Below are 144,179 nucleotides of genomic sequence, written 5' to 3'. Positions count from 1 at the left end.
ACGGCACTGTCAAAATTACATTTGAAAGGGGAGCAGACAATGACAGCAACCTATCGCATTTCAGCAAAAAAACGGGTGAAAAACATGACGGAATATGGTATTGAATGGTGCAAGCGTGATTAGCAGACGAGAAAAAGCAAAACAAACAGGAGTGCTGCCATAAATAAATGCGTACTGGTGAAACGTGAGAAATAAGCGTAGTGCACGAGTGTTAATCAAAGAACCGGTAGCAAGATGCATGTAAGTTAATCGTGAGTCTCCAGTGAACTTGAATTGGTGGCGCGCTATTTAACTCAGGGCATGCGTGGAAGATCCCGCATGTGTGGGATGAACAATAAAAAATACGTGCTAAATGAATGTGCAAGTCCAAAAGCTTACCGTGCCACAGTAATAAGAAAACGCTAGATCCGACAGCGTTTGGTGTTCAAACTCGCGAAATGGAGAAAGTAGGAAAGGTGCTCGGGCATGCGTATTAGAGCGATAGTAATCGGCATAGAAAGTGGACTAAGGTTTATGGGACTAGTGTGTTGTAAATAAAGAACAAAGGTAGAAAAAAGAACGTCATAGCGTGCATATGCAAAAATTAAGTAAAGTCATGGGAAATGCGTTGTGTGTACAAATGACTGTTGTGATGGATTTAATAATCGAAAGTGAACCAAACTGGAAGCCAGAAAGTAATTTTGAGTCCCAAATTAATGGTGGGACCGGCATCTCCGTATCACAATCGTCTAAATAATAAACATCCAAATTTACACTGGCAAAGAATGTGCGGACACAACGAACTAAAATGAAAATGGAAGGAAAATTGAGTAGAAATGAATAAAATGGAAAAGAAAAAACGTGTGCAAATTAGATAGGATGGATAAGTAAACGAGGAACAAGTGAAGTGTGAGAGATATCACAAAGGTACCGGAGCTGGTGTAAAAAAAAAAAAGTACATTGAGACCTAAGATCGAAAACTAAGAAGTGGTGAAAGTGAATGAAAAGAAAATGCTCAAACGTGCAAGGACTGAAGTAAAATCTAAGTAAACAAGGAGTGGGGAAGCTGTTAATGAAAGTACGGCCGGCCTGCGGCCGGCCATGATTCAATTAGGGGAGGAGAAGCCGCAGAGCGCACGCTGGGCGAAGCCCTTTGATGTGCTGTGAGCGGCCGGGAAACTGAAAGTACGGCCGGCCTGCGGCCAGCCATGAATAATTAGGGGAGGAGAAGCCCTTGCCGGGAAACTGAAAGTAGGCCGTGAATGCGCGTGCTTGTTTGCTCACGTGATTCACATGAACTTCAAGAAAACTGCAGCAAAAAGCCCGTGGTTTCACGAGGATTTTGAGCACTTGAATTCTCGCTCCCTCAATGCGCTTGCGCGCATTGTAGGTCACGAGACCTAAAAACAACCAACAGTGGGAAAGAGTAAGTAGTGCACGGAAAGGCACATGAATTTTAATGCAAAGAGAGTCATTAACATTCCAGATTGGGCTTGGGGACAGCACGTAAAGGGTTTTTAAAGTTGAGCACATTGGAATTAAGTGATACTCAGTAGATTAATTGTATTTAATTGCAGCATTCAATTGTTGCTTACTACCCTTATGTAGGGCATTAACGTGCTTGCCTTCATGGGTATGCTACAGAATGTAGGGTGTATAGCTGGAAGTGGTTGCCTTTGTTTTGATCCTACATGGGAAGGGTTACCACAATACATGTGATGATCACCAAAGCACGGAGATAGTGTTATTAGAGTGCTTAACACTGTGATGGATGGAGAAGTGAGAGAGAGAGAGAGGTGCACAGCTTATGGTTTTCAGTAAACTGGTAGCTTTCAACAACTATGCAGGTTACTTTATGGTATTTTCTATGATCATAGTTCAGGTAGCAGGCACCTGCAGTGGGTTGTCTATTCTGAGATATTTTGTTCGAAGTTTATGAACCTGAGCAGGAGTAGGTTGGAGGAATAAATGGTGGAAAGATCTGCTGGGATGGACCTTGGTAACATCATCCTATATCTGATTGTTGTTAGCCATCAAAAAGCAGTCATAGTATGTACTTTGTTAAGACTTGCAGATGTGGACAAAATCAAAATCCTCCTTGGCCTGTGTCATTTGGCAGATCTCTTCAGTTATTCGATGCCTGTTCAGTTGGTGATGGGTGGTATATTGCTGTAGACAGATACAGTGGGGGGTGGTGGACACAATCTTTATTATTTCTATCTTATGAGGGTGTATGAGTGTCAGTCAGTATAAGGAAATTATTTGCAGCTCGTATGAGCTGCAATCGACTGCCTAGCCACTGAGTGTTATGGTATACTTATTTGTGTGGATCAGGTGGGTTGTTATGTTGTATTTGTATCTACATATCAGTGTTACATAACACTGCTCTGGAAGCCAAAGTTAGTGGTTTCTCTCAGTGGTTATTGTTGGTTAATGTGATCAGTCTTGTGCTCTTAAAGAATCCAATCCATGCATTTACACCAGTGTCTATGTGGTAGATTAAATTAATAGAAGTTAGGTAATATCATTAGCTATAGGAGGAGCATCTGAATGCATGCAGTGGTTGGTGATATTAATAGATGAGCTACATGAGATTAGGTATTTTTAGGTTGCTGGTGTATTACTTATGAAAGGAGAGGTTGTGCTGGTCTTTGTACTGTCCAATGATTTATGATTTGTTTTTCCAGACCACCACCATAATGACACTGCTACTTTAACTTAAAGTATTTAGTTTGGTGGTCTGTGACCACTTAACATGAAATGTAAAAGATTAGGTTTCTGAGTTCCATGAAGGTCCTTTTGGTTGGACATTTGTATTCCTACCTACTGTAAATTATTAGCTTTTCTCTCCTTGGATGGCAATTTCTTTACTATCCTTTCTAGGGCTCCAGCCTGCGTTGCAGTGCACAGCACTTCTTGTGCAGGGAGAGCCCTTTTGTATGGGGTTTTGAAAGCTAACCACACGCTTGTGCGTGTGATCAGCGTTTCTCCGTCAGGCATTGGCTTTCGGGTGTTTTTTTTTAAAAAAAGACACACGATTGGACAAACGTGGGCGCATGTCCTGCCTTTGCAATGCCCATTCCCGACGGTGTCTAGGACGCGCATCAGTGCGTCCTAGACACCGACAGGCTCCCTCGCCCCCACTCCTCTGTGGTGCACGCGCACCACTAGTTTCGATTTCCGCCCATTTAGGTCTCATTCATTCTGGAGGGTGAGAGGGCTAGCAGGGCCCGGCTGAGTTATGTGAGAGCGAAGGCAAAGGTGGAATTTTATCAACGTCAATATTCACTTTGCAGGAGGCGCCCAGCCCCGCGCGGCCTTTCCCAGGATGAGCCCAAGCATCGCTCACTGCTTATCCTCCACCCCCCTAACCCAGCGCTCGCCCGCTCGTGTTGAGTTTCCCTTTAAATTCAGCAAGGCAGGGGGTCATACTGAGGTCGAAGGAAGCGGTTTCCAAATTCTTGTATTGCTTCTAAGAATGATCAGCTGATCTATGTTCTCCTTTGAAGTTGAAAGGTTCCACCATTGTGTCCCCCGTTCGTCATTCTTTTATTAGGTGGATGCAGGGCCCTGTGTGTGGTACCAAAGGGGATGATGGACGGAGCACATGAGCAAGTCAAAAACTCACCCCCGTCAACTGATCTGGGTTTAATCCATTATCATTATTTAGCTCACTCTACCACCCCAGTTCAGACATGGCCATATGCAAATTAGTCTGAACCCGTGCCTCAGGGGAACAGTCCAGCCCGAACTGCCAAGCCATGTCTTCCCTGGACCGGAAACAAGCATCCTGGGACCGGTTTCGGGCTCATAACCCTCATGAGCCAGGCTATATTGAATCCAGTGGCATAGTGAGCAAGGGACCAACGTCTGGGAATACCCTGCCAACTTAGGGCGAACAAAGAAATACCAAAGGGGATGATGGACGGAGCGCTTGAGCAAATCAAACACTCACCTCCAATCAACTGATCTGGGTTTAATCCAATATCATTCTTTAGCTCACTCCACCACCCCAGTACAGACATGGTCATATGCAAATCAGTCTGACCCTGTGCCTCATGGGAACAGTCCAGCCCGAACTGCCAAGCCATGCTTTTTCTGGACCGGAAACAAGCATCCCGGGACCGGTTTCGGGTTCATAACCCTCATCAGCCAGGCTATCTTGAATCTTGATGAGTGTGCGCGTGTGTGTGTAAGTATATATATAAATATATATATATATATATATGTATACATATATATATATATATATATATATATATATATATAGTAATTTATTTATTTGTTTGTTTGTTAGGGTCACTATTACAAAATGTTCGATCACCAATATGATATTTCTCTTTGCGCGCTGGATGCCTACTTGTATACCAACAAGACATTTACGATTTCGTTATTTAAGACCTGTTGTCATTATTATTTTGAATACAATTCTAGAAACTATCCCTCATTTTTTTTTATTATTACCTGTCTCCCTCCTCCCCTCTCCATTTCAACATTGAGGAGACAATTGCTGATGCTATTACCCTATGGCATTTGTCCGATTAGCTTCTCGGCATGCTCCAAATGCCGCAACCACTGTCCGTCCAATGGCTGCTGAATCTCTCCTGAGCCTACCCCCCCTTACGTGCTTCCCACCCAACGTGCTTCTTGAAAGCCGCCTGCCCCTTCACATTATGTCTCCCACTCCCCAACCTTTTCTCACATGCTTCTGGATCCTCTGATGCGGTGGTGAGCAGAAAAAGTAGGGACGCCTCCACATCTTCTGCTGAGCGCCTTGTTGGACGGGTCCGCATGCTACTCCTAGGACCTCTAAAGCACATCAGCCCAGCAAATCTTCTCAGCCTGTCTTGCAGAGGACCCTGCGGTGCCTCCTCAATGCACATCCCACCCACAATTATTACTGCTGCACCACCCAAATCGAACTGCCCTGCCTATCCTAACCAAATGCTACCCTTTTCTCTATTGCGATACACCCTCTTGTACTACTCCCAAACCTCGAGGTACATCAAATGCCAACCTGCGGAAGTCCAAACTAATTGAAAGTAATGTGCTTATTCCCCACCGCTCTGTCACTGTTCAATCTAAAATGGCTCCAACCATTGTATGGCTCACAAACCAAACCCCCCTTTTAGCCCCTACACAGCTGGGTTCTGTCCCAATCAGGTCTTGCAGTCCCTGGACTGCACAACTACACCCAAGCAGCTGGGTAGCGGGGGAGAGGGAGACCTTCAAAGTCAACTACCCTACAGGCTCCCATTTTAATAGTAAGAAGGATGGTAAACGAACTGCTCACAATCAAAATCAGTCGTACTCTAAGGGTTGTGGAGTGTAATCGAGTAATGTGCCCAAAGATCACATCACCAGCAGCAACAACACCATTAAAGTGTGGTTTATTCTGCGCATTTGTTATCTAGCTAGCTGAATGGGTGGAGGTCTCTGGGTTTTTGTGCTACAATTGTTAGGGCCCAATTTTGTTGTGGCACATTCCTCACGAACGGCTTCACCCAAGAGCCATTTTTGAAACTAAGTGTAGAGGAAAGTGGAGGATTGTGCCCTCACAGTCTGTCAAAGGTAGTCCAAAAAAGAAAAAGTTCAAGCGTTCCTTAATGGTATTGCGTATGTGGGTTTTATTGATTGTTTCATATGCGAACAAAGAAGCACAGCCGACACGTGTTTCGCCCTATTGGTCTATTGGCCGTGGGCTTTTTTAAGGCAAAGTTCAGGTGTGTAGTCAGGGAAAAAACATGATTCTTGGAATGTCTGATATTCTGTTTCTGCGGTCCTGGAGCAAAAAGGCCAATAGGGCGAAACACGTGTCGGCTGTGCTTCTTTGTTCGCATATGGAACAATCAATAAAAACCACATACGCAATACCATTAAGGAACGCTTTAACTTTTCCTTTTTTGGACTACCTTTGACAGACTGTGAGGGCACAATCCTCCACTTTCCTCTACACATTTGTTATCTAGTAACATTTTACGTTAAAAATAAAGATATGACTTGCTATGTTGGTGGTGAGATTTAATGAGCCCAGAACTCAGGGACGATCCTGCCTGCATCTGTGAGCAGAATCTGTAGCTGAAGCCAGGTTGCATGGAACAGTGGTAGACTCTTGTTTCCACCTCCCTCATGTGAGTGTAGCTACCAGTAACTTAAAACAGGATCGGCCTGCAGGCATCCCTCTTTACTGCCATTAACATGCGCTCCAAGAGACCCTCACTTTCTAACAAGGGTCTGGTAAATGCAACTTAAACAACCGAGGGGCCTCATGCAGGTGTTTCCACCTCAAGCATCTTATTTCAAGAGACATTATGAACCATTACTTATGAATTTCCTTGCAAAGGTGAATTCGTCGAAGAGAGCTTTTGAAGGAAGGTCACTTTAAGTTAATAAGCATATTTACATTTTAGCTCGCTTTGGATAAGTAACATACAGCCAGAATTATCATTGAAAAATGGGCTCGCAAAGGGCCAGATTCTGAGAATCTGGCCCTTTGAGAGCGCAATTTTTGCATTTGGGATTCATCATCCCAAATGAAAAAATCGCTAATAGCGAAATCGCTAAATTGCGAGGAATTGCATTTAAGGAATCTCTATTTGAGATTCCTTAAATGCAACTCATTAACGATTTTTAAATTGCGATTCCTTATGAATCGCTATTAAAGACTCGCAAAATGGCCCTTTCATGAATCTAGCTGTATGTTTTCATTCTAGCCAGGGACCAGGACATTTTCAAGCCTTAGTATGTACACTGTGTCCAGGATCAGACAATTATTTGTTATTCTCAGAGTGGACCAATAACTAAACTTTTCCAGGTTTCGATTAAGAATGCAGATCAAATGTACTTACAAAAGTGTCATTTGAAGAAACATTTCTATATATATAATTTAATAAGAACTCTACACTCTGTAAAATACTGAATAACTCCTATAAAGGTTTGATAGAAATTTCAGGCCTACACCATTTCCTACTTCGTTTACCTCCAACTATTTCTGCCCATGTCTGTCAGGTGCCTGGTCCACTCCAGCTATGAAAAGCACTGCAAGTTGTACATCGTTTGTCACATGACCCCCACTGGTGTCATGATTGCAGCATATCTGAGCTAGGATGAATACATTTTTAGTGTGTGTGTTGTGGTGTGAAGCCAAACACTTGCATGGTAACTCAACCTGCATGCAGCAACTTAGGTGTACAAATCCCAGGAATGGTATCAAATACATGCCATTGATTACAAGAATCTTTATATGTATTACACTCACATAAACCGTTACACCTCTCTTCTCCTATTACATGTTCTCTTTTTAGAAAGCTATGATTTGATCATTTTTCTGTCTAAAGAACAGATTTCAGCTAGGAATCACTCTTACAGAGAATTGTGATATTTTGAAATATTGAGTCATAACGAGTAGACAGGGCTTCTGAAGATGCTTTCAATAGACTTGAGTGCCCCAATCTTTATTAAAAGCTCCTTATTGTATAGTTGTATTCTTGTATTGCTCATGTATCCACAGTTGGCAATTGGCAGTGATGTTCTAGCTACAACTGGTTAAGTTTCAAATATTCTTTGAAACAAATCTCACAAGTCTGTCAGTGTTTCCGGTTTATTATTTCATCTATAGCAGTATTAAAAACTAGTGGGTGCGGAAATGTCAGCATAAGGTAGTGAACTGAATATATGATGTGTTGTGCAGATTATCTTCCCCTCCATGAGGGATGTCTGCATCAAGATCGTTAAAGTGGGTAAAATCAAAATGCATAGTCCCCATGGGACTTTTTGTGTTTTTTGTTATTTTTTCAAGGTGTTTGTATCTCCCCAGTTGGACAATTCATGCTTCTGTAATTTTTCTAGTTTGACGAATCTGAGAGTTTCTTTACATTGGAGTGTTATATCTGCAGGTTCACAGTCTTACAGAGAATTTATGTTAAATAGGCCTTCTATCATCTGTTATAATTATGGGTCCTGGTTGTATGATTTGTTTTAAACATTTCTGTCAGTACTTATCCATATTTATTATTTTCCCATCTTATTAGTACTCATCCATATTTGTTTTTTTCTTTTGTCAATAAATGATACGTAAAATTGAATATTCTCACATGTATGTTTCAGTAAATGATAAACGTGCATTCCTACTTTGATGCTTGTCGGGTTTTAGCAAATTAAGTCACCAAATATAACATAACACTACACCCACAGATCAATATTAGCATTGTACTTTAAATATATGTTTACGTATGCTGTTATTTAGGTATATCTCATCCTCTTTTTTAGGCCCCATGCCATCTATCTTCACATCAGCTGGCTTGGAATTCATCAAAGATAACATAGAGATTCACTCAAAAGAAGCTTAATTTTCTGTATTTTCCACTTTCAAAATAAAATGCACAGGAAACACATTTTTTCTTTCTGTATTTATCTGTAAACACTGAGAACTGGGAGCCTTAATTATAATAAAGTGTTTTGGCCTGGATGTGCTGATGATACCACTCAATACAAGCGTTAATGTACAAATGGCAGCTGTAGTAGAAGTCACTGCAATCCGTAGGTGGCACAATCTTATCCACCAAACGCAGGTGGTATTGCCCAGGGTTCTAACCATCCACACATCTATTGCTAAGCAAAACTTTAGAACATTTTTTACAAGCAGGAAAAGCTTTTGAACTGCATCATAAAACTAACATAGTTTGTTGCCCTGCATAATTAGTGTATTCAAAGACCTTGATTTCTCTGATATTCTTACAAAAAGAATTTGGACTACGAGCTGCAGAAAAATATTTAGCATCTAAACAGGCCAACTACTATAACCACACAAAAATGTTAATAGAAATGATACACATCATAGTGCCCTACAACTCTTTTACCCATGAAGGATCATGGTACCATCATACAAAAGGAGCAGCAATAAGTTCCAGGTTTGTTTCTTCTTATGCACACTTTTTTATGGGTTGGTTTGAGAAAGGGAATGTGTGGTCCAGAAATACAAGTTAGTGGACATAATGGGCCTGATTCCCAAAGGTAAGTTACTCTTTTGAGTAAGCTTGCACTTTGTAGTAAGTTTACTATTTTTGGTATTCACAAAATCTGAATGTAAACTTACTACAAAAGTGTAAGATACATGTCTCCACCCTCAGCATAATGCACTTGACTTACTCTTACGTGAGTAGGTGACAGCCCTCTCTAAATCCCTACATGACTCTTCCTAAATTCCTCTTACTCCTCAATAATCCCATCCCCTTTGGAAGTAAGTCTGCCCTGTTTTCCCACCCACTCCCCTATGTCCCTCCCACTTTTACAACTGCAATCTGTACTTACTTGTGCATAGACTCCACAGTTTAGTTGGAGAACTCTACACATATAAATATAGGCAAAAGTTAAACTTTGTAATATGTGTTGTAATGTTTTTTGTAGTACTACAAAACATATTACAAATTGCAGTTTGTGAATCAAGCCTAATATGTTTTATTTTTGGGACAATACTTAGATGATGTGATAGTCATCTGGACTGGAACTGTGGAAGAAATGAAAAGCTACTGCCAATACCTAGATAACAATCCCTATAATGTAACATTTACAATGTCCATAGATAAAGATTAAAGGCCTTTTATAGATGTGAAATTTTACCATAATAACAAAATAATAAAACGATGATTATTTAGAAAGAGATCTGCTACTAATAGCATACTTAAAGTTGATAACTGACATCAGCTATTGGTGATCAAGGGTGATTTTACATTTCGTGAAATTGATATATGAAAGGCCTCACTCAGGGGAGGTGTAAGGGTGTTAATGCTTAGACAACTAGAAGCAAAATGGATAGTTGTTTAAGAGCAGTAAACAAGGGGCTCAGTGAATTTCACAGTTTTGTTTTTATAAAACTGGTGACTTAAAGTATTGCAGATCCATCTGTCATGTTGATGTGTAGATCGTTTTGATTGATGTTATGATTACTACCTTTATATACATACTATATACATCACAACGTAGGTAGTAACATATGTGAAAATGGCTATACCCAAATATTCAAGAAAGAATCAAACAAGTGATCCACTCAAATGAAAGTCAGATTTCCAGACCCCAACTCTAGTGATTACACTTGCCCAATAAACGAGGATCTGCTGCTACCTAATTGTTTTCTGGAAAACCATCATGATCTGGCTAGTCTAATAAGATTTATATATACTTATGTTTGCTATATTGGTGTCATTTCCATTCTCAAGTCCTTCAATTGGCAGTAAATGTATGCTACTTGATACAAATTGTTGGCAAGGCCTCATTTATGAGTGCCAGGATTGAAATACGGCAACTGTGTAAACCCCCTGTTTCCACAGGTGTCGCAAATACAATAGCGTCAGAGTTTTCTGACCCCTTGGACTTTTCCTCAGGTAAATATTGGCAGTTGAAACTTTAACCCTCTTTAAATAAGCACTAGGTAAGCCATTTACTTAGGGCTTAGACGAGCGCACCTCTTTGAAGACAGGGCCATTTCCCCTCCTTTGCTACTAGAGAGCACCTATAAAAGGGGAGAGAGGAAGGAGTGGGTAAGAAAGATTAGCAGGTTCAACCTTAAATTGTCAAGTACATTTGTTTGCGCTCACAATATGAATCACTGTACTGAGATTTGGAGAAAGAACATTATGTGGAAAAGTTACTTGGCTCGCGTCTTGTTGCTGAAAGTTCCGGCAAGGGAGACATTAATTCACAAAGGTTGGCTAGGGTTAGGGGTAGGAATTTTCCATGGAGAGGTGACTTTTTTTTACACTCACCATCATTTACTATTTTCCCTTTAGGATTTTATGGTCATAGCGCTCTGGCTTGGGGAAGTGAGAAAGCTAAGAGGTGTGAGAGAGAGTGGCCCATATGATAGTTAATAATGTCTACCCATCTCGTAAGCTGAGAAGAACATTGAGGGGATTGGGTAGACATCCAAGAAGGTGTCCAAGAAGGAACCTCTTCTGTAGGTTCAGAAAGGCTAAACATGCCAGAGTATCCAAAGCAGAAGTAGGGCTCAGACCCAATAGTTAGCCAGACTCCACAGAAACAGAAGTGAGAAGATGCCTCAGAGATTTCAGTGTGGGCCAGTCCAAGAATAATATGAACCGTTTCTACTTCTCAGAAGATTGGAAACAGTTTTGCTACTACTTAAGAGAACACTAGGGGGTCCATTAGGATGGCGGGCGGATTGCCCCAGCCAGGCTGGCGGTAGCCACCGCCAGCCTGGCGGAGGCAATCCGCCCGCCATCCTGTGATGTATTCCTATAGGTTCTGTATCGATCCCCCTATTCCTGACCCTGTTCTGGTTAACAAGTTAACTAGCAGCCATCCCATGATGCAGAAACCGTTATCTGATTAAGCCACACTACGGCACAGGAACGTGTTATCTGATTAGGTCATAACGCTTGCCATCTAATTAGACAAGCGATATTCCTCCAGCCCCTGATAAGGCATACAGAGTTCTCAAAACAAATCAAACCTATGACAACCTGGGAAAAACCCTGCGGCCATTGTTTTGATTTCATCGAGAACTTCAGCAAAAGAATGTGCTAACGACCAAGTCGTATGACATCCTTATTGACGTATCTATGTCCATCCTTACGTCAATCTCGGCACCTTACAGGTATAAATATTACCGGTATTGCCTTAAGCAAACACACGCGGTGGTGACGAGATCGGAGCAGCCAGACTTGCCGAAGCCCAGAGCAGAGCAGACCCCGCTGGCGCAGCCCCGCCTTCCTGACGCGCTGAGAACGAGACGCTGCTTTCTCCTGCCGAGAAATCCAGCTCCGGCGCTTCCGGGTAGCCCTCGCAGGCAGCCTGGAATATCGAAACCAGAGACGAGAGATACCATCCCTCATTCATCCTAGATTCCAGGTACAGAACTGAATAACCCCTTACAGAGACTTCTTGAGTCAGTCACTTGGCAAAACAAACTTAACTTAAACTACTACTTTCTATTCCCGCCCACGTATTAGGCTTAGGTCAGGTACACCGGGGTAGGCGTGGTTAGAAGCACCAGTTGAGTACGATTAGTCAAATGTTTATATGTATGTATCTATTTTATCAATTTTAAACCACCTTATGGCTTAGAAACCATATAAATGTTTTTACAGTATTATTTTATACTTCTGCTTTTATTGTATGCACTTTACTTAACCATAAGTATTGCGAAAATATCGATCCATTTCTCTTGTATGAGAAAAGAGACTGATCAATAAATAACATCTTTTATTGAACACGCCCGTCTCTTCCTTTTCTCTACAATCTGGTGAGACTAAGAATGCACGTACTGACTGAGTAAAATAAGTTGTCTTTTGTTTTCACACGACTCTAGAGATACACTCTTGATTAGGGGAGAGCAAAGTTGTCATGTTCTATGGTTGTCAGAAACTAAATCCCTTCTTGTCTATCCAGGGAGGTTCAACTCCTCCTTGCCTATTCGAGAAAGTTTCTAGTGAACTCTGAGCTAGCTGGCAAACCCAAAACTTTAAGTCTAATATCGACAATAGAAGACCTAGTTAACGTCTGGTCTAGGCCTATACTATTGAAGGTATTATTCCAATGCGCAGAGCCTATTGGGATAATAGGAACTACACTACCTGGCGCCCAACGTTTGGAAAGGCGATAAAACTAACGCAAGACATTAGAGTAACTCAGTCGTGCTTTTTCACTCAGACCCCTTTTTCCCATAATACTCCAAAGACGTCTGGAGTGGGTGAAAGGTCATATCCGCCAAACCTCGCAGGAGGAAACTCCTATGTATGGTTCTTGGTTTAGTCAACGTTGAAGGATACACTGTTCCAAAATATTGTGCATCTAATCTTTGCTTCCATAAGAAACCTGATCTGCAAACAAACAAAATAACCTTCCTGACAGTAGAATGTCAGACACTGAAGAAGAAAGAGAGATAGCTAGAGTAGCAGCTGAACTCGTACCAGCTGATAATACTATGCAAGAAGCAGACCCGGATTTAATACTCATCCAGGTCAACATAAGGAAATCTATAACTTTGAAACTTATAGAAAATGGACTGACACCTAGAGGTGGCACAGTCATATTCGTAATAGAGGCACACGAATATCGGCAGACAGAGGTGTTCTATTCATGGATACATTTTCCAGCAGCAAACGCTGTAACAAAGGTCTTCCACCATTACAAAACAGAGGAACCTCCTGAAGAATACACTCCTTTCGAGGAGGTGGAAGTACCACTTAAATTTCAAGAGCACCTGCTCTTGTTTAATGGCGCCCTAAAACACAACAATCACATCACCAGGCTCGGTCCATTAGGTAGACCAGGAGCAACGTGGCCGGTCCTAGCCGGATACACACCACATCCAGACATCGAAAGAATGTCTGCAGAAGATCTTCTAATACAACTAAAACAATTAATAAAAGTACATAGACAATTAGTCCAATATGTAATGCGGACTTCAACAATCCAACCAGCAATTAAAATTCCACAGCTGACCCATCATCAGGGGAACACAAATAAAATTACACCACAGAACATACAGTCCTGCCTAGGTAAAGTACCAGCTAAAAGGGAACAAATACCATTCTGGTTAGCACAAAAAATCACCCAAATAGAGGCGGTGTTTCCAGACACCACTCCTGTGGATAAACACAGGATTCTGACTATCTGTCTTCCAATGGGAATCGCACCACACGTGGAGGACTGTGACACTTGGGGTACAGTCTTTGCTTCCATCTACACAAAAACGCATGGTGTTCCATCCATGTCGGTAATACCAGATGTGCTAAAACAAATTCAAGACGAATACGGTCCAGAACCCGCTTTAACTCTTGGTATGAAATTACTGAAAGACTTCAAGCAGGTCTCGGCTATATTACTAGCCAACATAAAAGGAGAAGCAGCGAATGTGGCGATCCGCCAGAGGTTAAAAGAGACAGATATAGCAGACCAACCAGCTGAAATTGCCAGAATTATAGAAAAATCCTATGAAGAACTAGGTAGAGATAGTTTGGGTGGAATACCAGTGAAGCCCCAACTAATTGAAAGTCCTGAAAAAATATTTATTAAAAATAACCTAAACAGTCAAAAAAAGAACTGGGATGGAAACAAACAATCCAATCCAAAAGAAAAGAGATTCCAGTCCAGAGGAAGGTCTCCTCGGCGGAGAGAAAGATCTCCGGACCAAGGACCCAAGTCTCCCCAAAGTGAGCCCTCTGTGAAAAAATACAACCTTAGAAATAGGGATAATATAAAGAAACCGGATAGATATCAAGATTTTGATACACGTCCCTCTCAATCTTTTCAGACTTCCTCGCAGAAATCGGAAAGAAGAGGACGATCGGAACCCAGGGAAGGGCACGTCAAGTCCAAAGACAAGGAACCTGCTCATCCAAATAAGAAATTACAATTTCCAAAAAAGAAGGTAGCCAGTATTAAAGTAGTTAACAATGCCGAGAATACTGAGGACACAACTGAAAAACGGAGAATGGGCTCAGACAATGCTAGACAGCGCAGCAGAAGTGAGCATAGCTCGCAAAGTCCTTATGAATCATCTGGAGACAGTGGACACGAATGAATACCTTCAAGTGGAAACTGCAGACACCAGAGTTAGCAAACCTCACAAAATATATGAAATAACTTTACGTATAGAAGGGGATAAGACTAGAAAAATAAGGGGACTATTTTGGGATAATCTCTCCAAGGGCTATGACATCCTTCTAGCTGAAAAAGACTGGCCACCAGAGTTTGTCAGGGACTGCCCTCATGGCGAAGAAATAATTATGCCTGCCTTCTCAAATCATATCCCAATTCATAAAAAATATACACTTGCAAGAAAGTGGGCAGTAGCTCAAGCTCCTGCTTTATATAAAAATCATGTAGGATGGGATGAGGACTCTCCTCCTCACAAAATCCAGTTAAAATCACAACCTACTGCACAAAGACAGTACCCAATTAAGCAAGAAGCTAAAAAACAGGTAAAAGAAATCCTAGACCAATTAGAATACCAGGGGGTGATTGAAACTTGCACCTCACAAATGAACAACCCTTTGTTTCCTGTCTCCAAACCAGACAATTCATATCGTCTAGTTTTGGATTACAGACACCTTAACTCATGTTGCAAAACTTTTGCAGTACAAAACTCGCATAGTGCAGCACTAATGAATAACATAGTGCGCAAAAAATACAAAACAACATTAGACATCTCTAATGGATTCTTCTGTCAAAATATAGCACCAGAGAGCAGATATTTGTCCGCGTTCTCAATAAATGGCGCTCAAAAACAATTCTGTCGGTTACCCCAAGGGTTCAAGAACAGCCCAGGATTATTCTCAGCGAGAGTAACAGAATTATTACAAACATATGACGAAGAGGCATTATCTTATGTCGACGACATATACCTAACAGATGATGACTTGGATACTCACTTGAAGAGAGTGAACACCATAATACTTGGGTTCGCAGCAGAGGGTTACAAATTCAACTTTAAAAAATCTAGAATTGCCCATCTAACAGTCCTGTTCTTAGGATATGAATTATCAAGTGAAGGCAAAAGCCTGGCTGACAATTTCCTAGATAAATGTGCCGTACTCCAAGCACCTAGAACGCTAAAAAATCTACAGTCAATTCTAGGCTTCCTAAATTTCGGAAGAACATACATTGCAAATTACGCAGAAAGGGTCAAACCCCTTTATGATCTAATAAAACCAGATTTTAAAAGAACCAATTGGACTCAAACACACACAGAAATTCTGAGATCCTTACAAACAGACATGTTAATTAAAACAAAATTAGAAACACGTGATAACACACGCAATCTTGTGATTCGAGTCATCCCAGGAAGATGCGGATTCACATACCTGACCTCTAACGAGGGAGAAAAGGTACCAATTGCATTCAAATCACACTTGCACACAGAAGCTGAAAAGAAATTCAGCATTAAAGAAAACATTGTTCATGCAGTTCAAACCGCAATAGCTAAAGAAAAAGATACAGCTGACGCTAGATAATGCGGATCGCGAATTCCCGACACTCATAGTGTCCGATTCATATTACTGCGTCAAATCATATAACAACGATTTGCAGAAATGGATTCAAAACGGTTACAAAGATGACACAGGTGCAACAATAAAGCAAAAACTGCTTTGGGAACAAATAGTTCTGTTACAAAAAGAACTACCAAAGACTCACGTGATACACTCACTGAGTCATCAGCGTGATGGCGTTCACGTTGCAGGGAATTCATTGGCTAAGACAGCCACAGCGGTAGCAACTAAATCGGCTTCCGTAGCTAGAAAAAAGCGTACAATGAAATACATTGACGGTGAAACAGTGCTGGCGGTAAAAACGTCATCAAAAGGCGACTGCTCAGCGCTACCGATCAACTATCCACTCAATTATACATACATAATCGATGCAAACTCCGTCCCTTTTGCTCGAATCCCTGGAGTGGGGGATAGAGTAATTCCAAACATGGACAGGAGAACTTTGTTAATTGCAGACGCACATATGGGCGAGGGTCTCAGACACCTCAAACTAAAAGATTCTCTGGAAGAACTACAATCAGTGTACTGGTGGCCAGGCATGAGCCTGCAGCATGACATTTTTGTAAAAAAATGCCCGAACTGCAACAGAAATAGCAGTGGCGAGAGAAACTGTATACTACCGTGGCGTTTCACTCCAGAAAGAATCAACAGTAAAAAGCAAAGCGTCCGATTAACATATACAGGCTAGTTTCCACTTATAATGTAGATCCTCAGCACTCGGCTGACGTCTGGACTGTTATACAGAGATTTGCGAGTCTAAATGGCATATACGCTAGGAGCATGCTACGTTTGACCAATGTTTTCACTTGAGCACTCAAGCTTGGGGGAAAGCTCGGCCAAATGAGCATAGCATAGCGGGATTCTTCTCACTTCCTTCCTGAGGGATACGGGATGGTGTAAAGAAAAAACCAAGGCATACAGCTATCTATAACGGAAAGGATATTAGGTTCGGGAGCTGGGTGGGTCAAACATCTAATAAGTGTCCAACGTAGTCTAAATAACTTGCCAAGAAATTCTCTGAAGGGATTCAGTCCGTACGAATTATTGTTTGGAACTAGGATGTTAGTCTTAGATCTTGACAGTCAGACTTCAGTGGTAAAGGAAAAAAGCTTTGATATCAAAGATCGTTTGGCTATTTTACAGGACTTAAACAAAACAAGAAAAGACCTGAGCAACATAAAGTTGAAACAGCAGCCAACAACCACTGAAGAACCACCACCTGTCCCAGCAAGACCTGTCTGGATTCCAAAAGTCGGGGATCTAGTCAGAGAAAAGATCGCGGTAAAGAAGGAATTTGGGCCTTCTTACAGAAAAGCAGTTCCTGTCTTGTCCATCAACGGGACAAGATCAGTTGTACTACCGCCTCTTGCTGGTAAAAAGGAGAACCGAGTTGTATCCATCGACCTGGTAAAACCACAATCATGTGGCCGATAACAAACAGTAGGCCAAGTGGGCTCCCAATAAGTAGTAGAACACCAAGATTTGCTACAAATACAGAGGTCCTAACTAAGAGGCTAATCACATTCGAAACGCCTACAGAAGAACAACAAGGACTGTGCAACAATGCAATGGAACTTAAACCTCTGAAAACCCAAATAAAAACATTCAGTAAAGACACATCAACCTACAATGAAGTAACAAACGAATATGCAAGAAACAGTAATCCTGAAGCAATTGGAACAATTGACAGAACTGCATCCGGCTACTTCATAAACTTCGATGATTCCTCTGAAGACCTAAGTGAATCAAAAACACAGCCATCAACAAAAACCTTTAAAGATAAAGCTAAAGAACTTTTGAAACAACTGAAAGAAACATATCTGATTTCTCCATGGATTGAATTTTGGGTGGGCTTTGGTGCATTTATCCTCATACTTTGGCTCATCATGGTACTAACTTTGGGACGCTTCATTGAGGGAAAATATGCTAAAATGGACACAGCAAGTCAGAAAATCAACTTGATCCTCAAGCCACAAACATCTTCACACGTCGAGAAAAGAGAACTTTCTTCAGTCAACTTCACAGCCAATCCTATACCAGGTGGGGTAGCATGGGACAATACTGACTACGAAATTTATGGTCCGGTTGAAATCCTGAAATATCCACACCAAATCAAGATCTCGTTGAATGACTTTGTAAAAACAAGCTCATTTGCTGATGATTGGGACTTTGAAAGTATAAATAATATGATGCCTGACTTAGTGATGTCTGCTAAATTGACCAAACATGATTATTTGCAGGGTTCGACTAATTATGATAGTATGTACTGTTACAACCACTATGGTAACCATTTTCTACATAAATCTGCACAACCTAGAAATGTTTTAAATTATAATCAATGGGAACATTGTGCAACCCCTCCAAAAGGAAGCTCAAGAACCTTTTACGACAAATATTCATACTTTTCAGGGTTCAACACAAGTAATGCTGAAACATTTTATTTCAAATTGTCAAATAAGACAGGGACAAAGACCATGCTAACAAACACGAAATTGATATATTCAGACTCATTTTTTGAACAAATGAATACTTTTGGTTTTGATTATTGGGACAAAAATGTTGAAGTTAAAAGTGTTTGGGGTACAAAAGAATGGCAAGTACAAGGTATAGAATCATTGTTTAGAGCCTGCATGATCCCAGAACAAATTATATTTTTAAATGACACTGTTCAACAAACCACCTGTCTTGGCTTAGCCAAAATCAAAGACTTAAATAAACCGTCTATTCCAAAGCCAACAATGAACAGCAATAGCTCTACAGATGAAGAAATAGACGTAAACTATATATTAAACCAAAACAGAACACATCCTGATTGGAAACAGTGGTTGATCTGGCCCACAGATACTAATAACTGTCAAGACAGATTCCTGAACAAAACACAGGGGTTCAAATTGACCAGGCCAAACCCTAGATATTCCCAAAGACAACACCCAGGGATAATAACCACCTACAGTGTGGGCAAATTATGCCTTCAATGGCTACAAACTTCCACACTGACAGAAATTAAGCAACACCTAACTTTACTTACTGATGGTGCTGACTTGCGTGATTTCATTATGGGACCGCGCAAACAGCGTCAAAAACGCTTCATAGCAGCCTCTGTATATGCAGCTTACAATGAGGCCTGGAAGGTAACTCAAAATGAAACAGCAGAAAGTATACGGGAAATTGACCGTATTAATTTGGAAAAATCACTTTCTGTAGTGGACAATGGGTTAATGACTCTGTCCTCCAGAATTTTTTCTTTGGACAGCATTGTGTCTTCAGCAATCGACATAATATCGCAAGACTTACTGTTGTTACAACACGGTCAGTCTCAATTGCGTTCTATTGTACAGCTTGGCTGGACGTTACAAAATCTGCGTTCAGGCTATGTGCCTTGGCGTTTAATCAACACAACGTCACTATTCAATATCTTTAACCTTACTGATAAACAAATCAGTATGGCACAAAAGGGTGCTGATTATACAATCCTGAGCATTGAGAAACTCGAGAGATTACCAGTGACAATGTCAGAACGACCTGTCAGTGAATGGATAATACATGGGATAATTAATATTCCAATATCAACCTTCAGGTTTCAATACTGCCAAAAATATATACAGGCTGGCATGTACGAAAAATTGGGAAAAGGGTACATTAAGACAACATGGAATTTGCCCTATTCACATGCATGTGTCAGTAATAAAGGACAGAAAGTGTTTCTTAGTGGCAATAATTGTGCGATGTCACTAAGCGGTACACTTCTGTGTAATGGAATTAGTTTGCATGGAGCCTGTGAAGGGAACTCAAATAACCTTTCATGTCACCAGCTAGGCACACCTGCTACAGAGATAGAACCATTTTTTCAAAGACTCTATAATGGGAGTTACATTCTAATTGTGGACCGCAGATGCTGTAGTCTTATGCCCGGGACTCCTTATCTCGTAACTACGACTGCGAAAGTCAAGTGCTGTGGACGCTTATTGTTCCCCAGCTCCTTTCCAGACAGGGAGGCAAGGGCATGGCCCAACTTGAAAATTACTTCTATTCGAATAGACACTTTAAGCAGAATGAAAACAGTGCTTCTTCAGACGCCAACCAGGCTCACGTCATCAAAAGAAACGTATGATCTCCTAGTGGCAAGGACGACTGCAGAGATTCACTCATTGTTATCAACTAATTCCCCCATACATTTCGCAGAAATCCTGAATGAAATCTTAAATATTTCTGATACCAGTGGAGTCTCAAAAGTATTTAAGACAGTATTTTCGATGGCATTAACACCATTCAAAGCCATACTGGGTATTTTTCCAGATTTCGTCCATTCGATTTTTGGCGGACTTCCCCTCATTTTGGGACTAATTGCAGGAATTGTATTCTTAGTCCTTATATTTCGTTATGGCAAACCGTGTCACAGACAAAACACCTGCGACAAGGGAAGAAACAATCCGAGCCATTGGATACCGGGACCGGATATCAAAAATCCTGGGGCTATCCCGGCTTAGAGACCTGAACATGACTTGGTTTCTTTCATTTCGACCAATGTGGCATTGATGTGTTTTACCTGTATTAAGGTGCTTGCTGTGCGGAGAAGAATGCGTGTTGGACACCTGTCTGACGCTACAATCGGATGCGCCAATGGATGCAGAAACATTGTTGAGCCCAATAAAGGCTCATGCTTTGTGCTGCCCTCAACGGCTGCCAATCCTGATGACGGCATTCGTGGAGACTTCACCGCTACGATTAAGGGGTAGTGAAGTTCAAGATGAAAGCAGCATCGATCAGGTACGACCTTCTGTCAGCAATACTAATCAAAACGTCAATGGAGACAATCATACACATGAATGCATGGTTACATCCTTTTCCGAGTTAGTGGAACTCTCCCAGGAAGCTGTTGACAGCTTTTTCGACAGTCTAAATGATATGATGTTCTCACCAGAGCAGAAATAGAGACTTTTGAGCAAGCTAGCACACGGCGTTCCCTGAATTTGGCCTTCGACTTTAATAACAGAATACCATGAACGATTTCCCCTCCAGCTCACAGACAGCAATTTTTCAGCAGCCCCAAAATATTTTTTGATTTTTCGGGACACTTATCTTCTGCTTAACCCCTTCCACGCTCATGACGAGCTGGGCTCGTCATGGTGTAGCCTCCTCGCACGCTCATGACGAGCCCAGCTCGTCATGAATAATGGAAAATGGGCGATCCCAGCACCGAAGGGGAAAACGCATAGCAGCCAAGTGGTTAAAGTAGGAACTATTCTTAAAGAACTAACATTTCTATTTTTAAAACCTTTATAGACATTAGCTGCCCGCTGGTATGTTCATAACTATTTTCATTCTGTGATGAAATGGTCTCGAACCTTTTTCTTCTGTATTAAGAGCCATTTCATGTGTAAATTCTCATGTACCAATTAGCAATAATGTATACATATGCGTGATTACTTTAGCATTATTCTACAGCTTGAATGCATATAATACATGTGACTGTTTTTTCCGTATATTAGATAATTTCGAATATGTATTTTGGGGTGGTAAGGTATACACGATACTCTACAGTATGTTTTACTATGCCTAGATTCGTAAACATGGCCATAGTTAGCGTGGAGTGGGTGTGATGTATTCCTATAGGTTCTGTATCGATCCCCCTATTCCTGACCCTGTTCTGGTAAACAAGTTAACTAGCAGCCATCCCATGATGCAGAAACCGTTATCTGATTAAGCCACACTACGGCACAGGAACGTGTTATCTGATTAGGTCATAACGCTTGCCATCTAATTAGACAAGCGATATTCCTCCAGCCCCTGATAAGGCATACGGAGTTCTCAAAACAAATCAAACCTATGACAACCTGGGAAAAACCCTGCGGCCATTGTTTTGATTTCATCGAGAACTTCAGCAAAAGAATGTGCTAACGACCAAGTCGTATGACATCCTTATTGACGTATCTATGTCCATCCTTACGTCAATCTCGGCACCTTACAGGTATAAATATTACCGGTATTGCCTTAAGCAAACACACGCGGTGGTGACGAGATCGGAGCAGCCAGACTTGCCGAAGCCCAGAGCAGAGCAGACCCCGCTGGCGCAGCCCCGCCTTCCTGACGCGCTGAGAACGAGACGCTGCTTTCTCCTGCCGAGAAATCCAGCTCCGGCGCTTCCGGGTAGCCCTCGCAGGCAGCCTGGAATATCGAGACCAGAGACGAGAGATACCATCCCTCATTCATCCTAGATTCCAGGTACAGAACTGAATAACCCCTTACAGAGACTTCTTGAGTCAGTCACTTGGCAAAACAAACTTAACTTAAACTACTACGTTCTATTCCCGCCCACGTATTAGGCTTAGGTCAGGTACACCGGGGTAGGCGTGGTTAGAAGCACCAGTTGAGTACGATTAGTCAAATGTTTATATGTATGTATCTATTTTATCAATTTTAAACCACCTTATGGCTTAGAAACCATATAAATGTTTTTACAGTATTATTTTATACTTCTGCTTTTATTGTATGCACTTTACTTAACCATAAGTATTGCGATAATATCGATCCATTTCTCTTGTATGAGAAAAGAGACTGATCAATAAATAACATCTTTTATTGAACACGCCCGTCTCTTCCTTTTCTCTACAATCTGGTGAGACTAAGAATGCACGTACTGACTGAGTAAAATAAGTTGTCTTTTGTTTTCACACGACTCTAGAGATACACTCTTGATTAGGGGAGAGCAAAGTTGTCATGTTCTATGGTTGTCAGAAACTAAATCCCTTCTTGTCTATCCAGGGAGGTTCAACTCCTCCTTGCCTATTCGAGAAAGTTTCTAGTGAACTCTGAGCTAGCTGGCAAACCCAAAACTTTAAGTCTAATATCGACAATAGAAGACCTAGTTAACGTCTGGTCTAGGCCTATACTATTGAAGGTATTATTCCAATGCGCAGAGCCTATTGGGATAATAGGAACTACACTACAATCCTTCCCTGTATTCCCCCCCGCCATATTAGAATGGCGGGGGGACCACGGCGGAGCAAAACACCGCCCGCCACTTCTCCGCCCCGGTCGCATTGCGGCCGGGCGAAAAATGATTCATATGGTGGCGGTGTCAAGCAGACACCGCCAGACATATTACGATGGGCTGAGGGTGATGCCTTTCCGTGGCAAAGGCATACGGTCTTCACTCTGGGGGCCCCCTGTGGGCCCCCAGAGTGAAGGAGGGAGGATTGCACATGGGGGGTACCTGTGGTACCCCCCTTCATTTGCATTAACAAAGCGGCAGGCACCGCGCGGTGCCTGCCGCTTTGTTAATGCAAATGCAGAAATGCATTTCTAGCATTGTGGCGGGCGGTGCTGAGAGCACCGCCCGCCACAATGCTTGAAATGCAGGATGTGCCCGCCACTGTGGCGGGCACATCCTAATGCTGGTGTCGGGACCCCCGCCCTTAAGGCGGGCAGTCCCGTTTACCGATAGGGTGGCGGACGGCAATGGACCCCTAGGTCTTTCTATGCTGCAAAGAAGGGCAATGGAGAATGCAAAATTTTGGCACCCTCAGTTAGGGGGACAAACCATCTCATGGAAGGGAGAGGCACTATTAGCACTGAATCCCCTGTGAGGTTCAGTAACACTGGCACCCAAGAAACCAGCTGCTTGTAAGATGAGCTTGCAAAGTCTAGATCGAGTTACTGTGACCAATCCAGAGGCCAGGTATGGCCCTACTATATGACAGAGACCTTGGTCAAACATTAATAAATTATGTAAAGGTCTATAGCAGAAGCACAGTGTTGTGTGGTGCAGATGGTTGTGCTCAAATGCCTCACACACAGAGTGAACCACCTCACTAAGATGAAGAGATTAAAATGAAAGGGACAGTAAAAAATTATTTTATTGTGGCTAAAGCAGGACTGCCTGGAGAATAGACAAATGTGTAGTGGTTTGAACATTATGGGACCTTAGCCAACGTGAATCACTGATTTTGCTATTCTCAATCAATCAATCAGGGTTTGTAAAGTGCGGCGACTCACTCGTGAGGGTCTCAAGACGCTGGGGGGGTGTAGAGGAGGGGCTGCTGATCTGTCTGAGCGCTGGGGTTCAGTCAAAGAGCCAGGTCTTGAGATCCTAGCTGAATTCTGAGGCATCATCTTACAAATTGTTTCGGCACAGGTACCAAAAGACTGGGGCAGCTGCTGACAAAGAGGAGTATGCAGTGAGATCAACATGAGATCAGACAGAATATGTGACGTTATTCCGCAGCCTTTTCCCCTGCAGGGAATCACAATGCGGTTGTTACAATGACCGCGTTGTGATTTCGCATACCATTACTCCGCAAGTCGGAACAACGACTTGCGGAGGGGGGGCGCTGGATGTTGGAATAGTATAACCGACTTGCAGAGTAATGGTATGCGGAATCACAACGCGGTCGTTGTAATGACCGCGTTGTGATTCCCTGCTTTAAAAAAGTTTCGGGGTAAATGTTGTTTACCGATCAGACAATGACTGTTGGAGCAGCTTAATTTAGCTCCTCTCCTATATGTTACATATTTACATTATTATATATAAGTTACTACTTCTTTAGTTTATGCGTGCTATCCTTTTAGTAAGCAAGGGGGGATTTTGAATGTAGTACTGAAATGCTCCATGATCGCTTTTAACAAAATCATTTAATAAGTGCATATTAATGTTAAGGATTTTATAATTAATGTAACTCTGACTCGCCATTATTCAAATGATTTAGATCTGACACACCATTTATGGAACTATGATTTATTTCACCTAATATTTTACACATGTCTTAATTTAAAAGTACTTGCACGTTTATTCAAATGTCAGAGTGCACTCTAACTGCTATGTCAACTTAGTGTAACCAATGGCCCTAAGCTTCTGAATTTCAATGTTTAACTTTCACATGAGAGCTGTGTTGGTTGAATGTTCTCTCCTCTGCAGGTGCAGATGCAACGCTTTGTTAGTTAGAATTAGGCATTGTTTGGTTGTAGCATTAGTAAGGCACTGGAAGAATTTCTTGGCAAGAAAAATGGTGTTAATAAGGTGGGAGACAAGTTCTCATGGCAGAGAGAGACGCTCATGGAAAATTTAATGTGCCTCATTAAAGCGTGGGAGAGGAGCGGAATGTTGCAAATTTCTACCTAGGACGATGGAAATGTACTGCAAAAGTGACAATGCTGGTTAACTTGAATGCTTGCGGGTTAATAGATGTTGAATTGTTAGTTAGAGCAGCAGAACCTTTTAGGATTTCACGAGGTACACACCTCTGATTTGATTCCTCTAACTGTGTACTTTCATACTATGCTTGTAGGCTTGGAGTACTTTTATGAAAGAAACTCTGAGGCTGATAGCTTACTAGAATGTCCCTTAAGTTAGTATAGAGTAGAATAACTAGATTTCTCAGAACTACCAATGACTAGGTAGGAAGATCGAATTCTGCAAAAAAAAACTTCAGATTCTTTTCCTCATCTTTTGCATTACAAGTACTGAGTCTTAGTGTGTTTCTTATTGACTGAACTTTATTAGGAGGTTCGCATTCATTCTCGTAATTCTATAGATCTATAATATGCTTCTGAGGGTTATTTATATTAGTTTGTTATTGAGTTTGTAATAAAACCCTTTAACTTTCTTCAGTTGTCTTAGTCTTATTGAGTGAAGAAATGTGTTACGCTAATTTTGAAATGTGTAACTTATGTTTACTTCCTATTATCTCTCATGCAATAACTAAAGATACACCGACCAAAGACAGGAGAGTAATAGCAGAAATAGGGCATTCTCACTGCTCATGACACTGAGTGCCCTAGGGAGATATCTCCATCATATGAGCCCAATGTTCAGAAGAACTTGGTGCCCCGCCACCCTTCTTAGGAGATGCAAAGTCTGAGGTCCAGTGGCACCTGTCATTCGTATACTGCTTTTGCAGCTAGGATCTATGAAAGTAGGCAGTCCCTGAAGATCCTTGTTGCTGAATTGGGGAGATTTGCAGGTTCCTGTTCAAATGTTGCTGTTTGAGTGTTTGCATGGCAACATGGGTGAAGTGGTCTGTGTCCTACCCTGCATGGTATCTTGAGGGTACCTGCTGCACAAAGTGACCCATGTTGAAAAACTAATGAGAAAACATTTAAAATGCCTGTATCTGTTGTAGCATTTCTCAGCGCTAGAAGTAATAGGTGTTACTATTACCACGTTAATAGATATTCAATTTAATGACCTGAAAAGGGCGAATATATTAGTTGCTCCTGCTGGGATATGAACTCATACCATGTAGGTCACATACAGATGGCTGCAGATTCCTTAAGTCACAACGCCATTTTGCCAGCGTTTATACTGACAATATCCGGGTCCTCCTCCATTAGGAAACATTGGTTACGAGATTTAAACATGCATGCCACATCCCTGCATTTGTATGTTATCTCCAAAATGGGTCCTGCTTTCTTTTTTTTATTTAATTGAGCTCTTTGTGCCAGACCTTTCCTAGTAACTATGCTTCCAAAGTCCTCACTTACAAACTTCAGGCAGTGCTGAATGAGGCAGCCTGGTTTCTGTTAAAACTCCATCTTTGTGGCCATATTTCACTAGGTCTGAGTTCCCTGTTCTTGAGGTCAGTGATCTACTACAAGGCACGGATTTTACAGACTGGCAGGCGCTGATTTTCTAAGTGATAATCTGTTCACTTTCACTACATTGCAAGTCCCCACCTGCTTTTACCAACATGTATTAATGACAGATTAATGCTGCCAGACCCAGAAGGGGAGCCACTGGCCACAACCTACTGCTGTCTCCCTGATCTGCCATGTACAGAAGAGTAGACAGACATGGCTGTACCCACAGTGATGCTGCTAATGCCACACCAGTTGAGATGCCCAGGTGGGTGAATGCTAGACTCAATACTCGTGGTCCCTAAGGTGCGCATATGAAGAACAGCATAAGAAATATGGGAGAAGATTCCGCCTCTCCCAGTACTGTTATTAAAATACATCCACATCTTTTAATGGTGTTCTGTGGCCTGACAAAAAGGTTTACCCCTTCAGGTTATAGAACTGGGGAGACATGGCATCGGCCTGCACTACTAGCGGGTTCACCGGTTTGCCCTGTACCCTGTTTCACCTCTAGAGTATGGAAAGGAAAAGCACGTCTGTTCAGGATAAACCTAGTGCTTTAAATGAGCCTGTACTCACCGGTACCGAGTACCGGCACTTCTCTACTGCTAAAGAGAGTACCCATACTCATAAAAGGGTCGGCCCATTGAATGCATGTGCAGGTGAGCACGAATGGAACCTGTCTCTGGCAGTCAAGGTGCCGCTTCTGTAGCCCTGACCCAACCCCCATCTGAGCTGTTCTGCAGGGCTCATTTTCACCATCACGCTGTGTTCAACAGAGCAGGGTCCATTCAGTCCCTGTGCTGTCAATCACATTCACACTATAGTATGTATTTGTGTGAACACAGGAATCAAGGCAGTCGGCTGACCGCGCCAATTCAGAAAGCCATGGGAGGTAAAGAGTTCAAAATGGCTTTAATCATATCTGAATGTTTTGTGTGTCTGTGTGTTTGCCTGCATGCGTAAGCCTGTGCTTTTTGTGAGAGAAAAGTGAGAGAAAAGAGACGCTCTCAAGAGGTATGAAATAATGGATGAGTGAAAGAATGGATGGGTGAGTGAAAGAGAGGGTAGGTGAATGGATAGCTGGATAACAGGGCGGATGGGTAGATAAGTGAAAGAAAGGATGGATGAATGATAGGGAGGAAGGATAAATGAAAGGGTGGATGGATGGATGAGTGAAAGGGAGGATGGATGGATGAGTGAAAGGGAGGATGGATGGTGTGAATGGGTGGATGGAATGGAGTGAAAGGGTTAATGGATGGATGAGCGAAAGGATTGATGGATGAGTAAAAGGGTGGATAAAGAGATGGATGAGTAAAATGATGGATGGATAGGCTTGGAGATAGATTGGTTTGGATATGGAAGGGTGGACAGACGGAATGGCGAAAATCTGAATGATGGATGAAAGACTGAATAGATGACAAAACGTAAAGGGTAAATGGTGGTAATCAGCAGCTAAATGATAGGATGAAAGGATGAATTGATGGATTGATGGAAGAGACAAGTGATCTATCCCCGTGGGGGCTTGTGATGAGTTGCTTCATTTGCTTTGTTATTTTCTGACTGCTCCCGTGCTCAAATATATATAGTATTGTGCAAAACAACAGCAATTAACAGTATGGCATTAAAAAGGTGCAACTATTACAAAACAAGAAAATGTTAACATATCATCTGGTTTGGATTTCATTTTGTGGAATGAGTTAACCTATTTTGTTTCTCATGTGTATTGGTATGCACTGCAACTATTAGAGAAGTCATTAAGTACAATCACGTCTTGCCCTTAGCTCCGCCCCTAGACTCACCCACTCGCCACACCTCTAGCTCATTTTAGTAAGTACCTACACTTATTTTTCCCATTTAAAGCACTGGATATAACTGACTGATCCAGTGGAAAGAAAAACGTGTCTTCTTTTGCCCATTGTTACATCACCAACAATCACTAAAAATAAGAGTTTTGGGCGAGTCCTTTGATGAAGACTGTTTGGATTTTAAAACCTATCGTACCGTCATTCACAAGATAACTTATTTAAAACTCGCCTACTATGTCCCTGCTGCTGCCACAGACAGTGGAGAATCATTGTTTCCATTACATGTCTTCACAGCTGTTTCTAAACATAGACCGTGGGCAATCATAATAATGCTCGTGCAATGTGGTTTATTGTGTACATTTTCTTTGAGACACTTAAAAAACATATTTCAAGGTAATGCATAACTAAAAGCAGGTCCCGAGCAGTATAGGCGTTCCCGGATTGTGGACTGAGACGCCAATCAGGGGTCAGGGTCTGAGTAATCGATCTTCATACACTGGGATTCCTAAATAAGTTGGCAGCAGCCTGCCACATTCCAGACCAGAGGCGAAGGTCGGTCATTTCTAATTACTGGTGAAAAGACTGTATTTTTTTAGTGAAGTTTTTCTTCTTTACTTCAGTCATGGGAATTCCAAAAGCGCTGGAATTCCTCGAGAGATTCCTCTGGGGAAGCTTAAATTCCTTTATTAAATTGGTGTGAATGATTCTGGTGAAAGGTGTTATTCATACTGACGTGCGGAGCTGCACGGAAACTATCCCTGCAGCTTATTTCTATAAAATTGCTGATGTGGATGAAATTGTTGTGAGCATGGGTTTCAAGGCATATTAGTCGCTGGCTTGTGAATACTAATAGTATCCAGTTATTCAGCCCGCGCTTAACATTAGGGGCAACATTTATCATAGTGTTGCATCACCCTTGCGCTACGCACCGGGGCATAAGGGGAAACAACCTATACAACGCAACTTTTACAACGCACTACCATTACAACAAAACTTTTACAACGCAACATCCATTACAACGCATGCATTTACAACGCAAACATTAAAATGCATGACACTACAACGCACACCACTACAACGCATGTCATTACAACTCAGTCATTACAACGCATACCATTGCAACGCATAACATCACCATCCAACACTTACCCTACTGTTGCACCCCCTGGAGTTAGAATAGTAATTTGTACCCCTACACTATCCAACACTTACTCTACTGTTGCACCCCCTGGAGTTAGAATAGTAATTTTTACCCCTACACTATCCAACACTTACCCTACTGTTGCACCCCCTGGAGTTAGAATAGTAAATTTTACCCCTACACTATCCAATACTTACCAAACATGCAATGTAATGTAATGCGTTGTAATGGTATGCGTTTTAAAGGTAGTATGCACTGTAATGGAATGCGTTGTAAATGTAGTTTTTAAAATTTCGTTGTAATGGCATGTGTTGTAATGGAATGCGTTGTAATGGATGTTGCGTTGTAAAAAATGCGTTGTAAAGGTATGCGTTGTAAAAGTGTGTGTTGTAACGTCATACATCTGGGCATAAGAGTGACGCAACACTAAAGTTAGATTTATCAAGCCATGCAAGGTCACCTTGCATGGCCCTGAACGGCTTGATAAATCTAGAGTAACGCAATGCAGAGCGAATCGCTGCATTGCGTTACTCTGCTCCAGGGAGGCGTTCCATGGGTGGAACGTGGGTGTTCCACGTATCCACCCATGGAGTTTGGGGCATTCCCTGATATACCATTACTGGTAGACCTGGGTATGCGTCAAAATGCTACGCCTCTCCAGTTAAGGTGTAACAAGGAGAAATATATTTATTTCTTCTCATTGTTTCCTCTTTCTATGAGGAAAAGGCCTCAAAGGATTGTTTTTGTGCAGGAAGTTGCACCCTACTGCACAGAAACAATTATGTCTGCAACACAGGCACCCATGCACCATAGTGCAAGAGTCCTGCGTTGGCGCAAGACAGCACATTGTGCACCAGAGCAAGAAAATTACAGGAAGGCGCTGTATAATGATAACTCTCAGAGGAGCCTTCATGTCCTCCTGAGATAGATGGGGAGATGTCCCGAGATAGGAGTAGAGATGTGATGACCAATACACTCTCTTGCACTCTGTGAAGGCCCCAAGCCCAGCCTTCCCCCGCCCCTGATGTCTCCTATTGTCTCTGGGGGGCATATTATCAAGGATGGCGTTAAAAATGATCGCCGGTTTAGCGGCAGAAAACTGCTGCTAAAGCGGAGATAATGGGCTTGATAATATGCCCTGGAGAATTCCAATAGAAGCCCTTGTTCACACCAGAACATGGACCTCTTGTTGGGGATCCCTGCCGCCTCCCCGCTTCCTGAAATTTTCACCTAACTATACCGTTACTTTAACCTTTGTTATGTCCGTGAATTTTTAAGGTTTTTTAAAAAGTAAAGTATATAATACCAATTCCTGACTATCACATCACATTTGCCTTTGTTGTTTTCAGTGAATTTCTACGTTTTTTTAAAAGTAAATTAATATTGTATTATTATACGTAACGGCAACCAGGTTGGCTGCAAGGCCTGGTCTGCAGCCAGGACCTGCGTTCAAACCCTCATAGTCTGCCAACCCTACGCCGCACATGGCCTTTGCCCTGGTCTGGAGACACTGGTGTTCCTTGCCTGGTAGAGTGCAGACAGGGAATATACATTCTCCGGCAGGAAAACACAACTATGCTCCTGCCTGGGTGGGAGCAGAGTAAAACTCTGTTCCTGTCCGGGAGGGAGTGAAGTAAATGAGTCGGCTACCACCAGCACCACAGTGGGTCCTGGCTGGGGAGCCAGTTGGGGCCACGCCAATGATTTTGGCAGTTGTAGGTGTCCCTAGCGGGCACAGGAGTACCCACTTTTAAAAAATTGCTCCCTCCTCCCGGCACCTCGAATGGGTACTGGCTGGGGAGCTGGCAGGGGCCACGAGGGCCCTGGGGCTTCTCTCCTGGAGCTCCTCTGTGGCCTCCAATGATTCGTATGTTGTGGATGCCCCAGGTGTGTAAAAACGTGTGTTTATTTGAAAAACAATTTTGTATTAAAATACGTATGTATAAAAATGATTTCAAATTAATAATGCACTATAAAATAGTTAGAACACTATACTCCTTTTTGGTTTAATAGTTTTATTGCAACATTTTTAGCGTTTCTTATATCTGTGAAGGGAGTTTGTTTTCCAATAGGAATTTGCTAACCCTTTGGCAGGTTTATAGAAAGTATATATGTAGCTTTGTTCTCATGTGCAGGCCATTTTGTTTGTTTTTAGAAACAGTAGGCGTTGTCGTTTTAATAGTGGTGGAACTTAATGGAGATTTCCTGAAGTGAAAGACTGTTTTTTCTATTTTAGATGTTACTATTAATTAAAGGAACAAAAACCATAGTGAGATGGATTGCCTGTAAGTGAAACTGTGACAGTAGGTCTGCAGACTATATTCTTCCAAAGTGTATGGCCCAATGTGAATTATTAGGATCCAGATAGTCAAAATCTTTGGGATGCAGCTAATATATCCAACCTTATCCCAGTGTCTGACTCTTCAGATCTCTGTGTCAGTCTCCTTCACCTTGCAAGTGCCTCCTTGTCCCGATGTGCAAGTCTCCAAGTCTTGATTCTTCCTACTTCTCATTTCTGTGTCTTCAGTATCTTTCTCTGTCTAAGCTCATGTCTTTGTGTCACCATTTTAGTGTCTGCCATGTCTTATTGTTTCTCAGCACGCTGAAACTCAGATTTGTGCTGGGAAAATTCACCCAGGGCAGATCTCACATACATATGCCACCTCCCAAAAGAGCCTGTTGCAAGGATGCAACGATTACTTGTCAAAGGTTCATCCTTCGAACTGAGGGAGTTGGCTAGGTGCTACCAGTGCTGTCAGGTTAGAGTCCCTGCTTTGTCTCAGCAGTTAAAGGAATCTTCTCAGGAAGGCCGAATGGGTAGCAGTTGGATTTCTACTTTAGGCACTTTCTTTTTGTTGCTGGTATCAGGAGAAAGATAGTGGACCCTGGCCTTTCCCTTGGCTCCTACTTCTTCTACTGCATCCCTGGGCTCCACTTCACCAGCTTTGTTTTTCTTGTAGGTTTTTCTTGTAGGTAGAAGGAGTTAGTGGAAGCTGTTCTACCCCCTGACTCCCTCTTCTTGTCAGTCTATCCAGGCGTCAGCGATGCTCAGTCTTATTCTGCTGCTCTGTTGCTCAGTCAGGGAAGAGCAGATGTGGTTCTCTTGAGTCTAGTTGAATGGCTACACTTATTATCTAATACAAAAGAGAAATGTGTCAACAGGAAATCCTACTCTCCTTTGCTGCGAAGGCCTTGGTACAGGATTAAAAATATTGCTTAGGACGTGCATTATCTTATTAGGAAGGTGGACATGTTGTCTTCCTGTTTAAGTTTCACAGATCATCAGGGCATGATTGTTTTTGCCTAGACTCTACTACTTATAAAACTATCTGGTTCTGACATGACTAAAGTGTCTATTGCAGTATAAGCAGCTTCAGGTGCTTGTCAGCTACAAAACCCTGCAAATGTTCTAGATGACCCTTCTGTCTGCAACTCTTTGACTATTTTATATATGCTCAATGACCATAGGTTAATCATAAATGTCCCTTCCCTGTTCACAGTTGACCTGCTGTGTCCCACTTCACGGTATTATGAATTCCTGTTTGTGGCTCTGTTATGTCTTAAATTAGTATGGTGGGCACGAGAGGAGTTGCCCCATGTGTAGGGGTTGTAAGTGTTGTTGGCTGTGGTTGACTCGTGGGAACGCGACGTTTCAAAAGATGCATGAGGAGCTGAAGAGGTAAACAGAATGCATTGGAAGGGGGGAGTAGGCCAGAGGCCAAGCTGGGCTCATCTGAAATGCGTCTACAACAATAGACGCGATTACTCAAATTGCGTGCCTTTGTGTGGTTTGTAGGTTTATAGACCCTGATACTTTATGAGGTTTCTTTCAATTGATATACAGCATGGAGATGATTTAAAATTTTCTGTTGATACCAAGTGTGTGTTCCCAAAGGCATAATTGTGTTGCCTTGTGCCTTCCTCTCCTAGGCCCTTGCTCTTGTGTCCCTGGGATCTTACCCATATCGCCAGCTATGAATGTATCACCCTTGCCCTCTGCCTGTGTCCTTCCAGCCATGGGCAATTATTCCCCTGATTTATGCTGCTAACACATTTTACCCTGACTGGCACAACAATGCGTGCAACTTCCCAGCTCCATGTCTCTCTGGTCCTCCTCATACCTGGGTTGACTCAAACCCATGTCTCCTGTGCCAAGAGCCGGACTGGGAACTGAAATCAGCCCTTGGCAAAATGCTTGGCCGGTCCCCGTGGGGTTGCTGCCGAGCTGTTTGCAAGGGCCGTTTTTGGCCAATTTTATTACAGGGTGCCAATCTTTCTGGCCTCCAGTAACAAAACTGGTCTCCACCCTGGTGGCCCGCCAGGAAAATGCCCTGTGGTCACTACGGCCAGTCCGGCCCTGCATGTGCCTTCCAGGTAGCGGTCGAAGTACATTAAAAAAAAGTATAGGAACTCAGATGCTGAGTGCAATAGGGGTGGGGTGAGTAAGCATTGGGGTGGGGTGAAAGATGTGGCTAAAAAATCTAACTATTATGGAACATTTTCAGTCTTTCACTTTCAGATAACTACTTATAAAATAAACCCCAACTTAAATTAAAAGTAAGTGCACATTAAGTTAATCAGTGGGAAATGCACCATCGTACATTATGAAACCTTTATTAGTTAATGCAATGCAGAGGTCTGTGTGTGTAACCACAGAGCAACAAAATGTAAACCTGGTTGGTGCAGTAGAGAATAGTGACTTGTGTAGGTTTAGTGCTACAGGTCGGTCTAGAACAGAAAGCACTGTGAATATGTAAGCCATTATCTTAAACTTACACACATTATAAGATAGGCTGCTACAAAATGCAAAAAAAGTTTAAGATTTTTACAAAAAAGTGCTTCCAAATTATGAAATTTAGTATTAACTAGACTCTATGTAGTGCACATTGTAACTGTCTTTAAAAAGCACACACTTCACAGCTCAGATGGTAACATCCTTGGAATACCACTCAAAAAGGATAATTCTGTGTCATCCGTAAGCTTCAGGTGATTCTGCTAATTAAAGCCCATACCAGCTTCTAAGCATCCTTTACACTTACAGCCAGTATCTCGCTGAACCTGTTTCTGTATTTTCTCGGCTCTGCCTCCCCAGTCTGAGCTCCATCTCTTACCGGCCTCTTGTGCATATCTCCTTGGCCCTGTACCCATGCCTGCCCAGCTCTTCATAGAAAATGAGCATTTTAATAGCTTGTATATTGCAGCGATGCTTGTCGTGAGTGCAAATTGGTATATTTTTTATTGAAGTTCCAAAGACAGTATGTTGGTCGATACTCTCTGGTACAAGGTGTACTCTAGCTATATACTGGCCCTCTGCCCACATGTCCCTGACTCCCTGACACTGAGTGGTCTCAACCTAGCAATGGGCAAGGAGTCATCTCATTTCTTGGCCAACTGATATGATGAAAAAATGAATCCATTTTATTGAGGCTCAGTGGAGAACCCTATGGCTGCTCTCTGTGGGGACTGGACTGAGCTTTTTCTCCGTGCGTTCGAGGTACTTCTGTTTTGATGAAGACTGCAGCAGGCACTTTGTTCCTCAGATCCATAATTCCGTTTCGCTTCCTCCCTTCCCTCTGATGATGGAACGCAGGACTCTCTCTGCATATTTTGGCTCGGTCCTCCGGCGGCAATGGCCCGGCGAGTCCGCATCCCAGGAAAGTTCCTTTGTGTCCGCCCCAGATGAATGGTATGCGTTCCTTCACGATGGAAACCTACGTGTGCTTTTCTAAGGGGGTGGGGGGCAGAGAAAAGCGGTGGGGGCATGTGCTGAATGCCGGGCTGCACGTTTCCAAAAGCATTACGTGAACGAAGAGCGATTAGGGCGCCTTCCAAGGAGCTTTGTAGAACTCGCCAAAAGTGCCAGGATTCTTAAAACCCTCCCCTCCTCCGCCTCTCCCTCCAGTCACAAGTCAGCAGAGGAAGATGAGAGGCTGCCCGCGCGCAGCTGCCCTTCCCAGCCCTCACTTCTGTGCTCGCTTCAGGAGGACAAAGACACATGCTGGCTTTTTTTAAATCTACCTTTTTCGTGTTAGCCGTCGAGCCCTTTACTTGAGCTTTATCTGTGGGGCTCCAGCTGCTTTTGTAGGATTTTATTTGTTTAGACAATTGAAGATGGGGTTTGCCTTGTGTGGTCTTCTGCTGGCACAGCTGCAAGTGTACCTCTACTTGACTTGTATCTCTCATGTGGACTGCCAGCACCACCCTCCTCCCCCAGTGGCGTGGAGGCAGAGGGTTCAGTGGGAGAACAATGGGCGAGTTTTCAGCTTGCTGAGCCTGGGCTCACAGTACAAGCCTCCCAGGAGGAAAGAGCAGGGCCCCGCGGACCCCCAACACCCCATCGTCCTGATCAGCGACAACAGAAGTGCTTCAAGCTTAGCCGGCTCCGGTACCCCAGAGAGACCTGGGCCACCCAGAGCAGAGGTCCCTTCCGTGGGGAACCAGACTCACAACTCAACCGGTGCATCTCAGCCAGGTGCAAGAAGAGCGCAGCAAGCAGGGTACTGGTTCCAAGCTGGCCACCACCAAGGAAGCAGCCGGCGAGCCTCCTCGACAGCGGGTCAAGGGCTGCAGCCAGACGCTTCCCCCACAAACCATAGAGGTTTGGGGACATCGCAGCCTTCAAAACCAGAAACTGCAGCTGCCTCTCTGGGAGGTAATGGAACCAGCGAAGGCAGCCTTCCCTTGAGCAACCTGAGGCCAAGAGAAGACATGATGGTGGGAGATGACCCCTACAACCCGTACAAGTACTCCGAAGACAACCCCTACTACAACCATTACGACACCTACGAGAGACCAAGGCAGAGGGAGAGGCCTGGCTATGGCACCCGATACTTTCAATACGGTAAGGAACTCTGCAAATCTGTTCTGTTGGAGGAACTGCATGGTGGGTCCATAGAGTCTAGGGTTCCCTTGTCACTGGGAACACCTTGTCACGTGTCGTAAAACCAAAACCACTGTACTACTGGGTACATTCAATGAAACCAAAATGACTCCACTAATGAAGTATTGAATTAAGAAAAACAAAAACTTGGTCTTCCAGGTGCTATTGACTCCTCTAGTGACCATATTGCCTCACATACACTCTCTTACTTAGTAGCTATGAGTGAGTCAAAGTGATCGTCTGCTAAAAGTATCATAACAAGAAGGAAATGAAAAGGGTCAAACTCATAGAAAGAAATGCTTGATTTCTGTCATTCCTTAGGACCGATGGATGACGTGAAACGTGCATCCAATTAACAGTCAATGCACTGTACACATATCTAATGCAATAGAACTGCATATGTTAACTTATCTCACAGCTGAGTGGGATCTGAGTCCCCTAGCACAGATGATGCAGCTGAAATGATTGTTGTATTTCATATTTTTTTCAATCTGAACTGTACATATTTCAAGGGGTTGTTTTTCTCCTGATGTGCAGGACTGCCTGACTTGGTCCCAGACCCGTATTACATCCAGTCTTCCATATACGTGCAGAGGGCCGCCATGTACAACCTTAGATGCGCCGCGGAGGAGAACTGCTTGGCAAGGTAGGTCTCGAGTCCTTTCTGGTGTGCGCAGCCACGTCCCACTGTGTGCTTCTAGAGAGCCCTGCCTCGCCGGCTCCCATCCAGCATACATGCAGCACACACAGCCTGGGTGCCCGCTGCCGCATCAAGCTCTCTGCAATAATTATGGTTAGATCTTGGAAAGTCAAGCACAATCTTTATACACGGCACATGTTCTGTTTTCATTTTCACACATCACTCAGTGGATGATGGTGTTTGGCCTGTTAGCACACAGCCACACTTTGGCAAATTCGGAAATTCAGGCTGACAAACTGTTTTGTCCAGGATCACACAATACTGTAAAGGGGTGAAGTGGAGAATCAACATCCGACCTTTCAGAGTAGCCCTCTGCTTACATTTCTGCACTTCTTGTGTTCCAGACAAATGTATGTGTCTCTGCAGATTAACATCACCCCGTGATTTCTGTCTCTTATTTCCGTTTATTATTTTATTTGTAACAGTGTTATTATTTATGGTTTACTTTCATTTTTTTTAAATATATTGTTTCTGTTCCTACTTTTCCAGTTGTTCCTCTGTTTTCAATACTTTAGTTCTATAAAACTGTCACTCGCCTCACCCAACCCCTACTTTCAGCGCTACTCCCGCACAGTTTTGTTTCTTAGTCGGCGTAGTAGTTTTACTTTTTAATTCTTCTGCGTTGTTTTATTTGTTGAAACATACAAGAAAAGCAAATTATGGTTTTTTTCGTTTACATTACAGAGAAAACTTTACACTCTCGTTTTATATGTAAAGATTGTAATTATCTATTTTCGAAGTTAGATCGATAGCTGAAAGAGAGTTAGTAGAAAGGAGTAAAACATGTTTAGTAAGCCCATCTTCGAGACTATTGAGCTGAGATGTGCGCTCAAAACTTTAAAGAAACTTCGGAGTTCAAACAGCTTTTTCACTAACTGTCCGACAGAGGGAGTGAGGACCGCACATCTGGGCACACTAGAAGAAGGCAAGAGGGAATTCAAGATGACCTCATTGTGCTTTAATATTTGGCGAAATTAGGCAAATACATTAGACCAGGTTGCCAATGGAATGCTTCTGTAGGAATGTGGTTAGAGTGGCTTGACTAGACCTGCAGGACTGTATATTTAACCACTGATTTCAAGAGGTGGAAAATAAAACACCGGGGCTTGATCAGGGAACATTTCTCACACTGATGGGCATACTTGTTAAGATATCATAGGGAAAGGACAGGAAGGATACGTATTTAACAATATACTGCTAATTCCTGACCTTTCCCGATGTTCAATCAATCAATCAATCAATCAATCAATTTGTAAAGCGCGCTACTCACCCATGAGGGTCTCAAGGCGCTGAAGGGAGGGGGGGGGGGGCGCTACTGCTTGAATAGCCAGGTCTTGAAGTGTTTCCTGAAGGCGAGATGGTCCTGGGTCAGTCGTAGGTGGGCGGGGAGGGAGTTCCATGTCTTGGCTGCCAGGTAGGAGAACGATCTTCCTCTGGTGGTGGTTCTGCGAATGGTGGTGAGGGCGAGGCTGGTGGAGCGGAGCTGGCGGGTGGGAGTGTAGAACGACAGGCGAACGATGTTGGCGCACAATGTGCTGCCTAGCGCCAATGTTGCGTTGGAAGCAGGATTGTTTAGTGAAGGAATACCTTCCTGCACAAAAAGCAATCCTGTGAGGCATTTTCCTCTTTCTTTGTGTGCTGCACAATGCAGCACAGATAAAAAGAAGTAACAAGAAGAAATATAATGATTTCTCCTCGTTACACCTCAGCAGGCGTGGCCTTTTGACTCATTCCCAGGTTTACCAGTGTTGGTAAATCTGGGAATACGCCAAAATCCATGGGTGGTTCCGTGGGACCACACATGCTCCACCCATGGAATGCCTCACTGGTGCGATTTATGCTACGTTGCGTTACTCTGGATTTATCAAGCCACTCAGGGTTGGCCTTGGGTGGCTTGATAAATCGCACTTAGTAATTGCGTAACCCAAGCACTCCTTGGCATGGTGCAGGTGCCACACCACTACATGATAAATATGTCCCGAGGGAGCAACCTTCGTCCTCTTCATAAGAGAATTCTGTACTGCCACCATGGAATATTTACCACACTGGTGGCACAAGCTGCATTCCTGTACAAGAGATCACTCACACTCACTCACTCACTCACTCACTCACTCACTCACTCACTCACTCACTCACTCACTCACGCACATCCAAATGTGAATAGAACATTTACCACACTGGTGGCCCAAGCTGCATTCCCTGCACAAGAGAGCATGTACTGCCTTCCAAAAGTCACCGGAATATTTCACGCACTGGTGGCTCAACCCTCTTCCCTGGCACACAAGATCATGTAGGTATTCCACCAGAGTATCATGTTTTATGTATCCCCCCATTTGGGACATTCGATCAAGTGTGAACCTCCATCTGCAGGTAGATGGAAAATTGATCACACCAGTGGTACAGCCTTCATCTTCTGCCATGAGGTCATACCCTGGCATCAGCAGTGCCCCTCTGATATGGGCGGTGTTTGATCGAGGGCTTCTGCAACCGAAAAAAACAGCGGTCAACCATTCATGGTTCTGGCCAAGAGAGGTGAACCCCTGCCACTGACCAATGCTGTGATAAAAAGGCTATAAGTTAAAAACCCCACCAAGATATCCTTCCATGGTTGGTAAACAGAGCACCACACATTGAATAATGGTAACAAATCTTATTTACAGAGCCTGGAAAACACAGTATAAAGTGATTTATAAAACCAAGTTATTGTTTTCTTCAGAATAGTATGTTGAGACTTTGCTGTACAAGCTGCTTCCCTCTGGAACTAACTGTCAAAAAACTCCTCAGCACTGGAAACTACCCTTTGTTCTGAAAAAGACTTATGGGTGGAGTGGTCAAACTCCTGCAAACGCATTCACGCCCCATGTGGTACTCCCACTACCTTAGAAATGAAAAATGCCTTTGCAAACAATTAGACCGTATTTTGCGTCTCTCGCACAACCCACCAAGATAAAAAACGATTTAAAAGTACATTAGCGACTTATCATAAAAACTTGAAATCAGCTTGCAAACTACACATTGCTCAACAGATCGAAATAGCAGACACTCCTCTCGCACTATGTTCCAGATACTAAACTCATTCACCAACCCAAGAGCATGTAATACTGAAGAAGCACCATCCAAAGTCTCTGCGACAACATCGCAAACCACCTTTCTCAGAAAATTGAAAAAGTATACCAAAAAATCACCTCTGTCTCCACTCGCCACTCTGACCCACACATAGATTCACCACCTATTGCAGTTGATTCCCTCACCTTAGAAGTTTTCCCTGCTCACACTATTACTGAAGTAGACTCCCTCCTAAAAACTGTCAAATCCGGGTCCCCATTAGATCTTCTACCTGTCAAGAGCTCTGCCACTTTGTCTAATACTCTTGCCAGGCCTATATGCTCAATCCTTAACAGCTCGATGAAAGAAGGCACCCTTCCAACTGAGTGGAAAGAAGCACGATTATTCCAATTAGGAAAAATCCGAAGGTCCCTCCAGAGGACGTCACTAACTACCACCCCATCTCTCTACTCCCCCTACATAGCAAACTCCTAGAAAAACATATAAACAAACATCTTTCTAAGTTCATTGAATCCACTAATCGCCTCGACCAATCACAGTCTGGCTTTCGCCCAAAGCACAGTACGGAGTCGAGACTGGTGGAGGTTACTGATAACATCCAAATGGCTGTGGATAGTGGTCGGGGAGTGCTATTGGTGCTGCTCGACCTATCTGCAGCCTTCAACACCATATCCCACCAGGTCTTGTTCAAACACCTTGAGGATATAGGCATCCGGGGTAAAGCCTTGAGCTGGCTGACTGACTTCTTAACCAACAGGACACAAACTATTAACCTCAGTTCCTATAATTCCCAGACCACTTCAGTCAACAAGGGGGTTCCACAGGGCTCTTGTTTGAGCCCCACGTTGTTCAACATCTATGTCACCCCCTTGGCAGGCCTACTGAGGAAACTTGGCTTCAATCCCATCTCATACGCGAATGACACTCAACTCCTACTCTCTTTTGACAAATCAAACCCACATATACAAGACATCTTCTCGGAAGGGATGAAAGGCATCGCACAGTGGATGAGGGACAATTTCCTCCAATTAAACACTGAAAAATCCGAGATCATGCTGTTCGGAGAAGCAAACTCGAGATGGTCCCCCAATTGGTGGTCAGGGGAATTAGGACCAGCCCTGCCCCCAAAGCAGACAGTGAAAAAGCTGGGAGTGCGAGTTGATCAGGAACTAACGTTAGAGGAACACGTAAACGTCACAGCCAGGACTTGCTTCCATACTCTTGGCATCCTCCGAAGGGTTTTTCCCTTGCTGCCATCAGCAACCCAAAAAACTCTAATCCAGGCCCTGATTATCAATCGCCTGGATTATTGCAATGCTCTGCTGATCGCTGCTAAAGAAAAACCCCTGAACAAACTTCAGATAGTTCAGAACACTGCTGCCCACCTAGTGAGCAATGCCCCTCCCAGAACACCCTCTGCTCCACTTCTCCGCAAGCTCCACTGGTTCCCAATAAAAAAGAGAATCACATTCAAAATCTGTTGCATGGTGTACAACTCATTACACAACATGGGCCCTAGCTATCTAGCCCAAAAGCTGGTCAGATATACTCCGACCAGGCCCCTTAGGTCTAGCCATCAAGCACTTCTGTGTACTCCCCGTGTCAAACTGGCACGCATGGGAGGTAAAGCTTTCTCCCATCTAGGTACTGGAACCAACTCCCCATATAGATACGCCAGTGCACACATTTTTTAGCCTTCAGGAAACTTCTGAAAACTGAATTGTTCTAGTACTTTTTGGTATGGCCACAGGTAGTCTCAGCGCAGAGATACCCCGCACAGGGTGATTCAGGTGCTATATAAGTCACATAAAATAAAAAAATAAAAAATGTCCAGTAGTGGAGGTATCAAACATTTTATCCCATTACAAACATTTCAGCAAATTATTGTGAGACATAAGGGTAATCCTGCTCACCCCCAAGTAATACTCGTAAAAGCTTTTGGCATCAATGTGCTCCGGTGGTGACAGGTGGTAACAAAGTCACCACCAATATTAACCTGGTGTTGAGGAACTGCTTTTAAATACAGCGGAAGAGTTGTCAGTAAAGGTAAAACTGCTATTTCCATTCCCGTCATATTTTACCAATCACCGACCATTATAATCGTGGTCTTAATCATTTAGGTATTCACCGACCAACTTGGCTTCTCATCTTCTGACCCTCTTCTGCACTGCCTGGCGATGCGCCAAGAAGCCTGCTTTGTATTATGTGCTATTTTTATTAAATTATTTAACATGTCTAGAATATTAGATGGCAGGACCTGAGCCAGATTGTTTCAAAACGCAGAATATCAATTCGGAAACAGAAAAGTCTACTACAATTACATGTGTTGAAAATAAAAATATATTGCCAGAGTGTACAGAGTGTTGTGATTGGCTAAGCCACTCAGAACGCTTAGAATCCTGCCTCCAACGGCTGCTGTTTTAAGTTCCGCGAGAGCAGGAAGCAGCGCCATGAAGCAGACGGTTCACCCTTCGTTTGCCTCTGACGGATGAGAGTGGGGAGACAGGTGCTAATAGCCCGATTAGAAAAGCGCTATTGGATATCAACAGCTGCCTATTGCTTCCTCCGTCCTGGAGGAGCCCGCACCCCCTCTCCTTCGACGTGGGGCTATAATTGGAGGGCAGGCAAATAACAGCAGATAACATCCTCTGCTGAGGGCATTAACCAGTGGAATCATTCTGAGCAGTGTGACAATAAAGCTTTATTTTTAAGGTGAAATTAAGACTGCTCCACTAGCAGGAAGCTCAATGTCGTTATATAGTAATGGTTCATTTTTTTATTCATGCAGTTATCCTTTGTTATCAGGTGAAAGATACAATACACTTTCCTGTTAACGGATTGTGAGTTGAAAGTGGGGTTTCTGTCATATGCACCCCCTTGATGAGCAGGGGCTTAACAGAGTCCACCGTAGACCCCACCGTGGGGTGGCATCCCGTTCACCTCAAAGAGGGCCCGCTTGGGCTGGCCCAGCTGCAAACAAAACACGCAGAAGCAGCAAAGCAATTAGAGAATGGGTAATGGGGGCCCCTCACCTTGCAGGAGGGGCCACTGAGGTTTTGTTACGTCACCGTATATGCGGGCCAGTTTCATGATCTATTTTGAAGATTTGAACACAGCACCCTCTAAGAGGAGATCAGTTTGCACGGAGGCCGATCGCCCACTTCCAACAGCATTGCTCTTCCTCTGGAGGATTGTTGCTGAAATGGAAACAAGATTCCAGGACTTAATACCAAGCCCAGGATTCATTGCATCAGTGCTTATGATCAGTATCAGAGGCAGAAGCCTCAGCCTACTACTAACTTTGGAGTCCACCGCTGTGACAGAAACTTTACATTGGGAGATGGGATGCCTGGCCATTGCTGTCAGATGATTCAATGAATGACAAGGGTATGATATAGACACATTAGTTGAGGAAGGGCAGTACCTCTTGGGCGCAACTGCCCTTCAATTCCATAGGGAGTAGCAGTTCACCTCTCAGTGGGAGTGTCAACACTCACAATCAGAATCACAGTTCTGTGGATTATGTCACCTCTATGAAGGGAATTAGAGTTTGAATCGGCAGCTCACCACCCAGAAAAGCCAGGGTCTGACGCAATTTGGAAGGACTATAGAGCTAGCTAATGTTGTGCAGAGATCTATCTTCGTCCATGTTTAGGGTCTCTCCAACACACGACGTTCTTCCTTACAAAATTGTATTGTCTTCTATTGTGCCATTAATAGAGTACTGATGGCTTCATGATGTTGAAGTGGACATAGGGTGTAGGCATCAAGAAGAAAGCTAAACACAAAATATAATGGGTGGTTAAAAAGAGGAAGGTATTTTTTGTATCTCGTTCAAACGTTGAGATGTGATGGCTCTGGCTTCAGAAGGTATGAGGCCCTCGGCATCAGGGCGAACAGAAGAAGGTGCTACGTCTATGTGGCATCCTGTGCTTATGTCTTTAAGCCATTGTAAGGTTCGGGGAAAGAATGCTTTGTTCCTGTCATCCTCCAGTGACAGAATCTTGTGTGTCCAAACTCCATGTCTGGAATTTATGGTTCAAAAGAAGACTGTTGAGTTGGACTGGCGCTAGGACTAGCAGGCTGAGGTGCAAGAACCATCTTAAATAAAGGATAGTGGAAGTTACCCATTGAGTGTTGGACCCATCTTTACAGTCTCTTCCACTGACACTATGACTAAGACAAGACCAACAGAGGGTAAAAGGTAGATTTCAAGAACTAAGGGAGTAGCCAGAAAATTAAAATATGTCTGCTTATTACTAAACCTCTAATGATGGAGTGTGCAAAATTCACTATCTATTCAAGCATCCTTTCACCTTTACATTCTTAGATAATTTCACACTTTCTTCCATCCTTTAACGATTCTATAAATCAGTTCACACATTGATCCATCATTTCATTCATTCATCCACCATTCTGTCCAATGCCCTTCCATTCATCAGTCCATCCAGCGTTCCATCGTTTGATCCATCCTTACCTCCTTTTTTCCTTTGTTAATTTTACCCTTTCTTCCTTTCTTCTGTCCTTTTGCTTTTCCTTCCTTTCAAAGGTTCTTATGTTCACCCTTTCTTTTTGCCATTTGCCTGGTATCCTTTCCCCTTTCTCCCTCCAAGCTGTATTTATTTTCTTATCTTATTTTTCCCTCTTACCTTTCTCTCTCTTTTTGTTCAGTTTGCTTCTTCCATTTTTCGATGTTTTCTCTTTTTCTTTCTCTGTCACTTTGTGTGACCGTGGCTCACTTAGCAGCCTTTGACACCCATCTTAGTCTTGACCTAGAATTTCCTTATTGTGCTTTTATGAGCTTTAGTTTGCCGAATACAAAACAAAACGAATAAACATTGTATAGGTCGTGTTTACTAGGATATCATGTCCAGTGGCAACCCCCACATGAGCTGCTAAAGCAGGGGGTTCATATGGCCACTTTCAGGGACTATGCAGACACATTGTCATTTTTTTCTGTTAAAAGAACTGCGTCTTATTTACCTGCCACTTTAAAAAGAAGTGCAAAATGTTCTGGAAAAAGCCTGGATAATTGACAATCTATCAGAAGGAATCTAGTGGCACATTCTAAACAGGGGCGGCTCCTCCACATGGGAGGAGGACCGTCGCCCCACTGCTTTCCTGCAGGGCGAGAAGCAGAAACATAAAATGGCATCATGAATACCATTTTATGTTTCTGCTTCTCGCACTGCAAGAAAGCAGAAGGGTTTGGTTGGGGGCGGGCGGCTAGGCTGTCCTGCTCTAGGCAGGAGAGGAGTGACTTGCCCACTGTTGTGGGAGCTGACTGTTTGATCGGCCCCGGGGCCAACCAAACTAGTCATAGGCACTCTCCCATTTTCTCTACAAACATGCAGAAAACGGTCTCCCCATAGACGTCTGTGTTGTCGGCGTGCCAGCCACTCACAACGCTGCCATTGCAGCGTTGTGATTGGCTTAGGGGAGGATAGGGAGGCTGCCTCCTTCCTGTGAGGAGCAGAGAGAGGAGACTCGACACAGGACAAGAGGTAAGTTTTAATTTTTACATTAAAAAAAATTAACTCCCCCACTCCCTGCACGCCCGCCCCTCCACCTGCGAGTCATGCCGGCCGCGACTGATTCTTAATGATCTGAGGCCATGCCAAAAGAGATGTGAAAATACCTAGCTAAAGGGCTTTGCCAAAATCAAGCATGAACCTAATTAATACAGTGACTTCAGATTTGGAACAAGATGCTTTGAGACATTTTAGTATCCTTGTGATAACTTTTTCAGGAGGCCAACAGCAGTGGAGGGTTACTGGGCTAACAATGTGAGCATTTTACCACTTACGTCTTTGGGCTATCCTTTCTACTGAGGCCAAACCAAAACTGAGCACCACACACATCCCTTTAGAACTTGGCCCTCAGGGTAACAAAGTTGAGCAGTTCAGAGTGTTCTCGGGAGGAAGGTTAGAGTAGAAACTCAGTAAAACTTCTATTAGCAATCAATAAATCATTGTCCAGCTAGTGATTTGTCTTAAGAAAAAGTACTTGTAGGATTTGGCAGCTCTTATCTAATGAAAAATTAACTTATGACCTAAGACATAAAGAAAAGCTCTTCGAAAGGAGATGTAACTCAAACAAAACAGTAATAGTGTACCCACCGTGAGATTAAAAATGCTGTAACAGTTTGAACGTTAACCTCACAAAATAAAAGAAATGAGTCAACTTTAAAAGGATCATCTCCAAATAATAAAGTAGTTGGACAGTAAACACAGTTGAAGGAGGGAGAGGGCGTAGAGCGTTGGGGGTAAGGAGGATAATTGAAGTATGAGATGTAAAGTCATATGGGATCTAAGAACAATTGCACATGAGACTGATTATTATATTGTTTGAAAACCCTTGAAAACCCAATAAAAGGTTATTGGACAAATAAAAAGAACTTTACATTTACACAACATGCATTCTGTGCACAGTGATCAACTGTGTAATCATTGTGTGAAAAATCCAGCTAGTGTTTCACTGATCTCCTAGGCGAGGTATCATAAAGATATAATTTCACACTAAGTATCCCACGATTTGGTGAGCTAGGTTCACAAGTTTCTGTAACCCAACCCTGGTGAGCTAGAAATGGGGAAAAAAAAAAAAAAAAAAAAAAAAAAAGCTAGAAATGGGAACATCCAATTTGAAGCAATCAGCTGTTACCCACTAGAGAGTGGGGAGGGAGACAAGTCCTTTTGTCAATATTACCCTCAAACACCCTAGTGGCGTCATGCTTCAGCATCGGGTCATCCTGCCGCCTAAAAGTCAGGGTGGGCTCGACCATATTCCATGGATCTCTAGGTGAGCTAGTGCCAGGGGGGAGATAAAGATGAAATATCCGAAGACAGATCCCATTTTCCCTTTATTGGTGGAACTGTCAGGGATATTAAAATGCAAGAAGGGAGGATCACTGGGACTTTTATGGTCCTATGACCCTAGTGCCAACATGTTTCAGTCCTTATGTGGCCAAAATGGTCCTGGACTTTCTTCAGGGCAAGAGGATAAATGTCTCATCCCTGGTATTGGTTGTAACAGGAATTCCCTATCCTGATTTTTATATATATAAGGACAGAAAGCTGCTCCTTGGTAAATAACAGAAGATCATTTATCCTTGTTTTCGTTCCTTTACTCCATCCCTCTTCGGGAGAGAATACGAATCACTGGGGACTTCGAAATGTGTGGGGAGCCCTTTAGTCACACAGCCGTCTAGGGTCCTGCCCAGCGACAGGGTCAAGTTTGCGCTATATAAAAACTCCAGAACAAGAAATGTTTCTAGTTTTAATACTACCACAGTGGGAGGAAGACACAGATTTTTTCAGATTCACAAGCCTTATGAATGATTATAACTAGACAATGTTTTAGTATTTTGTTGGGCATATGGACAGCTGTATTCTTTCAAAAAAACAATTCCTTTCTGGTTGAAGATATGGGGATGAGACAATCCATGGCTCATAATGGCCAAATAATGTCTAAATGAGTCATCTAACTTGTAAAAACATTTCACTGGGGCAACACCATGAGCCTGATTTTGCCAGGAAGTCATCCTATTTATTGTGGAAGTAATACATTCTCCATTGGAGGTCCTCCATTAGTGAAGACGTCTCAAAGAGTGAGCTAGACAATGTTATCCTCATGGCAGACGTAATTCTACTGAAAGGTTCTCCTTTGATGATGAACCCTCAGGCAGATGATATACATTTTTGTCCACCCACAAATCTGAGCCTACTTGACAGTATATGTGCCACATTCACAGAAAAAGTATGTCTTTTGCACAGAGTGAACTTCTGTACTGTCAGCCTCACTTCCTTCCTTTAGTTTGTGAATAATCCTGTCTCTGCCAAATATTTGTATTGACTATTTTCTATCAGGATACAATATTAGATATTCTTTTATATAATATGTTTAGTATCAAAGTATCATGCAGAGAAAGAGTTATGACGCAAATGATCTGAATATGTAGCATTAAATTAATTAAAAACTATTTAGGGCTGTAATAATGAGCAAATACTTATTTGGGATTGTTGTCTTAAAGGAAGAGATGCATAGGTTATTCGAAATACCAAAAAGCCTACAAGCCTTCAAGAGTATCATCTGTTTTAGAAAATAAAATCTTGATTCTCTTAGTTGGTATGACATTGTTAAGCACCTGGATAAAGCACTCACACAGGGCACCGGTTAAAGTGAAAACATATATAGTATAAATTCACAGAGAACAATAAAACGAAAGCAAAAATGTTGCTCGAAATCCCCTTAGCTCAGCACAAACTACCTCCACAAGGAGGACTGCTTGATTCAATATCCCAGCCATTACGTTAGAAGACATCTTTATACTGTTTTTCTAATACTTATATAGCCTTTGCCTTCATGGCATTTAAAATGTATCATTGTGCTGTAGATGTGTCTTTATTAGAACTTCAGACAGTGATAATTCCTTTCCCTAGTTTAACCTTCCATGCCTCGTATGATATATGGAAGATAATTCACATTCTACTTTGCAACCAGTAGTCTGACAGTGTACTTTGATATTTATTGTGTTGCCTATTAGCATTTCACACACACTTTCCTGACTGGTGGCGTATCAGCACATCTAATTGCTATTTCAACTGTGCATCAATTGGTCTTTATGCACCAGCATGAACATATTTGAGGAAGGGAAGCCAAGCTGTGCTACATCAAATGCATGTAGTCATGAAATTTTAATCAGACTTTTGTAAGATGTAGCCTGCAAAAAAAAAGACACAATGTAGGAAAGAGCCTAAGGCAGAATAGTGCGGGTGGAAAAGAAAACAGTTGTCAGAGGCGTCACAAAGGACTCTAAAAAAGGTACCACTAGGGAAAGGAAGGAGGGAAGAAAGAGCTCCGAAAAAAAAGAGAGGAATCAATAATGAGAAGAGAGGTTGTAGATCTAGATACCATCTGCTTAGATAAGTATGTTTATTTTGTTACTCGATTGAAGAATGTCTTTTGTTGGTGTCTGTGGTCTTAAGGGATAGAGTTCCAAGAAAGGGGGCTGTACTTGAGAATGATTGAGAGGCATATCATCTTATCTAAGCCATGTATAAGAAAACAAAAAAGTTATGATCTTAACTCCCTACCTCACAAAACTCAACTAACCACCTCCGACAACTGATTAAAACATAATTCAGTTGAAATAATAGTCAAGGCAAGAGTATACTGCACATGCCAACATCTTAGGGCTCTATTTAGAGTTTGGCAGACAGAATACTTTGTCACAAACTGTGTGAATGTCCCATCTACCATATTACAAGAACTTTATAGCCTATGGCACCTGTAAAGGGCAAAATTTATATCCAACACATTTTTACAGTGTATCCCATAAGCCAAACCCTAAAGAAAGCCCACCATAGTTTTAGGTGCCTTAACAATAGCGTAGTAATTCCCGAAACTCTCGAACTCAAAAACATAATTTATTTGATAGGACTCTCAAGGATAAGGTGAACCTGGTGGGATTTTACTCTAGGACACACACTTTTCTGCAATGGGCATTCAACACACTGAGCTATCTTATCATCACTTAGAGGGTCCAAACTGAACCATGGGTTAATCCTTCTGCACAGCTGCTCCTCAATACCCTTTTAGGTAATTTCTAAGATAAATGTTTATGAGGCACTGACTTAAACATCTTCACTCATCTCAAGTATGAACTATTTATCTTATTCGCCAACTCAACAATTCTCTTCCTTTACAGAAAATTAACTTGAACCCTAAAACAAAAACAGAAAACAGAGGCATGCATTATTAAGCTCTTAAACATTCAGATTCTGTGCATGCGTCCTGAGGACCACACCATATTTCCTATAAAGCACACTGGCCTGCAGTAGGAATGACATCTTCTCAATTGGTTCTTCCATATTGTAGCTCCACATCTGCTTACAACAATCAAAAAGTACCAAATCATTTTGTAATATTGTTATTTTCCACTTGTATAATCCCACAGTACAGCCTACCGGTCAGAAGTCCGCGACTATGATCACAGAATGCTCCTCAGATTCCCTCAACGAGTGAAGAATCAAGGCACAGCAGACTTTTTACCAAGCAGACCACGATATTCATGGGAGTGGCACAGCTGTCACCAGTAAGTAAAGAGGTTTGCATGATATCTATGTAGGAAATCTTCAGTGAATATATGTTGTAGCATTTATATGTTATGTTATATGAGATCCAGCTCTTCGACCTTTTAAATGACCTAAAGCCTGACATTATGTTTGTTACGGTAACTTGGCTAAACGACAGCTCCAACCCTACTATTACTAGTGCGATTCCCCTGGGGTATCGGATCCTTCGAAAGGACGGGCCGGAGGGCAGGGGCGGGGGCGTGGCCATACTTTGTAAAAACATCTATTCCTGCTCACTCCCTATTGCAGAGATAGAGGGAGCCGAGGGTCTTGGTTTCCTTTTAACTGTATCAGCCCACCATTCCATTGCCGGTGTTGTAATCTACCGACCACCAGGATCGGCCGGGAAATTCATAGAGTCAATTGGTCCTGCTATAGCCCCTATCACTGCCAAATACAGGCATTGCCTGGTACTTGGAAATTTTAATATCTATATGGATCAGCCTGCAGAACCTGAGCCTTCCAGGCTGTGCAAATCATTAGGTATTTTCAACCTGGCCCCCTATGTCTTTCTTCCTGCTCATGAAAAAGGCCCCATTTTAGACCAGATTTTTTCAATGACCAGTATAGAAATGGAGGTGCCTCTTCCCATAATATGGTCAGTTCATTTCTTGCTTATTTTTAGAGTCCCTAAATAATCTGTTAGACCTCTATCATACTGCAAGCCCCTTCCTTACAGTTTCAGGCCTTTTAATCAGCTCACTGCAGAGGAACTGGACAGTGCACTCAGATTACACCCTATTCCGTTTAGTGGAATGCTGGAGAATGATGTACTCTTCTTGGAGAACTGGCTACAGCTTGGCTTTCTGGAGCTAGCTCCACCCGTGTAGCAAAAGCCAGTAGGGCCTCTGCACCATGGTTTATGGAGGCCCTCCGAAATAGGAAAAGTGCATGTAAATGCCTTGAAAGAGTATGGCGGAAGAATTTTAACTCCTCTGAAAAAGCCACTTCCAAACAGGCCTTGAAGGTCCATTACTCCAAAGTCGGTGACGAAAAGAAACTTTTCCTATCCACCAAAATTGAACAGGCTGGGAACAAGAGTAAGAAATTCTTCAAAATCGTTAAAGACTTTACATCCCCTAATGCAATGGACAGTCTATTTACCCCTACTAGCGACTGGACTCATTGCTAAGCTCACTATTTTTTCAATAGGATTAAAACTACTTAAGACTCTTTTAAGGTGCTGCCCCCGGCAAAGGGAGAAAACACAGCCTCTATATCCAGAGTTAATCCTAATTTAGGTGCGTCTCTCTTACAGTTCCCTCCTATCTCGTTGGTTAAATCCCTCAAGATAATGAAGGCTCTTAAATCCGGCTCTCCCATGGACCCTTGTCCAGTGAAAGTACTGGTGTCATTTGCTGAAGTGATTAACCCAGCTGTCAACTGGGTTCTGAACACCTCCTTGTCTGAGGGGCTAATGCCTGAGAGCTGGAAACATGCAAGAATTCTCCCGCTCTTAAAAAAACCTACAGTAGACCCATTGGTAGCGAGTAACTACAGGCCAATCTCACTGCTGCCTTTCTTTTCCAAGGTCTTGGAGAAATATGTAAACATAGTCACTACGGAATATGTGGAGGCTAACAGCTTACTACATTCGAGTCAGTCAGGGTTCAGAGCAAACTTCAGTACCGAGACGGCCTTACGGAAATTTTCTGAAACTATCAAAACTACCTTGGATACTGGGGGCAATACAGTACTGGTGCTATTAGACCTTTCTGCGGCCTTTGATACCGTGCCCCACGACCGACTCCTGAAAAGACTTCAGGACTGCAGTATTGGCGGCACAGTACTCAAATGGTACACCTCCTTTTTAAGTGGCCGTCAGCAAACAGTATGGTCCCCCCCTTCTCGGCCCCCATCACCTCTATGAAAGTTGGAGTCCCCCAGGGCTCCATTTTGAGCCTGTCCCTTTTTAATGTGTATATGGCTCCCCTTGCGCTTCTAGCAGAGGAATATGGCCTAAAAATATTATCTTACGCAGACGACACGCAACTTCTGTTCACCTGCGAGAAGGTCACCGTGTTCAGATGCAGCAAGATAAATGCCTGCCTAAAGGAGGTGTTCTCTTGGCTTAGAGGAAACCAACTAAAGTGTAATCCCAAAAAGTCGGAGATTATTTTCTTCGGTTCCAATCTATGCGAGGCGTGGCACCCGTGGTGGTCACAGGAAATGCCCCCTCCCCGACGTCCTCAGTAAAAACCTCAGGGTTAATCTGGATATGGACATGTCCATGAAGACTCAAATTCAAACTGTGACTGGCACCTGTTTTGGGCTACTAAAAATTCTTAAGAATTTTATCCCCCTGCTCTCAGTCCCCCTCAGGAAAACGGTAGTCCAAGCCCTAATTGTATCAAGGCTAGACTACGCAAATGTCCTATACTTAGGCTTACCGGAATATCTACTAGGTTGTCTGCAGGTGATCCAGAATTCAGCAGCCAGAGCTATTCTTAAGGTTGGCCCCAGGGCACATATGACCCCCCTCTTAAGATCTCTGCATTGGCTTCCGGTACGTAAGAGGATCCAGTTTACAGCTCTTGTCTTGGCCTTTAAGGCATTACACGTCTCAGGGGCACCTTATATCAGGAAAAGGATTCTGCACTACGCCCATGCTGCGATCCTTTTTAGGTTTGGAAGCTCTTGCTCCAGATACACTCGTGATTTTGCCACAGTGAGTACTTCATTTTCTGAGTTGACAAAAAAGAATGTTCCCTTCCAATGGTTCTCCAGCTGTGGTTGAAGTTTCAAGAAAGTCAAACACGCAATTGAAAATGCAACTGAAATGACTTACTTTGATCCAAATTTACATACTGAGATTGTTGTAGACGGAAGCCCGGTGAGGTTGGGCATAATCCTTGCTCAATGGATATTCAAATGCACAGAGACACATTGTGGACTAGGCTAGCAAAAGTTTATCTCAGACTGAACGTGCCTATTCTGAGCCAGGAAAAGAGAGCCTGTCTATAGTGTGGGCCTGTGAACATTTTCATGTGTTTCTGTAAGGAAAGCATTTCACGACCACCAGGTGTTGCTCACAGCCAAGATGCACCCTTGCATCGAGAGGTGGGGGTTGAGATTGCAAGAGTATGATTACACTATTGTGTATACGTTTTGGAAGGATCAAAACCCTGCAAATTACTCCTCACAAGTGTCATTATAGAGTCATAGTGCAGCGTCCAAAGCGGCTGAAGCAGGCATCAATTTCTTAGTAGAGTCTAGCACCCCTGCAGCTCTATCCATTGAGCAGATCTTTGCTGATACCAACACAGACAGAGACATGCTCACACTCAAATATATTGCAATCATGGAGAAAGCACTCTCGACCTCTCACAGGTGAAGTTAAATATCAAAAATTCAAAAAAGTACAGGAAGAACTTTCTGTCAATTAATAAGGTATTATACTAAGAGGTTCGAGAATTGTCATACCTGAGAGCTTGAGACAATAAGCCATTGGACTTGCACATGAAGGACATCGTGGCATTGTAGCCACCAAGAGAGCCCTCAGAGACTGAGCGTGGTTTCCTCATCCAGACGAATGAGTCGAGAAGGAACTAAAATCATGTCAACTGTGTAACTGCCTATCTCCCAAGATAGCCCAGCATCCGCTAAATATGTCTGACCTTCCTAAACAAGCGTGGGGAAAAAAGTACAGTTGATTTCTTTAGACCCTTAAACAATGGCCATCATCTCATGGTAGTTATTGTTGAGCACTCACGTGTTCCCTTAGTGGAAGATCTATCTTCTTCCACCCAAGACAAACTCATTGAGAGGCTCAATTATATATTTACATTGTGGAGTGTTCCCTCCATCCTCAAATCTGACAATTATCCGCCCTTCAATGGCTGAGAATTTAAGGACTTTCTTAGTCATTTGAACGTCAAGAATCAGAAAAGCACACCTCTATGGCCACAGGCAAATGGTGTTGTTGGATGATTTAGGAGCACCCTGAAGAAAGTGGTCCATAGTGCTCCGCATGAAGGAATAGATCTAAAGTCAGCCTTATGTTCAGTCCTTTATACCTATCGACAACTCCCTATTCTACAGCAAGCGAAAGCCCTGCTAACTAACTGTTCGGGAGAGCCATTGAGATAAAGATACCACAATGGACCACAAGCCGAGTAATCGACACTGATGAGATTCGTGTCACGGACAGTTCTTGCAAATGTAAGATGAAGGTCTATGTAGATAAACATCAATGTGCTCAAGTCACGGTTGTCGAGGGGGTAGACCGGGTCCTAGTCAAACAAGAACGGAAACGCAAGGCAGACGCTTGGTTTGATGCTGAACCATTGAGAGTTGTGACAAGTAAAGGACATATAGTGACCGCTCAACGTTCAAGAAAGTCCATTACAAGAGACTCTTCACATTTGAAGCCATCTACCTCGATGTTCGTCGGCTCCAGACCTTACATGTGATACAAGTCCACCTGAATGCCCAAGTCAAGCATCTGAGTCTACATCTACGATGCATGATGACAGTGCAAATCCTTCACCTCATATGACTCGATCTGAAAGATTGGTGCGAACACATCGACGACTCATTGAAGAACTCTAATGTATATTTTGTACATCTTTTTTATTTAACAAAGGGAGAGATGTATTGTAGTGTGATCATGAGCAGTAGGACCCTAGAGGTCTTAGGTGGACTCCTTACAAAGTTAGGTAATCAGTTGGGAGGTATTTGGGTGTGTCTGGGTATGGTAAATAAAGTCTATGACGCAGTGCCTTCAATTAACGGTTGTGTGCGGAAGAGGAAAGACATGTATTATAGAGCTCCGTGTGTGGTGTAGTCATTTGCGTGCTCCAGAGCGGGTGGATGCTACTGAGTTATTCAGTTGTGGATTTAGGGGCACCACAACTGGATGTGGTCAACATATACAATCACATAAGTCTTCACAATAAAGACTGACAAGAATTAAAATTAAAACCATGAAGGTTTATTAAATGTTTGAAGACATTACAAAAAGCAAACAAAATAAGTCAGTTAATCATTTGTCATATAAACCATAAAGCTCAGAATGAAATGCAAATCATGGAATAGCACAACAGAGTATAATGGAGCTTAATAAATAGATTATATATCAGAGATAAGTCTAGCAAATCGTTGCCCGCTAAAGATCAGAGGAAAGTGAACCCAACATCCTGTGGATAAGGTTCATTTTCTACAGTGAAATACAATAAGACTACACATTTTGGTGTGCCCCACAGAGCCCCACAGACTTTACAATACATTTCCCATTCCCCTTGCAGCCATGACACCTTATGGTTAGTAACAATTCTGTTACAATAAAAGTTAGTTTCTCAGGAGAAACATAATGTGGCCCCAAGAGGTGAGGCCTTGAGAAAACATCCATGTTGCTAGCAAAGCACGAGAATGAAGCTTGAGAACAAAGCATCATGTACGAGAGATTGACAACATGTGATGACTGTATGAAAAGAAAAGATGGCTGCAACAACCATTTTGGAACTGAGCCCTTCGTTGTCAGTGTTAAAAATAAACACAGATTTTTTGCGAAATATCTCAACTTCATTATGTTAATTTTTCATTAAAACAACTATACCACCTTTAATATTAGAAAACCCTGAATGGCCCATTCACCACCAAAACTAAAATTTGATTAACGAGATGAATGCTCAAAATGTCCTTGTATTCTTCATTTCCAGTAGCATGTGATCGTCCCTTGCACAGTGAATATAACACACCCAAGGGAATTGGCTACAAAATGTCTGTCCAACCCCAAAGTGGCCAGAACTGTCATGAACATTCCAACACGCATCACCAGCTTTCACTTTTGTAATCTTTCCAACCTTCTTACGCTATTCAAAACTAATATATAAATACTATTTCCATGCCTCCTATTAATACAAACATACTTATTTTTGTTAATTTGCTTTGTAGTGAAACTTTCAGTATCTACCATGTCACAAATTGATTGTCATAGCAACATAAATAGCAGATAAATATCTGAAATACATTTCTTTTGAATGAAATCATTGCTCTCTTTTGAGACATCACATGTTTGAATTATTCAGGCAGTGCTTAATTTGAGCCAGTGGTTTCCGGTGCTCGGCACCGGCACTCAATTATCAACACCGGCGCATGTGACAGTCTACAACAAAGTGACATTGTCTGGCTACTTTGGAGATGAGCACAACAACAGTTCATTATTAATTTAATATACATTACAAATGGCTCTTACCTGCAACTCAAGTCATTCTTTCGGTGCCTGGAATAGTCTGAATTGTCACACTTGTATGTGATGGTTAGTAGTTGTGTTGTTACTATCATTGGCAGCACGGCAGGGGCAATGCGTGGTGCAAGCTGCAGTGGCCTCGTGACGAGAGCCCTGGCACTTTTTTCTTTACAAATTAAGCACTGCATTGCAGGGTAAACCTGTACCTGAAGTGTGCAACACAATAGTTTGAGCAGAAAATTCTACCTGCTTGTACAAATTTTTAGATCCTGGTGCAACGAATCGAGATGTTTACGGCTGCAGATGGAATTTAATACAGCAGCTAGTCTGGTGGCAAGTGAAAGGCACACATTTTCTGAAAGTCAGCTCAATATGAGGAAACTAAACGTTCTGTTGGAAATCCTTGAGTTTGCACCCTGCGATGTATTTAGATGGTTTCCTATATAATCCTTATTCTGGGCATGCTATTAGTCCTTGATCCAAGGTCTGGAATCGCTACTTTTGCGCCTGAGTCAAACAATCAATACATTACCCTTAATATGCTGCCTAGAAACCACAATTTAGTGTAAATCTTAAATTAAACATTAGAGTATCTAGTTTTCAATGAAGGTAGTAATTATTATATAACGCCCCAATGACCCTGGTGGCAAAATGTTAAAAAAGTAAATACATTAAAGTGCATTCTTACTATTTTAAAAATGACTAACTTTGTTGAAAAAATGGATATTCTAATGCTTGAATAAGAATAAATACTGGTTTGTGTATACTTGGTTATGCATTAGAGAACACGTATAAACGTAACTCAGAACATTATCTTTAAGCTCTTTTTAGGTCTAGGCTACCAGACAGCACAAGCTGTATATTTGCGAAAAGACCTGGGGGCATATTACCAACAACTAGCGATATTTATCGCTAAATGCGCTTAGCGACTATTTTTTTATCGCTGCCTATCGATGGATATTTTAGCGGAGAAAACAGGCTATTAGCAACGTTTTTCTCCATAGCGCTAAAATATCCAGCGATAGCGGCGTAATGCGAGAATATCGCTGAGAATATAGCGATATTCTCGCATTAGCGACGAAAAGCTCTTAGCCATGTTATCCACCTCCCATTGGATAACATGGCTAAGAACTGGTTAGAGCAGGCGTTAGTTTTTGGCGATAGCGGGAATATTTCCATCGCTACGCCAGCCTTGTGAATAGGCGATAGCGACGTTATCGACTGCTTTCAGTCGCTAACGGGATGGATACGCCCACTTTGCATGTCATTAGCGATAAATATCGCTGACATGCAAAGCGGGCCCCAAACCGCTCGCTATCGCCTTCAAGCTGTCGCTAACTGCTGTTAGCGACAGCTTGATGATAGGGCGATAGAATTTTCGCCGTTTAGCGGCCGAAAACGGCCGCTAAACCGGTGAAAAGTGCCTATCGCCCCCCTTGATAATATGCCCCCTGTTGTCAGCTCACAGTGGCATGAGAGCCTGCCAACTACTTACCATTGGTTGTCTTTACTGTCACCTCATTTACCTGCTTTTTATTTATTATCTTTCCTTCTTCTTCTTGTGCCTGTGCATGGGTTTGTAGGCATACATTTGTGGTGTACACGCCTACAAAATGATTTGGCTGCCCACATCCATATTTTTTTCCTACTCTCTAGCCATGCTGCTGTAGAGCATCCCTAAAAAACACTGAGCAAAGTCAAACCATTCCCAGGGGCAAGACCTATTGGCTTTGCCAATGCCTGATTTCAATTGTTTTAAAGTTTTTTAGAGCCTTTTTCTACTCCTCAAGTTTAAAGGATCCAGGGTACATAAAAAAATCCAGAACATAGGTTTGCAGCCCTCTGCCTTGCACATGAAATTTTGTAAACAAAGTAAAGATGAACATCTTTCAGCATCAACTAAGTCTTTATTTTCTGTTGGTTCAGTAATAATTCAAACCTATTTAAAGTACTAGCAAAAAGTTAATATGCAAAACAGGAACAAGAAACAGATCAGTTTTTCAGAAAAATTTCATCTATCACCATTTGATATGCTCTTTATTAAAAAAAAACAAAAAAACAGAGTTCCAGCAAACTCAAAATATTAATTTATATATGGGTGCATGTAAGAAATCTACATGGAGCTAAGCTTACGATGTTATATTTCATATTTTATATATTGGTGCAAACTAAATAGATGCACAAAAGCAAATAACTGCAGTTATGGTTGAGTTTGTTTGTCCACAAGAAATGGTCTCTAAGGTCTGGCTTGACAGAGCAGCCCTCTACATGACATATTGTTATCAATTGTTTAAAATATACCAGACTGGGCTTCGGAGCAAGTCAGAGGAGTATTACCCTCTCATTTCACGCTATTGGCTATTTACAGTCCCATTCCACTCTCCAGGAAGGGCTTCAGTTGGAATGCATAAGGGACTATTTTACATCTGAAAAGTACACTCAGTAATCACTATACTGCATCACCACACTGTTTGTCTCATCCATTGCCTTTTCTGCTATGCATCCAGAAAGCAAACCTTTTTTCTACTATTTCTTCTAGGATTTGGAAAGCAAATCTATTGGATTTTAATATAGGAAACAGCTTTTGTGCATGCCATACATATAAAAAGCATTTGTGACTGCCTCTGTTTACATGTATTGACACATTGAAGCCAGACCAGTTGGCTTTGCCAATGCGTCTTGTTTTATTATTCCGTTGAATTGTTCTGTCTTGAGCCATGTCATGTGCTGAGGATGGAACCTTTATGTCCAAAGGAATACGTTTGGGGGACCCAAACAAGCCACAACTTCTTGGACTCCCCTGGGTGTCTAGTTTTCAGAAATATCTGGGTTTGGTAGATTTCCCTAGATTGCTGCCGAGCTAGGGACCAAAAGAACGCAGGTGTCCCCCCTTGTAAAACCAGGTTGTTTTGTGAAAGAAAATGTTGATGCCTCCACAATAGGTTTTGGGCCCTTCCTTGTCGTGAGCACCTGGCCCCGCTACATAAGTGAGGTAGCATTTTTTTCAGGAGCCCCGGGAGAATGCTGGGTGGTGGGAAATTTGTGATGGTCCGGTGATCCCACAGCTTTCCCACAGCAAAATTTGCATTGAAGGGGTTAATATTTGTGGTTGTCTTTGGCGAATCTGAACAAAATGTGGCAGCAATTTTGTCTGTGTAATGTGGGTTCTTCATTTCAAGTGTTATGCATATGGTAACAGGAAAACAAAGCTCTTGCGGGTGATTAAAAAATAGGATTCTCCCTTTTAGGTCCAATAAAGTAACTGTACAGTACAGCAAATATTTGCTGTTTGGAATTGCACCAGACTGGACATGCAGATGGGTCTTTATTCTGAAGTGCCCTTTATTTTTGGTATGCTGTAAATCTGTTCAGAACCTCTGGAGACATTTGCTGTGCTAAAAAGTTGGCGTTCCAAATTGCTGTGAAGTCTGTAAACATTCCACTACAAAACATTTTTGGCCAGCATGGGTGCAGGTATCCACGTCCCACCACCAGGGATGGATGGGTTTATCTCCAGGAGAGTAGGAAATAACCTTTTCCCTAGTAAAATGACTACACTTAGTCGAGGGGTTTATAAACATTGTATAGACAATATTTAAATTGTTTCCTTCAATGAAAACACTGGCTGGGCAGAGGTAAAAGTCGTGCCATTTGCGGTCCTAAAGATTATAAACCAACCTAGGACTATTAGGGGAATATATATATATATATATATATATATACATATATATATGTATAAACATATATATATATATATATATACGAAATCCCAAAGTATCCCAGTCACAGCGGCGCAACACAAGGGCACAGACTCCAGAAGGAAGAATGTAGATGTGGTTCTTTATTCACACATCAAGGCCCAAATGACGCGTTGCGACCACCAGACATGCGGCCTTGATCAATATATATATATATATATATATATATATATATATATATATATATATATATATATATATATCCTCACACACACAGGAACCCTTTCGAAGACAGCCACGAGAGGTTAGGAATAGGCACTTGGTTTAATGGAAGCATGCTAGCAGCAAAACATGACAGAAGATAACTTCAAACAAAGTTCCACGCCAGACGCGTTTCGAGAGCTTCCTGCTCTCTTCCTCAGTGGCGTATATTGGAATGAAAAACAGCGCCAGCGCTGATGCTCAGTTAATGTTCATCACCTGCCTAGAAAGCGGGCGTGGCAGACACCACGGCCTTCTGGCCTTTGTAGTCTTTCAGTTTTCCCAAGTGGGCGCGCTGTTTTCACAAATAAAATCACAATAGATACCCAAGTGGGCTGAAGTCACCAAACAGTCTGCAAGCTGCTCTGCTTTGTTGCCCCCATTGTGCTCGAGCATATGTCTCCCTGCAAAGGCATTAGCTCAACCTCTTCCTTTCACGTTACGCGTTTCGGCACCAAGTGTGCCTTGATCACACGTTGATCAAGGCACACTTGGTGCCGAAACGCGTAACGTTTTCTAAGGAATAAAATATTGCATCCATACTCCTGAGTGCGCGCAGGCTTATTGGCAAATTGGTTGTTTGGACATGAACTAGCTCGGCTTTGGGGTCTGCCGAATAACGCCCCACCTGACGACGGGAGACGATCCCGGAAGGACCTTTGGTACAGTTGAAATATATATATATATATATATATATTATGCAAATCCTTCAAACCTCCACATGCAGCGGAGACAGCAGCGGCGAGAGAAGAGACAGACCCCACGTAGTCCAGGCAAGATGTTATTTATTCCAAGTGCCTTCCAAAATTTAACGTTTCGAGTACTGACGTACTCTTGTTCACACACCACCGATATATATGTATATGTATATATATATTGTTCCACAAAGCCCCGAGGGTTTTAGAGGCGCACTCACCAACAGTTATAAAACCGGAAGGTTTTATTGAAACAGAGAACCAGCATCATTCACATGGGGTAAAAAGTCTTGTCGATGCATTTCGAGGCAGGCCGCCTCTTCTTCATGGACAGCTCAGATGACTGCACAGACGGCTCCAATCAGTCTTTTAGAGAGCATGCAAAGACCTGCAGTAGATCACGGTTAGTGCCTTTGTATAGTACGGAGCATGCTGTGACACGAAGTCCTAATTGAAGTACAGTGTTGCCCCCAGTGGGCTCAATGTAGTCATCTAGTGTAAAAGCAATTTTTCGCCCTTCAATGGGCCCCCAAATGCCATGCTGGTTTATTAACCCACGGCTGATGTGCTTCTCGCGGTGGCGGCATGGTTCCTATACTGCGTAGCCTTCCCTGCATTGAACGGGAATGGTGCAGTCTCCCACGGCTGGGCAGCCGTGTTCTTAATTCTGATCCTTTCTTTAATTTTAAACCTTCCAGTTTTACAACTGCTGGTGAGTGCGCATCGGGGCTTTGTGGAACAATATATATATATATATATATATATATATATATACCAAGTCCTGCTCCCAAGGAAGAGGGCACGTACACAAGGCTGTCAAGATACAGCTTTTTTATTTTCTTGGGTCTCCCTCGACCCCGAGCTATATATATACTCCCTTCCCTGTAGGCTATCAAGGCAATTTTAGGGGGCGACTTATGAATGAAAAAAGGCGCTTTTTGTTCATGGCAAATACTTTTTTGCCTTCTATGTGTCGCTGCAGTGAATTTAAACTGCAGGCTAGTAAGAGCAATATATTATATAAATTATTATATATATTATATTTGTGGGTGGTGTAAATACACACTGCACCCCTCATATGACGTTTAGATTTACATGCCATAGGTGCACTTAAGGTACCATTTACACTGAACTTATTGTGAGGTTCAATAAGTCAAATAGTGAATTCCAACGTACAGCACATAATGTAGAAGGCTAGCACAGGCATTTGACTACTGTTTAGTGGTGGTAAAGTGCACAGTGTCCTAAAGCCAGAAAACATAGGGCCTAGAGGTGACAAATCTGGGGTGAACATGCAGAAAGGGGGAATTTCCTTTAAGCATCTTCTCCATTTTATCAGTCAGTGTTCTACGGGGACCATGGACAGCCCCACAAGACGCTTATTTGGAATTCTCTCTCCTTGTTTTTCAGGGTTTGCCCCCTAGCATCAAACTTACACAGCATACTGCACAGTTCTTGAAATTCCCAACTTGCACTAGGGAGAAGACTGTATCCATCCTGCAATGCTTCTGGAATCCAAGAAGCACCTTGATCTTCTCCATTGCCGGCCCAAACCTATCTATTCTCAGCTGTACTCTCCAATTTAATCTCCTTAGCTCGATCTACTGAAGTGGAGCTGTCCGTCTTTGCTCCCAGGTCCTAATTGAGTGCATTAAACGGTCTGAGCTAGTTTATCGGACCATTCTTGAGGGTTGTCTCATCTTCGTCCTGTAGGCCAACTAAAAATGGTCTTCATGGTGCTAGTGCGATGCTGTGCGCCTTTGCTTAAAAACTCTTTTACGGTCTCCTTTTTTTTCGGTGACTTGGTCTCAGCTTGGCAGTCAGGGCTGATCTCCTCTCCTCATTAACTCCTCTTCTCAAATGGCTGAACACAGGACATAAACTGATGACCTTTCCTTCATGTGATCGCACGGAGAAGTGTCCGTGCCCTACCACCTTTTCAACCTCCTGGATCACCCATTTGCCTGGTTTCACTGAGTATGTGAGAACAGAAAGACATCACCGGTAGATGAGGAAGAACTCCACCATTTGTTAAGGGAGATTTTTCAACCCTACAAGGAGATTTTTAGCTCAATTTGCAATTCTGATAAAATGCTTCCTGTTGAATTCGGACCACCAAGACTAAAGCCTCTTGATGCCTACTGACATGTGTTGAGCTCTACAAATCTTGTTCAAATCAAATCATTTCTTGATAAATCCACTATACCAATTTGCATTTCACATAGCGCCATGCTTGAAATTGCAGGCATTCCATTGGCATGAAAAATGTGACCACAATGCACTTAGCCTCCAGATTTCCATTGATTCAGCTGGAATGTCTTTTATTTGGGCTTTGTAGCTTTAGAAAATATAAGCAATTCAAAAAGATTGCTACATGAAGTCTGCAAGGATAAAACCTTACATAAGAAAGTATGGAGTTTTTCAATTTCCTGTCTCATGCCCAGATTTTATTTTTAGATGTTGCCTTGCTCTATCTACCTGGTGGGACACAGCTACAATTAGTGCCTCTGAGGTAGATTTTCTTTGACTGGGAACATGTGCTGTATCTTGTTCTGGTAAAGTTTGATTTGCTTTCTGGGAAGTCAGTTTTCTACTATAATTCCCAAAGGCAAGCTCCTCGTCTCTTGCGCTTTTCATATCTATAGTCTATTTTTTTTGTACATGCCTCGTCCACTAATGTGCATATTTCGTAGATCTTAGCCGGTAATGCTTACTGCCATAAAATGCATAATAAATGTGTTTTTTAAATAAACTGTAATCTATTCATTAAACAGAATGATACACAAAATTACACTTTAATACATCTCCATTCATTGACGAGAGGAAGGAGAAAAGGAAATCGTGAAAACGGGAGCCAAGTTCTCAGGAACTAAAATGACAAAATTACAAATTAATAAAACAGTTGTAGAAATCTTTCAGAATAACATCAAAAATAAGTGTTCCCCCAAAAATGTATATCGATGTTTTATACATAAGTCAGAAAGTTCATACTTCTCTACTGCCGACCTCATGTTGCTGAGGGTGTCTAATAGGGCATAGGCTGCAGTAGGTGAGTGTATGGATTGTTTCTCGTAGGTAAGGGGAACATAGACATAATTTTGCGCCTCTGTGATATTATAAATCACTGAAAAAAACAAGCAAAGTTTAAATTGAAAGTATGGTTGGCTCTGTTAAAACGCCTTGACATTTGATTAAAAACCTCAGAGATTCACCTAAAACCACATTAAAAGTGCAGTTATGTTTATGAATTAAAGCCAATAAACACCATACAAACCATTTCATGCTGGCCTCAGGATGTCCCTCCTCCAGCCACTTTTCAGAGCTCGGTAAAAAATCTGTGGATTAAAATTGACAGCGCTCTGTCCCTGTAACCCCAAATTCAGGCTTTGGTGAACACCTGCTTTGGGTTACTATGCAGCTTGAAAACATTCCTAACGCTTCTGTCAGTTGAAACTAGGAAAACAGTGATCCAGTCCCTGATCACATCCAGACTCGATTATGGAAAAGTTTTGTATTTAGGTCTGCCTGAATACCTTTTGAGCCGGTTGCAGATGGTTCAAAATGCAGCAGCCAGATTATTTCTCAAACTCGCCCCTAGAACCCATTTGTCCCCACATTTAGGTTCACCTCACAGGCTTCCTGTGAAAAAGAGGATGTGCTTCAATACACTAGTCCTGGGGCACAAAGTTCTGCGCAGAAATGGCGCAGTATACCATAGGAGGAGACTTTCTACTTATGCCCCTGCTAAGACACTAAGGTCAACTTTTGGTCACCTAGCAACTGGTGCTGTGTGGATCTGCCACCTGAAAGAAGACTAGCAAGAGCAATCCGCATGCCCTGAAGCGTGTTTCTGCATGAAAACCGGTACCAGGAGTGACATGCATATTTGTAAAGCGCATGTTGACCTGTAGGCATCTTGGTGCTGAATAACAGATGTTTATTGATACCCAACTCAATGGTACTCCCTTTCTCGACCTCAGAAGAGCTCACCTCCTCCACATTTGGTGTGGCCGGAGTATTTGTACCAAATGGAGCTACATGGGCATGAAATTGAGGTCCATCACCACAGTTCTAGGCTTGCTGCTTTGTCTCTGCATTTTAAGGAAGGTTATGAGTGTGTGTCAGGCTCTGCTTTCTGGCCTCTTCGGGGCTGTGTTGCTAGGCCTATAACCTCCCCTATGAACTGCCTCAGAGTCTGAATCTGATAACACAGACTGCTAAGGGTATCCAACCGGGGAGGGAAAGGAAGGGGACAGCAGGGAGGGAGACCTGAAATGACAAAGAACAACTCGTTTAGAAAAACCCTCCCGAGCGTGCGATTCTACCCCACCCACTTCTTTTAGTCCCTTTAACTCAAAGGAGAACTACACAGTAAAACACTCTCGTACCTGTAAAGGAAAATACATGTGACAGTTTCTGTAGAAGATATGCAGAGAGGAGGTACCAGGCACTCTACCCAGCTGTAGAAAAGACAAATAGAGACACGTTTCAGGGTAACTCTAACCTCTGAGGGCTACGCTATGAGCTTGGCTGCTTAACACACCTACCTAAAATAAGTAGGAATCATTCCTCAATGGGTGAGATCAATCCCTATGAAATAATACCCCTCTTGTGTCTCCTAAGTTAGGAAAATGATAAACAATTGTTGTGATAGGAAAAGCATGGAACATAACAATAGAAACGGAAAAGGGTTCTCTGCTCCGTTTCACAATTAAGCGTGTCTTTGATTGAGGGTGTTCAGATACCACCCCTGAACTCAGAAGCACCAAGTAACAATTTGTCAGACTAGTCCACCGGGGTAAAAGCCTCGGTTCTCTGACCATCCATCAAAGTTACTCGCACTTGAAAATGTTTGTTTCCCCCTCAGCCGAGAGAAACTCAATAATCCATCAGATCGCCACGTTCACTGCGTGGCTCGTATGTTGTTATCACAGCGTGCCACAAGCAAAAGAAATATGCCTTTACTTCCCCCCCAGCCGAGAGCAAACCGAAACGGCAACAAGACTCCACGCCCCCAGCGTGGTGCACACGGAAGTCTATCCGACGTGCAGAGGTAACAGGACAATCGCGGATAAGATCCGCTTTCTTACCGCTACTCCTCGACCACAAACCGTCCTCCAGGCTGCAATAGGAATTATCGGCAACATCAAGTTCCCCGGGGCTCCTTTTAATTACGCGATGCGCACGCACCGTGCGTTCATTACTGCCCCTCAGCATGACGGGAAATGTAGTCCGCAGTCGTTCCGACGCGCAAGGAGCGCGGCATTCGGGTTGTTGTTCCCCCTGCCAGGTGGATCTTGATAGTACATCCCCCTTACAAAGGGCGGGCACCGGCCGCGGTACGGTCGGGACACAAGCGGTGGAACCTGGTGACCAACCTGGGCGCATGCACCGACCCAGCCGGTTCCCAGGAATTCTCCTCCGTCCGTAGCCCCTCCAAGAAATCAGGTAGTGCAAGCGTCCCCTCACCCACTTGGAATCGAGAATTTTCTGCACTTCGAACTCCCTTTCCTGCTGTACCCAGATAGGCAGGGGAGCTCGGCGTACAGGACAGATAGAGGGTTTCAAGAGCGACACATGGAACACAGGGTGTATCCGAAAGTGCGCCGGTAATCGCAACCTTACAGCAACAGGGTTGACGTGTCCTACCACTCTGTATGGTCCAATGAACCGGGGATTGAATACGCTATGTCTCTTGAACTTGATGTGCTTGGTAGACAACCACACCAAATCCCCTTTCCTGTACACCGGACCGGGTCTGGGGTGTTTGTCTGCCTGTGTCTTGTAACTAGCCTTGCCTTTTATTAGGTTCTTACGTGTAGCCAGGAGCACCCTGCGAACACGCAACAATCTCTCATTGACATCAGGCAGCTTAGTACTAACACTAGGCAATAACATGGGATTGAACCGGGGATGGTGCCCATAAGTACTATAGAACGGTGTATGTAAGGTAGAGGAGTGTTGGGTGCTGTTGTAGGCGATTTCCGCCACCCACAACCAATCCACCCATGAATCTGTGTTTTCCTGCACGTAACACCGGAGATACTGTTTCAGCGTTTGATTTAGCCTCTCCGTTTGTCCGTCGGTCTGGGGGTGGAAACTGGTGGACAAAGAGGACTTGATCTGCAGTTCTGAACACCATGTTTTCCAAAAGCGTGTAGTGAATTGTGCTCCTCTATCGGACACAATATCCCTCGGGAGACCATGTAGCCTAACAATGTTCACAAGGAGTAGGTGTGCTAACTGTCCTGCCGTTGGGACTTGCCTGCAGGCTACGAAATGCCCCATTTTAGTTAAGTAATCAACCACTACCACTATGGCTGTTTTCCCCTGATCTTTGGGGAGATCCACTATAAAATCAACGGAAAACCGTTCCCACGGGTGTTCGGGTGTGGGCATGGGTTGCAGCAGTCCCTGTGGTTGTTGACGATCCGACTTCATTTGATTGCACGTCGTGCATTCGGGTACCCATCGCCGAAGATCCGGCCTAACCGAAGGCCACCAGAATTGTCGTAAGACCTTTTTGAGAGTTTTTCCATACCCCATGTGGCCTGCGCATGGGGCATTGTGACACCATGAGTATACTGTTCTACATAATGAAACAGTAGGGATGAGGACTTGGGTTCCTTTCATAGGTATTCCCTGTTTCACCCTCCACTCAGGGTGGTGTTTCAGCCAGGTTCTCCACACACAGGTTTGTACTCCGTTTCTCACTCCTTTCAGAAAATCGTGGGTTTGGGTTGCCCCTACGACCATGGAGGGTTCGATGATGGCCCTGACCGGTGTTGTGGTGTGCAAAGTAGGATTTTCTTGCCTTGTTAGGGCGTCCGCTTTTCTGTTTTGGGTACCGGGTCTGAAGGTTACTATGAATCGGTACTCCTCGAAGAACAACATCCACCGCAGTTGTTGGGGAGTTAAATGTCTGGCGGCCCACAGGAACTGTAGATTTCTGTGGTCCGTATACACAGTGACCTGATGTTTCGCTCCCAACAGCCAATGCCTCCATTCCAAGAAGGTGTCGCGAATGGCCAGCAGTTCCTTCTCCGCGATTGTGTAATTGTTCTCCGCCGCACTGAGTTTTCTCGACATGTAGGCGATGGGGTGCAACAGGCCTGAGGCTTCATCTCTTTGTGACAACACCGCCCCCAATGCAGCTTAAGATGCATCTGCCTCCACTATGAAAGGTAGATCAGGATTGGCATGAGTGAGCACCGGTGCCGTAGAGAAAGAGGTCTTTAACTGGTCGAAGGCGTTTTGAGTGTTACTATCCCACACAAAAGGATCGTTCTTCCTCGTGAGTCGAGTTAGAGGGGCCACCATACCCGAGAATCCATGGATAAAACGCCTGTAAAAGTTAGCGAACCCTAACAGGCTCTGGATGTCCTTGATGTTACACGGACGAGGCCATTCTTTAATGGCTTGAACCTTCCGCTCTGCCATCACTTGTCCGGAGGGGGTGAGCATCACACCCAGGAATTCCACCGTTGTAACATGGAATTCGCATTTAGTGATTTTGCAGTACAAGTGATTTTTCTGTAGCGCTTGTAGAACGGAACTCACGTGGGCTACGTGTTCTTCAGTTGTGTTCGAAAAGATAAGTATATCATCGATATACACAACAACGTGCCGGTCAAGGAACTCTCTCAGTACTTCATTTAGAAAAAACTGGAATGCGGCCGGGGCATTACATAGCCCGAAGGGCATCACCAGGTATTCATAAAGCCCATACCACGTCTTAAAGGCCGTCTTCCACTCATCACCTTTTCTTATACGAACAAGGTGATAGGCGCCTCGAAGGTCCAACTTGGTGTAAAGTTGCTGCTCTTACCTGTTCCAACAGAACAGGGATTAAAGGCAGGGGATACTGATTTTTAACGGTGATGGTATTCAACGCCCTGTAATCGATGCAAAATCTTTTATCTCCGTTTGCTTTCGGGATGAAAAATAACGGCGATGCCTCGCTAGATCTGGAAGGACGGATATATCCTATGGCAAGGTATTTCTCGAGATATGCTCGTAAGGTTTCATTTTCTGGTATCGTGAGAGCATAAATCCGACCATTGAGAATCACTGCCCCCGGCAACAGGTCGATTCGGCAATCATATGCCCTGTGAGGAGGGAGCACTTCCGCTTCCTTGTCGCTGAATACTGCCTCGTAGGACTGGTAACATGGAGGAAGAGACACCTCTTTCTCAGCGGCCGTAGCTATCCTTAGAACTGAGGCTAACATTTGCGATGGAGTAGGTAACCCAGAGAGACAATGTTCTAGGCAGTAATGAGATCGGAATTGAACCGTCTTCTTAGTCCATTGTATAACTGGTTCATGCTTCTGTAACCATGGAAGCCCCAGGATTATTCCATATTGGGGTGCCTGAATGATATTGAAAGACATGTGTTCATGATGCTTTCCCTCGTAGGAAAGCCCATATTCCGGTGTATGGTGTGTTATGGGTCTAGGCCTCTAGCTCTTTCCCGTCGACTGCGTACACGACTTCCGGGTGTTCCTTGGTGATAAGACGCACTCCCAGCCTCTGGGCTTCTGCATAGTCCATAAAACAACCAGTGGCCCTCGAGTCCACCATAGCACGCACACCTTTTTCCTCGGAACCCATCACCAACATCATACTCAGAAACAAATGATTCTTCTCCTGGTCAACATCTGGTGTTATGGAAGGGATGATGTACCTGCTTGATGGTTCCCCTTCACACACCGTCAAGCTTTGGAGTTTTCCGACTCCTTCCCTGCAACGCCTGCTGCTGTTTGCCCGGTTCGAATCCTTCCAGGTTTGGGCTTCACCGGACACTCCCTTAAGAAATGTCCTTTCTTGCCACAATAGAGGCATAATCCTTGTTTGCGACGATAGTCTTTTTCACCGCTGTTAGGGAGGCCCGCACCGCTCCTATCTCCATAGGTTCTGGTTGAGTGGATTGTTTCTCCCCATGGCTCTGGCTTTCATAGGGTGTGACCGTTCGGTCTCTTTTCTTGTGCTCCCCCTTTCGTTCCTTCATCCTGTGGTCCAATCGTAATGTAAGTTTGCGCAAGTCCGTGGTTGGGGTGTCGATTTGTGCTAAAACCTCTTCAGGTCCTCGTTCAGGCCTTGATAGAACAAGGCCGTTTGCTTTACTTCGGGCCAATCGGTTTCCGCCACCAACCGACGAAAGTTATTCAGATAAGTCACCAAATCCGACTCACCCTGCTTGAGCTTCAGCAGCTCCCGATCCGCTGTGAATGTTTCTGCCCTTCTGTCGAATGTCTTTTCAAATTCTGCACGGAACTCATCCCATTCGTAAAGGAGAGGGTCGTCTCTCCTAACCACAGGGACTGCCCATTGCGCTGCCTCACCCCCCAGATATGAGATCAAAAAGGCTACTCTAGCCTGGTTGGTGGCGAACATCTTAGGTTTACACATAAAGTGCAACAATACTTGTGTTATGAACACCTGCACCTTTTTGTTGTCTCCATAAAACCGCTCGGTGGGGCCAGGGGTATCTGAGAGGGCATTTCTACCACTACTGAGGTGGAAGCAGAGGGACCCACCACCCACCGTTGTTGGGGTTCTGGGCAATCTGTCCAAACGTGCTCGTAGTTGTGCATTCTCCGCTCTAGAGGCGGCCACCTCTCTATTTGAAGCCGTTAGTTCTACATGGACCTGCGCTAACGCTGCCAGTACATCATCTAAGGTTGTCATGGTAAGGGTCAACACAGCCAAGAAGCGGATAAAATTCTTGGGCCGATAATTCGGTCAGGCTCTGCTTTCTGGCCTCTTCGGGGCTGTGTTGCTAGGCCTATAACCTCCCCTATGAACTGCCTCAGAGTCTGAATCTGATAACACAGACTGCTAAGGGTGTCCAACCGGGGAGGGAAAGGAAGCGGACAGCAGGGAGGGAGACCTGAAATGACAAAGAACAACTCGTTTAGAAAAACCCTCCTGAGCGTGCGATTCTACCCCACCCACTACTAGTCTCTTTAACTCAAAGGAGAACTACACAGTAAAACACTCTCGTACCTGTAAAGGAAAATACATGTGACAGTTTCTGTAGAAGACACGCAGAGAGGAGGTACCAGGCACTCTACCCAGCTGTAGAAATGACAAATAGAGACACGTTTCAGGGAAACTCTAACCTCTGAGGGCTACGCTATGAGCTTGGCTGCTTAACACACCTTCCTAAAATAAGTAGGAAACATTCCTCAATGGGTGAGATCAATCCCTCTGAAATAATACCCCTCTTGTGTCTCCTAAGTTAGGAAAATGATAAACAATTGTTGTGATAGGAAAAGTATGGAACATAACAATAGAAACGTAAAAGGGTTCTCTGATCCGTTTCACAATTAAGCGTGTCTTTGATTGTGGGTGTTCAGATACCACCCTTGAACTCAGAAGCACCAAGTAACAATTTGTCAGACTAGTCCACCGGGGTTAAAGCCTCGGTTCTCTGACCATGCATCAAAGTTACTCGCACTTGAAAATGTTTATTTCCCCCTCAGCCGAGAGACGCTCAATAATCCATCAGATCGCCACGTTCACTGCGTGGCTCGTATGTTGTTATCACAGCGTGCAACAAGCAAAAGAAATATGCCTTTACTTCCCCCTCAGCCGAGAGGAAACCGAAACGGCAACAAGACTCCACGCCCCCAGCGTGGTGCACACGGAAGTCTATCCGACGTGCAGAGGTAACAGGACAATCGCGGATAAGATCCGCTTTCTTACCGCTACTCCTCGACCACAAACCGTCCTCCAGGCTGCAATAGGAATTATCGGCAACATCAAGTTCCCCGGGGCTCCTTTTGATTACGCGATGCGCACGCACCGTGCGTTCATTACGTGACTGCCCCTCAGCATGACGGGAAATGTAGTCCGCAGTCGCAAGGAGCGCGGCATTCGGGTTGTTGTTCCCCCTGCCAGGCGGATCTTGACAGTGTGTTTGTATGTGTGTATCATATCAGTTGCACATCATGCAGTACATTGATAATGAATAATGCATGTCTCGTTTTAGCAGGTTTGCGCAGCTTTGAGTTCTCTTTTACTTATAATGTTCACTTATTTTATATTTTTTTTTTCTGCGTTCGCTCTAACTGAATAAAAGCTGTATTTTGAGCCTTGGTTTTGTCCATTGATGTGCATATTTCGTAGATCTTAGTCAGTAATGCTTACTGCCATAAAATGCATAATAAATGTGTTTTTTAAATAAACTGTAATGTATTTATTAAACAGAATGATACACAAAATTACACTATTCAGCTTCGTAAATTGCAGTGTCTATATTTGTATATTGGTAAGTGGGAGTGTTAAAAAAATGGGTTTTTTATGTGATATAGAATTTGCAGGTGTACTGTAGTTTATGTGTCAGTGCCTTGTGTTTCAATGAATTGTGCTCAATTTCTGTGATCACTTCATGGATGGCCCTGGGAAGGCGAATGTATTGATAGTCGCAGAAATTAGTCTTCTATTAACCATGGCAAAGATCATGCAATTGCTGCCTCTAAGCCTGTTTGCTTGATGCATCAACTGGTTTTCATTGCTAAATAGTAAGAATGTTATGTGTATACTCCCCTTTTGAAAAGGACAAAAAAATGCTTTAAAGTTATTCCCTACTTAGTATTCAGAAATGGATTTGATGGTGAAATCTGATTTTTGATACCAAGGGTAGAAAAGCAATTTTGTAAAAATGTACTTTACGCTGCTTGAGGACTGGTTTGTCAATCATCACATTTCTAAAGATTGAATACAGATTCGTGATTGGGAGAATTGACAACTGTGACTCAGAGCACAATGGGCTTGCCTCTTGGCCCAAAAAAGGCCAATGGGCAATAAGTGCTGACACTTAGCAGGGATAAGCTATCTGAGAGTGGACATGATCAGTTGTTAGAATAAAGGGCTGCTTTAGCACTTTCTCTTTTGATTTGGAGATGGTAGGGAGGGTGTCTCCTATTCATTCACATAACCCTCCTGGACAGCCAGGCTCCAGTCACAATATGAAAGAAAACAAGTTTGACCCTCTGAGATCAGAGAAGAGTGCATCTAAATAGTGGTGTGGCTAAGGAACTGAAGACAGGCCTTCTCTGTGGGAGAACGTAGGTAACTTTGCTGTAAGGCAAATAGGAAGTGCTGCAAAAGAAGTAGAGGACTGTGAGAACATAGTTAGGATTTGGTAACAAACTTTCTCCAATCCCTGGCAAGTGCCACACAAACACAGAACATTGCTGGATCTCAGACGATTCCATCTGAAGAAAAAGGCCCATTTGGAAGAAGACTCATGGCTCCGACTGTAAGAAGAGGACTCAAGGACTCCTGAATTTTGCTGTATCTAGGGACTATAATTTCTGCCCCAGGGTTAAGTGGTTGGCCTCCTGTTTGCCTGTTTCAGGGACACAAACAGCAGAGGGCTCAGCTGACCACAGAGCACTGGACCCTATAGGAGATCTAACTGTAAAGAACCCTGGCCAACGTGTGATAACTGCAGAGATGAGCTATCTGAGAATGGACAGGAAAAGTTGTCAGAACAATGGGTAGCTTCAGCACTACCTCTTTTGACTTGGAGTTGCCAAGGTGGGCTACTTCATTTCATCTCCAGAACCCTCCTAGACAGTTAGGCTCCTGCCACAGTAGGAGGGATTCTAGTTTTGACCCTGTCAGATAGGGAGGCCAAGAAGCCGAAGACAGGCCTGCTTGGTGGCTGCTGGGTATAGGCATCTTAAAACAGGGGCTCCTGGGTAATTTTACAGCAAAGCAAGAAGGGAGTGCTGCAAAAGAAGGTGGGGAGACTAAGAAATGTGTTAGGATTGGGTGGTAGAATTCTTCCAATCACTGGCTAGGTGCACAGGATAAATCTGGCACTCCCAACACCTCCTCCTCAGAACATTCCTGGACCTTGGAAGACTCCATTTGAAGAAGAAGGCCTGGCTCCTGCCGGATGAAGAGCACTCATGACTCCTTGTTCCTGTTGGCACCCAGGGACTGGAACTGCTCTCCAACGGTCAATCGGTTGGTCTTTACCTGCTTCAGGGACACAAAAAGCGAGACTCCTGACTCCAAGAGGGCCCAGCTGACTAAAGATGGCCATACCCTGCAGGACACCTGGATGGAGAGAGACCTGGTACCCAGAAGCCTCCTCTGAGGAGCTAGGGGCTGCAGGACTGACCAGAAGATGACCAGAAGATGCTTTCCCAGTAGTTGAAACCTAAGTCAGAAAGTAAGAATTTTGACTGGGACAAAGCAGTTAAAAGTTGGTGTATCTGACCTCTGTTCCATCGCTGTTGGCCCACAATTGCACCTAGATCCCTATCTGCTGGATGCTGTTGTTTTTCCACAGTGCTTGACATTTTCTAGGCACTTTTTGCCATAAAACCTGAAACATCAATATTACTGATAATGTTGGTGTCTATTTGCTCATTAAATTTTTCTCTATTTGTCTTAAACTGGTTTAGGAATGTTCTTCACTTTGAAGTTGCTGGTACCGCTGGAACATAGCCCATTCTTCTCTGGGAACTGCGTGCTGCTTGTGCCATACCCATAATGGGTTGACAGAGATTCTCTCAGAACTGTGTTTTGGTCTAACTAGAGTTAGTTTGTTAAGTTTGTAGGAGTGCCTCCTGTCCCAAGTTAAATAACCTCATTTCTGTCAATGCTTCAGACTTTTCTGGGGTTACGAGCAAAGCCGACCCCCCTCTGACTCTCAGAAGTTTCTATGAAGAGCTCCAGGCTGAGGACTCTGCAGGTGGAAATGTGACGATGATGTTGCTAACACTGGATTCGAGAGAGCAGATCCTATTGGAAACAATCCCAATAATGAGGTTTTTACTTTGAAGGCAATCATGAATTATTGTCTCCAGTTCCCAGTCTTGATATAGTGGCCAAGCAAAGAAGGACATGGGCTTGACAGGTTTGTAGGCCACAATACACTTCCCCAGCAAGTTCAAAGTCATTTACTAGGGCAATCATTTTGTTTTCCTACAAATTCAAATTCAAATAATCTTTATTTCGATCATTTCAGATCATAAAAGATAAACACATACTATAAAACATTAAGACGATTTCTGTATTACAGGTTTTAAAAAGCCATGATTGGAGTCTAAAAGAAATATATGATTTAAACTTAAAAGTTAGTAGAAGATGCCATATTGGAGTCTTTTATAATTCTTGCGCGTGCTCTCCACATTGCCGTCAGAAATTTCGCCATGGCAAAGACGGTTGTAGGTGATAAGTCTGTTTTTAGTACTCTATATGCTGGGGCATAGGTTCGGAAGCCCAAGTTCTTTAAGTATGGAGCCAGCCAGTAGCTCCTGATTTTGCTGTACGCTCCACAAAAGAAAACCACATGTAGCCACTTTCCAGCTTGTAATTGCATGCTGGGCATGTGGCCAACTCAAGGTTACCATTCCAGGATTTGGTGAAGGCCCTCAGTGGTAGCGAGCCATATCTCCATTGCAGGAAAATCTTTCTTGTATGCACAGGGGTCATGGCGTCCAGAACATACTCAGGTCTGTAGGAGTCTTTTGCTTTCGTAAAAATGTCACTTAAAGACCCTTTTCTGATTGAACCCAGAGCTTTCTCAAGCATGAAATTATAAAACAGTCTGGAGAGTTCTTTCCTTGGGAGGTTTGTAGCAGTTGTTTCAGGATTACACCACAACTCAGGGATTCCAAGTGTAGTACACATGTCCCGGATATACTTTAACCAAGGAATTTTGGACACATGTATTAGCCTGAGCAACTCCTGTAATTCGCTTCTGTAGTGGTCCAGATCCTGACTGCTCCACAGACGTCTCCAGTAGGTCAAAGGTTTTAGGCCCAATTCTTCAGTAATTGGGCGGAGTGCCAAGTCCATTCTCAGGGGGAGGAGGGGGCTACTCGATGGAAGAGCCGCTAGCTGTCTTATAAAATTATTTTCAGCGACCTGGATATTTTGTAGTGATGTGTGTCCCCATAGCTCTGCCCCATAGGCAATACCTCCTCTAGCTTGCGCTTTGTAGATGTGTATTGCCGGTGTCAGAGGTCGAAGATAGGATTTCTTGGCAATTCTGGAAATAGCTCCCGCCCTCTGAATTAATTTTATAGTGGCCTTTGTTTTATGTTGCTGCCAGGTCAGAGACTGATTAAGTGTAATGCCCAGGTACTCAATTACTTGAACTCTTTCTAAAACTACAGATCCCAGACGGGGATTTGGGCAATTTTTGGTTTTTTTGCTGAGAATCATGAATTTGGTCTTGGAGGGGTTTATTTCTAGACCCCTTTTGTTGCAGAAGTCCAAGAAACCGTTCAAAACTCTCTGCAGCCCCATTGGTGTTTTTGCCAACAGCAGGGTGTCATCAGCGAACATAATCGCAGGCACCCTGCTGTTGTTTAATTGTGGAGCATCAACGTTGGGGATCCTACTCAGATGTTCTATTACCCCATTTGTAAAAAGACAGAAAAGAGTCGGCACCAACACGCATCCCTGCCTTACCCCTCGTTGGACAGGGAACCTATCTGTCAGCCTACCACCCTTTCCGTATCTTACACGGGCGTAATTATCTGTATGTAGCCTTATTAAAATGTGCAGTATATCGCCGGGGATACCCATATCCGCCAGTACTGCCCACAACCTGGCCCATGGGACCAGGTCGAAGGCAGCACGGAGATCAACGAAGACCGCATACAGTGACCCCCCTTCTAGGTGTGTTGTCTTCCAGTACAGAATGTTAAGTCTAAGTAACTGATCGACTGTTGAGACTCCCCTCCTAAATCCTGCCTGAAGAGGGCTTAAAATATCTGTCTCATCCATCCAATTTTGGAGCCTATCAAGGATTAGTCTACCGAACAACTTTTGGGTCACATCGATGAGACTAATTGGACGGTAATTGGCTGGATGCAGGGGCGACCCCTTTTTGAATATAGGGACCACCTCCGCTCCCAGCCAAGTGTCCGGTATTCTCATCCCCCCCAGGACTGCATTAAACAATATCAACAGATAGGGTGCCCAAATATCAGGTTCTTGTTTAAAAAGATCACCCGGCACCCCATCAAGTCCTGGGGCCTTTCCAGAGGACAGCCCTGCTAATGCCACCCTTATGTCTTTAATGGTGAAAGGGACAGCACTATGCGTGTTATGAGTAGAGGGTTTTATTATTGCTATCTCCTCGTTGTCAGAGGAATATAGCTGCTGGAAATGGTCCAGCCAGACGTTTGGAGCAATATTTGGTTCCACAGCCGAGGGGAGATCCCCACTTCCGTGGTTTATAATTCTCCAGAATCTACGGGAATCCCTTTCAGCTAGGGACTCCGATAGATTCTCCCAATGTTGAACGTCCCACTCAATTTTAGCGTTGGTTATGAGTGATTTGTAGGCCCTCCTTTTGAGTCGAATTTCCTCCCTTGAGCCCCCCTCTTTTATCAAGGTTAAGAGGTCCCGCTTTGCCAGTCTACAGGTGTTATTGTACCAGGTATTTTTGGGTACGCCCTGCGCTCTTGGTCGTCCAATGCTTAGAAAATCAGCCTCAAGCTTCTTGGTTAGATTTAGATGTAACTGAGCTATATCCTCGCTGATGTCTTTTGTAGAGTTAAGGCGCCATAACTCAAAAGCCTCATCTAGAATGGGAATAATCCCAGTATAGAGGGCGGCTAACTTTTCGGTACTGGAGGCAAGTTTTTCCCATCTTATCCGCCTTCGGTTGTTCTCCAGGAGGTGCCCCCCTCTCGATTCCTGCGCACATAGTGCAGTCTCCTCCAAGGGCGGGATGACATATTCTAACTCCAGGGCGTTATGGTCGCTGTCATCTCTGTCTACTATTTTGAAATCCAATACCCTTTTCCACTCCTGCATTTGAACCAGAAGGTAATCCAGTCTACTTTGCCTACCTGCCTTGTTGAATGTGCATTTAGAGGGAATGTCTGATCTGGTACGACCGTTGCACGCTCTCAGACCAAAGGTAAGGTTCAATGTATTTATTTGAACGGCCAACGGTGTCCAGGCTCTGGGTGGGGGTGCCTCTGTCTGGGGAACCTGCCAACTTGAATCCTCCTCTAGGGAGGGTCCATCAAGTAGGCCAGGTAAAGGCTCGAAATGTGAATTGAAGTCGCCCCCTATTAGATAAGACATATCCCCAGGGATGGTTTCCAAAATAGTCGACAATGACTCTATAGTTTTAGAAGTGGCCGCTGTTTGAACTGGTCTGGAATATATGTTTATGACTAATAGTTTGAAAGGCCCTGGCCATTCCAATAATACTGCCAGTATATCTTCTGAGTCTGCTGGGTATCTTGAGGCTGTACATCCTAGGTCTGACGCAACCCAGGTTGCCAGTCCTCCGGATGGTCGTCCTTTCCCATCCCATAGAGCGGGGATTGAGAAAATCTGAAATCCCCTGTATGGTATCTCTTCTCTTGACCAAGTCTCTTGAAAGAGACATACACTTTTTAGATCTACTAGCTCAGCCCATGAGTCCGATTCTATTTTGTTACTTATGCCTGCAACATTCCAGGAGAGGAATTTTAGGATTAGTGGGGCAATCCGTGTCGCTGCTTGGCTAGCCCTTGAGATGGTATTAGCTGTACGTGGGGCTGAGCCCATTTGAACTACCTCAATTGCCGAGGTTTCTTGAGTGTTTTCCCTTTTATTAGGTTCATAATGGGAGTCTTGAGTCCCTCTACAGATTTTCTCCTCGCTGGTAGTGGGGGATACTAAGTAGCCTTGATTAGGGCCTACTGAACTCTCTTTTGCCCCTGCTACGGAAGCCGGCTGTCAATCCACTGTTTCTAGGCAGTCATAGCGGTTGGACAGTGATAAAAAAGGTGGCTGGTAAAATCTTGGGGGCCATGACTCCTCTCTCTCATAATTTCCCCTTCCCGTTCCTCTTCTCTGTACAGTTTCCCATCCCTGTGAATCACAGTATGTGGGAAGGTAGATGGGGGTGGGCGTACATGGTCAAAGGGAATTCTCCTCCTTTCCTGGTTTCCCTCCCAGTTTCCCCTAAGGTCCGGATAGTAACCTCTCCTCTGTGCCTTAGATGGATGATCACTAGATGGATAGAAGAACGACAGAGGGACTGGTTGAATAGTGCTCCCTTCGTCCTCCAAAAAAGAACCGCAAATAAATGGGACTGTACCTGGTTCTTTAAAACTCACCAGAATACAGTCACCGCTAATTGTTTTGGGACTCTTGCCCACCCATGAGACTCTTCTTGCCATGCTGATATCACTGGTCTTGCCTCTAGGAAGCGGCCTATGTGTTGAGAGCCAGTTAATTACTTTATTTTTCAACGACTCCCCTGTCTCATAAGAGTCTGATTTCAATTCGGGAACCCCAATTAAAATAGCAGTATATGGTGCTACCTCCGGAGGAAGATTAACAGTGACTGTTCTTGGAGGTTTGGTTAGAAGCGTTTTTGGGTCAGGTGGATTATGGATGGTGTTCAACTGAGGTTTTGGGGGACTTTTGTGTTGCACATTTGTCTGAATTATGTTAGTTGCTGTTGGTACTTGGTTTTGGATAGCACTAGTTTGTTTATTGATAGCGCCTCCTGAAGTCACTGGAGTTGCCGAGTTAGATTTTAGTTTAGGTGGTTGAATGCTGGTTGATTTAGAGTTTTTATCCCCCGCTAGAGTTGTTGTTCCTGTCTCAGCTGCTTTTGAGCTTTTGAGAGGGTCCAAATTGTTCTTATGTTTCGGATCCATGGGGCGGGGTGTGGAACAGGGAGCACCCGGTTTCCAGCCCTCCATAACTTTTAGGGCAGTGTTCTCGATTTTAATTAGTCTCGCCTCCATTTTTATCAGGTGAGCTTCTAAGGGACTTATGATTGATTTCAGGAGGAGGCCAATGTCCGCTAGTGTTATGTCCTCTTCCGTGGACTCGGAGTTATGTTCCACAGAAGGGGATGGCAATTCAGTGGGAGTATCCCTAGACTGTACCTGGGGAGGATCAGTTGTTATCCTAGGCGGTGTTCTTTCCTGGTTGTTATGATCTGTTCCAGTTGTAGTTTGTGTTATCCCCGCATATTGCTTCGTTTTCTTTCCTTTTCTGTCCTTATTACTCTGTTTCCCAATCTTCCTCTTTTGTATAGCACCCTCCCTTCTCCCTCGTTCTGTACTAGGTGACTTTGGTAGCTTAGGGGTATTAGTGGTAGTAATAGCTAGATCATCCCCCAAAAATGGGGGACTTGAAGTGCCTATTTCCATGGCTTCCCTCGGTTCTGTGGTATTTGGAGGTTGGGTAATTTGTGTTAGGGGGAGGGACAAAAGACTCATGTCATCTAAGTCACTCACTGTTCCTTCAGAGAGATCTATACTGGTGGTTCGATGCGCCCCCCCACATGCGCCAAGCTGGGAACTATCTACAGTCCGCCTATCCTCGGGGGTTTTCGACATTGCTATGATCCCCAACGAGGATCTTCTCACCCATTCAATCTCCTGCGAGATTCGTCTTTCCATTAGCGTGATATCGTCAATCAGGAGGGAACCGGCCTTCAAAAAATAATCATCAATTTTGCCTTGGTTTGGGGCAGTTGTAGTAGGGGCATTGGCTGCCAGGCTAGCTTTACTCCTAGTCTCCATGTTACTCATAATGAGCTAGATAGCTCTTGAGGGCCCAAGAAGTAGTAGAGGAGTGATGAATTAGAAAGGGGGTATAAGTTAGTACCTGGAGTAAGTGGGAGGACCCAGTCCAGTCTCTCCGGTCCTCGAACGGACTGAAACGGCCCGCTCTTAGCCCGGTCTTCGCCCGCTTCTTCGTCCGCGCGCGTCCCGCGTTCGCGTTCAGGGCGGGGTTAAAATAGAGGAGGAGAGAAGGGGGCGGGAAGAGGAGCCAGGTGCGCGCGGTGGACGGCGCAAGCACTTCTGGACCTCGCAGTCCCGCTCCCTAGGCAGGTGACGTTTGTGGCTCTCCCCCAGCGATGGTGACCGAGCTGGTGTGCTCCCAGGTCACAGAAAAGGATTCACAAAGGGCTCCGCTGTACAAAGTGCCCCAGATACGGCCACAAGCAAGTCCACAGTCTTTCACAATTCACGAGCGGCACCCGTGCCAGCGGGGGCCGCGAGGAGTATTTGAGCCTGCAGGAAGGTCAGAGGGAGGAGGGGGCGGGAAGAGGAGCCAGGTGCGCGCGGTGGACGGCGCAAGCACTTCTGGACCTCGCAGTCCCGCTCCCTAGGCAGGTGACGTTTGTGGCTCTCCCCCAGCGATGGTGACCGAGCTGGTGTGCTCCCAGGTCACAGAAAAGGATTCACAAAGGGCTCCGCTGTACAAAGTGCCCCAGATACGGCCACAAGCAAGTCCACAGTCTTTCACAATTCACGAGCGGCATCCTACAAGAAGGATTATTCTCACAGAAATTGATAAAAGTTTTTGTTGTGATGCGCTGGTGTTGCGAGATACTGGTCGCTCCGGTTCCAGAGATGCGACGATGCTCAGGGAGGGTGGGGAAGCCCAGATCAACACTGTCTAAGCATTTTTGTTCCTTTCCTTTGCCTCCCTTCCTTGTTATAGGTTCTGCTGGGCCACTGTGGTTTTCCTCTGTTAATGTAAGATGATTATTTGTTAATATATTTGTAAAATGTTGCTGCAGTGGTGCTTTGCTGGAAACAATATTTTTTAACCTAAAGGCTTTACCATGTTACGCCCTACAAAAAAATTTTTTATTCACCTTGATGGCAATAAATATGATTTAAGTTTCAAAACAAGTCACTTTATACAGCAAAGATGAGGTCCCACTGTTGGGCATACACAAAACATTCTTACTATTTAGCAATGAAAAACGGTTAATGCATGCCTCAAGAAAACAGGCTTAGAGATGGCAATTGCATGATCTTTGCCAAGGTTACTAGACTAATTTCTGGGACTATCAATACATTCGCCTTACCGGGGCAATCCAAGAAAGCAATCACAGAAATGAAGTAAAATTCATTGAAACACAAGGCACTGACACATGAACTACAGAACACCTGCAAATTCTATATCACATGAAAACACCTTTTTTCACACTCCCACTTACCAATACACAAATACAGACACTGCTATTAACGAAGCTGAATCAACAGCCCACGTTATTAAACTCATTTTTAAGGCACACGAATCATCCCCCAAGGGATCTCTCGGCGCCTGAGAAAGAAACAGCTGGAGGAGAAGTGCGCAGTCAATTTTCAAAACAGCCAGGTCTTAAGTAGCTTTTTAAAATGAACAAAATTAGTGCAGGCACGGAGAGACTCAGGAAGCTTATTCCAGTGTGTCGGGGCCAGGTAGGAAAAGGCACGTCCTCCCATTTTGACCTTCTTGATTCTCCTGCCGCATAGCAGGTTGCGGTTATTCGGCCTGAGTTGTCTTCCTGGTAGGTAACGTTCAATCTTGTTAGCCAAATATGATGGACCCAGCCCATGCAGAGACTTGAAGACCATACAAAGAAGTTTAAAAATGGCACGCTTTCTTATGGGCAGCCAATGCAAAAGTCGCAGCCAGGGAAGGGAGGGAGTTTGCGCTGGTTTATCCAGTGCCAGGCGGGCTGCGGTATTCTGCACCACCTGGAGCTTGGCCAATAAATCCTCCCTCACGCCCACCAGCAAAGCATTGACATAGTCCAGGCCACTCATCAAAAGTGCCTGAATCAGGGTTCTTCTTGCCGTCAGAGGGATCTCTGAGCGACCTCAAGGTCCCATAGCAAGTGCCTGCTAAAGTTTTGACCTGCTCTTCCATTGAAAGATTGTTGTCCATTTTGATCCCTAGGTTCTTTGCCCATCCCCTAGGGGAAGGGGGTTCCCCTAATTCTGTTGGCCACCAGTCGGTGCTCCCCAATTCTACTGCCTTCCCAAATAACAGAATCTCCGTCTTAGAGGAGTTCAGCTGTAGAAAATTGTCTCTCATCCATTTGGCGATGGCCGTCATGCAGCCAATAAATTTGGCCCTCGTTTCGGCTGGATTGTCCCCAATGTGTACTATCAACTGCGTATCGTCAGCATAGGAGATGGTTTCAAACCCATAATTTCTGACAATACTGGCCAAGGGGGCAACGTAAAACCAAGGATCAAAATACAGCTTTTATTCAGACAAAGCAAGCACAAAAAATAATAATATAAAACAAGTGAACATTATAAGTAAAGGAGATCTCACTCACCTGCTAAAAGGAACATGAAATATTCACTATCAATGCACTGAGTGACGTGCAACTGATATGATACGCACATACCATTGATCAATGCTTAAACTTGGATCTTACAATTGGAAAGTACACTAAGGCCAAGGGGGGTAAATTGTACTTGGCGTTCGTGGATTTAACCGCGGCTTTTGACTGCGTTATCCATGATAAACTTTGGGTGATTTTGGAACGCATGTGAGTGGACCTTAGTCTCATTTCCTTTATGAGACAATTTTATGCCAGGGCCAAAGTTCGCTACGGGGCAGTGGGTGAGCTCACTGATCCCTTTACCATTAGAAGAGGATTGAGACAAGGTTGCTTCCTGGCACCCTTCCTATTTATACTGTACATTAACATATTAGGAAGGGTTCTGATGGATGAATGCCAGGACCTTTCATTGGTGGGGAAGTGTCCACTCCCTGGGCTTTTGTATGCGGACGACGCTGTAGTTATGGATCGCACCCCGAATAGCTTACAGAAAGTTATTTCTAGTTTCACTAATTTTATGTCAAATTTGGGTCTTTCAGTCAACACCTCCCAAACTTTTATTTTAAAATGTGGACCAGGAAGTAAGAGCGTTCGCTCGTTCTTTCTTGAACAAAACCGCCTAGAATGTTCTAAAACCTTTTCTTACCTGGGGGTCTTATTCGATCATACTGGCTCATGGTCCCAGGCCATTCACTCCAGGAAATTGTCATTTTTAAAGGCTTTGGCCGCCTTGACAAACTTTAGCAGGAAACTGGGTAAATGCCTGCCCCCAGAATTGCTTCAAATCTATAAAGCCAAATGTGTTGCAATTGCAACCTATGGGGCAGGCATTTGGGGCCACGTCGATGCGACCGCTCTTCAGATGGCGGAAAACAGATTCCTTAGATTTTTATTGGCTGTTCCGCAATGTGTGTCCACTTTTAATTGTCACATGGAACTTGGTTTACCATATATAACGGACGTAATCCGTATCCAACCAATTCTTCTTTGGTATCATGTTTGGACTACTGAGCAGACTGTTCTAAATCGCCAAATGATTACTGATTGTTGTGGGCTGGATGGAGTTTCTCATATAGGTTGGCTGAAATACGTACGAGACTTTTTGCGTAGAATGGGCCATCAGGAATATCTTGATGACCCATCCATTTTAGCCAACTTAGACAAGAAAGAATTCAAACAAAGCTGTTTTCACTTTGTAGAAAATCTTAGATTTAACTCAGAGATCTCCAAAATTACTGTTTTAGCCCATCAACACATCCTGATCTCCCCTAAAATGCAACCCTATTTGAAACTGGCCACCTCCGATTACAACAGATTCTTGCTTACCTGTTTTAGGCTGGGTATTATTCATAGATCTCTCAGCTTCCCAGCCATGAATGACTGGTCCAGAGTGCTATTCAAATGTCCATGAGATGAGTTATCAGCCCAGACCACCATGCAAGTTTTATTTTTATTAAAATGTTATCAAGTTCAGAGAAAGAGATGGATTCTCCCTGTTCTTAGATCTTTAGGTCATCAATCATGTCGCCCTGCATTTTTGGTCATGCAATCGCTTGGGGATGAACTTTTAATCACATCTATATCTACATTTTTAAAGTCGATTTTCACCTGTAGAAAGTCTATGTTCTAGTAATATGCACCTTTAAACCTGTGAACCTAATGACTAGCCAATTCATGCAGAAGCCTATCCAGTTTTTACTGTGTCTGTACTTTATATGTCATGTCTTAAATTGTTTTCACTTGTGGAAAGTCAATGGCCAAGTAAATTGTGGTTTTATACTAGAGAACTGACCCAGCCTTTTATGTGAATGTACTTTTTATGGCATGTTTAAACTGTTTTTATTCTGTATGTGCTTTTATGATTATTTCGCTAATAGTCGAATAAAGCTTAATTTGATTTGATTTGAATCGCACATACAAACACACCAACAGCCTTCCTTAAAATGAATAGACAAAGCAGTAATCCTAGAACTGTGGTGATGCAGACTGTCTGTCAGTGGACCTCCATATTTTGCATATGTTGCTCCATTTGGCACACATACTTTGGCCTTACCTCATGTGGAGGAGGTGAGCTCAAAGAAAAGAGAGTTTAGGTTAAACGTAATGTATTTTTGTGAATGTATGCGTGCCTTGCTCCACTACAAATCCCCTGTCCACCTTAACCTATTAAGCCATAGAAAGTAATTGAAGGTACAATTAGCATTTTGAGTCCATCCCTCTATAATGCTGCATGGCAAATCACTGATACAGGAAATCTCCTTTTAGTATAATTCATCACCTTCCTATGCCAACTACAGCATCTATTCTGCAATCAGAAGGGAACTTATATGGTACCAGTGGCATCCCCACCATAGGTGCCATTGTAGTCACACACAGACACACACACAAACACAAAAAAATCAAAAAGCCACACATAGGTGTCCCTCAGTCTACTTTAGCCATAGATGACACATTAGTCTCAGCGTAATGTTAGTTTGAAAGGCTAACCTGAGCTGCATCACTTTTTAGGTCTCGCCTAGGCAGCGCTTGCACTATCTCTTTGAGACATGCTGTATTCAGGTATGGACTTGAAGCTCTGCTCATTTTCCGCCCATCTTTTCAATTGGCTCCTGCTACTGTACTTTCTAAATGGTTTCTTTCGGATTCGTGAATAGGCTTAGTAGTCCCTCCTTACTACCGCCTTTTCTCCTTTTGTAACCTCCCATGAGGACTGGCACTCTTAAGTGTGTTGTTTCTCGATATGTTTTATGTTTATTTACAGTCTGTGAGCACTATTTTATTCATTCTTTTCGTCTAGCTGCTGTTGCAGTCACGATAAGCTCACCTACTTTGTAAGCAGCGAGGTACGCTTTCATCTTTTTAACAATGGCGGCTGTGCCTTTCTTTTCTTGGACGTGGTTCACCAATCTAAAGTTTTCAATATTATATGCTTTTACAAAGCAGTGAAGCAGTGTGCTGTGCCACTTACAAAAAACTTACAATCATTAAAAAAATTTGTTTGGCGAAGCACTTTTTTGGGGGGCGCACCTCGTGAAACGTTCTTTTTGAAATATTATATGCTTTTAGTAATCAGCACAGCACACATGGGGTGCTGCACCCCTTACGAAATATGTACCATATTGAAAACATAGAGTTTAGCGAGCTGCGCATTTCTTTTCTTGGGCACAACTTGCCAAACTCTATTTTCCAATATTATATGCTTTTAGAAATCAGCGTGAGTCCCTTGCTCACTTTGCCACTGCATTCAAGCAAGCCCGGCTGAAGACGGCGGCAATGCCAGAAACTGGTCCTGGGAAGCTTGTTTCCAGTCCAGGGAAGGCATGACTTGGCAGTTCGGGCTGGACTCTTCCCATGAGGCACAGGGTCAGACTGATTTGCATAAGGCCATGTCTTAACTGGGGTGGCGGAGTGGGCTAAAGAATGGTGATGGATTAAACCCAGATCAGTTGACTGGGGGTGAGTGCTTGTATTGTCAACGCTCCGTCCATCCTTTCCTTCGGTTTTGCTTTGTTTTCCATAAGTTGGCAGGGTATGCTTAGACGTGAGTCCCTTGCTCACTTTGCCACTGGATTCAAGCAAGCCCGGCTGAAGACGGCTGCAATGCCAGAAACCGGTCCTGGGAAGCCTATTTCCGGTCCAGGGAAGGCATGTGCTTGGCAGTTCGGGCTGGATTGTTCCCATGAGGCACAGGGTCAGACTGATTTGCATATGGCCATGTCTGAACTGGGGTGGCAGAGTGGGCTAAAGAATGGTGATGGATTAAACCCAGATCAGTTGACTGGGGGTGAGTGCTTGTATTGTCAACGCTCCGTCCATCATTTCCTTTGGTTTTGCTTTGTTCGCCATAAGTTGGCAGGGTATGCTCAGACGTGAGTCCCTTGCTCACACTGCAACTGGATTCAAGCAAGCCCGGCTGAAGACGGCTGCAATGCCAGAAACCGGTCCTGGGAAGCTTGTTTCCGGTCCAGGGAAGGCATGGCTTGGCAGTTCGGGCTGGACTGTTCTCATGAGTCACAGGGTCAGACTGATTTCCATATGGCCATGTCTGAACTGGGGTGGCAGAGTGGGCTAAAGAATGGTGATGGATTAAACGCAGATCAGTTGACTGGTGGTGAGTGCTTGTATTGTCAACGCTCCGGCCATCATTTCCTTTGGTTTAGAAATCAGCGCAGCACAGGCGGCGTGGTTAAGAGAAACTTAGAATGTTGAAAAAATAGAGTTTGCCGAGCCGCACCTTTCTTTTCTTGGGTGCTGCTTGCCAAACTCTATTTTTTCATTCAACTTTAAAAATGGAGGCCACGCTTTTCTTTTTTTTGGCGTGGGTGCCCAACTTCCTTCCCTCCCTTTCTCGCCTCATGCACATTTGCAATGCAATAGGTCTCGCATTACTAAAAGTTTGAGCTATTGGCATTGCAAATAATAATGCAGCACCAATAGCTCAAACTTTCAGTAATGCAAGACCTATTGCATTCCAAATGCTTGTTCAAAATGCTTCCTGGGTCCGTGGACATTTGCAGCCATCATGGAATCTCTTTACGTCTCAGCAACGATACAAAAGACAAGAGAGCATAACAGTGTCTCCTTAGGTAAGTCGCACAAAATGCACCTCTATAGGACATTCCAGCCATTTCTGACTCCCACTAAGAACAGCAGATACCCCTGAATTAACAGAAGAAACAGTCACCTTGGCAAGATGCAGCATTGAGTAGTCCTTCGGGGTAGTCAAGCAATGATTTAAATGGTTGCATCATGGCATATGTTGGAGCAAACTAGGTCTGTTGAAGGAATGTGCTGTCGGTCTGATTCATTCTCCACAATATAGATTTCCCATTGAGAGATGCCTTTGTTAGTCAAACCTGCCATGACCAACAGAATGACTGGGACCTGTAGCGTTGTTGTCCCCCCTGTAAGCGTAAACGGAGTGGGCTGGCCTGGCATATGCCAGTCCAGCGGAAGGATTTGAACAATGACCCCTGGGCTCTGGGCATGGTAACTAATGCGTGTGTCCCTGTTGTTGTGTCAGTGCCTCCCGGACCGCATTCGGCAATGTGTCACCCTGTGACCCCAGTTCTACGACATGAGCCACATGGACGTAAGAGGAGTCCAGTGAGCCTACATTCATCCATACTTCCACACTTGAAAGACCATAGACATGACACATCTGTGTGATTATGAATGTTTAATGCACATTCAATGGAGTGTTGGATCTGGAGCAGTACAGGGCCATGGAAACCCCACATGACGATGCTGGCCCATGGAGGGCCAGCCCACATCCTTCAGGGAATGACAAGTCCAAAGGAAGAGGAAGAGTTCAGTCCGCAGTCTGATTGTGGTGCCATTGGCGATCAACCAGCATATGGCAGTCCATGTTGAAGTCCAAGGTTAGTGTCGCAAAGTGCATCGGGGGACAATGGAAGGTGATAATGCAGAGGGAAGAACCAAGCAGAAACAGGCCCCATGGCGGAGATGAATGCTACTGCGTCCTTCTTACCACAATGGCAGATTCATCCGCACCCTCACGTGTGGGTGGTGGTGTTCTGTCCCCTGCACTGTGTGGCAGTGAAACCTAGGGTCCGGAGGTGGCATGTCTGCCGCACTGTGTGGCACTGACACTTCAGGGGCGGAGATGTGGATGTAGTGGTAGCAACAGCATGCATCAGCGCCATGAGGATGGTCTTGAGGTCATTGGGGAACCCAGCTACCACTCGCCGGTGTGCAGCCATGGCAGCCGCTCGTTCCGTATTCGCCCGCTTCATGGTCTCCATTAACCTCTGCATGTTTCCCAACTCCTGTGTGACATCACTAGAGCCACTCTGACTGGACAGTTGTTCTATTATCTGAGTAATGGCTCCAGCGATATCAGCCATGGTCCATTGGAGAGCATGGAGCGGACTGTGGGTGTCAGTTAGGGACAGTGAGTGGTCCCTGATGTGACTTAGACACCCACGTATGGCATCTATTCTGTCTGCCATGCAGTCGAAGCCCACCTGCACCTGCTCAGCCAGATTCTACTGACACCCCAACACACGGCGTTAGAAGGCCATGGGCCCGATTCACAGAACTAACTTAAGACAAAATCCTAAACTTACTCCCATTTTGGTATTCACAGAAGGCACTTACTCATTTTGGTATTCACAGAAGGCACTTACTCATTGATGAGTAAATGCCCTCTGTGAATACCAAAATGAGTTACTTATTCATTTTGAGTAACTTACTCATTTTGGTTTTCACAGAAGGCACTTACTCATTAAGGAGTAAGTGCCGTCTGTGAATACTAAAATGAGTAAGTGTCTTCTGTGAATAACAAAATGAGTAAGTGCCTTCTGTGAATAACAAAATGGTGGTACGTTTCGGATTTTGTCTTAAGTTAGCTCTGTGAATCATGCCCCATATGTTCTTCGTGGGGGCCCTGGGAGGGAGCCGTGGTGGTGGATGCTGCCTGCTGTGTGGTCTGTGCAGGGGGTGGGGTCTCCTCATAGCAGCTGGGCTGGCCAGCTCCTGGAAGTGGGCTGTGGAGACTGTCCACGAGCTGTTGGAGGGCGTCGGAGTTGAAGCTGTGGTGGTCCTCTTTGTCATCAGAGAAGAGAGGTTCAGCCTGCTCTGCAGGAGGTGTTGATTGCCCCTCTGCAATGTGAAGGAGAGGTGCAGTTTAACAATGTGTCCACATGTATGTTGTCACATTGTACATGTTTCAATACAGTCTGCATGACTGTGTTCATGTGGCTGTTTGGAAGGTGCTGCCTTTTTGATGGGGGACAGTGGACATTTCGACAACATGATGTGTGTGTGTTTTTACTTGTACATTGTCAACTCACATTTCCCTGCAATGCCAAATGTGTCTGGCCAGTGTCCACACCCATTCGGCACCAGTTGTGTCCTGTGTTCCGTTGTGGACATGTTGCTGTCTGTACCACATTGTTGTCAGTGTTGATGTGCTCTGCATGTTATGTGTGAGTGCTGTATTTCAGGGGAGTAACCCCTGCAGCTCTTTATTTGCTGCCCCTTATCCCTTTCATGTGGCATGCCTTTGACTTCTGTGCTTATACAGTGCTGAGATGTTGCATTCTTGGGTACATTGGTCTTTTGGTGGGAGTTGGGGGCTGGGGCATGGTTTGTCCACAGATGTGCTCGACTAAATTGTGCATGTGTGACATTGTGCCCATCTCCCCGTCCCCCAAGTCCCTGGTCGTTACTCACCCTGGTGCTGTTGTATCTGGTCATGTTGAGCAGTGTCCAGGCCCCCAACTCCTGCCATCGTCTCCCCACTGATGACTGTGGACACAATTTCCTCCATGTCGTCAAGCTCCTCCTGTGGCGCAGAACTCCCACCTCCAGTCTGCATTGCTGCCTTCCAGTTGTTGGCGAGTTTCAGCTTGGTTTTGCACTTGACATCATTCTAGCACCTCTTCCTTTGTCCTCTTTAGCACTCCAACTGCATTCAGCTTGTCCACTATGGACTGCTTAAGTCCTTTTTGTGTTGCCAATGACACAGTGGAGGTGACGAACAGTTGTTGATGGTGTTCTACCACCTCCATTATCAGGAAGCAGACTGAAGCACTTCTTCCTACTCTTTTTCTCCTTGGCCTTCCCTGACCCCGAGGTCCCAGGCAGGTCCTCCGGGGGGCTTGTGGGGTGCTGGTTCTCCTCCGTACTTGCTCCGGCAACGTCCATTGTGCTTTGCTGTTGTTTGACATTTGTTTGTCTATTTTTTTTCTACTTTTATGGTGATTTTTCCCACCTGACGCTTGTGAATTGCAGGCCTGTTGCTGGTTTACGCTGATTTTTGTATCGATTGGCCTCATCGCAGCTTTTTTGCGTTCGTGTTTTGCATTTTTGCGGCATTGCATTGGTTTTAACGCAGTCATTTGACGCGTTACCGCAAGACTATCGCATGGTACCGCCGTGTTGTGAATACTTAGTTAACACGGCGTAATTTTCCCGAGATTCACTGCGATGTTGAAAGTTGCGTTAAGCTAATTTTGCGATACTTATCACACGTTCTTGAGAATATCCCCCTTTGTGTACTGTTCGAACCCGAGCAAGAAGCACGTCTCAGCCTTGGTGCTACGAGTCTGAGGCTCTCTTATTCTCTATGTCACGTGGCTTTCTTTGTGCCTCATTAAGTGCAGGAGCTCTGCTTGACTCACCTCTCATCGTTGACTGTTTAATGAAAATAAATGTAGGTATACATTTTATCTTATTGCATCTATTTGACGTATTTTTATATGCTTTATATTCTCAAATTCTGTGATAACCCCTTAAACGGAAGTGATGTTTTAAACGGTTAACATACAACATTGGAAATCTTTGTGACAAGTAAGTAGCTCGTTTGTGTTTAAGCATTTTTTTCAAAATACTCTGGAGCGATTTTGGAAGAAAAAAAATGAGGTCATTTTATGAATCTCCTTGTAAATTGAATACGGGAGAAATTGCCTGACTCACGAGGCAGCGCTGGCTTGTAAACTTTGAAAGTGGTGCGCAGTGGCGTTAATTGCAAAGTAAGAATTATTTGTGAAAGGAACTTCTCCCAGGAGAGTCTGGGGTTAGCCCATGGCTCCAAACCGTGCATTTTACAGCATGATTATAATTCCCAATAGATTAGCTGAAAAGACACAGGTTTTACAGGCAGTTCTGAAGCGACACATTTTTTTATTGTTGCAGTTTTATACAGCGCAAGCTCCACCCAAAGGTATTGGAGCACTTTATATGAGCACTAGTTACATTACACAATGCGACTTTTTTTTGTTAGGCACGAGGAGATTAATTTCTCCAGAATCACAGGATCCTGAGCCGACGCCGAGACTCAAACCTAGTTACCCTGTATCAAAGTTGGCAGCTCTGACTGCGAAGGTGTTAGAAATCTGATGTAGACTTCAGCCCAATTTCCTTTTTTTATTTTTATAAATAGGTGTTAGACCAGTTCCAACAATCTTGGTATGCAATTTTACATGTTCTCCTATCATTCTTCAACATGTATGCTGTCCCTCTTTAGGTATGGCTTTATAGTACAGCTGTCTGCGAGACCTGTTGTTTCCAATGTACAGAGAGTGAGCTTTGAGTCAGTCTTCTAGGTCCATTCCCTATGAAGGTCAGCCCCCTTCAACCATTACTTTGAGACTTTGTCAATCACGTCCTGGACTAGCTCATAGCAGTAGACATCTCTCATCTCATGCCAGTGGCGGCTCCTTTGCTATGGAGGAGGAGCGTTGCCTCACTGCTTTCAAGCAGTGCGAGAAGAGGAAACATAACATGATAACTTTCAGTTATTATCATGCTGTGTTTCCTTTGCGGGTAGGAGGGTGGGTGGAGCTGCTCTGCTCACAGAGCAGGGCAGAGGCGGAGTGGTTTGCCCACTCAAATGACAATGACTGTTTGGTCGGCCCTCGTAGTCTGCACAAAGCAGACATGCACACTTCCCTGTTCTCAAAGCAGGCTGCATTACAGCCTGTATGGAGAACATGCCGACCCCTACAGCCCGTCATTACGCTCAGACCAATAACAACGCTCCATTTGAGCGTTGTGATTGACTTAGGGGTGGGATTCCGGCTGCCTGCTTCTCTGTTCCTGGAAGCGGACTCAGGAGAGCAGAAGCATAGAGCGCGGGACACAAGGTAAATTTAAAAAAAAGATTCTAAACCTGGCTCCTCCAAACCCGCCCACACGACACCCCCTGCGACCTTCCCATGACACTCCAGTGACCCCTGCATGCACCTACCCCCCACCCACAAGCCATGTCGGCCGCTCCTGCCTCATGCTATTGTCTTGTAGTTGTATAAATCCACCTCATGGCGTGGGTCCATTGCATGGCATGAGTGACTGACTCAAGAGGTACAGCTAGTAATGACTTGTGGTGGATGGCGAGCAGTGGCAAAGCCAACAGGTCTGGCTTTAATGTGCTAACATATGTAAACATAAACATACAAAATATGCTATTTGCATGTATTAGAGCAGTGAAGTCAGACCTAACAGTTTTGCTTATGCTTGTTCCACTTCTGCTTTCCACTTATTTTCTTTTTTCTACCTTGTTTCATTGAAGTAGATTCTGAGTTATTTTGTATTAATGAAAAAGTACATGGAAAGGGCAGGGTGGGAAATTAAAAGTTACACAATCCCCAATATTTTACAGCAAAATCAAACATAGCTGTCTCTCAGAGAAAACTGATCTCATAGATTTAGGGGGTGACTATGAACCTGTCTGTCGGATGTCCAGGCCATAGTGTCGGTGGTCAGGAGACCACAGTCAAGCCGGCTGCATCCCAACTGCCGTATTATGACATGACCCCCGTGACTGCTGCAGTGTGTCAGCAGCAGCATGGTCAGACTCACTATGCGAGCCTGAAGGAGATGCCGCCACGGTGCAAAGCCTACACTGTCATGCGCGCACTGTTACCATGCACCATGTTGTGCATGGTACTCAGTACATGCACCATAGCGCAAGCAGAAGGGGGCACAACATGTGTCCCCATGCACTGCCTCACTCCCAGGGTGAAATTGCCTGCTTGGCCTGTTTGGGGCCCCGTCTTTATGTTTCCTAATCCTTTACATGGCAGGGTTGCCGTCATGTAAAGGATGTGGGAAATGCAGGTCTTCATCGGGACAACGGTGCCTGACACAGCACGCCTCCATTCATGGCCGCTTTCCCCAGCGCGCCCCATTGGGATTCATAATCCTGGCAGTGGCAGCGGTGCAGCATCGGCCAGGCAGGGGTCCGACCGCTCCAAATACGGCAGTAGGACCAACGGACATACGGCAGTCGGACTGCCACCAACAGTGCCAAGTTCGTAGTTAGGCCCTTAGACCATACAGCCCTCATAATAAGTATCCTCTTAATTTCAATGGGGATGGTAACAGGAGTCACTAAACCCATTGGAATTGTGGAATTTGGCTGTTTAATGCAGCCAAAATCCCCATGTGAAAATCTGATGAAAAAGGGGGAGTTAATAAGAAAATCCTCATTTGTGAAGGAACCTGGATTTTTCCCACGTCTGTATTTACTGATGCCATCAGTATTTGTATCACAGGGGGTAGGGGCAATCTGGACCTTTTTCTGGGCCACTCGTAATTGATGCCTCGGGCTACACGTTAGGTTAAACCAACTGGCTCAGTCCAGGCCTCAAGAAGAAGAAAACATCATGAAAATCTATCTCAATAGATAGTGGAATGCTTCCAAGTGAATCATGGAATACAAGCAGCAATTGTACTCCACTCATCCTGAATTATCATATAACTAGCAACTTAAAATAGAGGGTGAGAAATGCAGTAATTTTCTTAACACAGTGGGAGACTTCTTGCGTCTTGTAGGGGATCCTTAAAAAACTAAATTCAGAAATAAATATGACATTTGCCAAGTCAGAGGACGTAAGCCCAACCAGTAAACCATGATGCACTTACATTCTAAACATGTTTTTCTGTTTCATTTAAAATACCAGTTGTTAAAATGTTAGCATCTTTTGTTGACCACACATATAGTCATTTAAGTGTATAGCCCCATCAATAGGGCACAATGCAGGAGCCTCCCAATGAAGGACCTCATATATACAGAGTTTAAGATCCCAGTTTGAGTATTTGAAGGGGGTCTGGCTGCTTACTTTGACCCTCATTACCAGTTGCACAGTACTGGCGGGGTGCAAACTTGGCACCCCTACTTACTGGTAGCATTTAGTAACACCCCAACAGTACCATACACTTATGAGGTAAACCGCCTGGAATGGGGAGAAGCTATCCAGACTCGGTTTTACTGGGCATAACAGCACATGGTATTCCCAATTCCGTGGAATTTATGACTTCCATTTCCCATCTGCTCTGAGCAAGCGGTAAATGGGAGCATGGGTTTCTATGTGGGTGGAAGTGGTGGGATGGTGTGGGCATAATGAGGAAAGGAGAAGTGTCTTCACAGGGGCAAGCATTGAATGCAGGGGCGGCTCCTCCACTAGGGTGCAGGAGCATCGCCCCACTTCTTTCTCACAGTGCAAGAAGCAGAAACTTGGTTGAAGGAGGGTGGGAGGACGGGGCTGCTCTGCGAGCAGGGGAGGAGTGGTGTGCCCACTCCTGCCTTGAGTGCACAAAGACTGTTTGGTCGGCACTCTGGGGCCACCAAACCAGTCATGCGCACTCTTCCCTTCTCCATGCAGGCTGCAATGCAGCCTACATGGAGAACATGGCCTCCCCATAAAAGCCTGGCTGGGCGCCGTCCCAACCAATCACAAAGCTACTTGCTGCGTTGTGATTGGCTTAGGGGAGGCAGCCTGGCTGCCTCTGAGCAAGAGCCGAGAAGTCGTGGAACCTGGTCGGCAGAAAGGTAAGTTTAAATTACTTTATTTTTTAAATTATTACATTAAAAGCGTGACCTCCCCCGCGACTCTCTCCCTCACGCGTGACCACCCGCTCCCACCCGCGAGCCATACCAGCCGCGACTGATTGTTTGCCGCCCCCCATCCCAGAGAAGAAGAGTGGACAGGGAGGGAAGAAGAGGCCTGGCTGCCGATGTAGTGGAAGCTTAAAGATACTTTAGTGGTTGTTTTTACCAGTCTGTAAAAATGGGTGAGCTGTTTCTACACTCAGATGCGAAAAGACTGGGTCATTAATGATCGCACAGAGCCCTACCAACTCGGAATGAGGGTTTTAGCGTTGAGTTTCTACACATTGTTTGAGGCCAACTCCAGGTTCATTTGAGTCAACCACTTTTGAGGACAAAAATATGTTACAGATATCAATGTAACTTGTTCATAACAGTGTGATGTTCACCATGCCCTTTTTAGGTCGACCCTGGACAGCTGTTGCAAGGCATGCAGTATGCACTTGAAGCCCTGTCCACTCTCTGCCCATATTTTTCATTGGCTTGTGTCATTGTCCTTCGTAAATACTGGCTTGTGATTCGTAAATAGGCTTGTTAGTCCCTCCTTAATACCGCCTTGTTTTCATTTGAAACCAGCCATGGGGATTGGCCCTTTTTTTTCGGTAGTTTCATGGTACGTGTTATTTAATCTGTAAGCAATACTTTCTTTAATGAGTTTCTTTTGCTGCAGACAGGTCGTGTGCTACTTCAGCTGGTTTTTAAATAGCTTTCCACAGCTATGCCTTCTGCCCACATTGCGCGCTGTATTGGCCGAAAAACGTCCAGCAGGAGGGTCACGAGAAGAGCAGGACCGGGTCTGTTTACTCATTATTTTTATCAAATCATTCCTTCACTGCCCCATCAGATTTTAGCACTCCCTTCATTCATTGGTCGTGGGGCTTGCAGCATTTGTCTTCGACCATAAGGTGAGCGGGTTTTATGGTAGAATAGAGTCATCGACCAGGGTTAAGTTGACAATTGAAGGGATGAACGTGGCATATTAAACAAAAAATACCACAGCAGCACACACTGTCCTCGACCTCAGCGTAGTATCCTATGATTCTAGATAAAACTCTTCATTCTCTTATAAAACTGACACAAAGAAGGTGATCGAGGAGGCTGGGGTTTTAAGGGGGAATTTGTTGTTGACTATAGGCAAAGGTCAGTTTGGCAAGTGGGAGAGGGAAGCCCTTTTGTAGGTTTCGCGTGGCTAATGCGCACATGCGCAGTCGAGCTCGTGAGATTTTATGTTTTTCGGAGAACTTCACTAGCAAGAGGTTAAGTCCGCCCTTCTTCTCCATTGGCTGGCCTCCTAAATGGTGACCAGCCATTGGAGTAGAGGTCCTAGTGACGTTCTTCTTTCTCTTTAAGCCCTGTCTTTTTCAGATTGACTTCCCCGACTTACTGCTGGCGTAAAAGCTTTCTTATCTTCTTTATGGGTCCAGATGGCCCCATAAAGAAGATAACAAACTTTTTATCCCAGCAGGAAGTCGGGGAAGTCAATCTGAAAAGACGGGGCTTAGAGACAAAAGTCTCTGCATTTTTGGTGGATGGGATGAAGCCAGCCATGGAAACTGCAGCCGAGGAAGTCACTGAACAGGGCCAGGAGAAAAGGTATCCGACATATTGTAGCTGTTAGCAACCGTCGTCTGCGCCGTGCATGGCTGCCTCGTGCAGCTTTCCAATACTTTAAGCAAAGATGAACAAACTGGTGGAAAAAAAACAGATAAGGATGTGAGCACATTTTACATTGGATGACTGACTATGAGACCCGACTAGGGGATTCTTTTACTTAACTGTAAATGTGTGAAGATCGCACAAGTCTAGAATGATCACAGAAGCTCTTCATGCATTTGTGGTTTTATTGTCTCGACCCCTTGGTGGGCAGCTCTTTGCTCGCTCGCATTAGCGTACAATAAAAATGACAGGTTGGAGGGTTTCAGTTATGCTTGTCTCAGGTGATTGATTGCTCGACAGTTTCTCACAGGGGTGATTTCGGCTCTGGTGGGATTGCAAGGTTTGGGGTATGTTCGCAGGAAGGCACCCCGTCAACCGAGCAGGTAGCACCGTTTTTCCAATGAGAACATTAAGCCGCTTTAAACAAACATATTGAACCTGTTCACCATGGCCCCATAGCAGCCTGCGTGACAGCCCGAAGCCTCGGTGGAAATATTGCATCTTTCCTGCGAAGCCCTGGTGCTGGGCAGCGACTGCGTGACTGCCCGCAGATGGCCATGATTATCTTTCTGCAACCACCACATTCACCACCACATCCACCACCACATCCACCACCACATCCACCATCACATCCACCACCACATCCACCACCACATCCACTACATCATCCACTACATCCACCACATCCACCACCACATCCACCAACACCACCACATCCATCAACACCACCACATCCATCAACACCACCACATCCACCACCACCACCACATCCACCACATCCACCACATCCACTACCACCACCACATCCACCACATCCACCACCACGACATCCACCACATCTACCACATCCACCACCACCACATCTACCACTCACCACATCCACCACCACCACCACATCCACCACCACATCCACCACATCTACCACCACCACATCCACCACCACCACATCCACCACCACCACATCCACCACATCCACCACCACATCTACCACATCCACTACCACATCCACCACCAACTCATCCACCACTTCCTCCACCACATCTACCACATCCACCACCACCACATCCACCACCCACCACATCCACCACCACCACATCCACCACCACATCAACCACATCCACCACCACCACCACCACATCCACCACCAGCACCACATCCGCCACCACCACATCCACCACATCCACCACTTCTACCACCACCACATCCACCACAACCACCACATCCACCACTTCAACCACCACATCTACCACCACCACATCCACCACATCCACCACCACCACATCCACCACGTCCACCACCACATCCATCACATCCACATCCACCACATCCACCACCACATCCACCACCACATCCACCACCAACTCATCCACCACATCCACCACTTCCACCACCACCACTACCACATCCACCACCACAACCACCACATCCACCACCACCACCACATCCACCACCACCACCACATCCACCACCAAATCCACCACCACCTCCACCACCACATTCACCACCACAACATCCACTACCACCACATCTACCACCACCACATCCACCACATCCAGCACCACATCCACCACCACCACATCCACCACCACCTCATGCACCTCCACCACCACCACATCCACCACCACCACATCCATCACCACATCCACATCCACATCTACCACATCCACCACATCCACCACCAGCACATCCTCCACCATATCCACCACCACATCCATCATCACCACATCCACCACCACATCCACCACACCCACCACCAAAACATCCACCACCAAATTCACCACCACATCCACCACCACTTCCACCACCGCATCCACCACCACTTCCAACAGATCCACCACCACATCCACATCCACCACCACATCCACCACCACATCCACCACCACATCCACCACCACCACATCCTCCACCACATCCACCACCACCTCTACCACCACCACATCCACCACCACACCCACCACCACCACATCCACCACCACCACCACATCCACCACATCCACCACCACTTCCACCACATCCATCACTTCCACCACCACATCCACCACCACTACCACATCCACCACCACATCCACCACCACCTCATCCACCACATCCACCACCTCATCCACCACCACATCCACCACCGCCACCACAACCACCACATCCACCACCACCACCACATCCACCACCACATCCACCACCACCACCACCACATCCACCACCACATCCACGATCACCACCACATCCACCACCACATCCACCACCACCACATCCTTCACCACATCCACCACCACACCCACCTTCACCACATCCACCACCACTTCCACCACATCCACCACCACCACATCCACCACCACATCCACCACCACATCCACCACATCCACCACCACATCCACCACCACATCCACCACCACATCCACCATCACCACCACAACCACCACCACCACCACATCCACCACCACCACATCCACCACCACCACATCCACCACTACATCCACCACCACCACATCCACCACTACATCCACCACCACCACATCCACCACCACCACCACATCCACCACCGCTACATCCACCACCACATCCACCACCACTACATCCACCATCACCATATCCACCACCACATCCACCATATCCACCACATCCACCACCACATTCACCACATTCTCCACATCCACATTCACCACATCGACCTCCACCACATCCACCACCATCACATCCACCACACACCACCACCACATCCACCACATCCACCACATCCACCACCACATCCACCACCACCACATCCACCACCACCATCTCCACCACATCCACCTCCACCACATCCACCACCACCACATCCACCACCATCACATCCACCATATCCACAACCACCACATCCACCACCACCACATCCACCTCCACCACATCCACCACCACTTCCACCACCACATCCACCACCACCACATCCACCACCATATCCACCACATCCTCCACCACCACCACATCCACCAACACCATATCCACCACCACGTCCACCATATCCACCACCACCACATCCACCACCACATCCACCACATCCACCAGATCCACCAGATCCACCACCACCACATCCACCACATCTATGTGGGTGTGTTGCTCTGGGTGTGTGTGTGGCTCTGGTTGTGTGTGTGTGTGTGTGTGGGTGCAAATGCAATAGGTCTCGCATTTGCGAGAGATTAAGCTATTGGCATTGTAAAGGACAATGCCATTTATTTATCTGTTTTCAAAACCAACACATAAATAAAAAATTGTCATTTACAATGCCAATAGCTCTAACTTTTGCAAAGGCGAGACCGTTGCATTATAAATGCTTGTTTGTTGTTATATTAGGTAGTAGCTTTTTGGCTTTCACGTAATTGCGAAATGTGTATCTGTTTCTTTCTTTTTCTAAATATATATAAACCCTAAAACTATGTTCGGATAGCAATACAGTAAGAGCTGGAAACTCTCAGTTTTTTTGAAGTTTTAAAACAACATCTGCTTAGTACCCATACGCGCCCTCCTCCCATTCCCCGTAATTTAACTCTACACTCTCACTACCCTCCAATGGCTTAACCACCCTCCTCCCTCACGTTGTTCACAAAATGCTTGTCAAAGAACATGGAAATAGAGCTTTCTGTGTTCTAATTTACTATTTTTAGATACATGCCGGCATCTGTGCATATCTGCAACTGTTTTCCTTTACTTGTTTTAATTTTATTCAGGGGATTGCACTGGGCGTGGCCGCAGAATCAATTAAATGTATCCGTCATCCGAGCTTTACCCCAAGGCAGTAGAGGTCGGTGGGGGAGTATGCCGGGCAGTGATGTGGGGAGGGGAGGGGCAGGATGGGCGGTAGTAATCTATGGATTACTGAGGATTACAGGTAAGTAAACATATAAATAAATAAAACGAATTTCGTTGCGCGCACTGCATCCCCAAATGCGATGCAGTGCACTCAACGAAATTCGTTTTAATTATTTATATGTTTATTTACCTATAATCGTCCGTAATCCATAGAGTACTACCCCCCCACCCTGCCCCCCCTCACTTCACCGCCTGGCAGCTACTCCCACCACTGACCGCTACTGCCCGTAGGGAACAAGCTTAAATCCTGGCATCTCCTCTCACCTTTCAGTTACATAGGGGCCATTAAATTGGATAACTAACAACAGCTGTTGTATTGTGCCAAGAGGCTCCATTGGGATGAACATGTGTTTTTTACAATTACATAAATTCTGTTTTTGCGTTAAATCCATTCTTATGACTATGCCTATGCATTAAAAGGTGTCATTCATTTATTTACTCTGACATTTCAGTTAAGCTAAATGCAATAAGTGGCAGTATCTGCTCCCCATTCGCTTATTCTAGCGCATCGAAATGACTCCCGACATAATTTAGTGCTTTACACTCATTTCAATAAACAATGTGATTGGTGACTGCTACGGCTGCTGCCCACCTCTGCTCTATTCCTTTAAAAGTCTTCAACTTCATACGGAAAAGGTAGTATGCAAACAGCACTTCTTAGCCTTCAGTTGGATATAATCAGGACAGTCACAGCAGGGCCGGATTTAGCGCTGGTAGCGCCCTGTGAGACAATCATTTTTGGTGCCTCGTACCCCATGACCGCCTCCTCGGATTCTCTCTCTACCGCCAGGCAAAAGTGCCCCCAATATCTCCAATCATAAGCTATTGTTAAACACAGCACCCCCCTAAGGTCGGCGCCCCCTCCACCGGTCAGCACCCAGTGCGACTGCACCAGTCGCCCTGCCCTAAAGCCGGCCCTGAGTCACAGAATGAAAAGCACAAACTTCCAGTGAATATTTTTTATGTTAAATCCATTGTCATAACTGATGTTGTGCAGTAATCACACCACACTATTGTCAACCACATGTGTAGGGCTAAACATAAACATAACATACATTTGTGAAGCGCACATATCACCCAAAGGTCTCAAGGCGCTGAATAACAGAAAAGAAGTCACACTAGGAACATGCTACGCAGTGGAAATAGTGATGTTTGCATCGCTGCCTCAATTGAATCCTAAAACAGATAGTATTACGAATTCACAAGAATCAAACAATGTAATATCCATGTTAGAGGAGCATCACATATATTCTCCAAATATTGTTTTAAAACCCAATAATGGCTAATGCTGTTAATCAGTGTATGTGGCCTTTGTTAACCGCTGGTGTAATTCTACCAAAGTCTCATCTTTCTGGTGTTGATTTACTAACATTACACTGGACAACTTGAACGCCACCAATTTGTAGCTATTTTCAATACAAGAAAGTTATGTTGTGAAAATCAGTTCACATATAGAACGTATTTTCCTATGTTTAATTCCTCTGTACGTTGTTCTGTTAAAGCAACCATAACTACAACTACCAAATGCTCCAGTTTCTAAAGCACAAGGCTAGAAACGTTATTTCCTGATGAAATAGAAACATATGGTAAGCTTAGGTAAATAGCTTTGTATTAAAGATGCACTTAACTACATACGCATGCGAAAAAAATAAATGACATGCTCCTAGCTGTTGCATCACACAGGCGCACAATAAAGGGAAAACGTGGAGGACGGGGGCGGGGCACCATCTCCTCTGGTAGTTGCCACTTTTTGCCTCTATCACTATTTTATTATGCCCATAAACATAATATCAAGTAGCCCCACAAGGGCTATATTTATGTGTCCAGACATCAGTTTTTAATTCTTTTCAACGCTGAAAGAAACAGATCAAAAGCAAAGCTCCTATCTATTTGGTTTTTTTGGTCACCAAAAATGCAAAGCTATCCACACAGTTCCACACCACACAATTCAAATACACACATTTCCAATTCACACCACATAATTCAACAACAAAGCACAAATAAAATCAACATTACACTACCCACCACATACATCCAATCCATACCACAAAATTCCACATTATGCTACACAATTCAACAGCACACCACATAATTAACCTACATTGCATACCACAAAACAAAATACTATTCCACATAATTACACTCCATAACACACAATCCCGTTCAACATAATTCCAATACACTCAATACCACATAACTAGCCACATAATTCCACAGCACACCATACCACATCATTCCACTACACAAATCCACTTCACACCACGCATTTCCACACCACACAATAACACAACTAATACAATACGACCCACATAATTCTACTACACCCCACATACATACACTCTATTACACAGGGAAAAAGCATTGCCCTTTACAATGCCAATAGCTCTAACTCAAGCAAATGCGAGACCTATTGCATTTCCAATGCTTGTTCTATGTAGAGCTGGCATGCACGATTGGTGACTGACGAGTACTGCTGCCAGAACACACTCCCGGGTCTGGGACAATCCAGCGAGTCCACGAAATGATGTGGACTGCCGAGCTTGGATCCAATCACCTTTATCTAAGAAATATATAAATAGAAAGGATGGCCTGTTAGCACAGCCATACTCACAACCTTCAGACCCACGGATGTGTTAACGATATAAATATTTCGAGTAAGAGAGGGGAGACCGTGGCTGTCTGCTCCGAAGGAGTCAGTGTTCCACAACACAGGAAAGACTGGAGGACGCCTAAGCAAAGCAGCAATTTATTTTCTTGACGCTGCTATCTGCGTGGTGCTCTCTGCACAACTGGGAAACATTTTTGACCGTACATAGGCCCTAAGAAATTCCTTAACCACCTGCCACCACATTCATCAATCTGTGCTTTCACTGGGGAATCTCAGCACGTGGCATGTAATGCTAACCCGCCTCCTTGCTAGTCCTCAAGGTAAACTCCCAGGTGGCCAGCACAGTTTCACCACACATTCTGACATGTTCAGACAGACGATCACTTCACCTGTGGAAAATGAGAAACTGATTGCTTGCCTGCTTCAGGCGATGCATTTGACCCCGTCCCCAGGGCTTGCCGGGGCATGCGCTGACAGAGATGACCAGTCACAATTTTATAGATCTTTTATCGCACTTCATTAAAGCCATTGCAGTAACACTTAAAAGCATGTTAACTCTGGGCACACGTGTGCTAAAAAATACAGAACATTTGACATCCCAGTCCTTTATGGGACATGCCTTAAGCTTTACAACTGGCAAAAAATAGTAGTCTCAGGCCCGAGTGACAAACCAAGAGGAAGCCCAGTCCAGAAGGTATGTAACGTTTACAATGTGGTGCTTATCATGATGGGCTTACATCACAAGCCTTTACAGCAGTAGCGGCTTGTGGGGAGTGCTGCGGGGTGGTGGGGCGATGAGGAGCAGGGTGTGTAGTGGCGGCTGGTGACATTTGAAAGTAGTGGGGCGTAAATACTGAACTGTGGCGAGCGAGTGCAGCAAACGAGGCCGAACCACCTATGGGGGATTTGGGGGGTTCTCCCACGAGAACATTTTGAAAAAAGAGTGGGCAAATGGTGCATTCTGAAGCACATTTGAGAAAGAGGTGGCTTGGCGAATACATTTCTGGGAGTAGCCAGACAAGTCTCTTTGCACTTGCACAGATACATCTCTCTCCCTGCATTCACATAGGCACAGTCACCCTGCACTCATAGACCCATTACTCGCCCTTCCCTGACACATCACTAAGCCAGCATTCACCCATCCACATCACTCACTCTGGACTCACACAGGTACACTGCTCAACCTGCACTCACACAGACATCACTCACCCTGGACTCACACAGGCACACTGCACTCACACAGACATCACTCACCCTGCACTCACACAGGCACACTGCTCACCCTGCACTCACAGACATCACTCACCCTGGACTCACACAGGCACAATGCTCAGCCTCTTGCAATACTCACGGTCGTGCCGTGGGGGTCATGGCAACATTGTATATTTTATTAAAAGGGATATGGCTATTTTTTTTGACCAGTAGGTTACCAACAAAACGACGTTATTATGGGCAATCTCCGGAGAGGGGCCAAAAAATGAATGGGCATAACATCTAAACTGACGTGTCTCACGTATCTGAGCTGTTTTGAGGCACAATAGTACTCAGTGTGACAAACTGACACTTTCAGAATCTTCATTCAAAGTACCCTTTGTCTGCCTCATCTCACCTGCCACAAATCCAGATTCTAAACTTTTGAAGTAATTCTGTGCTGCGTTCCGGGCTTTGTTACAGCGTCTTGGGCACCCGCGGGGCACCTGGCTGTGACTCACCTCAGCATGAACTGCTGCAGGCTCGAGTGTGCGCATTCAATTTATATCTGACGCACATGCGCTGAATCCTATGCGTCGCGACACAGAGCACCCTTCACAGCTAATGGAAAGTCAAAATTGCACGTAACCTACATGGAGGAGGAGCGGAAGTTAGTAACATGCTCTATGCAAACTTTACACGAGCCTATGTAGCCCGGGCAGCTAGAAAGACATCAAAACAATAGAAGCTAACTGTAACATTAAGTTGAAAAGGAAATCATACAAGAAAACGCTCATCCAGCCATACCTGAATAGAGCCCTAGGAAAGACAGTACTCCAGCAGATCCTTAGCAAGACTCATGGTACTCCCAATTAAAGAAGGCAATAGAAGATAGAAGTCACTAGCCAGGGTCGGCCTGTGCAGACTATGCCACATAAAAAAGGAAACCTTGGAGCATCTATTTTTGTTGTTGTAGATTTATGTAGCGCAAACTCGACCGGAAGGTATTGGAGCGCTTTACATGAGAACTAGGTACGTTAAACAAGGACACAATCATTTCTTGGTAGGCACGGAGAGATTCGATGATTTGCCCAGAATTACAGGAAACTGAGCAGACGCCGAGGGTCGAACCCGGTTCCCCAGCTCCAAAGTCGGCAGTTCTGGGCGTAAGGCCACAACCTCCCCCCAATAATGCATCCGCCCGTTCTTTCAAATGCTCAACGCACTTTAATACATTTCTATCTAGTGGGGTGCGCACATGCTCTGAAGCAAAAGACCTACACTTCTCTGCGGAAACCCCAGATTTGGGAAATACATTGCTGACCCGTAGTCGGGGAAGCAGGGACTAACATGTGGGCTGTTTTGGCTGGCACTTCACCCAGACACCCCCTTTCAGATCCTGGGGTTTCATGTGATATCCTATTGCTATCTGGGATCTGTAGTCACTCACGGGATGCCGCATTAAATCAACTGGGCTGACACAGAAAATGCCAGGACATATTATGTTGCACGTGTAAGTGAACAGGTAGGTAAGGTTGTCCACAGCGGGAGAATTGTGGTACACTTTCCTCAAAAGTCACCATCCCTTCTGTGCCAGGCCCCAATTGGGGCACAGCGGGTAAAGGGTGGTCTTTGAATAAGGGGGGGGATCAGGTGGTGGTCTGGCTGCTGCCCTCAGAAGGCAAATACTCGTCCAGCAGATGGTTCACCGGTGTAACTGGGTGAACTCCCCCCCCCCCCTCCCTCAGGCATCGCCCAGTGGATTAGCGAAGCCCTGAGACTCGCTACCAATTCACAGTTTCCCGTCTGCTTGGGTGAGCCAGCTCGCAGGGTGCAGGCCCAGCTGCGCGCTCACACTGACTCCCCTAATTACCAAAGGCTGCCCAGAGCACCAGGTAGGGGCACGGAGACTGCACGCGCACGCGAGAGAGATCAGCTGCCAAGGTACGATACAGCTGGAAGGTTAATGCGTCTGCAGCTGACACGCGTGCAGCCAGAAGGTGCCAGGTTCGTGATTCCAGTGAGGCCGACTAGGCCTTCCCTTCCCATGTGGATAAATTAATACCAGATTTAGAGCGCAAGAGGCTCGCCAGGGGTAGTGGATGCCATCCAAATAGAAAGCTCTGCTTTTCAAAGATCAGGCGGAGCCCAGCGTGGACCACCTCAGTCAGGCACCACCCCCCACCCACTGCCACCCAATTACTTTTATCAGATTGATTAAGCTTTATAAAATCGCACAATCACCTGAGCAGTTTAAATGCACGCCGCAGCCTTCTCCCTTTGCAAACAAAATGGGTCATGTCGCGCAGGGCCGGGGTTAACAAATAAAACATTTTAATTTGTAAAACTTACCAGTCCGTGACCGCGCCGTCTGTGCTCCGGGGTCCAGGTCCCATTGCTGATGGCACCTAGCCGCCTACAGGAACTTCCGCCGATCCCTCACAGCCAATCCTGGCGCCTTTAGGGCACAGTTACTCTCTGCCTGCCCAGCCCATTAGAAGACGGAGGCTTGAGCCTTTGCTCAACATGCAACAGCCACAGCAGGCACTAGTGCGCATGCGTGGGCACTGAGAAAAATTCGCCCTCTGTCCCCACTCATGCGCACTTGTGCCCCACTTGTGTCCCATGTCTGACAATGTGAATGCCTGTCAGTTAGCATGACGTCGGGCCGCCCACCCCCTCTGAAGGGGGTGGGTGGCCCGACGTCATGCTAACTGACAGGCATTGTCAGTTCAGTTCTTCTACATAGGCAGGGCATCTCCGACCGAACTTAAGTAAACTGACTGAGAGTTCAGTTTACTTAAGTTCACAAAAGCCGAGGGAGGGAGCTGAGGGCACGGTCCGGACGGCTGGTGGGGCAACGCCCCAGCGCCCTTAATGGACGCACCGCCGCTGAGGGTGTGGGGTAGTAAACTACAGCATATGGCCGAACAGAGTTAAGTAACTAAACAAATAATTAAAACAAATTACTTTGCGCGCGCTGCATTGCCAAATGCGATGCAGCGCGTGCAACGAAATTTAGTTTTATTTATTTAGTTACTTAACTCTGTTCGGCCGTATGCCGTAGTTTACTACCCCCCACCCTGCCCCTCCCCCGCCACGCCTCAGCGCCCCACAGGACTCCCTCCACAAGCCGCTACTGCTTTACAGTGCAGGTAAATACAACGAGGGACCTTTTTAAATGTTTTTCAACGCAGGTCTTTACAAGGCAGTCACATTTTTTCTTTAAATGACATTGTTTTTATGTCACTTAGTAAAAGGGAGGGGTTAATAGATGGAGTATTAAGCAGTCAGGGATTAGTGGAGGTAAAGGGAGATAGATATACATACATCAATTACACAGTTGCATTCACCAGTATTTAGTTATAGATAGGTCAGACTTTCCATTGGAAGAGTGCTTTTTGTGTTTTTAATAACTTTGGTTGCATGTGATGTATCTTCAGAAAAATTTCTTTAACCCCTTCCGTGCTCCCGTCGGCCCCTCCCTGGTGCTGCGAATGGCCAACGGACGTCGAGCCCCGCCCACTCATTAGAACGGCCGCACCGCGGCAGAATTGCCACCTCGGTTAAGGCGTTAAAGAAAGTTTATCCACCTCAGCTGCCTCATGGAAAGTTTCGGGGTTATCTGTCACGTGGGGGCTGATAAAAAGGGGGATGCTTAAACACTTTTTCCCAATGCAGTTTCCATAGAGAAAATTAGACAACAGTGCAGAAAAAACGGCTGAACAAAATTACACCAAATTTGGCAGAAAGCTAGACCTTTACCCAGAATGCATGCTTTTTGTGACTTGGTGTAAGTCAATTCAGCCACTGTAGAGAAATTAAGATTGAACATTTTCTATACTTGAGGACTGTCCCGTTAACAGTAGGATTGGTGTTTTCTTTATAAAAAACCAATCTAGTAACTTTGTACAAAAATATAATATAAAAACAATGTTTTCTGCGGTGGGAATGTATCTAAAAGTTGATTCCTTGGCAAATCAGTTAGCTCAACTATTTAAAGCTAAGAGCTATTGGCTTTCTCAAGGACAGTTTTACACAAATGCTGAACAAACAAGCGTGGCCTAATTTAACAGTTTAGCCTTAATATTTGAAAGGCAAGACCTGTTGGCTTTACCAGTGCTTATTGCCCAAGTCAATTCCCTAACGTCTCTTGAACAAATGGGGGATTGGAGGTAGGGAAGGGACTTGGACCACCTTCCCCTACTTGTTGCACCCCTTACACCTACTTTAAAGTGGGTGTAAGGTTATAAGAGTATTGAATGGGAAAAGGCATTGGTAGCGTTTGTTTTACACAGATTTGACTTTTTGGCACTCACCAGGTTGTCAATGCCATTTCCCAAGGCACTTCCATTTTCCAGCACCCAAATCACAGCAGAAACTTTAGTCGATTTTCCATAGTAGTAAGTGCCATATCCACCCACAGAAATTAACAGAATTGGATTCTGTAAATGATAAGTTGGTGTTCGCTGTTGTTAATGCAACTTTTTGTGCATCTATGCTTCACTTACACATGCAAAGTATTTCAGGCATCAAAACCATCAGTTCACAGTAACAGTAAATCCTGTAAAAGTAAAGAGGGGAACATGTTGGAGATAGTGTTAAAACTGTGCTGCCTCAGTAAGAGAGCAGGATGGGCTCCAATCGGGGCAAAATAACCAGGAGAGTTTACCTCAATAGGCCTAATCATTCATCTGGATTTATTATACTTTTTAATGGCCATACCATTTTTAGCAGGATGCTTAAAGCTGATATTATGATAGCTATCTCCTAATCTCTCTCACCCGACAGGCACTACCACAGCATGGATGATTTCAGCCACTATGATTTGCTGGATGCAAACACACAGTCCAGAGTCGCCGAGGGACACAAAGCAAGCTTCTGTCTAGAAGACACATCTTGCGATTATGGATACAATAGAAGGTTTGCTTGTTCAGCACACCGACAGGTAAGATTGGACACTAAAGAATCTTATGTGGTAACATTCAAATTTCTCAAAAAGTACCTTAATCTGCTTGTGCGAAGAAAACATGTTTCTGCTGTCGCAAACTGATGCAGAGAGCTCCAGAACATATTGTGTGCTACCACCTTCAGGGATGATCTGGTGGCAGAAGAAGTGAACAGTCCAATGATGGAGAGAAAAAGCAAAATTCCATCTCCTGGCAATAGCGGAATAAATGTGTTGCTCAGGCACACTCTACAATGACTGTGGACATTATTCATACAGATGCAACTGCAACAGGTTGGTCAATAGCAGGTTAATCAAGGGCAGTTAATGACTAGATTGAAGTTATTAGACCCTTGGATGCTTGCACCTGCTTCCGCAGGACGAGGAAGTTGTGCTGTCGCATTGTAGTGTACGACCACGACGTCTACACTGTGCAGCCATAGAGCACACAAGAGGAACCAAATCCTACGTGCCTGTATCCATGTGCAGCCAGTGTTTTCCATCCTCTGTGGTGGCGTGTGCTGGGTGTGTGCTCTACCTCTTCTGGGGTACGATGTCTGCAAGTGTCTCTGGCTTTTTCTGCTCCTCTGCGTTGGAAACATAGGGTCATCCTCTGGGAATGTGGTGGCTGGTTACAGCACCAGGGGAGTAGTCCATCGAGCATGGGCTATTTGCTTTAAGGCCCTTTCCATCTCCACACCAGGATTTCACACTTTTAGAAGGTGTCAATCTAAGATTCTATGGGGCAGATTTATGTTAACTGGCGCATCCCCAGGGATGCGCCAGTTAATGTGCGCCACAGTGCGCCACAGCTCCGCCACCCATGGTGCGCCGCATTTACAATGCGGCGCACCATGGGGTAAAAACGGCACAGATGCGTGACGCATCTGTGCCGTAAAGGCGGCGCATTGCTGGAGTTGCGTCGCAAGCGCGACGCAGCTCCAGCAAGGCTCGGGGGTGCCCTATCTGACCAATGCTGCATCAAGACCTACGCCTGCTTCAAGCAGGTGCAGGCTTTTGACGCAGCATTGGCGTGAAAGTGACTGAGTGAAATCTTATAGATTTCACTCAGCCACTTTTGCGAGGCGCACCTGCCCCGGAACGCCCACCCTGCGCCGGAACGCCCACAAGCGGCGCAGGGCTTTACAACGTGACGCATCTGCCTAGATGCGTCACGTTGTAAATCGTTCGTAGGGATGCGCCACGTTTACGCCACCTTGCGTGACGCAACAGCGGCGTAAACGTGGCGCAAGGCCTTCATAAATCTGCCCCTATGTTAGCCATTGAACTCTGTTATTGTTTTTCCCAATTCAACACACGCTTCCTGTCCTTTAAGTATAACAGGAGGGCTTGGAGCTCAGTCCATTGGGTTGGAACCCAGTCAAAGTTCTGTTTTTCAATAGCTTCATAATCTCCTTGTCTTCTGCTTTTGCCTTTTTTTTCAGATTTTTTTTTAGTGCTTGAGTTTTAAGGGTCCTGTTCCTCTTCCAGTGCTGTATGTGCCTTATCTCTCCAGTGCCCCTCTGTGCTTTGGATAAGCAAAGTTCTACTGGAGGACATCACCCGTGCCTTTCGAAAGACAGGTCCAAGACGAGGGAGCCTTCTTTGTAGCCAGCAGTTAAGAATTAGACGAGCCTGTTGTATACCACTGGCACCAGACGAAGTACATTGTATGTAAAGAGGACATTTCATAAATACACCAGGTGTATACACAGGAACAGTTTTTCAGACACTCAGCTTACCAGGCCTAGCTTTTTCAGACAGTGTAGACAATATAGCGTGGATTACCTCGTCAAAAATACCTCACAATAAATTCTCTTAAATTTCCAACATTCATAATCCTTTTCATTTGATGCATAACATGCTTCCAGTTGGGAAATGCAAATATCTACCTCTAAAGCTGCTTTAAATAAACACCTCGGGGCAGATTTATGAAGGCCTTGCGCCGCCGGTGCGTCACTTTATTTGACGCAACGGTGGCGCAAACAATGCTCCCTATTTACAACGTGACGCATCTAGGAGATGCGTCACGTTGTAAAGCCCTGCGCCTTAAGGAGGCGTTCCGGCGCAGGGGGGGGCGTTCCTGCGCAGGAACGCCTCCTAAAAGTGGCTGAGTGAAATCTATGAGATTTCACTCAGTCACTTTCAGGACAATGCTGCACCAAAACTCTGCGCCTGCTTGAAGCAGGCGTAGGTCTTGACGCAGCATTGTGGAGATGGGGCACCCCCGAGCCTTGCTGGAGCTGCGTCACGCTTGCGACACAGCTCCAGCAATGCGCCACCTTTACGGCACAGATGCGTCACGCATCTGTGCCGTTTTTGCCCCATGGTGCGCCGCATTATAAATGCGGCGCACCATGGGTGGCGGAGCAGCGGCGCAGGATGACTGGCGCATCCCCAGGGATGCGCCAGTCATCATAAATCTGCCCCCTGATCTAAATTTGCACATAAACATCAAACGTGCCGTTAGGTGCCATAACTTATGAAGCAGAACACAGAGTCAGTGTGGCAGTGTGCTTAGTAATATAAGTCATGAGTGGGCGAATGGAAAAGGAGCAGAGTATCATCAACATATGAAATTCAATCCAGGTCAAAGAAACGGATGAGAAGTATCAAGGGTTGCATGTAGATGTTGAATATATTCGGAGACGAGAACCAGGCAAGAGTGGTGTTTGTAAGGCCTACATCCGCCCCAATTTTTAGATAAGGGGAAAAGAGATTTGGGTCTGTAGTTACATTCATGAGATGGCCCCAATTAGGTTTTACAGTTATTCTGAATCATTGCTTTGCTTCTGGCTAGGTTTCCAAAAAGTGGAAATGTGACAGATTTTCCAGGCAGTGCTTAAATTAGGGAGACCCTACGGGCTTTGGAAGCAGCCATATAGCATTAATTAAACAGGCAATGGTAGCAGACTGCCGTAATGAGTAACATGCAGATATCAGCTTGAAGTTTATTTAGCAACACACAACTTCAGCTTGTCTGTTTATGAATATACAGGCATTTTGTTATCAGATACACAGTTTTCGTTTTGGAAATATAAACTTGATTCCAACATAAAATTATCATTTTCACAAAAAACCTGATCTTGCAATATCAGTTTTTAATTTTTAGGAAATATATTTAGTGACCAAAACAACATTTTGCCATTTACCATCAGAAGGAATTCAATTTTGAGGGTATTAAGTTTGAGTTGGTTACGAGTCAGCCTACGTTGATATTTTGTCAAGGGGTTATTAAGGATGCTGAGGTCATCGGGAGAGGAGATTTTCATGAAGAATTGAGTATCATCTGCATACATGTGGTAGGAGATGTGAGAGAGTTTGAAGATTTCGGTCATGGACTCCATGTACAGGTTGAACAGTGTCGGGGAGAGAGTCAAGCCTTGGGGGACGCCTAGTGTAACTGTTGACTGATAAGAGAGAGTGTTGATTAGATCCCGCTGAGATCTGTTGTGAAGGAACGAGGCGAACCATTTTAACACAGTACCGGAGAGACCCATCCTGAGTTCTAATAAGTTCAGAAGAGTTTCATGACTGACAATGTCGAACGCAGCTGACAGGTCCAGTAACATTCGTAAGCAGGATTCATTCTAATCAAGAGAACGCAGATAGTCATCACCTATTTGGACCAGAGCGGTTTCGGTGCTATGGCCCGGTCTCAAAACATATTGACATTGGTGACATTGACATTGGTGGAGTAGTTGGAATTGCTCGATGTGATTGTGAAGCTCTAAGTGCACACATTTTTCTAATAGTTTGACCAGAGCTGAGGTGTTGAAGACAGGGCAGTAGTTGAAGGGGTCAGACTGGTCGGAGTTGGGTTTTTCAAAGCTAGGTGTAACCTGACCACTTTTTAGGCATTCCGATAATGAGCCTTGGATAAGTGAGGCATTGATAATCCTAGTCCATAGGGGGAGTAGAAGGTGAATGTATTCATTGAAGAGTTTTGAAGGAAGGGGATCATTGAAGTGGTTGGAGTATTTCAAAGAAGTGTTGAGGTGCTGTTTTCCGCAAAGGTTCAAAAGGTGGACCAGGTAGAATTATTTGTAGATTTGTGAGGAGAAGTAGTCGGGCATTCTTGCTGAACATGAGGGAATAGGCAAGGGGAGGAACGCACAGTGAGAGTTCCAAGGCATTTTGTAACTCGGTGGTGATTAGCATGATTTATAGTATCAAGCATCGAGTGAATGTAGCGGCTACTAAAGGGCTCCTGACTGATGGAAGCACTTAGATCTGGAGAACTATCAGAGTCAGACTGATCGGGGAGAGTCATTGGTAGTGTCCACTGGCGGATTCTTGGTAGAGGCTGGTTGATATGTAGTGGAGCATGTATTATTCTGGTTGATGGGAGGGATGGGATTTATTCATGAATATGATTTTTTACTCTCACCTCGTCATGTTGAGTGACTTCCGAAGGTGTGCTTCAGATTCTCAGGGGAACAGTGGAAACATAGGGTCAACGCACACTGCAGAAAGTGGTCTGCGGTGTTAGATTCTTTAATCAGAAGTGATATTATCATCAAAGTCTTAGTATGCATTTCTCATTAAAATTGGAATTTCACAACCTTTCCCGTGTGGCTTTAATGTTGAAGTTACTTTAACTGCGACGTTAGTCATAAAGTATGTCTATACTGTATATACATCTATGTCTGCCTGGATGCCACACAGAAAAATATGACGTAAAATAGTGTCGAACCCTTTTAGAAGTGCCTTGACAGACATTTGAGCTAAAATGTGCGAGCTCGATAAAATACTTTAACAGCTGCAGCACATTAGTAGACACAGTGAAGGAATTGTAATTCATAGTGGCTCCTCATATTAAAAGTATCAACGGCTTATTTGTCCTAGAAATTCCTTTCAGAACACAATGTATAAACAGTATCCTCATCTTGACCTTCGTATGGTTCAATCTTACTTTCAAGGACGTTAATGTATCTCTGCTGTGCACAGACATCCATAGCCGCTTGTCAAAACATGCTGGAATAAATATATTACGTGTAAATTGAAGGATAGGTAGTGCATGACGTGTTCCAAAGCATAGTAGAAGAAGCTCTCCCGCCTAGGGAGAGAACAACCCAACGCACTACTTTCACAGGACCGAAGGTCTGATTCATTACTTCAATTGTGAGGATATTCGTACTCAAGATGAAAGAATGTTCAAATGTATGATTTATTCACATCCATATCAGGATTTCAATATAGATGGTACATGACAATAATCTGTATTCCACACGTATGTTCGGGTGTGTTATCACATCACACAGCCCAATGCATTTCGGGCATGGCCCGTCGTCAGGGGAATTACTCTACAAACAAAAACATACAAGAACCAAATGAGATGCGCATGTAACAATATCAGCAAAAACCAAACTAAAGTCCAAACCCAGTCAATGTGTGTTTGAAACCTAAGACGTGCTCGACTACATGAGCGTGACAGAGAAGCGAGAATACATGACGCTGTGAATGAAACTATAGCCTTAAGACCAAAAGTCACCACCGAACCCTAAACCATGGTGAAACGCTATATATAGTGACTACTTCACTCAAACGGGTGCACAAGATAGAGTATATCTTCAGTAATCCAGTATTCACCACCAATCATGCAATAAGAAAACGAGTCCCCGAACGTGGGTACTTACTCGTGTGGATGTGACAGCGGGACTCCGAAGAGTTCCACGAGGTGAACGCGCAGTGAGAAAGCAGGAAGTCAGAATATACACGATAGTGAGAATAGAGATAGGACTAAACGTGATGAATGGAGTGTGGGGGCCATCTTGGAAGGTGCAAACCAGTAAGGAAAAAGTAAAGTGGACAGATCAGAGATAATTCAACAAAACAAGATGACAAAAAGAATCACAAATAACATAAAAATTCAATACGATCATTGAGACCCAACGGGGCCATCGTGGACAGGTACCGGATCCAAAAGTTCTCTCTCTTTAGTAGATGGTTCTTGTTGTTGCATGTGATAGGAACTTGTTCCAATATTTGGAATTTGAGCTGAGCCACTGTATGTCTGTGCTCAAGGAAGTGGGTGGCAACGCTAGATTTTTGATTTTCAGTTCGAATGTTGCTTTTATGTTCCAAGATTCTCGTGCGGATCATTCTCTCAGTGTGGCCCACATAGCATTTGCCACATGGGCATTTAAGAACGTAGATCACATTCTTGCTGCTACACGTTGCGTTGACCTTCAACTTGATAGGGAAACCTTTCATCGGGTGGTTCATAATATTGCCTTGGATGCTGTTATGACAGTTGCTGCAATTGTAGCATGGTTTAAAGCCACTGTATGTCACTGCGGATTTGGGACTGCTGGTGTTGTTCAGAATCTCTTTCAGGTTTCTGCCCCTGGTGAAGGCAAAGATGGGGGGTTCTGAAAATAAACCATTGAAATCAGACTCATGTGTCAAGATAGACCAATGTTTACGAATGATCCTTTGAAATTGTGAAGAGGCTTTAGAAAACTTAGAGACTACCACCATACGTTCGGTGGGGGTCTTATGCTTCGGTTGTAGCAAAGATGCTCTACTGAGTTTCTCACTTCGCTGGATAGCCAAATCCAAAATAGGGGTAGGGTATCCCCTTGCGCGTAAACGTTCAAGGACAATTTTGATCTGAGTCTTGCTCTCATCAGGCCTGGAAACGATTCTTTTCACCCTGAGTATCTGAGCATATGGTAAGTTGTTTTTGAGTCCCATCCGGTGGAAGCTATGATAATGTAGGGTAGAGTTTCTGTCTGTGGGCTTGCGGAAGATTGTAGTGGACCAGTCTCCCACCTCTCTTAGTATTTTCACGTCCAGGAAATGGACGCAAGATGTACTATGTTCCCAAGTAAATTGAATACGCTGTGTGACTTGATTCCAAGTGTTGAGAAAAGTAATAAGGGTCTCATTAGAACCTGCCCAAAGTAAAAAAATGTCGTCGATATACCTCAGATATAATCGACCATTTTCTTGCCAAAGGTCTTGGGAGAGGATGTGATTCTCTTCGAAGATTCGCATGAAAATATTGGCATAGCAAGGAGCAGCCGAATTTCCCATGGCCGTACCGTTAAGCTGTAAGAACCATTTGTCAGAGACGGTGAAATAGCTATGATATAGCGTAAACAAAGTCAGTTCCATCAGAAATATTTTCAGATCATGGTCAATGTCAGAATGGGCCAAAGTGCTCTCAATTGCCTCAATACCCCCGTCATGGGGGATTGACGTATAAAGGGAACTAACGTCCACGGTGCACATGATGAGATGATCATTTTTTAGGGTATTCATGGCTGGTTCCAATTTCAAGATGAAATCTGTTGTGTCTTTTACAAAAGAATCCGCTGAGATGACAAATGGTTGGAGGTATTTATCCAAGAATTTTCCTACGTTTTCGTGAATGCTGTTTCTAGTAGACACAATAGGTCTACATGGCGGATTGGACGGGTGTTTGTGTAGTTTTGGTAGTAAGTACAAGACAGGAGATCTTTTAGTTTTATCGTTGATAGTGCCAATGGCACTATCAACGATAAAACTAAAAGATATCTCACACCCATTAATCCTAGACCTCCTGTCTTGTACTTACTACCAAAACTACACAAACACCCGTCCAATCCGCCATGTAGACCTATTGTGTCTACTAGAAACAGCATTCACGAAAACGTAGGAAAATTCTTGGATAAATACCTCCAACCATTTGTCATCTCAGCGGATTCTTTTGTAAAAGACACAACAGATTTCATCTTGAAATTGGAACCAGCCATGAATACCCTAAAAAATGATCATCTCATCATGTGCACCGTGGACGTTAGTTCCCTTTATACGTCAATCCCCCATGACGGGGGTATTGAGGCAATTGAGAGCACTTTGGCCCATTCTGACATTGACCATGATCTGAAAATATTTCTGATGGAACTGACTTTGTTTACGCTATATCATAGCTATTTCACCGTCTCTGACAAATGGTTCTTACAGCTTAACGGTACGGCCATGGGAAATTCGGCTGCTCCTTGCTATGCCAATATTTTCATGCGAATCTTCGAAGAGAATCACATCCTCTCCCAAGACCTTTGGCAAGAAAATGGTCGATTATATCTGAGGTATATCGACGAAATTTTTTTACTTTGGGCAGGTTCTAATGAGACCCTTATTACTTTTCTCAACACTTGGAATCAAGTCACACAGCGTATTCAATTTACTTGGGAACATAGTACATCTTGCGTCCATTTCCTGGACGTGAAAATACTAAGAGAGGTGGGAGACTGGTCCACTACAATCTTCCGCAAGCCCACAGACAGAAACTCTACCCTACATTATCATAGCTTCCACCGGATGGGACTCAAAAACAACTTACCATATGCTCAGATACTCAGGGTGAAAAGAATCGTTTCCAGGCCTGATGAGAGCAAGACTCAGATCAAAATTGTCCTTGAACGTTTACGCGCAAGGGGATACCCTACCCCTATTTTGGATTTGGCTATCCAGCGAAGTGAGAAACTCAGTAGAGCATCTTTGCTACAACCGAAGCATAAGACCCCCACCGAACGTATGGTGGTAGTCTCTAAGTTTTCTAAAGCCTCTTCACAATTTCAAAGGATCATTCGTAAACATTGGTCTATCTTGACACATGAGTCTGATTTCAATGGTTTATTTTCAGAACCCCCCATCTTTGCCTTCACCAGGGGCAGAAACCTGAAAGAGATTCTGAACAACACCAGCAGTCCCAAATCCGCAGTGACATACAGTGGCTTTAAACCATGCTACAATTGCAGCAACTGTCATAACAGCATCCAAGGCAATATTATGAACCACCCGATGAAAGGTTTCCCTATCAAGTTGAAGGTCAACGCAACGTGTAGCAGCAAGAATGTGATCTACGTTCTTAAATGCCCATGTGGCAAATGCTATGTGGGCCACACTGAGAGAATGATCCGCACGAGAATCTTGGAACATAAAAGCAACATTCGAACTGAAAATCAAAAATCTAGCGTTGCCACCCACTTCCTTGAGCACAGACATACAGTGGCTCAGCTCAAATTCCAAATATTGGAACAAGTTCCTATCACATGCAACAACAAGAACCATCTACTAAAGAGAGAGAACTTTTGGATCCGGTACCTGTCCACGATGGCCCCGTTGGGTCTCAATGATCGTATTGAATTTTTATGTTATTTGTGATTCTTTTTGTCATCTTGTTTTGTTGAATTATCTCTGATCTGTCCACTTTACTTTTTCCTTACTGGTTTGCACCTTCCAAGATGGCCCCCACACTCCATTCATCACGTTTAGTCCTATCTCTATTCTCACTATCGTGTATATTCTGACTTCCTGCTTTCTCACTGCGCGTTCACCTCGTGGAACTCTTCGGAGTCCCGCTGTCACATCCACACGAGTAAGTACCCACGTTCGGGGACTCGTTTTCTTATTGCATGATTGGTGGTGAATACTGGATTACTGAAGATATACTCTATCTTGTGCACCCGTTTGATTGAAGTAGTCACTATATATAGCGTTTCACCATGGTTTAGGGTTCGGTGGTGACTTTTGGTCTTAAGGCTATAGTTTCATTCACAGCGTCATGTATTCTCGCTTCTCTGTCACGCTCATGTAGTCGAGCACGTCTTAGGTTTCAAACACACATTGACTGGGTTTGGACTTTAGTTTGGTTTTTGCTGATATTGTTACATGCGCATCTCATTTGGTTCTTGTATGTTTTTGTTTGTAGAGTAATTCCCCTGACGACGGGCCATGCCCGAAATGCATTGGGCTGTGTGATGTGATAACACACCCGAACATACGTGTGGAATACAGATTATTGTCATGTACCATCTATATTGAAATCCTGATATGGATGTGAATAAATCATACATTTGAACATTCTTTCATCTTGAGTACGAATATCCTCACAATTGAAGTAATGAATCAGACCTTCGGTCCTGTGAAAGTAGTGCGTTGGGTTGTTCTCTCCCTAGGCGGGAGAGCTTCTTCTACTAGGTCTATTGACACACTGCAAGGCTAGACAGTGTTTTCCACCCTCCTGCACACGAAAACTCTTTACAAGTCTTCATCTTAAGGAATACCCTTGCTGTGCGAGTACCACTCTCTCTAACGTGTTCCAAAGCATGTCAGATTACATTTTTGTCCTGGAACATCGAGAGGCATCAACAAGACAAAAGTTCTCCTCCACAGAAACGAAGTGGCCATGTCTTACTCAGTGTCCTAGATTTACGGACTCTTAATGATGAGAGCTAGGGACACAGAACACCAAGATAAACATCAACAACAAAACAAAAATAGGTACAGATCACCAAATTAAACCATCGAGAAAAAATCTGGTCACAGAACACTACGATAAACCATTGGCAAAAAAAAATTTGGACACAGAACACAACGATAAACCAATGACATGAAAAAACTGGTCACAGAACACTATGATAAACTATTGACAAGAAACAAAACTAGTCACAGAACATCATGATAAACCATTGACAAGAAAAATAAGCATTTACAATGCAATAGGTCTCGCACCTGCGAATTTTTGAGCTGTTGGCTTTGTAAATGGCAATGCCTTTAGAAAAATTAAAAGCCATTGTTATTTACACTACCAAAAGCAACACCTATTGCATTGCAAAGTGCACTGTCCATGAGGGGTATAATTATGATCCAGTACTCTCCAGAATGGCTGTGTGCACGTTGAAATTAGCTTAGGGATGCGCGACTGCTGTGCAGGAGACAAGATAAATACATACACAGAGCGCGGTGTCCCTAAGGGAGCGCTGCGCTCCGAAGTAAAAAAAATAACTAAATAAACAGAGCGCTGTGACCCTCAATGAGGGAAGGCGCTTGAGTCAACAAGAGTGTTTGTCTTTCAAGAGCTCTTAAACGCCGATTCGCAGGCCGGTCTCAGGGCAACTGATGGCCCCACTTTTCGGCTAAGTTTTTCTATCTGTTTCATTTTATTGAGATCCCATAAGATGCAAAACAGGTAACGGTCTACTTTCAGCATTCGATCTGGCTAAATATGTTGGCCATTTGAGGAATTATTGTGCGATTTGCATTTACCCCAAGAAACCTCCAGAATTCAGTCTGTATTCAAAGCCTGTGCTAACATCTTTACCGCTTGAACAATGGTGAAAAAGACAACTAATTATAAGCTGTCACTCTCCTGACCCATTTCCCACTCACTGTGCGATTCTGAAGTCAAGAATGTTAACACTTGTGTAGAGTCATGCCCAGAATACGTACCCTAACTTACTCCCCTTGTAATTAGAAATAGAACATACCAACACTAGCGTGCACGCACGCAAGCTTTGTGCATCACGAAAAAAAAGCTGTCGGAAACATGATCCGCCACTACAAGCTCCCTATAGATAAGAAATGTCTTCACGTCAGCTGTGAAGCTAACGACCCAGTCCGGATGGGCCGTCCAAAAGGGAGACAGGGCGGTAAGCAAGAAGCAGCCTTTTCAATGGAAAGCCAGCGTTTAGCATAAACGCTGATGCGACGCAATGAAAATGATGGACGGGGCTTCAAGTCCCCTTCTGAAATCTCCTCGATCACAATAGCCCTCGCAAAGCGTGCTGGGCATGCACGCTGCAAGGCTAGGTGAGACCTAAAAACTGGACACAGAACACTACGATAAACCATTGACAAGAGAAAAAACTGGGCACAGAACACTACGATAAACCATTGACAAGAAAAAAAAGCTGGACACATAATACCAAGATAAATGATTGGCATAAAACACTGCGTAGAGTGCGAACCGGAAAACCAGAAGAGCGTTTAGCACCCACAGCACCCAAGCCTGACACTCACAGTTGAAATTGAAAGCGTATGAAAGAAACATAGCAGAGACAAATGAAAGGATTCAAAAAGCTTCAGATGGAAAGGGGGTGCGTGTGAGCAACTACGGTGAACGCAGCACAAGGAACGGACAGGATTCACACCTAGATAACCATGCACATTGTTTTGAAATGGACCATGGTCCCTCACTCCCATGGGAACAGTTCAGTCAGTAAATGCAACTCAATGTAGTAGAACCTGCATGGACTCTCAGACACACCATACCAAATCCTAAGGGCCTCACTCAGGAGGAGTGGACATGAGGTGCATCAACCGGGCACTCGACATGCTGGAGCACATTCTCTTGATAAGGGTTTGCACAAGTGCAAAGGTGAATATGATGTGCTAAGTCATTATTACAGAAATAGCAATGAGCACTCGTGCAGTCATTTCTCTGATACTAAAATGTACTATAGTAGCAACATTTGATGGCACTGCTCCTAGTGCAATTTTGGCAATATGGCCCCTGATGTGCATTCAGTAACAGTGACCACTACAAGATATCTCAAAGGCTTAACTACTAATATAGAGAGATATTGAAAACGGCGGCACAGGACATCAAGTGTATTCTTTCAACTGTCTCCTGTGTTAAGATAAATGTATCTAGATCTAAGTATTATCTAGATCAGCTAACTTGTAAATACAAAATATGGTTAAATGAGTAGTGAACTGTTAATTGAAAATGAATAAAGACAAAACACAACTTTGCTATTTAAAGCATTTAGATTGTCGTGCAGTTCCTAGGAATCCCCCAGGAGCTGTGCGATTTGGATGACCGAAACTGAGGGCTTGGTGTCCAAACCGACTCCGGACACCCCAACAGGATATGTCAGCTATTAGACCAGCTAGCTCTACAGTGCCACTACCACCCCACTGTATTCTACAGTGGTGTAGGTAGTTTCTGGCAACCACTGAACATGACAACCATGATTCCTCAGGGACAGTGGAAAACAGTACAACACTTTTTGCTAAGTTACTCGTGCTTTCTTATTCTCAGGAAATACACAAGATGGCGATTAGGATGTTTTCAATAAGTGTTTATTAGTCCAGCGACAGTCCTGTGTAAAACATATTTGCTGCGACAATCAGGAGACAGAAGCATACAAAAAAATTGCAAGTGCTAATATGGTAAACAGAAGATACATTTGTTCAATAATGCTAAAAAGATGAACATATACACTTCAGGTCAAATAGAAGCATTTGAATACTCCTACAATGCGAAACCTATGTAATTTGCCTAAATGTACCTGGCCTAGATATGTAGGTGTAGCATGTATATGTGCATATGTGTATGTAGCCAAGAATCCACTAGGGAAGCTCTAACCCCCTCACCTGATGGTAGAGAACGAAGGACCCCTTCTCTGCTCCAAGGATGACACACCGCAAGGGATTTCAGACCGCTGCTTGTCGAAAGAATCAGCATGCAGGACCCTGTGTCAGCTTGCAAGGAATTTTCCTCTAATTTTTCTGGGGAATGAGGGTCTTATATACTAGCGTGGACACTCCAGGGTTTCTTCTAGAATCAATATATTTTGAAAACAATCATAAATGTCTGAAAAAAAATAATACATGTTTTGGAAACAATCACCTATGCTTTTCTAAACAAATGTGATCATGCACAACTTGCGGTTGGCCAAGGATGAAAAAAAGTGGTGACCCTTATACAGAGTAAATATGCTATGCCTGGGATATGTTTATGTACGTGAGGTACAGCAATATTTTCATAATATACCAAGAGCCTCTTGCAAAGGGACAGAACTAACTACTAGGTAAAATGTCACCCTTCAGGACCGTTATTGTCGTGTGGATGTGACAATGTATGTAAAAATGGACATACATGGCCGGACTAGCCTAACGTACATGACAAGATAAATTCTAGAAATGACAAAACTACAGAATCCTAAACACAGTTTATATTCCACAGACAACTTTAATACAAGTGGCCTACTTATAACCCAGATTAAGGTTGTGGGTCTCATTCAATTTACTGATCAATTGTTATTGGAATACAAAGAGAGGCAGGGTGAAGTAAAGCTGTTCATCTTGGTTTTATCCCAATGGCACTATGCTCCCTGCCTCTCACAAATTTGAGATCACTGCTATCTCGCCAGTCTCATAATATACCATTCACCAGTTCTGTTAAAGCCCTTTTGAACATGATCTGTTTCTTCCATTTTGTACCTTAAATGGTAATCTCAGTACATCTAAGGTGGCCATGGAAAATTGTCCTGTGGATGTTTCTTCAAATGGTAATGCAAATTTGATCACAATCATGATTGTAACCGCTCTCTACATCTTGCCCTTGAAATTATGTACTATCCTCAAAACGTGTCATATTATTTATAAAGCAGTGATGATGAAGTCCTTATCCTTCTTGCACAGAATCTAGCAAAATCTGTCAGGCAAGTCTATCAATCACCATACCGGAGCAACAAAGGTGTAATAATGAAAAAATTGAGAAATTAACCTTCTGAGATTATACCCATAGATTGCCAAAGAGCATTTCCCTTTAAATTAGACTTGTCACGTCTCTGGAAGAGGCCCCTATTCCAGTACATTTCAGTACAAGGGCCTACACACCATAGGGATCTGGGATCTTAGTGCGATCTTTACTCTGAGCACCAGTCCCCCTTCTCTGCTTCTGTTACACATGGTATTCATTTGGCTCCGTAGGCCAACTTAATCATTTGATTGATTACTCTCTCCCTATGTACACCATTTTGTGGCGTTTGAAATCTAGGTTTCTTCTCTATATGCATTAAAATATAGAAAAAACAATACTACAAGACACCATGAACCAAACTGCTGAAAGAGATAATGCCGACTTCCAATTCTTCACTCAGTTGTATTAATCTCTGAAAAGTACCTTAAAGCTGTTTATTCCCCCATGGGGGTAATGCCAAAATACCCAATTTACAATGCCACTTGTGCACAATTGTAAAGGGCAAAATGATAAATGCAAATGGGCGCCGGCAGCTTCAGAGCCCAAAAGTCCTAATTCCCAGCCGTGACCTGTGGGTAGAGATAAGTCCAGGAAGCACCTGCAGATGCTATCCTTTCAGTTTCAGAGCATCCCTCCACAAGGTGGAGGGTGTGTTCCAGCTGCACTGCCATGCTGTACGTGCTACCTGTTCCATGTAAGTGATACGCCAACAAATGATAGATGGAATGCTGAATAAATCAAACATTCAGCCCCAGTCAAAAAGTCCAGCCTGAACTGCCAAGCCAGGTCCTCCCTGGAACGGAAACAAGCATCCTGGAACCGATTTCGGGGTATTACCCCTTAACAGCCAGGCTAGCTTGTATCCAGTGGAAAAGTGAGCCAGGGACCCTTGTCTGGGCATACCCATCCCACTTCCATGTAGGCATTGTGATGGAGCCCTGATGTGGGCGTTCAACAGGCTTCCTTCCCCATACCCACATCTAGCATGGTATCAATGCTGACATTTACAATTCCACCCCTGAGTGGACGGTGGGAAAGTAAATCTGTACTCAAGTGCTAATGCACTTAAAGAGTAGTCAAGGAAGGGGTCTGCAAAGCAATCCTGTGAATAATCTGTCCATTGTCACATTGTGACTTCCATTGAAGCGGTTTCAGGACAGCCACAGGCAAAGGTGGGGGTGGCAGGACTCTATTTCAATCAATCAAAGTTCTCGTTGAGCATGCCTAGTCATCCTGAGACCTTACGGCACTGGGGGGGTGGGGGCGTTCTGCATTTCAGTATAACAGCTAGATCTTGAGGTCCTTCCTGAATTGAGGCAGTGAGGGTGATTGCCTGAGATCCAGATGAAGGGAGTTCCAGGTCATTGCGGCTAGGTAGGAGAAGGAACCTCCTCTGGCCATGGTCTTGCTGATCCGTGGGAATATGGCCATGGCCATGTTGGAGAGGCGGGAGGTATCTGGTGGGGGTGTAGTGAGAGTGTTCTACCATCTGCACCAGACCTGCCTCAGGCCCAAAATTTGCACTGGAGAAACACGTGTTTACGCACACCAGTTTGCACCTATGACCCATTTTGCACAAGAATGATCCAATGCTCTAAATGCGACTTTTCCCAGATCCACCCTAGTGCAATCTGGCGAAAAAAGATTTGCAAATAAGGTCCTGAAGTGGCTCTCGTCAGCTTAGTTAATTATTTTTTTGGGAGACATTTTAGTATAAAACTGCATTTGCTGGTTTGATTTTGTCAAGCATGTTTATCCTCCAAGACAATTTAGCCAAATCGTACTTCACTGACCTGAATTAGCATGGTCACAAATTGTATTGTAATTGCATTTATGTAGCGCTTACTACCCCTGACGAGGCTTCGAATCGCTTTTTCGGCGGGTAGCACGCTACTCCAGGACCCATAGACGATTAGTGTTGAATTAGTATAGTGAAACATGCAAGTACATTTTAAGTGGTGGATAGGTTAGTCAGTTATTTGGATTTGGAATGATAGCAGAAGGATAGAGGAGGACAAAGGTTTGTATTTATTTATCGCTCGCTTGTTGAAGCATGCTATTCAGGAAGCCTATAAAGGATTAGTGGTGAATTAATATGGTGAAATATGAGGTAATTTCAGTGGTGGATATTAGTCTGTTACATAGAGTGAGAAGGATAGCGGATGGATAAAAGGGGAAGAAAGATTTGCATTCATATAGTACTTGTTACCCCTGATGGGTGTTGAAGCGCTTTTCTGGCGAGTAGCACGCCACTCCGGAACCCATAAAGGATTAGTGTTGAAAATTAGTATAGTATAAATATGAAGTAATTTGAGTAGTAGATATGTTATTCAGTTATTTGGGCAGTATATTAGTATAGCTGAATATGGAATATGGAATTTGAGAAGTGAACATGTTAGTCTGTTAATTTTGTTTGAAAAGGATAGTGGAGGGATAAAAGAGTGAAGGATTTTTTTTAAGGTCTTAGCAGTAGGAAGAGGCTTTTGGATGAGTAAAAAGGAGTTTTTGAGGGAAGGAGTCAGAGGGGAGAGTTTAGGAAGGTTTGTTTTAGGGGATCGGTGTAGTAAAAAGAGGTGTCAGATGATGCAAGGAGGGGTAGAGCAGAAGAGAGTCTAGAAAGGGTTATTTTGGCGATCATAGTAGTGGTATGGGGTTTGGGATAAAAGAGAGTGGATGTAGAGGATATATTGATAGATGTATAGGATGAGAGATAGGGTAGTACATTAGAAGGAGTAGTAGAAAGAAGTTTGAGATGAGTCAGAAGGTTGGGCTAGAAGATATATAGAGCGAAGTATAGGCTGAGAAATAGGCTAGTGCATTGGAAATGCTAAATTAGAAGAAAGTGATAAATGTATAGATCCATAAGTACATTGAAAGTATATAGTTACATAAAGGAAGTAAGTATATTTAGATTAAATATATTGATAGAGGCACAGGATGAGAAATAGGGTAGTGCATTGAATATGATTTTTCAGGAGAAAAGTAACAGACACACAGATCCAAGTACATGGAAGGTACATAGATGCACAATGGAAGTATGTACATGTAGACCAAAGATGATTTTCGTTGATTGATTAATATTATTATTATTATTATTATTTTTTTTTCTCTTAACATAATTATTTTACATGTTTTATAAAGTAATACATAAAGATAGGTACATATCTATAGTGAAAACAAATGCTTATATATTGAGGGATATGCTGTAAATGTATTTTTCCGTATGGTGCTTATGTGGGGAAGAGCCATATCTTGAGTAGTTTTCTGAAGATAAGGTGGATCTTATGTTGGGGGGTAAAGAGTTCCATAGTTTGGCTGCTTGAACAGAGAATGATGTGCCACCCATGTTTTTTTTCTTGTATGGTGGGATTTTGAGGCGAGATGCTCCTTTAGAGCGGAAGTTCCTTTGTTGAATGTGTTTGGTGATTTTATTCCTGATGAAGAGTGGTCCTATTCCATGTATTGCTTTGTGGGTAATACAAAGCAGCTTGAACGTGGATCTTCTGGCAACCAGTAACCAATGCAGGGCTTTCAAGGCAGGGGAGATGTGGTCTCGTGGTTTGATATGCAAGAGTAGTCTGGCAGCCGAGTTCTGAATCCATTGTAGTCTTTTCATGGTCGTTAAAGGTGATCCGTGGTAGAGGCTATTGGCGTAATCGAGTTTGGATAGAACAAGGGAGATGATAGCTTGGACCTTGTGTGGAAATCCCAAATGAGGGAAAATTAGTTGCAGCGTTTTTATAGTAGCAAAGCTTGATGTTGCTAGTTTATCCACTTGGACATTCATCGACAGCTTGGTGTCCATGGTCATTCCGAGGTTTCTTACTTCCTTCGATACTTTAGGCAGTGATCCCAGTTCATCAGGCCATGCGACAAGGGGGTTGTAATTTTTCCAATCGCTACACGTGAGTATTTCAGTTTTTGAAGCATTCAATTTGAGATGGCTCCAAGTCATCCACTGATCCACGGCTCTGAGACAGCTGAAAATTGGTGATTTTCCAATGTCTTTGGGGCATTCCAGCTGAAGGAGCATTTGCGTGTCATCTGCATAGTTGTAGCACGTGAGGTGAAATTTATTGATCAGTACTGGTAAAGACTTCATGTAGATGTTGAAAAGTATGGGCGTGATGATAGAACCTTAAGGGACCCCTGCTTTTGTGAAATACGGTTTGGACTGGAAAACTTGGCCTTATGGGCCGAGCTGCGCAGGGCCGCCTGAAATCTCCGGGTTCACCTGAAATGCACAAACAGAATTAAGTGTGAAACATCCTCCACTCTGCTAAAAAGTAATCATTTACATCTGAAATTGTTTTAGGGCCTGAGTCCTGGCTGTTATGACACCTACAATGCGGATATCGACTGCCAGTGGATCGATATCACGGATGTGAAGCCTGGAAACTACGTCCTGAAGGTATTGCAGACACCTCCCTGAAGCTCAAAGATGCTAGATAGAAGGGGCTTGTTTGGAGTCAGGCATGGGGGATCCTGGTCTAAAACTAAGGATGCAATTGTGCTTTTCATCCACAGGTCAGTGTCAATCCGAACTACATTGTGCCAGAGAGCGACTATTCCAACAACATTGTGCGCTGTGATCTTCGCTACACAGGCAACTATGTGTACACATCCGGCTGTACAATTTCTCAGTAAGTAAATGCTGTTACTTTGTAGTTTGGACAATGACACAAAACCATCATAGTTAATTGCACTAAGGTGAATCAGTTGCATGTCACTTGTACTATTCTATGCCACTTCCTATAAGCGAATGATGTGGAAACAAAGGGCTGAGTAGAAAGAATGGCTGTGCTTTGGTGTCAATGCATGCAAGAAATGCAGCTCAGATGGTGCAGTTGTATTGAGTTATCGTGAATGGCCAAAGAAAGGGAATTTCCAGTGAGTTTGCCATCCTTGGTCAACTCCTATGTCGCTGTTGCTTTTTATGGGCCTTACATCATTTCTGTTTATTATTACCCCTTGCGCAATGGTGTAGCCAGCGTGACATGGGCCCTAGTGCAAGAAAGTAAGGTGCCCTCCGCCCGCTGACTGAACTGTGAAATACACAATAATTAGGGATCACTGGGCCCTTCAGACCCCTGGGCCCTGGTGCCACTGCAGCAGCTGCACCAGTAGTCACTATGCCCCTGCCCTTGCATCACACACAACCTCACACCTCAGCCTCCAGGAGGGACACTGAATCCTGCAGTGGGGGGCAGAGAAATACCAATATAAAGGAGAAAGGATGCTGGGCTGGCTCAGAGGTAGAGCCACAATCATCTCGTTCACAGCAGCTTTCTCTAAGCAGGTCTACTAAAATCTCAACTAGTTGTCACTATTACCAACATTCCAGCGGCGATCCTAAATGGTAATTTTGATTAACGTTAAAAAGTATAATTGACTTGAGTCCTAACGAAGCCGAGAGAATGCCCATATATTTCAAGAATATAAATGAGTCACTGGGCATTCTCATGCACACCTAATGGTTTCTAGACAAAACAGTTAGAATTAGCAAGCAGATAATTGCAGTAAAGAAGGTGTACCTCACCCACACACTCTCAGGGCCGGCGCTAGGCATGGGCAGTGTGGGCAGCTGTACAGGGCCCCGCTCTCAGCTCACGAACACAGGGCCCCACACCAGTGTGTCACAGCAAGGCTACAGCACCGTGTTCCGCTCCTGACCCCTGAATCACTAATTTGAGAGAAAGGTTGCTCCTTGTAATTGTGCCCACAGGAGGGGCCCCTCCCCTAGGCCTCACAACCATGGTATAGCGACGCGAGACCTAGCGGAAGGGGGCCCTCCTCTTGGCACAGTTGCAAGGCAACACCTTTTGCAGGGTTGTCCTGCTGCCCATTCAGAGGCACCATAGGGCGCCCATTGTCCTGCAGCAGTTTTAAACCTACCTTTTGAAAAGCAACTCTCACGCATTCAGCCCATTATGAGCTGCTGAGAGGTGCTTATACGTGCTGGCTGAGAGGGAGGAGCTGCAACCCGGAGTGGTCTGTACAAAAAACGCTTCAGGACCAGGGAAATCTACTGAGATGCAAACAGCTCTCTCTGAATGTGTAAGGCTGTATGCAAATTAGAGGGGCCCCGCACACTGCGTTTCTGCCCAGGGACCCCAAAATCCTAGAACCGGCCCTGCACACTCTGGGCCAGATTTACAGATATTTTAAGCTGAGTTTTTGGTCTCAAAAGTTACGCGGCTGCGAAGAGGCCTCTTTTTCATTTACTTTACAGCGCAAAATGTTTGCTTTACTCTGTGTGAAAGGCGTGTTCCATGGGTGGTGCATAATTTCTGCGCAACTACCAATGGCTTTTGGAGAAAAACCCTATAAACTAACAATTGAAGACAGGACTTTGCCCCCCAAAAATAACTCCACTTGAGAGCTGGAATTAAAAAGGAGAAATGTTTTTATTTCTCCTAACTTTTCCGAATATGCATGAGTGCTGCAATGTACAGCACACATCCCACGAGGGGAACGTTATAAAGTCTGTCTAAGCATAGTATTTTGTACTGGAATGGTGCCCTTCCAGTACAAAACCTATACTGGACTACCACAGACAACTTCACACTACGGCGTAAAGGTGTGTGCGTGGCGCTCGGCAGTTTAATAGTGCGCCAGTGCTATGGAGAGAGCAGGATTTTGCCATATTTCTGTAGATATGGCACTTCCCTGCTCTCTCCCTGTTATGCAACTCAGAAGCTATGGGTGCTGTGCTGTGTTGTTTGACAGTTTTGTAAATCTGGGCCTTAATATTGTGATAATCACAAGCAGTAGCGGTCGGCAGTAGGTGTTTCTGTAGGGCGGTGACGTGGGAAGGGGGAGGGGCAGGGTGGGAGGTAGAAATGTATGGAACACGGAGTTTTACAGGTAAGTAAACATTTAAATAAATAAAACGTATTTTGTTGCGCGCACTGCATCACATTTTGTGATACAGTGAGCGCAACGAAATTCGTTTTATTTATTTAAATGTTTACTTACCTGTAAAACTCCGTAATCCATACATTACTACCCCCACCCTGCCCCTCCCCCTGCCCACGTCACCGCCCTACAGAAACACCTACTGCCGACCGCTACTGATTACAAGTGAGTCTTAAAAAATCACTTCGCAATTGAATGGACAACCCCGATGCAGGCTCACAGTGTGACAACATCTTACTCAACTTGTGAAATAAACAAGTACAATAGGGCTATTATCTCGCTGGCCCTGATGAGTTTTGAGATAAGTCTCAGCTTTCTCTCTCAGGAACAAGGGTGAGGCCACTTGGTTCCCCCTTCCCCCTTTCAATGGCAGGCTGTAGGCCCTACAACAAAGTGCTGGACAGTTTTTGACCTCCAAGGAGCTGCCTCCACTTGCTGCAGTATCTCTTTATCTCCTACCTACACCTCATTGCTTTCTTGGAGCGCGAGTGTATTTGCCTATGCAGGGAGGGTTGCTTTGAACAGCCTTGCAAGTGAGATCCAGATGTTCTCATATGTTCCCTGCGGTCAACCTACCTCTTAATGATCGCCAATTGGACGTGGGATGAGGGAAGCAATAGGGCATGTGTGTGACCTGCACAGTCATTGCTACATAGAGGGCACCTTCATAACGCTTAACAAGGTGATTGAGCAATGGGACAGCTGTGTACTTTGTTGTCATTGATTAATAGAGGGAAAAATCTCACCACAATAACAAAGACAAATAGGAGACCCAAGCTCCACGGGGAGTATGAAAAGATTTCCTTTAGCACTAGACAGTAGACAGATATATGCACCTGAAACCCCTTTGTAAATGCAATATGCATCATCATGATCTAGACAACACCCTCCTGCACTATGCCTCATGATGATATAGGCAACAACCTTCTGCACTATGCCTCATGATGATCTAGACATCATCCTTCTGCACTATGCCTCATGATGATCTAGACAACACACTTCTGCGCTATGCCTCATGATGATCCAGACATCATCCTTCTGCACTATGCCTCATGATGATCTAGACAACACACTTCTGCGCTATGCCTCATGATGATGTAGACATCACACTTCTGTGCTATGCCTCATGATGATTTAGTCAAAATCCTTCTGCACTATGCCTCATGATGATCTAGACAACGCTCTTCTGCACTATGCCTCATGATGATCTTGTCAACACCCTTCTGCACTATGCCTCATGTTGATCTAGACAGCACTCTTCTGCACTATGCCTCATGTTGATCTAGACAACACTCTTCTGCACTATGCCTCATGTTGATTTAGACAACACTCTTCTGCATTATGCCTCATGATGATCTTGTCAACACCCTTCGACACTATAGCTCATGATGATCTAGTCAACACCCTTCTGCACTCCTGAAGGGGTTTCTGTGAATGTGTCCGATGAACAGTGCCTGCAGCACTTGTACTGTACATACTGGAAGCAAGGTTCGGCCAAGAATTTCCTTTCCTTGTCACCTGCATATAGTACACCTACATATTCCGGTTTGTTTATATACTGCTTTGTTGACCTCTGCCTGGTGCTGGGTCTCTTGCTAACCCTGGTGGAATCAACTTTGACGAGGTGCCTGCGATTACCCTGCGTGCTTAGAGGCCAGCATCATGGTGGGATTTGAGGCATCTAGAATCCTGCTGGCAGATGGAAACGTCTGCATTCTTGTTATGGTGCCACTGTGTACTTAACCACTCTTGCTACTACAGAGGAGATCTGCTGCTTACGATGGACGCTTGTCTGTTCTTCACCCTACTTATTTCCATCAGATAAGGCTTCTTCTGGAGAGTCTTCATCACTCTCATTGTATTGATCCACAGGAGAAGCTCTTCAGTTCTGCCATAACGGTGTAATAGAAGCACTCAGTTCACTTACAAGATAATGGAGGCACTTTAATGGCCAACTTATACACAATGGCAATTGCATAAGATCTGAGCTCAAGTGACTCCTAAGCCTCAGTTGACTTAATTTCACTTTGTAGTTGGCAGTGGTGTAATGCAAAATGATACCTCCCCGCAGAATGTGACAAGGAACCCAAGTCTCCCACAAATTAGTTTGCCTTAGGGGGCCTTCTGAACGGGTCAAACCCCCCCAACCACTGCAGGGGCAGCAGAGGCCTACATTACACCACTGGGAAGAGGGCACCTGAAATAGTCGGTGTCAATAAGAGGAGTAGGTAAGAAGATATTTATTAGCTATTGCCAAGTTGGTAAAAAGACACAGTAGAAGGGGCAGACGTTGTCAGGTCTATCAACATTTTTCTTATCATCAGGGCCACTGGATTTATGAGGCAGGAGAGGTCCAACATATGTGGCATATGCAGCACATGTAGTATTACTTAATCATTTTTAAACCTGGTAACACTCTCTGGGCATTGGTTACAACTTATTAGTACCATCCAAATATAGCAGTAAGCAACAGACAGGTGTGCAGTCCAGCGTTGCATAGGGCGATCCACTGCACTGCAACACATATTATCAGATTTTTAGTAACCTTTAAACTTTTTGAGCTAGAAACAAAAATTTGCTTTTGTTAAAATCTGTAGATTATGTGGCAGACGATGGGTAATGTGGCAAATGCGGCAAATCTATAATTATGCGAAAATCCCCGTGGCTGCACAATCGCATAATTCCAGTGGCCCTGTTTATCATACATCCTGCCAGCTACCGCCTAGATTAACCTCTGCACTGCCCATGCGCATAAGCAGGTGAGTCACAACTATGTGCAAACTCCTGGGACTAGGGCACGTTCTTGTCGTAGAGTAGTTAAACAGTGAGAAGCTTGGCTAAGCGAAAATACTCCAATACACTTCAGATTCCCTGCAAATCTTTAATCCTGATTTGCAGGTACACATTGAGGGGCTGACCTACTTACTAGGATTTCCGTCTGCATCGTGCCTTGTACTAAGGCTATAACATGAGCGAAGCATGTTTCTCACTGAACAGGCACCACAGACACCCGGCCAGGATAGTACAGTGTCGAATCAATAGATACTGTCTACTCAGAAAACAGAAGAAGTACATACCACAGTACTGATGTGAAACAATAGAGCAACAACGCAGCTGCCATAGAAAATACCCAGATCAACGTGCAAGTGTGCTATGATTAAAGAATTCTTGTGCTCTTAAAAAGCAGGGACATTCTTAATAAGCAATTTGAGGTCCCATCGCTCAGTTCTTAGAGAGCCCACAAATTAGTCATCAACATAGCCATGATCTCAAAATGAAACCAATTTCTAAATAATAGGAGTGAAAAAGAAATAATTGTGGTAGTTGTGATATTCAGGTTTTTCTGAATAGTGACAGTGTCATTTTAGTTGGAAAGACATTTCTCAGAATAGTTATCCATTCTCGAAAGTGACGAGATATGGGATCAGGAGAAGTAAAAAAGTACAGCAAGTGGGCATTCCTATTTCTCCAGCAAGGTCACTTACACGTATCTCAAAAAGGGTAGATAAGTGAACAACAAATGCTCCAGGGATTTTCTCACTTTGATGGTATGATTTTCTTCCTATATTTTCCAAATTGTTATTTCATGCGGGCGAACATGTGTTTAAATCTATCACATTTCATAGATTTATTTTATTTATATTGGCAACAAATGCCACAAGAATCATGACATATCAAATTTAAGATATACATCAGCTTGTTGCAAGTCAACATAAGAGTGCTGGATTTTGAAACATCAGCATTGCTGAAATGTATTGATATGGGTCAAACATCTTATGGTTTTACGTTTGCAGGTAAATCAGAGCTATTATCTTTTCCATATCATACAGTATGGCTGTATGGCCAGATCAGCCTCCCTTTCTCTTAAATGCTCCAGTACAATGTTTCAGAGCGAAGATCCCCAATGTTCATTGTAAAATACAAGGCAAGGCGAGGGCCTGCAAAGATAACATGAAGCACATATTGTGGAATCCACTGGTTTCGTGGTCATCTCTCTACCGTCCCAATCACGAGTGAGCAGGATTTAGGTACAGGGACACCATGAGGACGGAAACAAGGTTTTCTGCTCCAAATTCTGCCCCTAAATCTGACTAGCCGGAGTTAATCTGCCCTAAATGAGGAGTACAATGGGGATAAACCAGCCAAGCAAACAAACAGGTCTTGATTATCTTGAAACACTGTGGGTTGGAAACACAAAGGCATAAAGACTGACATATATTGTAAATGTCCTCATTTACGTCCGCAAGGTATTCAAAGCGACGAACTTGCAGTCATAAATTCATCAACTCACGACAAACATTACCCATAAAAGCATAAAGTAATCCATGAGTAAATCACACACGGGAGTTGGGACGTGGATGTTCCAAAGCGGGATTTCCCTTGAAAATCTTCTCTGATCCCATCCCAACCGGGAAAAGATTACATATTTACACCTGTTGAGCATAGGAGTAAATTCCTTACCAGGGTGCAAATGAGCACTCTCAAAATCTGTGGGTGCTGGAGAGAAATGTTTTTATGAATTGACATTTTTTTATTGCGGAGAAAAAACCCAACAATCGTGCCATTGGACAAAATTACTAGAATCCTACAACACATAATTGTACATTGTGTACCATTGCACATTGGAAAAATGCCTCCGCCAAAAAAGGGAAAAAATGGAATTCACAAAATTTCCCATGCTTTTGCCTGGAAAGCTGTGAGTTTATACATATTTCCCGTCATATTCTGGAAGAGTTTTGTGGGTGCTGCAAGCCATAAAACCACACCATTGCGAAGTTTCAGTTGAAGTTTTATGATGTTCTTTCTCAAATCGGACCCTGTGAGCCTACATCTTTAAGGCATGGGAATTGGCGTATGTGTTTGGGCAGTGATTGTCCAAAAGGGAAAGATAGTTTCCTAATGGAGAAAGGAAAAAAAAGTTAGCATGTGTATTTGTCCTTGCATAGGGATTTTTAGACGGGCAAATATAAAAATGTACATTTCGGAATGCTAATATGAAACTCACAATTCCAGGAGTGCTCGTTAACGCTGTGCTCCTGGTAACCTCTGTGAATACCAAAAAAACGCAAATCTGCTCCAAAGGTAGATCTAACTTACATGCCTATTTTTTTGTAAATCAGGCCCATAGTGATTGGAAGTGGATTACAAGCAGGAATACATCTAGGGACATACGTATAGAACTCGATATTGGTCAAGGACAGCAGATCACCTAGTGTTGGGATTTCTAATTCACTGCATCACCATAGACCCACATTAGTCTCCAACTTAACTCAAGCTTTCATTCTACTCTTGCATTGCCTCAATGGTGTCGGGCGCCTTTTTGATTCGCTTACGTTATCAAGAATACTTTTACACAGGATTACCTTTACAGAAAACCCCAAACATAATGTAATTAACAATGGAAAGGCTCTAAAACCAAAACTGCTACATCATATTCGTTTATATCGACCTTCTCCTAAATTTACTCTAACCCTAAATTGAACCTAACAGTAACCTTTTGCCTATAATCCTATGTTTATTCCAAACCAATACTTTGAATTTATCACTTGCACTAAACGTTCCGTTATTCCTTAGCAACGTTAATCATTTATAATTATATATTTAATTTTCTTTACCTGATCTCAAAATTAATGTGTTTTAATATTTTTGTCATTTTGGCAATCTTATTTTGTTTTGTTGTAATTACTTTTCTCTCTAGTGCTTTCTATACAAAGGTATTTCTCAATATGAACTTTTCTTTGTAGTGAATCCCGGTATTCATACTGTAAGAAATCTTATTATTTGGGGTGAATGACTACCCAACTCGAGGAATAACCACAACCCTTGTCACAGTGAATCCTCAAAGTCACTACATATACCTGAGCTCAACTGTCAGGTAGCTATGACACAGAGCAGACAGGCCTAACTTAACACAATGTGTAAAATATCTATGCAGTACTAAAACAGTAATAAAATCAAAATGCAAAACAATGAAAATCCCACAACGAATCAGAAAAACAGAGCACAAATTAAGAATAAAAATGACAACAAAATAAGAAAAATACAATAAGGGATTTGAAGATATGATTTTTTGAAGTTTGAAGTAGGAATAGTGCCAAGAAGTGAAAAATGCCAATTATAATCAATGATCGCAGTGGATGGGACCCAGGTGACCACAATGGAGCATGGGTAGGATACTTCTGACTTTAGTCCATTAAATCATAATCCACTGCAGAAGTACACTTCTAAAGGCCCCCAGGACCTCAGGAGAGGCACTTAGAGACTCACAGGGTGTCAGGCAGAGGCCAGGCCAATAGCAGGATTCAGTCCAGGACCAGTTGTTATTGATCAGCTGGGCAGTTACAGGAAATACCACCTATAGCTTGTTGCATCCCTGTAGCTTGACCAAGAGGTCTGCAATTGGACCCTCTGAATTCACTTCTTTGTCCTGAGGACAAGAGAGAGCAGGTCTAGTCCTTCAGGCTATTCTCAGGTCGCAGAAAGCAGGTCCACTCTTTTTCTGAACTTCTTCAGGTGCAGAATTGTTCTGAAGTGGGTGACTGGAGGTGCAGCATTTATGCCTGGCATGATCTAGTAGGTGGAAATCACTATTGGGCACACCCTAACAAAGGGGGGATAATGTTTACAGTAAATAACGAGTATGACATTACTGTTTATGTCTGAATTAGTGTCATTTTTTTCTACTAAAGCCTACATCACTGTTTAAAAATTGCTGACAAAAATATCACCTATCATATCAATTCTTTTTTTTTTTTAAACTTTAGATACTCTTGCAAAGACTTCTATATCTAATGTTTATATACAACTTTGCTATTTATGCTCAAAGGAGTATTTACCTACTTTACTATATAAAGTAGGTAGGTATAATTAGCACCTAGTTTCCTTCGGAAGAGCGTTTTTTCATTTGCCAATATTTTTGGCGTTGTTTGCCGGATCGTTCGAGAAATTTACAAAACGAATACGCCACTCACTTCAACTGCTGTGTTGAAAGTTTTGGGGATAATCAGTCAAGCAGGGGCTGAGAAAAAGAGAGGATCCAAAAATACTTTTTCTCCATATTAATTTCAATAGGAAACTGTATACACGGCTACAGCCCGAACTGCTGAACGGAATTTAGCAAAAAGGTAGCAAAATTTAGCAAAAAGGTAGCAAAATTTAGCAAAAAAGTAGCAACATTTAGCAAAAAGGTAGCTCTTGGTCCAGAAAGCACTCTTTTTGTTAAATGGTGGAAATCCATTCAGTAGTTCCTTGGAAATTTAAAGGTTTCTCACATATACAACTGTGGCCGCAGTGGATCTGTGAACCTTCCCAATCTTGTGCCTGAGATCTGATTGGCTGCCAACTCTTTAAAACAGGAAGTGTTGTCAACCATCTTCTGAATCGGTTGAACTGAGTCACAAGAAAAAACTTAAAAGGAAAGATAAGGGGCAGGTTAGAAACACCCTGACCCCCTAGGCCTGTTCAGGGGGTCCCACAAGGACCCCCAGGGCCACAAAAGCATCACAAAAAACATTTTAGCAGGATCTGCAAATATGGCCGAGAATGTTTAAAAAGAGAAGCACGTGCTTCCACACTCCGTTTACTATAGGCTCCCGTACAGGCCAGGTCCCGGGGGCAATTAAAAATAAAGATGCGGTGGCCCATGCAGGCCCCTGCAGCAGAGGGAACACCACTTCCCCGGGGCTAATTTTGTGAAATTCGGATGGCCACATGCCCCCTGCTGCCCCAGGGACCACCACCTCCCTGGGGCTATTTTCAAAAAGGGAGGTGGGGCCTCATGGCCCCCCCTCCTGGAGCCGTAAATGGCCCTGGGGACTGCCACCCCCCAGGGCCGGCTCTAGCAAGGTCCCAGGGTGCCCACCCCAGGGACATTGTAGTTTGTTATGGGATGTGCTCCCGCCATCCCATAGCAAACAGTGTGCTCTGCTTTGGTCAAAGCAGAGCACACTTTGCTTTTTACACCCAGGGAGCTGCATCTTAGCAGCTCCCTGGGTGTAAAAAGCAATGCTGGCTTCCACAGAAGGTGGGAGGCAGCTGGGACCACGGGAGCTCCTCGCGGTCCCCATTGAGATGGCCATGCCATGGGGCTCGGGGCTGAAAATGGCTCCGGAGGGTGGCCGCTCTGACCCCCTCCCTTTAAGAAAATTTAAAAAAAAGGTTTTAAAAAAAGGCCTTGCCATGTGGGATGGGGCTGCCGGGCCAAAAAATGGCCTGGGACTCCCTCTTAAGAACATGGCCAGGCCCCAGTGACGGGGTCCCACGGAAGAAAATAGGCATCAGGAGGGAGGCTGTGCGGCCCCCCTTCCTTTAAATTTTTATATTTATATATATATATATATATATATATATATATATATATATATATTCCCAACACTGGTCCGTAATTCCAACAAACCGCTTCATTCGAGTGCACACAACAAAGCCATCCATGGGGTTTAAAGCAGTTTTAAATTATTTATTTTCACGCTTTCTGCAGCCTGTTTGACAAATGCGTTTCAGCGTTTCCGCCTTCGTCAGTGTCCGGACACCGACACTGACGAAGGCAGAAACGCTGAAACGCGTTTGTCAAACTGGCTGCAGAAAACGCGAAAATAAATAATTTAAAACTGCTTTAAACCCCATGGATGGCTTTGTTGTATGCACTCGAATGAAGCGGTTTGTTGGAATTACGGACCAGTGTTGGGAGTGTAACTGCGCGTTTCACCACGCGCCGATGAGGCACCCGTAATGTGTGGAGCAACGACGGGTGAAAGTGCGTTGTGGAATATATATATATATATATATATATATATATATATATATATATATATATATATATATATATATATATATATATATATATATATATATATATATATATATATATATATATATATATATATATATATATATATATATATATATATATATATATATATATATATATATATATATATATATATATATATATATATATATATATATATATATATATATATATATATATATATATATATATATATATATAGGCAAGCCCTCGGGGATGGGATCCCTGGGGCTGAAAATGGCCCAGGCAAGGGCCCTGGGGGAAGTGGTCCCCGGTGCCCAAAATGGTTTAGGGAAGGGGGCCCATGCAGCCCCCTTTCCTAAAATATAGGAAGAATAAAAGCAACCAAATCGTAGAGGCCCTGCCCCCTTTCTCCACTACTCTGCAAACGCACCTCCTGGCGTCCTCTTGGTTGGGGGATGAAGTCCCCATCATTGCTGAGGGTCCTTAAGGGCCAACTAGCCCACCTGTTACCTCCAGTAAGCGCCACACAGTGGGATTGCTGAGAGGTGGTTGGGGGCTAGGCCTCTTTTTCTACCACTCTGCAAACACGCATCTCGGCGGACTGCTTGTGGAGCGATGAGGTCCCCTTGCCTCCTGAGGTTCTAAGGACTAAAGTGACTTCATTCCCCAAGCAGAAGTGCGCCTGGAGGTGTGTTTGCAGATTGGAGGATAAAGAGGGCATTGCCACTGAAAATCTCTCAGCAATCCAGCTGTGTGGGACCTGCTGGAGGTAACAGGAGGGGTAGTTGGCCCCCAGGGACCATCAATAGCCAAGAGGACTTCATCCCCCTACTAGTAGTGCATCAGGAGGTGCATTTGCAGAGTGGGGGAGAAAGGTGGCGTGGCCTGCTATCAGATATCAGCAGTCCTGTTGTATGGGACTTACTTGAGGTATTAGGAGGGATAGTTGGCCTCCAAGGACGTCCTTGGGAGCAAACTACCCCTCCTGTTACTTCAAGTAAGTCGCACACAGCAGGATAGATGAGAAGTTGTCAGAGGCCACGCCCCCTTTCTGCGCCACTCTGCAAATGTGCCTCCCAGTGAACTACTAGTTGGGGGATCAAGTCCCCTTGGCTCCAGAGAGACCTTGGGGGCCAAGAAGCCCTCCTTCTACCTCCTGTAAGTCCTACGTAGCAAAAGATCTGAGAGCTGGTAAGAGGCCCAGCCCTGTTTCTCCTCCATTCTGCAAACGTGACTGCTAGTTAAAAAAAACAAAGGTTACAGGGACGTTATAGTTAGGAATTAGCATTTAAAAAATCTTAGAAATTCACTGAAAAAAACAAAAAGTTTACAGGGACATTATAGTTAGACTGACATTTCGCTCGTACAAAACCAGTGAAATTCAGCTGTTATAGTTACCTGAGTTAACTATAACTTGTGTCCCCGCAATGCACTGCTTATGACCTCACATATCACATCACTCATGACATGGTCAGTGACATAACTGATGACATCTCTGATGACATCTCAATGTACCCTTCCAGTGCAAAACCCATACTAGACTCACATAGACACCTTTACACTGTGATGGAACGGTGTGTGCATGGTTCTCGGCAGCCTGATTGTGCACCAACGCTAGGGAGACAGGAGGGTGGCATATCTCTGTAGATTTTGTACTGTCCTGCTCTCTCCTTCTCACATAATGCCATGCAGCATTTTTAGCTGCTGCATTACAAGAGAGTTTAGTAAATGTTATGTTATGTTATGTTAGCTGTTTTTGTACCGCGCACAGCTGCCCCAGCGAAGGGGCGTCCTGGCGCCCAGAGAGGTAAACCACATGATATCTTACGACTGGCACAAACAATTTGCTATGGAACATCAACCACTGATTGAAGGAGGCATGACCAATGAACAAAAGTAATGTAGGGCAGTCCAACCAGGTTTAACTCACAAATATTAAAAGCATAGTTTTGTATGTTCTAACTTTTTGCCTTACATCCGTCCTGGATTTTTAAAAAATTTGAATTCAGAAAAGTAACCTATATTTCTTTTTGTTTCTAGCTACTAGAGTGAAAGAAAATGCATCGACCAAGTGACATTGTTACGAAAGGAGCCATGTATGTAAATTACTAAAGGATTTAAACTCTTCTACCCAATTTACATCTACAAAGAGTGAGAGACTATCTTTCAATGGCCTACAGGAACGAGGAAATGCCTCACAGCAACATGTTCCGATGAATGGCTTCCAAACACAACATTATTTTAAAACTATCAGCAGACAGTAATAAGCTTGATGCGGCCAGCATTGTGTCAAATAATTATATTCAAATCATTGTGGTTATTAAGTATGAATTACTATCTGTTGCCGTTCACTATTCATCAGCTTTGAACAAGGAATACTGTCTTAAAGCAATGGCCATGTTTGGCAGGGATATCTATAACATGTGAATATTTGGGGTAGATTACAAACAGCTAATTCTTGGCGGGAATCAGGGGACTACAGAATGAAATGTTTACATAGTTTGAAGCAATCAGAGCTATGGTATGTAGCCGTTTTACCTACAGAACAGCTTCCAGCACTGACATGCCTTACTGACTGCCATATTGTCTGCTAATCGTTCTGATGTCTCCCATAGATTTCAGCTTATCAAGTGGGAACATCATAAATTAGTTATGAAACCTACTACATTTGACAAAGCACTCGGTTAATTGGTAGCATTGGTACATATATTTACTCTAGAAACAAAGTACATCACTAAATAGGCCACTCATTTTTAACAAGGACTACGTCTGTAAAATGCTGCTACAAGCCTTCATGGCAGCAGTGGGCGTGGCGGTCACATTGAAAACTTTGACTTCAGTCCTAAACATTTTGGGGAAAGAGCAACTTCCCCCCAAACATTTTTCAGGAGGCTTATTTACTATTCTAACTCTAATCCTGTGTTATTTTGGAGAAAATTCAAAATTCCAAAAGTGTCTCTTAGGAGGAGTTGAAAAGTAGTAATTTGGAAATTGAGATAGTGCTGCCCTTCTGACAAGTCCTTTGTGACATACTTTATTTATACATATCAATATTTGTCCTTCCCTCTTTCTCAGAATGGTGGTTCTCTAGTGGGGGATAATAAACCTACAAAAAATATCTGGATGGATGGCTGAACCAACACCAGGCTCTCCCTCCTCCTACTGCAATGTCTGATGGGAGGTCATTTTTGGTGCTAATTCAGCCTCAGCCCTGCCTCTTTCTTCTGCTCTCATTATTAAGCTGGAACTCACCTCACTTTTTGCAATGTTGAGAAATGGAAATGCTCAGACTCAGGAAAGGGAAAGGAAAGCAGAATCAGAATAATGAGGGCAGGTATTTAAATCCGATAAAATATTTCTGCCCATGGCTTTTTTGCATTATTTTTTTCAAAATGTTACTATTAAATTATTGAATAATAAGTATCACCTGCTATGGTTACCCGTACATGGATTCGCTTAACAGAGTCATGATGTAATGTCAATACAATACAATCAGAATCCTTATGAGCACCACAGATACATAAGACCTGATTTAGATATCGGCAAACAGGTTACTCCGTGACAACAGTGACATATACCCCATCTGCGGAAATCTAAATCCCATCAGGCCTATAATCCCGCAGTATAATGAGAATGTTAATGATTTGGTGACGTTTATTTTTTTTTAAATAACAACAATTTTTCATCAAACAACCCAATGATATGTTGTGCAGCAAAAGAAGCTCAAGGAAAGAACACTCCATGGGTTTGCAGCAGATCCTGGAGCAACAAGTAAAGTATGGTAATGCAGACACCTTCTACTGCCTTATACTGGCAAACCAGATGAAACACTGCTTCTAACCTTGGGATTTCGGGTACAAATGTATGAATTCTGGAATCTTTAGTTTTCAGCAACTGGACTAAGTAGGAGAATGAATAACCTGTCAAAGAAAAAAAAGTACTACAAACATGCTTCCCACGAGTCATGAACTGATCTGGCAGGGATTTAACTGCCCACTCCACAGCAAAGGACCTTTAAACTTAAAAATAAATAACTCGAAAACTAACTTTTCTGGATTGGATTTTTTCCACGTATTTTTTTTCCACATTTTTAAGAGCTAAATTGCAAAATGACAGTAATGGAGACAGACAGAATTATGTCATTAACAAAGAAAGAATGCTCTAGATTTGCTCTAGATTTGGTATACCATTATTTTTGAAAGATTTGCTTCACGATTTTTGCACTGTGACATCCTGCCTTTCTGGGCCGCATCTCGGTTTAATTTCCGACTGCCTTATTACAATGCTGGTGGTTGGAAATTAAAGCAGCTGGCCCATAATCCCAAAGGGCGGTTATCCCACCCTTGGGATTACGATACTCAGTCTCCAGCAGGCTTTCCATGTCGGGCTTTTTGACATGGAAAACCTGTCAGAGAGC

General features: G+C 44.0%; 1 protein-coding gene across 2 annotated transcripts; it reads left to right on the top strand.

Annotated features, from left to right (window-relative positions):
• The first annotated feature begins 35,400 nt into the window (after positions 1–35,400).
• Positions 35,401–143,808, top strand: LOX (lysyl oxidase). 2 transcript variants are annotated; one of them, XM_078675563.1, is made up of 7 exons: positions 35,401–36,351; positions 36,928–37,036; positions 50,112–50,249; positions 109,655–109,811; positions 128,390–128,485; positions 128,602–128,717; positions 141,803–143,808. In XM_078675563.1, the coding sequence occupies exons 1-7, from the start codon at positions 35,622–35,624 to the stop codon at positions 141,807–141,809; spliced, it is 1,353 nt and encodes a 450-aa protein (XP_078531689.1). In that variant the 5' UTR covers positions 35,401–35,621; the 3' UTR covers positions 141,810–143,808. The 2 variants fall into 2 exon arrangements, 1 of the variants encoding a protein (XP_078531689.1); XR_013607083.1 differs by lacking the exons at positions 128,390–128,485; positions 128,602–128,717; positions 141,803–143,808 and adding an exon at positions 111,092–111,120 and having other exon boundaries at positions 35,411–36,351; positions 109,655–110,556.
• Positions 143,809–144,179: the final 371 nt, after the last annotated feature.

This window comes from Lissotriton helveticus, chromosome 2_1, assembly GCF_964261635.1.
Source record: "Lissotriton helveticus chromosome 2_1, aLisHel1.1, whole genome shotgun sequence".
NCBI lineage: Eukaryota > Metazoa > Chordata > Amphibia > Caudata > Salamandridae > Lissotriton > Lissotriton helveticus.
Note: the sequence above shows the minus strand (reverse complement) of the source record. Positions and strands in the feature narration are given on the sequence as shown.

Bases quoted from the DNA above. Each gene is read 5' to 3' on its own strand.
- LOX (XM_078675563.1), top strand. From the start codon at position 35,622: ATGGGGTTTGCCTTGTGTGGTCTTCTGCTGGCACAGCTGCAAGTGTAC. The intron at 109,812-128,389 runs GTAAGATTGGAC...AAATTGTTTTAG, and splicing joins CTTGTTCAGCACACCGACAG to GGCCTGAGTCCTGGCTGTTA. The intron at 128,486-128,601 runs GTATTGCAGACA...TTTCATCCACAG, and splicing joins CTGGAAACTACGTCCTGAAG to GTCAGTGTCAATCCGAACTA.